Genomic DNA, 143158 nt, shown 5'->3' with positions numbered 1-143158 from the left:
AGTGATTTGCAGCTCTCTGAACACTAGCTGTCTATCAATTCTGTATGTTGTCAGTGTTTTCTTCCTCCCTGACTTGTCTTTTCACTTTCATAATGGTGTGCTTTGGTGACTGCAATTCTCCACTTTAACAGTGAGCGTATCAGTTTTTTCCTTTATGGTTAGATCTCTGTGTCCTGCTTAGAGACATTTTCCCACCTCCAGGTCCTGAAGATACTTCCCTCCACCATCTACAAGCGTTGCTCTTACCTTTCGTATTTAGAACTTTACGTCACCTGGAATGAATGCTTACTATCAGTAGGAGGGAGGTGTACAAAATCATTTTCCCCCCCCATGAGGGTACTATCCCTACACCACTTTAAAAAAAAAATCTATCCTTTTTCTCAACATTCTATCATGCAGACTTTGTCAAATATCAGATGTTTGTATATCCAAGGGGCCACTTCTGGGTTCTATTCCAGCCTTTCTATTCTGTCCCCTTGGTCTACCTGTACCACACAGTCTAAATTAATAGAGATTATAACCGGCCTTGCTCCCCAGCAGGCAGGTTCTCCCTTTTTAGCCCTTTGCTCTCTCACATACATTTTAGAATCAGCTTGTTAACTGGCACCAAAAATAATCTTTTAAAAAGCTGTTAGGAGGGACTTCCCTAGTGGTCCAGTGGTTAAGAATCCATCGGCCAATGCAGGGAACACAGATTCAGTCTGTAGTCCAGGAAGATGCCACATGCTGTAGAGCAGCTCAGCCCACCTGTCACAACTACTGAGCCCTCGCACACTACCATCCACGCTCAGCAACAAAGAGAAGCCTGCGCACCCCAACCAGAGGGCAGCCCTCACCTACGGCAACTAAAGGAAGCCTGTGCACAGCAGCGAAGACCCAGTGCAGCCAAAAACAAACAAAAATTTACCCCCAAAACTGTTGGGATTACATAAAAAATTTAGATCAGTTGGTGGGGGGCTGACATCTTTAGCACATCAAGTCTCCCTATTCCTAAATTCAGTATACTTTTTTTTTTTTTCATTTGCCCACGTCAGTATCTCTCAATATAATTTTATCTACAAAGACGCTGCACACCTCTGGTTTGTTTTCTTCTAGGTACTTTTCATTTTTGAAGATAAGCCACAGTCATTCTACTCTTCACACCATGTGACCTAGACTGAGGGCTTGGGGCTACATTTATATCCCCAAAGTGATGGGTAAACGTGTCAGAGGGCAGGCTATTCCCCTTCTATTTCTGGAGAGCCTTTTGCTTTGTGCCACGAGCACTAACCCAATTGGAAAGAAGGTTACGGGAAGAGAGCACCAAAAACTTCATTATTTCTGGCCAGAGATTTGGGTGTGGTGATAGTGTATATTATACATGTAAATTATATATTATTTTTTCCAATTGAATGGAGTTAATAGAATATTGTACAGCCACTAAAATGAGATCTAAATAAGTTTTTCAATAGTGTAAAAATACACACACACATGAGTGCATGTGAAAACTGATAACATCTGAATAAAGTTTATTTATTTTTATAAATAAAATAAAATTTTATAAATGAATTCCTGGTTTGCAACTGTATACAATTATGTAAGATGTTCCCTGGGTGGCTCAGTGGTAAAGAATCTGCCTGCAATGCAGGAGATATGGGTTCAACACCTGGATTGGGAAGATCCCCTAGAGAAGGGAATGGCAACTCACTGTAGTATTCTTGCCTGGGAAATTCCAAGGACAGAAGAGCCTGGCTGGCTACAGGCCGTGGGATTGCAAATAGTCAGACACAGCTGAGTGACTAAACAACGGCAGCAAATGTAAGACATTATCCAGGGGAACCTGAGTGAAAGATACATGGGACCTCTCCGCACAACTCAGCAACTTCCTGTGAATTTATAGTTATTGCAGAATTTAAGTTTTTTTAAAAATTTTCAATGATGTGTAAAAATTCTACATGTAAAATGCAAGCAATGACCAGTATGGCTGAATTGTTAGTCTGGGACTGTTTCCCAGAATGTGTTTCCTGTAGATTCAAGGTGGTCACAGCATGAGACTGGCAGTCAAATGTGAAACAGCTATCGCCCGTTGAAAGCAGACAAGATGATGCACAGACCAGAGGAGGTGTATGCTGCAGATACCCATGCTGTTCTCCAAGCTCAATGGCCAGCTCCTCGTGGTGCCCAACTGTGTCCCCGGACCATGGCCTGGGCCTCTTCCCAAGCTGCCCCTATGTGGAACCGATCTGGTGGCTGGACTTCCAGAGAAGTTCCAACTTGCCCACCAGCTCCAGTGCCTTTTTCTCTGTCCCTCCAAATTCTTCCTCCAGACCTTTACTTCCCTAGTCCCTCCCACAAATACAGCAGGTCTAATTCCTAGGACGATCCTCTTTCTCTTAACATTTACAGTCACTCTGCTCCCTGGATGGCACCCTAAGTGATACACACTGTACGAAACTGTCCCCCCTGTGATTTCAACTCTATCAACATATGTGTATAAATAGAAGACTGGAAGGAATTAGGCTCAATAATGCTGGTTCGCTCAGGAAGGTAAGATTATGGACAACTTCTATTTTTCCTTTAATACTTCCATGTATTTTTATACTTTGTATTATGTTTTTATACTTTTATGTATTTTTAAAGGTCTTCAAAATTGTCATTAGAGTAATTACAAATGCTATATTTATTGAGCATGTCTAATGCTCAGAGATCTGCAACCTTCTTTTGCAATGGCTCAGAAAGTAAACATTTTATGCTTTACTGGTCATTCTGTCTCAGTAGCAACAGTTGATCTCTGTCTTGCAAAGGCAGTCAGAGATAATACGTAAATGAGTGGGTGTGGCTGTTTACCAATAAATCTTTATTTACACAAACAAGTGGTCTGTTGGATTTGGCTGGGACCTAAAGCTTGCCAGTCCCTTCAGGCCCTCCTCTAAGGAACATATAAATATGTGACATCATTTGATCCTTAGAAACAAAACTTGAAGCAGGGACTCATATCCTCACTTCAAGCAAACAGCCTGCTGGATTTGCACTCTTGGTAAGGGGTAAAGCATTGATATGAATTCAGAAGATGCTTGTCACACATACATTGCTGTTACTAAAAAAATAAATAAGAAAACCTGTCTAAAAGTATGAAGGGATGGAAATCTTAATATTATACAAACTTAAATATCTGACGCTCTAATATTAAATTTCCTGAAGGCTGCTCAATGTATCAGACTCAATCCATCCACTTTCTGTTTTGATGGGTTTCTCTTTGACATGTGAGCCTTCAATAAGTTAGGGGGAAAGGGAAGATGTGGGATTCACCAACACACTGACCTTTGAAGTACGTGTAATTCACCAGCATCATCATACTATTGGCATTGAGCTTGCTGACCAAATTCACAACCTTCCCCTGAGTTTCCTCCCTAAGGTGGTGGTTGATTAGCTGGGTCATGATCACAGAGTCTTTGAAGTTGGTGCAGAAGAGTCTAGACTCACAGAACATTGCGGAGTCCTTGAGGAATCTCAGAAGAAGCAGTTGCTCAGGGCTCAGGAACAAGGCATTGCCCACGCATATCTACAGCCTGTTGCCTGGGAGGTGGAGAGTGTGCAGAAGGTTCTGGGAGCTTTGGTGGCTGACGAACTCTGCTACCTGTGTGAGGTTGAAGCCCAGACCCTCCAGGATCTGAGTCCTGCTGTGTGAGCTGACCTCCAGGGACAGCATAGCTAGTCTGAGGAGATGCTCAGAGGGGCGAAGATACTGCCCCCAGGGGCTTGAGAAGCCAAAAGGTGGTGGAAGCAGAGGGCAAAGGTGGTGTTGCCTGGGGTGATCTTGAGGCTAGAGAAGCCTTTACTTGTGCCGGGAGCCTGACAGGGGTGGTGGGCATGACCCTGGCCGTAGTGCATGGAATGCAGCTGACCTTGAGAAGGGACCAGGCGTCCAGCCAGAAGGAGGAGCAGGAAGCTGGCCAGATGCATCTTCTGTGCTCTCAGGTTTGTAGGAGGAAAGAACACACCCAGGAAGCTCCCCAGTGGAACATCCCACCCCTCAGGGAAGGCTGGCAGAGGGCAGGGCCCCAGGATGAAAGTGGTCCCTCTGCTCCTACAGACTAGCTTGAGGGGGACAAGCAGACACCCAGCACCTCCACGCGTGAGATGCCCTGGCATCCTATAGCCAGACTTCAGATTTACAAAGCACAGGGCTCCTTGTCCACCAGCTCATTTCCTTTCCCATCTCTGTGAGCTCTGCATGGTACTAGACTCCATTCTCATTGCAGAGACGGGTAACAGAGGCTCCTGAAGGGTCTTGTCTACAGCCATACCACTCTGAACGCACCTGATCTCGGCCCAAAGTGTCTCAACAAAGTCATCAAACTAGCTAATATCTTAACTAGAACATGGGGCTCTGGACTCAGCCTGGGTTGTCTTGTACCATATGAGTTTATTTCCTTAACCCAGTGACCCATCACATCAAAGCCGCTAATCAAGGGCTATGCTAGCATTGACTCCACAAACATCTGTGATATTCTTTACAGTTTTCAAAATAGCTTTTATGCTATTTTGTTTGACCCTCTTATCCATGTAGAGGTAAACAGAACTGGTATTCTTAACATCACTGTACAGATGAAGTCACTGATGCTCAGAACATGATTTGTCCAAAATCTCAGGACTAAAATTGGTCCCTTTTCCTAATGAACTTAACCTGCCCCAAACAGGATGCTAGATTTTCTCCACCAGATCTTCTCCGCTCCATCACACATCCCTACCATTATCTCGTTATCAGCCTCCAAACCCGGTTGTCACCCTTTACTACCTGTCTGGCCTTCCTTCCACTCCCGCCCCATTCAGTCTCTCAGCCCCTCTACCGCTATGACCCTTATTCAAATCTCTGTCATCTTTTTCTGAGACCAGAGGTCAGAAAACTTTTTTCCTTAAAGAGCCAAGTAGCAATTATCTTTGGCTGTGGGGACCACACAGTCACTGGCTCATCTGTTCAGTTTGCTGTGCTCACTGGGAGGCGCTTGTGACAAGGAACACCCCTCGCTTCCTCTCACACACTCTCCCAGCTTCGCAGTGAGATTACACAGAATTCCCCTCTGGCAGGAGCTTTTCAAAAGCACCTGGAACCGGAAGACCTGGGTCCCCAGCTGTGTGTGGCTGGAGAAGGCTATTCTGGGTCTGAGCACAAGTCCCCCCCACCCAGGGCCACAAGAAGGAGGGTGCAATCATATATAAGGGGCTCTCTAGACTTTGTCACCTCTAAGGTGACAGTGGTGATCAGTGTCACCCCAGAGGGTGATCAGTGGTCCCAGTTCACCCAGGACTGTCCCAGTTTCACCCCAGACACTGAAAGTTTTGTTCCAGAACGTTCAGTCCTGGGCAATCCAGGACGATTTGTCATCTTCTCTTTATCGTCTCCATTGCTGCCCTTATAGGGTTGCTCACAGCACAGTCAATCCTGGAGTGGCCCCCAGGCAGCTGTCTCAGCTCTAGAGGTGACCCAGGGATATGGCTTGGGTTTATCAAGCACAGGAACATCAGAGAAGCCTCTTTGCTCCCACCTACCACCTCCCCTATCAGGTAATTATTAATGAAGAGACCCATGGGTAGAGCATGGAATCTCAACACAGAGAAACCTCATCGTGAGTTGGCTCACCTCCCCCCAGGAGAACCTGCCATCCTTGCTGGGGCCCCAAGAGAGTTCACCCCTCCCAGTTTGTGTTACATGTTGAGGTTTGCCTGATACAAGCTTTTCCCTGCAGGTCAGGGGAAGCCCTTAATGGGCCTAGTCTTCATTCTGCCTCTCAGTTGCCTTGTGAGCTTAAGTCTAACCATCCCCTTCTCCGAGTGTCTGTTGCCCTGCACTACCACTTCAGTCTGATCCCCACCCCCTGCAAATGAAGAGCTGGGCCAGACCAGAGGCAACAAACTCCAGGGCCTTCTCGAACCCAGGAAGGCAGCTTCCAGGGTGACAAGGTGGGGGATAGTGGACACGAGGAACTGGAGTCATCCCTCTGCAGCCAGGTGAGACCCATCTGGAGGCTAGACCCTGCCTGCAGGCTCCAAAATGCAATCCTGGACTAGGAGATTTCCAGAGGAGCCTGCTAGCTTCCCTGGAGGCTCAGACAGTAAAGCATCTGCTTGTAACGCAGGAAACCTGGGTTTGATCCCTGGGTCAGGAAGATCCCTTGAAGGAAGAAATGGCACCCCACTCCAGTACTCTTGCCTGGAAAATCCCATGGATGGAGGAGCCTGGGATGCTACAGTTGATGGGGTCACAAAGAGTCGGACACAACTGAGCGACTTCACTCACTTCACTGCCAGCTTTATAGCTGCATGTTTTTGCAGTGTAGCCCACTGAGATATCACACGGTAGATGGCAAGGACATTGCATACCAGGAGCAAGGGTGAGAACAGACACCTCCTTGACACAGGAATCCAGTCTCACACTTCCTCTCTAATCATGGAACTGAAGCTGCTGTCTCTCCAGTAAACAGGGAGCAGTAAAGAGGGAGCCCCAGCACCCTGAATCATTCTGGGACAGCTGTAGGTAGGGGTGATGCCTGGCTGCTCCTCACACCATTTGGGGAGTGATGTGGCCCTCGGAGTCCTGAATGAGATGCCCTAGATCATGCAGGCTTCCTCCAATAGCCTTTCCTGAATGGGTCTCCAGGTACTTGGCGGAACTGAGTGGACTATACACCAGTATAGAGCAGTGAGACAGGGCCGGGAGCCCTGGGCTGGGCAGGACAGGTCCCAGCATGGGCCTGGACCCCGCTGGCCCAGGGCCCAAATCCCAGCTCTGCTGTTGGGCTCAGAAGATTTCAGGGATGTGCCCAAATTACCACCACAATAAGGCATCAACAGCAGGATGAGAGAGGAACTTGATGTGCCAGAGAAGACAGAGAATTCTTATGTCACTTCACTCTCTCTCTCTCTCTCTCTCTCTCTCTCTCTCTTTCACACACACACACACACACACACACACACACACACACACACACACACACACACACAAAATACTATCTCATAAAAAAACTTGCGCAGAGAAGTTGCTAGCTCAGATTCCAAGGTAGGATTTGCACGCTGAACTGTTCTTTCTCTACGTGGACAGACTGTCACTCTGCTAGAACATCAGCCCCAGTTTCGTTCACTGCTCTAACCCAAGCGCTAGGACAGGGCATGGCATACAGTAGGGGCGCCGGCAATATTCACCGGGGGAATGAATGAAGGAAAGATGCTTATTGATATTCGGTCTCACGCATGTGAAAATAAATGATTTGCTCTTCGCTAGTCCACAGTTTGGGCTTCTGCTACTTGGTCTGCCTTCTGCAACAACTTAGAGGTTGATGCAACAGCTTCCAGGGGTCAGCACGTGCTTGGCTACAGCTGGAGGGACAGGTAGCCTGACCCCACTGCACACAGTGACTGCCCTTTGGGTCCTGGCACCTGCCCCAGTAATGCTCTGGACAGAGGTTGTGTTTGGGTGTTAGACACGCTCTGCTACCACTGTGCTGTGTGACCTTGGGCAGGTCACTCCACCTCTCTGAACCTCACTTTCCTCATCTGACAAATTAGGAGTGCTTACTGTTGGGAAGGCTCATAGGAGGGAAACGGATGGCATCCTAGCATGCGCCCAGCTCCATGTCGGTTTTCCTCTTCCCTTTCTGCAGTGGTGAGGTGGAGTGGAGGCTCAGAGAGGTTACCTGTCTTGCTCGAGGTCACACAGCTAGTAAGTGGGAGAGCTGGGATCTGAACACTGGCGTCTCTGCCTCCAAAGCCCAAGATGGCAACTTCCACTTCTAACTATTGACATCAGAAAGGAAGTGGTTGCCTTTTTCCAAAGACTAACATTGTTCAAATGTGGCCCTGAGGTCCTCCACAAGAGGGACACTTGTTAAAAGCAGAGAATCAGATTTTCCCCAAGTTTCTTGAATCAGAATCATGAGGGTGGTGTAGAGTGGATCCAGACATCTGCCTTTTTAATCAACTCCCAAACGTGTGTGGAAAAGGAAATGGCAACCCACACCAGTATTCTTGCCTGGAAAATCCCACGGACAGAGGAGCCTGGTGGGCTACAGTCCATGGGGGTCAGTGTGCGACTTCCCTGCAGTTTAATATTTCACCACCAGAGGGCTCACTACTATTTCTTAGTGGCACAGGCATCTCCTCTGATGTCAGGTATTCCCAAAACCCTCACCCTGGGAGTTTGGGTGAAAAAAAGGTGGCTTTTGTGGTTGGGAAAGCACACCCTCTGCTATTCTAAAAGAATGTTAAATCTAGCTCATCTAGCCAAACATTTTCTTTTATAGAGGGGGATAGGAGCCTGGTGGGCTGCAGTCCATGGGGTCTCTAATAGTCGGACACGACTGAGCGACTTCACTTTCACTTTTCACTTTCATGCATTGGGGAAGGAAATGGCAACCCACTCCAGTGTTCTTGCCTGGAGAATCCCAGGGATGGGGGAGCCTGGAGGGCTGCAGTCTATGGGGTCGCGCAGAGTCGGACACGACTGAAGTGACTTAGCAGCAGCAGCAGAACCGGCTCAAGGCAAGTAAATTGCAGAATTGTGCTCAGAAAAACATACACACAGCACTGTCCATACCACCACACACCCTCTCCTGAGCTCAGACTTGACTACAGGTTGGAGGGGAAATAGAAACTATCAGCAGCTCAGGGGGGAGATTTCAGCCTGTCTCTGAATTCGTTCATTCATTCATCCAGCTGCTTACTGAGCTCCTGCTATCAGGAGCAACACTGTTACATTCTCACTGGCTGGATCCATGCACTGTAGCATATAGTTGTGAAGGGTAAGTTCAGGAGTTTGGACTGACTGTACAGGGACTTACTTACTGGTCGTAGGTGGAGACGAGGGTTAGGAAGGGATTCCCAGGGAAGGGACATCAGAGCTGATATGAATGAGGAGTTACCAAGTTAAAGGAGAGAGGTTGGGGCAGGGAACAGTGTTCCAGACAGGTGAACACTATGAAAACATGTTCTGTGGAAGAATGAATCGTGGGATGATGATGGATGCAAAGACCCCACTGTGCCCAAGGATCAGGGCATGAATGATGGGGATGGGGGAGGGTGGGAGAGCTGGCATGGGGGACACACAGGTGCCCCAGGGACCACCTTGGCCTTCGGAAAGCAGGAGACAAGGTTTGACCACAGGCAGCGACAGTGTGAGGCAGCCCTAGGCAAGTCCATGAGCCACAGAGCAAGGGATTAGAAAGGAGAGACAGGGCAGGCTTCACGGAGGAGGAGACATTTAGGTTGATCCTGCTTTGGTTTGATTCAAAGACATTAGGCTCTTCTCTCTGACTGGGCAGAGCAGGTATCCCATCTTAGCCACGAGGCTTTTCTATCTGATCCTGAGCAGGCAATTTCAGAAGGTCAAAGTCATTCTGGACAAGAAGGAAGGGAGGAGATCTGGATTTCTGCTCTTGAAGGGCCAACTGAGTCCTTCAGACTCTGTCTCCCTCCCTCCTGTCTATGAGCCCTGCTGGCTCTGCACAGCTCTAACCAAAGGCAGGGGGGACACACAGTCTTGACTTTAGGCCCCTTTGCACTCCTTAGCTCGCAACCACCTGGGTCTCAGCATTTAGGACTGTTAAGGACTGTGAGGTAAAGAAGGACAGGCTTTTATAAGTGATCGTGCAGACGTGGCTGCAAAGTCTGTGCTGCTCTTTCACTCAAGAGGTAGAGACTATTTTCCTTCCCTCCGCCAGAATCAGGGCTCCCCCCTGTGACTTGTCTTAATAATTTGGAGGAGAAGCGATGCTGTGTGAACTTCTGAGGCTGAGCCTTGCGATCAGCAGCTTCTGCTTTCACGTGCTGGTAGACTCCTTCTTGGAAGCCAGCTGCTGGGTAAGGAGGCTGACCTGGGGCGGCCATGCTGGGAGGAAGCGCAATGGAACCAAATAGGGAGGGAGGGAGGGGAAGGGAGGTCACAGGGAGGCGCACGGGGCACCGGAAACGCCAGTGAAGCCTCGGGGCCTCTCAGCCCCGCACAGCCACACTGCGCACGCAGCGGAGTGAACAACTGCAGCCAGCACCCCACAGAGCAGAAAAACTGCCCGCAAGACTCTGCCTGAATTTCCCGCCCACCAGCCTTCAAGTAAGTGAGAGAGTGATCGCTGCTTTCAACGACTGAGATTCTGGGTGGTTTGTAATGTGACTGTGAATCTTCCAAACAGTCCAGACTTAGGGTTTTTTTAGAGCAGATCTTTTTTCTTTTTTTTCTAAGAAGGACTCTAAAGCACAGGTCACCTGACAGACGTTAAGTAGCAAGACACCACACAGGACAGGCGCTGTTCTCAAGAGTGAGGAAGGCGGAGGCTGGAGAGGAGGCACAAGTCCATTCACCAGGTCATCAGTCATTTACTGAGCACCTACTGTGTGCCCAGTGTGCTGTGCAAGGCTCTGGGAGTTGGGCTTTGGGGAGGACAAAGTCCCCGTTCTCATGGAACGCATGCCCCAGTCCGGATGATGGATGGGGCATAAATAAACACATAATTAATAGACTATCAGATCACGATCACTGTTGGAAGGAACGTGTCGGGGGGAGATACACACTGATTGGGGGGTGGCTGGTCAGGGCAGTCCACCCTGAGGAGGTAACATTTGAGCCAAGATGTGGATGAGGAGAAGGGACAAGCCTGCAAACAAGCGTGGCTGGGAGTCCAGGCCGAGGGGAGTGGGGGAAGCCCAAGTCACTCCGGACGTCACTGATGAGGCAGGCGATGGGGCATCTGAGACACCCCAGGGGGATCTGCACCCACTGCTCCTGTTGCCGCAGACACCTTCTGGAAAAGAAAGTGGTGTCCCTCTTCCTCACTCACCATAGAAACCCCGCAGAGGGAGCCAGGGCAGGGGGTGGAGAACCAGCCAGTGAGGGCACCAGCCTCCCGCAGGTGCATGAGCAGAACTAAACGCAGGAGAGGCAGCTAGCTGACCATGAACTCTGCGTCAGTTCTGATCACTGCTTTCAGCGCAAGCATGGATGGATTGGGTGTACACGATGCTTGGATCACAGTGAGTTAAAAAAAAAAAAAAAAAGCAAGAACCCGAAAGAGGCTGCAGAGTCACTCAGATGGAAGCCTTCGTGGGTTCTAATTAGTCAGTTGCCTTCGAGACCTGGGCAGTGGGAGCCGCTGGTGCTGCTGAGAACATGCGGATAACAGGAACTGGAGCAGGGAGGCGTGGAAGTAACAGGCTCCCCAGCTGGAGGCCGAGAGGAGGGCTGTGTAGCTGGGAATGGGTACTGGAGACCTGGGTGCCAGTTCTTTGATGGTCAGGGGTCTCTGGGTGGCCTTCAGCAGGTTCCTTTCCTTCTCTGGCCTCAGTTTCCCCCTCCGTAAATGAAGGTGGCCAGAGCAGTAAGGGCTGCACATTGGACCTTCTCAAGGACCAGGCTGTTAACAGGACAACGAAGCAAGTTTCAGAAGCACTGTGAGACATTCTCAGTGCCCAGGGCTGCATCTACCACGTAGCAGATTTTTGTTGTTCAGCCACTCAGTCATGTCTGACTATTTGTGACCCCATGGACTACAGCACAGCAGGCTTCCCTGTCCTTCACCATCTCCCGGAGTTTGCTCAGACTCATGTCCGTTGAATCAGTGATACTATCTAACCATCTCATCCTCTGTCGTACCCTTCTCCTCCTGCCCTTAATCTTTCCCAGCATCAGGATCTTTTCCAATGAGTTGGCTGTTTGCATCAGTGGCCCACGTATTGGAGCTTCAGCTTTGGCATTAGTCCTTCCAATGAATATTCAGGGTTGATTTCCTTTAGGATTGACTGGTTTGATCTCCTAGCAGTCCAAGGGATGCTCAAGAGTCTTCTCAAAAACCACAGTTTGAAAGCATCAATTCTTCAGCATTCAGCCTCCTTTTTGGTCTAACTTCATAAACATTTGTTGAAGGTCTAGATGAACCTAGTGTCTGACCTTCTGACAGCCCCAGTGGACCTTCTGATTGTTCCAAGGGAGTTGTAAATCTGGATTTCTTTCTCTCTCTTTTTTTTTTAATGTGACCTGTCTCAATTTTGGCTCACATGGTAAAGAATCTGCCTGCAGTGCAGCAGACCCAGGTTCGATCCCTGGGTTGGGAAGATCCCCTGGAGAAGGAAATGGCAACCCACTCCAGTATTCTTGTCTGAAGAATTCCATGGACAGAGGAGCCTGGTGGGCTACAATCCATGGGATCGCAAAGAGTCAAACACGACTGAGCAACTAACAACGAAGCAAGGAGTAATCCCAATTTTAAAATGCGGGTCTCTAATGTAAATAAGTTTTATAAATCTGTCCACACCAAACAGTACAGCTTGTACTGGTTCAGCCTGTTTGCCGCCAGTTTGCCATGACCTTGGTGCCAATAGATCTTCAAGGCCTTTTCCAACCCTACATTCCTGGGAGGAAAAAAAAAAAAAAAGGTTTATGTTTCATTCAGCTTGTTAAAGAATTTGAGACTGGCTTAAGGGACCTTCCCTAGATTCAAATTTTAAAGTTAAAAATTAAAAAATTAGACTCACCATCAGGAGAAATGTAAATAAAGTCAGAATGCTGATCAAAGCCGTGATAAAAAAACAACAAACCTGGAGGGCTTGCCCTACCTGATTTCAAGATATTATCAAAGACACAGTAAATTAACAGAAACAGAACGCCACAGCTGGAAAGTCACAGCAAGTGCATATTTATGACTTAGAAGTTTTCACAAGGCTATTTGCTGCTGAGTTTCCTAGAGACCAAAGTCACAAGGGTAGAATTTTCATTGCTCACACGCGCAAGGATGCTGGTCCCTCCCTAAAGCAAACCCCAGCTTCTCCCTGGGGAACGGCTCCAGCTCTCGCAGCCTACACACCCTCCCTCCTTCCTCCCAGGATGCAGAGGAGAAAGGCTGTCTGGATGGCCAGAGTAGGGGGTTTAGGAGCCGCCTCCCTCGGGTCCACTGGGAGAGAAGGAGGGCTCTGTGCTCAGGCCTGTCCCACGTCCAGGCTGGGGAGGACGGTAAACAGGAGCCTTGGGGTGCTCCAGGTCCAGCCCGCTGTGTCCAGATAAGGGTCAGGCCAAGACGCATCAGTGCCGTGCTGGCTTCCTCGTCTTACTCACGCTGTTGTCCCACATCCTGGAATGCTAGCTCCTGCTCATCCACAGCCCCCTCTCTTCCCTGATCCCACCACTCAGCCCCCAGTGCCAAGCTGGAGACCCCTCTTCTAGATGCTCCTTCATATCACTGTGGATGTTTAGGTCAACGATGGCCAAGTGCCAGAAATTCATATAGTCGATGCTTCAATCTAACACATGGGGTTTCCTGCCCTGCCCTCTCCAGCCAGCATTAGACCATGTCATCCTCCACATTTAAGCATTCTGCCAAACATCCATAATATCCCCTCTTCAGGGTCTGCCGGGAATCCCAGGTGGCACAGTGGTAAAGGGTCTGCTGGCTAGTGCAGGAGACACAAGAGATTCGAGATCCATCCTGAGATCAGGAAGATCCCTTGGAGTAGGAAATGGCAACCCATTCCAGTGTTCTTGCCTGGAAAATTCCTTGGACAGAGGAACCTGGTGGGCTACAGTTCATGGGGTGGCAAAGAGTTGGACATGACTGACGGTTGGCCATACATACATGCATGCAGGGTCTACCAGCATTTATTTAGGCAATCCCCTGCCCCTGGATGTCACAGCCCTGTCCTGGATGCCCCTGTAACAGCCAAGTTGCAGCCTGTGCTCCCCCTTAGCTAACGTGCCAGGGCTCCGGGCAGTGGAGGGGACATTCCAGGCTGCGGTGGGGACACCTCCATCTGCCCTCCCAGGTGACCTAGGGTCCAGGCAACTGTGCTGTGCCAAGCTTGCAATCAGACAGACCTGCCGTCTGGCCTGGCCTTGGCACTTGCTGTTTATAACCTCCAGGGGCAGGGATTTCCTTCCCTGAGGGCTGAGCCTCAGCGTCCGCATCTGGAAAAGAAGGCTGTCCTTCCAACCAGAGAGGATTTTCCGAGGATCAGCTGGAAGAGGAAGCAGAAAAGAGCCTTGTGAATCTCCAAGCTCGGCCCAAACGCTGACACCTGGTCATCCCATGCCCTTCAGTGGGGACCAGCCATGCTCCCCGTGTGCCTCCTTCCTTTCCAGAAGCCAGCACTCTGCTCTTCACCTGGCTCTCCCTGCACTGACGGCATCATCTTGACCTTGATGGCAGGTGTGTGGCCACGTTCTCCTGCATAGGTGCTGAGGCACCTATGACCTCAGCCCCACTGAGAGTGACCCTACTATGTGTCATTGACTTCCCTGCCCTGGCTTTGGGTGGGGACTCTTACCTGCAGCTCTCCTCCTCCCACAGGGGCTACAGGTCTGGGTCGGGGCATAGGCCTTAGGGGTGGCCACAGGCCTTGGAGGGGCCACTGGGAAGCCCAGATCCTGGCCAATGATTGATTGACTGGTGAGAGCCCCTTGCTCAGGGAGGCACAGAGTGCATTAAGGTGGGAGGGCAGAGGCAGGAGCAGCCAAGGCAGAGAGTAGCTGAGTCACCCTCAGGGCAGCGACGTTCACCCCCTCGTGAGGGCCTGGAAGCTGAGCTGATGGCGCCGAGGGCAGTTCCAGTCCTGAGTGTGAGCTGACGGTGCCACTGCCCAGCTCCTTCCTCCCCCCGCTGATTTCCTTCAAATGAGCCCAACTACTGTGAAAGCTTAGTACTGCTGGCATTATGCCCATTTTACAGATGAGGAAACTGAGGTCTCCAGAGGTCAAATCCTTTCCTCAACTCACTGGTGAGAAAGTGGCCGAGCCAATGTTCAAGGACAGTCTTTCTTTCCTCAGAAATGCCAACCTGGGTGACCAACTCACTTGTCCACTCAGCCCAGGGCTGGGTCTGTGGGAACCGTCAGGTAAATGTACTGCGGGTGGATGGCTTGCTTCATAATGAGGGAAAACAACCCTGGGTTGGGTTTAAAGTAAGTCTGCCCTTGTTCCAACCCCCTCTAACCCTGCTACCATGCCTTATTCCAAATACAGTTCCCATGAAGTCTGTGCATTTCCCCCACACTCCGCAGGTGTGCATTGGAATGTATCTATGAGCACTCAGGCCCAGTCTGCCCCAGGAGGCAAGGAACACTCTAGAAAGCTCAGTGATTTGTTTAGAATGGAATTTCTCAACACAACACTGTTGGCATTTAGGGCTGGGTTATCCTTTCTTGGGCGGGGGGTGGTGGGGTGGTGGGTGCTATCCTGTGCAATGAAGGATGTTTAGCAGTACCCCTGGTCTCTACCCACTAGATGCCAGTAGCATGCCACCCCCCGAGTTGTGACAACCCCAGACCTCCCCAGACACTGTCAAACGTCCCCTAGGAGGCAACATCACTCCCATTGAGAAACACAGTAGGAGAGAAGCTGGCAGCTCCTCACCAAGGACCCCGTCAGCCTTGGTTTCTGCTCTAACTTGTGGATCTTACACAAAGCACAGACACGAGTCTTACATTCTCCGTTTTCTTTTCTAGCACTTTCCCCAGGCTGAGCCTCAGAGCGGCCACCTCTCAGGTGTGTTTGCATCTGGCCGTCTGCAGGGCAGTTCACCAGGCTCAGCAATGACAAGGCTTCGAGTCGCCAGCAGATGGCGCAAAAGTCCTTCCCAGGCCTCTCTGGTTGCTGCTTTCTTCTCTGCGACCTGAGTTACTCTGAGAATCTGATGCTGAAAGGCGCTTTAGTGCCCTGGTTCTGAACTGTGGGGCCGGCGTTGGATTTTGCCTCCCAGGGAACCTATGAGACATTGGATTGTCACAGTTGAGAGGCTGATACTGCCACCTAGTGGGCAGAGACCAGAGACACGGCTGAACACCTTAGGGTGCACGGGACAGCCTCCCCGACCAGGAATGATCCAGCCCAGAATGTCAACTGTGCCGAGGTTGAGAAGCCCCAGTTTATAGATGAGTAAACTGAGGACACCGAGGGAGAGTTTAATTGTGTGGGTGGCTTCCCAGCATGGTTATGGGATGTGGTGATAAGATGAGGTGAAAACTGTGATGAGGGTTTATAAGCACTTATGCTTGAGGGCAGAGGGTCTGATTTCTTTGTCTCTCTCCCTGCATCCACAGAAGTTCTCAGGAAAAGTTGGCTGAACTGGACTGAATCAGCCCCTCCACATCTGAAGATGGGCAATAGCTATAGCTGCATTTTGACACTGCCTCCTGATCAGATACTAACGCTGCCCAGAGCACTGGGTTGAGAAGTGCCATACTCAGCAGATAAGAGTCCTAGAATCAACTAGTCATGTCTGCTAAGAGTGCAGAACCAGATAATCAGAAATTCAGCCTTTTTTGCTGATCCCAGAATAAATGATCAGAAGCCTGGGAGCAAAAGATTCTGTTAAAGAAGACTTTTCTTATAAATCATAAGCCCTCTGAATTGATTTACTGTAAAACAGGTAAACAAATATCAAGATGCATTTAGGGAGAGGGTGGGATGATTTGGGAGAATGGCATTCTAACATGTATACTATCATGTAAGAATTGAATTGCCAGTCTATGTCTAACGCAGGATACAGCATGCTTGAGGCTGGTGCATGGGGATGACCCAGAGAGATGTTATGGGGAGGGAGGTGGGAGGGGGGTTCATGTTTGGGAACGCATGTAAGAATTAAAGATTTTAAAATTTAAAAAATAAAAACCAAAAAAAAAAAAGATGCATTTAGGACATCCTAGAAAACATGGACAGTGCTTCTGAAGAGTAGCAGGTGTAGACGAGTTTCGCGATTTCATCTTCTGGCTGCAAGATGGAGAGCACTTGGCTCGCCTGAATTGCCCTGCATCTCTTTGAGGAGATGCTGGGTACATGTCTGCCGACTTTTGCCCAGGTTGCTTCGTGCAGGCACACTGTCTTCGTGGATACTGCTTCCGTGCTCACCTTTCCTCTGTGGAGTATTTGAAGCCGGACACACCAACATATCCTGACTTCCATCTTCGCCACGGCTCAGCCTGGCTGAGTCCATCTCTCACCCGAGCTGCGAGTTCTTTCATCCGTGAACAGGGGTAATAATGCTCCCTTGCATCACCGGAGGATGTATTTCCCCAGGTAAAGGATGCGGATGTGCTTCCTAAACTTGGAAGAGCCGACACCTGCCACGACTCACTGAAGAACTGGGCAGCAGATTAGGCGACATCATCGTGTTCTCCCTATGAAAGTCGTAATTGTGAGGGCTTTTTGTTTTTTGTCTTAGTTCCCTCATCCCTCAAAGTCCTGAGACTGATAAACCTTTGGAACTTTTAGCTCCAGCATGCCCATTGCCCTCATTTTATTGTCTCTGTTAGGTTTTTACCAGACAAGGATGATCTTGGCTGGGCTCACTTTTCCAGGTGACAATATTGCTACATGGGGTTTCGGGGTTTCCTGTCTCCTACTCGTTCGTCTGCCCTGCACCCATGCCTCCCCGCTCCCCTCGTATCTCAGAGCCTGACTTACTGAGCCCAAAGAGGTTCTTGCATCAGCTCCCCATGGGCCCACCTGGGGGTCCTTTAACTGTGTTTTGATCTTCGGAAAGGACCGTCAGCCCTCACCACGTTTTCCAAGGGGTCGCCACCAAGGCCAGCTTGGAGATCAGCTGACCGATTCCAACTGTTTGGAGGAAATCGAGACTTAATAAGGCCCATGAGGATCCAGGGGTGAGGCAGGGTCAGAACCCGGTTGGGTGGGTGGCAGTGTTCATTCCGTCTGCTCTCTCCATCAAGGAGTCACGGGGCCACGCTGCTGTCGTTTGCTGGGATGGGGCTGAGGTAACAAAAGCATGGCAAAGCAGGAGGAGGAGATGGAAGAGAGTGATGGAAGGCCATCAGCGGGTCAAAAAGAGTGAACAACTTCCTAGAGGGTGAAGCAGAGCTAAGGAAACTGTCAGAGAGAGAGGGGGACAGTTTCCCCCTGGAGATGAGACATCTGAACAGAGGCTTCTGAAGCCAGACAGTATCTCCAGATCCCAAGAGGCTTCTGGAAGCACAGTGGTCCCCAGGGGCTGAAGCTCACCTCCATTTCTAAATTGCTGGGGGCACAAGTCCCTTGGCTCTCTTAGCCTCAAATTCTTCACTTATTGGTGGGGACACCTACCCCATAGGGCTGTGGTTAGGCGTAAAGTAAGTCATGCGCATGACCTGCTTGGCATGTAATAGGTACACAGTGTTACTCTGTTTGTCTCATATCTACAAGGTAGTTGCATTAAAATAGATTCATATCAATGTATGGCAAAAACCACTACAATATTGTAAAGTAATTAGCCTCCAATTAAAATAAATATATTTTTTAAAAATTAAAAAAATAAAAGTAGAATAGAATCTAGAATAAAAGAGATGAAAGACGCCCAATTTCTAACAGGTCCCATCCAGGTGCCCCTCCTTTGGATACAGATAAAGGGAGCATGGCCAGAGCAGACAGGGATGATGAGAGCCCTGGAGACGAGGCCCTGAAGCCTGGCTAAGGGAAGGAGGCACTTACATGGGATGAGAGATGATACAGGCATGAGCTGGGTGCGTGGGGAGGAGCCTGAAGGCCAGGCAGCCTGCATCCCCCCAGTCCTCACTAAGTCCCCTGCAATGCAGGGCCCTGGGACACTATACCAGGCACATTCCTTGCTCCCAAGGAGTCTGCAGACTTCCCTGCCCATGGATGTCTGGGGAAGAGGAGGTTCTAATGCTCCAAGGTCCACAGGCCTCCTGTTTCATGCAAGATGGTACCCGGAGTCCTTCTGATGACCCAGGAGGCATCAATGGCCCAGCCTCACTTCCTTTCCTGTCTCACCTCCCACCAGCCTCCCCTTCACTTATTCCAGTCTGGCCTCCCTGCCCTTCTTTCTGTTCCACCAACACACTAAGCTCGGCCATACCCCAGGGCCTTTGAATGCCCTATTGCCCCTGCTTGAGAACTCCTCCAAGGTGGGTTCCTTTTTTGTGCAGGTCTCTGCTCAAATTGGCCTCCGTAGGGAGGTCTTTGGGGACACCCATGGGAAAACCTTTGCCCAGCCTCTCCCCAAAGTCACTCCAAATCCTACTGTCCCACTGTCTCTTCAAAGCAACGATCTTTACCTGCAGCCACTGTGCCCATTTATCTGTTGTTTCTCTGTTTGCCATTTCACCTCATTAGATTTTTTTTAATATTTTTATTTTGTAGTTTATTTTTAAGTAAAATATTTTAATAAAAATTTTAAAAATTACACTCCATTTACAATTATTATAAAATATTGGCTGTATTCCTGTGTTGTACTATATATATATATATATATATTTTTTTTTTTTTTTAAGCTTAATTAAGGTTCATTTGGGGCTCCCAGGTGGCGCTAGTGGCAAAGAACCCACCTGCCAATGCAGGAGACATAAAGAAACTCGTATTCGATCCCTGGGTTGGGAAGATCCCCTGGAGGAGGGCATAGCAACCCACTCCAGTATTTTTGCCTGGAGAAACCCATGGACATAGGAGCCTGGAGTTCATGGGGTTGCAAAGAGTTGGACAAGACTAAAGTGACTTAGCACACGCATGCAAGATTTATACAATTTTCACAGAGCAGTAGGATACAAATTCTATTAAAGTTCCCATAGACTAAACTAAGAGACTGGAACATATCCAGGGACATAAAGTTAGGTGCAAAAATTTCACAGTCTAAGGGCATTAAAAGACACTCACTCCTTGAAAGGGAAGCCATGACAAACACAGACACCTTATTAAAAAGCAGAGACCTTTGCCAACAAAGGTCCGCATAGTTCAAGCTATGGTTTTTCCAGTAATCATATACAGTTGTGAGAGTTGGACTATAAAGAAGGCTGAGCACCGAAGAGTTGATAGTTCCAACTTGTGGTGCTAGAGAAGACTCTTGAGAGTCCCTTAGATTGCAAAGAGATCAAACCAGTCAATCCTAAAGGAAATCCATTCTGAATATTCATTGGAAGGATTGCTGCTGAAGCTGAAGCTCCAATACTTGGGCCACCTGATGTGAAGAGTCGACTCATTGGAAAAGACCCTGATGCTGGGAAAGATTGAAGGCTGGATGAGAAGGGGACGACAGAGGACGAGACGGGTGGATGGCATCACCATTTCAATGGACATGAGTTTGAGCAAACTCCGGGAGATTGTGAAGGACAGGGGAACCTGGTGTGCTGCAGTCCATGGGGTTGCAAAGAGTCGGGCATGACTTAGTGACTGAACGACAACAATAAAGGATATTGAAATCATACAGAGTCTGTTTTCTCATCGCTGTAACCTTCATGGGAGCAGACACCTGGCTCTACAGGGATCTCAGGGTCTCCAAACTAAAGCATAGGAGATGATCCATTGGGACAGGAAGAAAATATCGGTTTTTTGGTTTACGTTTTCTTGTTTTAATTCAAAAGAAATGAAGTTCCACTCCTATATAATACATGGGTTAACACTGGCTCCGTTACTCAGTTACCTGACACCCAGGCATAGTCCACGTGCAGAATCCACGTTATGTTGATGGGGACACCCCACAGTGTTATCCTTGGTCCTTGGTTCCACTTCTGATGATTGTAGTTTCTGGGTGCCTGGCTCAGCGCGTTGACAGAATATGTGGAATATATTACCCAGGGGTTAATTAAAGCAACTCTTACAACATGATTAGCCCACTTAAAGAGATTCCTACAAGGCAGCTGTGGATTATGGGTAATCAAGCTTACTATGCACGGAGAACTGTTCACATAGGAACTGGCGGGACCAGCATGTGTTGCACTGACGGCTGCTGGACACAGCTGTGCAGGTTGCAAACTGCACAAGGGCGCTTGCACAGGAGGCAGGCAGCGGCTGACATCAGTCCACACTCTAGTGGCCAGTCCTTCTTCCCAAGTGCAGGGCTGTGTCCTCCTAGACAGAATGCCTTTTCCCCACCTCCCTCTCCTGTTTTTCATACTGGTCCCCCATCAGCCCCATCACACGGGGCTCTGATACTCAAACCATTTCTCACAAGGAATCAGCCAAAGTGCTCAAGACGTCTCGAAGACCATTTGAAATACAGATTATCCACAATCAGTAACCACTCCAGGCCTTGCCTTGTGACACTGCCCAGTGATTCTTCAATAGCCAACTCCTCCCCTCATGCCAGCAGAAACCGGATTTTATACGGAGTAGCCACATGTGCTACAAAAAAGCCCATTTTCCAGTTTCCCTTGCTACTAAAGAGTTGCAAACAGTTGGACACGATTCAAGCTTCTTAGCACGCACTTCTTACTAAAGATGATAATCAAGCAGAAATTTGGCTAAAGAGAAATAATGGGATGTCTTCTAAGGATTTGGGGGGAATTTTCTTTTTTTAATGTAGATAATACCCTTCCTCCTTCCTCCTTCCTCCTTTCTGGAATGCAGATGTGATGATGAGAGGTGTGGCAGCTCCTTTGTGATCTTGAGAGAAAGGACAAGGCAGTGGTAAAGGCTAGTGCTGATGTCTCTGCTTGATGCCAAGCACTGTTATCTTTCTGCTGTATGAAAAAAAAAAAAAAAGAAGAAGAAACAACCCTCATTTGTTTAAGCTGTTATTTGACCAAGTTTTGGGTTGCTTGCTACAGGACACAGTTCTAGATGGTTGACTCCTCAGCAGATGTTGTTCTTTGCACTATTAGCTCCAATTGTATGGAATAATCACAATTAGCCAGCTATTTAAAAACTAATACTAACCTTTAGATATTTTCAGCAGTGTTTAAATTCATGTATATTTCAATCAGTTATGTTGTAAAATGCTATCTAATTTAATAACACTTTTTAAGAATCTCTTTAAATATGCTTTCTTTAAGTATAATACACATATAGAACCAGTCACATATTGTTTAAGCGTGCAGCTTATTAATTATTCACAAACTGAACCCATCCAAATAGCCAGGACCCAGATCAGGAAAGATGATGTGACCAGTTTCCCAGAAGAAGCTACTTTTTAGATATCTTTCTTAATAATGAAAGCGAAAGATCACATACTGTTTGCTTTAGAACAATGACTAAACTAATATATGGAAAAATAATATGACAAAAAACTGAGATGGACCCATTTGTTAGCAGATACTGCTTACTGAACCAGAGAAAACATTGCTGGAGACTCAAAATGGGGATTTGAATCAAACAAATTCCTCATGTGGGTGGTTGGCTCTATAGTTGGATGACAGTATCGAGACTAACATGTCTCAAATTAGGATGTTTGCTAGATTTGCAGATGTTGTTTCAGCAATGAAATATGCCTTAAGAAAAAAAAACTATTATTTTTGGTGAAACACTAAAGGAAAGGTGTACTGGAGAATATTTTTCAACACTTATTTCTTAAGTCAAAACAATATTTTTATGGGGAAAGAGTGTAGGCACAGATGCAGTATTTGTTTAGACTGGAAGATATGAAGGATTCAGGGTATATTTTCAGAAGTAACACCACATGTGAAATTCTTTTCTTATATACATGTAAGCAAACTATACTGTCAATGTGTTATATTATCAGAATACACTTTATAGTAAGATAGTCATTTTCAAAGTCTTGATTTGAAAGATATTATCAATATAATAAGTTTTATAAAAAGAATCTTTCAGACTGACTCTTTAGAAAATAAGGAATTATATTTAAAGCTTTGATACTACAGAGAAATTTTCAGCTTATCTTTTGTAAAGTACTTGAAAGTATCATTCTTAAAGACGAGATGTGTTTTCTGTTTGTTTGTTTGTTTGTTTACACAGGATAGGTATTTCAAATTTGTTGACTTTTTCCTTTGCAATAAAAGTGGGTCTCATTTCCAACTGGCTTTGTTTCCAGAAAACAATCTATCTCTGATATAAAAGAGGTTTTACTTAGGAGTAAGAAAGTAACCGTTTTCAAAAAACAAAAACCATCCTCATGCTTTGGATATCTTTTGAAAAGAAACATTTCTATTTTTACCCAATGTTGTTGTTGATAGCCATGTAAATATGTTACCTGTAAAAATCTTATTTGTAAACTTGAAAGCGCTTGGCAACATTTTTCAACCTATTTAATTTTTCTTCCCCCCCAACGAAGGATTTCAGGGGTTTTGAACCTGGAGTATATTGCTGTGCCTTCCCTGGGAAAAGGTGATGTGTTGATTCTGGACATTCAAATAATGCAGAAGCGCAGAAGTGATGGCGTGCCCTTCTGGGAACAAGCTTTAGGAGCATGCGCAGCTCACCCTGCTCACATTTCCCATCCCCAGCGTGACAGTGTTCGGGAAGGAGTTTGGGTTCCAGAGTGAAGACGTTTTGGAGCAGACCAGCAGCCAACCTGTGACTGACATGGAGCACGCGGCCTGGCAGACATGGCAGACGATGGGTAGTGATGCTGCTTGACTGAGCCTCAGGGTAGAAATGGCAGAAAAAGAAGAGATGAGGCAAGCAGAGCAAGTTGGGACCATACTGAAAAGGACCATGAATCGAACTGGAGCGCAGACTGTGGCTGGAGGCCCTGAGCAATCTGGGAGAGGCTGTGAGTCCAGGGAGACCAGGCAGGAGCTCTCACTGCTAAGAGGATTGGAGAGAGCATCACTTTCATCGATGCAGAGTAGCAATGAGGTACATCTGAAGTGGGTTCACTCAGCACTCTCACCAAGAATAGGGACCACTAAAGTCTTCATTTTTATACGTTGTCATGATCCCAGTCAAGCATCCGTGGTGTAGATTGCAAACACCACCCAGACTCCGCTCGCCTCTCCCTCCACGCATGCGCTTTGCACATGGACGCCTAGTGCGGTCCATTCAGATCCAGGTTCAACAGCAAGACTTACTTTGATCTACAGATTAAGGTGGCTAGTTCTCAGCCCTGGCCTTGCATGTTTCCGCTTGAGTTCTTTTGTCTCTGCCATCACCAGGAGAAGAAGATAGACAGGCTGGTCTAGGGGAGAGTGAGAGAGAAGTAGAACACAGCTGAGTCACTCAAGCATACTGGGGGAAACAGCTTAGATTAGTTGGCAGTCAGCCAACTTCCTGACACACCAGCAAGCCCAGAAAAAGTCAAGAGCACCCAGTCTCCTAGCTGGCTTTGTATGAACATACCAGCAAGGCTGATCCTATACCACTGAAGTCCTATGGTTGTTTGTTATTATTGGGCAATGAATAACTGATCCCCTAAATACTGCTGAGAGCATCCTGGGTGCTTTTGAATTGTCTTCTTCTTTCTTCCTCTTCCCCTTATCACTCTCTCCTCCTTGTCTCCCTCTCCATTTCCTTCTTCTATTGCTTTATATTTCTCTCTTACTGTACACCAGTTTATCCTCTCTTAGTCCACATGGCGTGTGACGTTGTACAGGAGACAGGGATCAAGACCATCCTCATGGAAAAGAAATGCAAAAAGCAAAATGGCTGTCTGGGGAGGCCTTACAAATAGCTGTGAAAAGAAGAGAAGTGAAAAGCAAAGGAGAAAAGGAAAGATATAAGCATCTGAATGCAGAGTTCCAAAGAATAGCAAGGAGAGATAAGAAAGCCTTCCCCAGAGATCAATGCAAATAAATAGAGGAAAACAACAGAACAGGAAAGACTAGAGACCTCTTCAAGAAAATTAGAGATACCAAGGGAATATTTCATGCAAAGATGGACTCGATAAAAGACAGAAATGGTATGGACCTAACAGAAGCAGAAGATATTAAGAAGAGGTGGCAAGAATACACAGAATAACTGTACAAAAAAGATCTTCATGACCCAGATAATCACAATGGTGTGATCACTCACCTAGAGTCAGACGTCTTGGAATGTGAAGTCGAGTGGGCCTTAGAAAGTATCACTATGAACAAAGCTAGTGGAGGTGATGGAATTCCAGTTGAGCTATTTTAAATCCTGAAAGATGATTCTGTGAAAGTGGTGCACTCAATATGCTAGCAAATTTGGAAAACTCAGCAGTGGCCACAGGACTGGAAAAGGTCAGTTTTCATTCCAATCCCAAAGAAAGGCAATGCAAAAGAATGCTCAAACTACCACACAATTGCATTCATCTCACAGGCTAGTAAAGTAATGCTCAAAATTCTCCAAGCCAAGCTTCAGCAATACGTGAACCATGAACTTCCAGATGTTCAAGCTGGTTTTAGAAAAGGCAGAGGAACCAGAGATCAAATTGCTAACATCCGTGGGATCATGGAAAAAGCAAGAGAGTTCCAGAAAAACATCTATTTCTGCTTTATTGACTATGCCAAAGCCTTTGTTTGACTGTGTGGATCACAATAAACTGTGGAAAATTCTGAAAGAGATGGAAATACCAGACCACCTGACCTGCCTCTTGAGAAACCTATATGCAGGTCGGGAAGCAACAGTTAGAACTGGACATGGAACAACAGACTGGTTCCAAATAGGAAAAGGAGCACATCAAGGCTGTCTATTGTCACCCTGCTTATTTAACTTATATGCAGAGCACATCATGAGATAGGCTGGGCTGAAAGAAGCACAAGCTGAAATTAAGATTGCCGGGAGAAATATCAATCACCTCAGATGTGCAGATGACATCACCCTTATGGCAGAAAGTGAAGAGGAACTAAAAAGCCTCTTGATGAAAGTGAAAGAGGAGTGAAAAAGTTGGCTTAAAGCTCAACATTCAGAAAACGAAGATCATGGCATCCGGTCCCATCAATTCATGGGAAATAGATGGGGAAACAGTGGAAACAGTGTCAGACTTTATTTTTTGGGCTCCAAAATCACTGCAGATGGTGATTGTAAACATGAAATTAAAAGACGCTTACTCCTTGGAAGAAAAGTTATGACCAACCTAGATAGCATATTGAAAAGCAGAGACATTACTTTGCCAGCAAAGGTCCATCTAGTCAAGGCTATGGTTTTTCCAGTGGTCATGTATGGATGTGAGAGTTGGACTGTGAAGAAAGCTGAGCACCGAGGAATTGATGCTTTTGAACTGTGGTGTTGGAGAAGGCTCTTGAGAGTCCCTTGGACTGCAAGGAGATCCAACTAGTCCATTCTAAAGGAGATCAGTCCTGGGTGTTCTTTGGAAGGACTGATGTTAAAGCTGAAACTCCAATACTTTTGCCACCTCTTGCGAAGAGTTGACTCATTGGAAAAGACTCTGATGCTGGTAGGGATTGGGGGCAGGAGGAGAAGGGGACAACAGAGGATGAGATGGCTGGATGGCATCATCGACTCGATGGACATGAGTCTGAGTGAACTCTGGGAATTGATGATGGACAGGGAGGCCTGGCGTGCTGCGATTCATGGGGTCGCAAAGAGTCGGACACGACTGAGCAACTGAACTGAACTGAACTGACTGAGTCCACATGGCAGAGCAAAATCGCCAAGGTCTCCACGCTCACATCTCTTTTATCCAGCAAACAGTCAGATGGAGCGTAAGTTAGTTTGGAGTCCAGATTCTGAAGGGCCCAGCCCTCCTCTGGAGCTCTCTTGGGGCTAATCAGTCATGCACAGAGTTTAGGTACATGTTGAACGATTGCGGCAGCTGCCATAGCAACAAGAAACATCCAGAGATAGGGAAGGGGAAGTTTTGGGGTAGTGGGTTCTCAGCAAATAAAAATAAAAGACATCAGCTACAGCTCTTATAGGGTTTCCCTGATGGTGCACTGATAAAGAACCTGCCTGCCACCGCAGGAGACACAAGAAACTCGGGTTCAGTCCCTGGGTCTGGAAGATCTCCTGGAGGAGAAAATGGCAACCCACTCCAGTATTCTTGCTTGGAAAACTCCATGGACAGAGGAGCTTGGTGGAGTACAGTCCTTGAGGTCGCAAAGAGTTGAACACGACTGTATACACATAGCACAGCTGCTCAACTTTTTTAATTTAATGAATTTGTGTTATTTTATTATACAGCCTTTATGTTGTATAATATGGAAGGCATCATCGACTCAATGGATTCAATAGGCATGAATTTGAGCAAATTTCAGGACATAGCGAAGGACAGGGAGGCCTGGCATGCTGCAGTCTAGGAGGCTACAAAGAATCGGACATGACTTACTGACTGAATAACAACATTATGCAACTTTTAATATCTATTCCTAAAGTGTCAGCTTATATACAGTATTTGATTTCTTAGTATAATACCTGCGGTTTCTCACAAGAGAAAAACATTACTTACAAAAAAAATTCCATGTCGGTGCTCATCTCATAGTCAGAACTCCTCATTTTCCCTTTTTCATGAACTAATATACATAATAAACTGTTCAACTAGTGTTGAGCAACTTGTGTCTAATGTCATTCAGAGAAGGAAATCTCACGATGATGGTCTACTGTGTTTTTCCGAGTTCGTTGAGTACACTGAAACTCATTTGAATTGGACACTTCAAATGCCTGAGTTGTTTGGAACAAGAGTTATTTCTCAATAAAGCTGTTAAAAGAAAAAGGCTATCCACCCAACAAATAATTGCTGAGCATCTACCAGCTACCAGAAACTGTTCTAGCCACTGGAAGAAAAGCAAGGAGGTGCCTGTCCTTACAAAACTTGCATTCTAGTGCTGGCAAACAGCAAATAAGTAGGGTGACACATGCTAGGGAGGAAAATAAAGCAGGACAGGGTTGGGAGAGAGAAAGCAGGGTGTTACTATTTGTCCCCAGCTCATCAGGGGAGACAGCACTGAAGCTGAAGTTCGGGTTTGAGGAAGTGAGGACACATACCTGGGCTTCTAGGGTTCCCACTGGCTAAGGTCCAGGCTCACTACCAAGGGTCTGGCTGTCCTGCCAGTGCTTCTGCCTGCGGGTCATGGCACCCCAGACCTCAAAGGCCAGCTAGTGAAGGTGCCATGGCCAGCGTGATTACCTTCAGTCCTTACCACCCTCCCCTTTAATCAGGAAGCATCTCCCCTTTGTGTTCGTATATCAGAGTGAGATATAAAATTGTGCTTTAAAAAAGAATTGTGCTGCCAAATAAAAATAATGATAATTGTTGCAAATCTAGATGTTGGAAAGGGGATGGAGGAATGAAGAAGGCGATGCCAAGGTGTGAGGTTAAGGTAGGGGCCTGGCAGGTGTCATGGGCTGAAAAGATGTGTTGAAGTCTTCAACCCTCATGTCTCAGGATGCGACTTATTTGAAAGTAGGATCTTTACAATAATAGTTAAGTTAAAATGACTCCATTAGAGTGAGCCCTACCCCCGTGCAATCTGCGTCCTTCCCCAAAGAGGAAATTTGAACAGAGACAAGCACACAGAGTTAGGATGATGTGAAGAGACACGAGGGGGTGTCACGTGATGATAGAGGCAAGGATTAGGTTGATGCTGCTGCAAGCCAGGAGACATCAGGTGGACTTCCACCCACCACCAGAAGCTGGGACAAGACAGAAAGGATCCTCTCCAGAGTCCCCAGGAGAGTGCAGCCCCAATGACACCTTGATCTCAGACTTCCCACGTCCAGAACTGTGGGAGAATAAACTGCTGCTGTCCAAGTTTGAGGTTCACTGTGACACTGCCCCAGCATGTTAATACACCAGGTGCTGGGTGATCCCAGAGTTGGGAGTGCTTCATTTTGAGAGACAGGTGAAGGTGGGGTCAGATGGAGGGTTTATAAAGAAGGGACGCTGGGTCTGGATCTCAAGAGCGAGGAGGATGGCGACAGAGAAGGGCGACCTGTCAGGTGAGTATTGCAACAGCTGATGACAGGTGCTGGCAGCTTGCGACCGGCTTGGGGGTGTGGTCACCACAGTGGCATCAGGACCTGGGGGTGAGGGGCTGGGAGGGGGATCTGGGCTGAGTCGTTGGTGACAGAGGTGGCATCTCCTGAGATCATAAATACAAGCAGAGGAGTGTAGTAAGGACTGGGGACAGGGGAGGCCACTTGGAGCCTAGGAGCATTTGGTAAAATGTCCAGGATGCAGTTAGACAAAAACAACCACACAGACAGGCTTCCCGCGTCTGGCTCCTTCTCAGCCTTTATCACTCACATCAAAGTTCCCTCCCTCACGGAAGCTTTTCCGCACCTTCCTGCTCCATCCAGGCTGGTTCCCTACAAGTCACTTTCTGATCCATCACCTGTCTATTCTCCCAGCATTTACACGATCTTATTCGTTTGTTTGCTGTTTCTCATCTCTCTCCCCACGTATCTTCAAGTCCCACATATTTTACTGCCAAATTTCAACTGCTCAGAACAGTGTCTGCATGTGGTCAGGGCTGGATCAAGATTTGCTGAACGAAAGAAGAAACAGAGAAACCCGGGAGAAGGCCCAGCACTGCTGACTGTGTTCTCGGAAAGCAGGCAGCGCTGAGTTGGAGTTTGGGGTAGATGACCCTTGGTGGGGATCAACATCGTGAACGGAAGTGAGAGGAGACAGGATTGGGGCAGATGAGAAAGGGGAACTGGAGTGCCAGCTCCCCAGAGCTTTGGCCACCCCTGAGCTCAGGAGGGAACATTGTTCAGTAGAGTTGTCCATCTTGGGCTGAGATGACTGGACCTTTACATCCCCATCTTGCTTCGTCATTGGATGTATCCTTCCCCTGGGAAGGGCAGACCCTGAAGGAGTGGAGAGCTGGGCTCTGTCTGCTGACCACACCCCCATGGCTGAAGGAAGTAAGTCCCCATGTCCACCAGATGCGGGCTGGACACACAGGTTCATAGGGTCAAGGGTGCTGGTGGTGGTGGTGGTATTGAAATCAGGCAGAGAAGAGATGACAAGCAGCAAATAGCCTGTGATCCATGCTATTGGAAACGTGTGTCCTCATCCAGCTACAAGGAATCAGGGATGCTCTCTGGACCTGGTGGAATTTGACTTGAGGAGTCTCTTTGTCTGCAGCTCTAGAGAGCTGGAGGGCAGGGAGATGCTTGGGAGAAAGGATGCATGGCGTTTAGCTGCAGCCTGGACATGTGAAGGGTTAGCAGCAGTGCTTCTGGAAAGGTGGGTAGAGGCCAGCGCTTGAGGGAGTGGTGACCTGAGAAACGCTCAGCTGTGAGGACCCTTACCCAGCGCCGGAAGCTGCCCTTGATTTCTCTTTGACGACCCAGCAGCGCAGCAGAAACAGGAGATCAGCCAGGCATCCTGATGGTGGGAGGTTGGTCTAAATTGACGTTATGCAACTGCTCCAGAATCAAAGTCCCACTGAAAGAGGAGTTCAAGGGAAAGCCGGCTTACGGCATTGCTTCAGAAAACCGCTGGGAAGGACAGAGAGGAAACAGGATCACACGTCACCCCAAAAGTGACAAAGCTGCTTCCTGCCACCATCCTCCAGAGGCCGAGAGGAGCTTTCATCTTCCCAAGAAGGCCCTGTGGCTGAGGCTGTCACCCGCCAGGTGGGAGGTGAGAGCTTCTGGCATACATTGTCCCTTCAGTTAGAGATGGAGTGAAGGGAAAAGCCAGCCGGTGGCACCTGCCAGCCTGGGGCCGCATGGTCGTGCTCACTGCCTCCTGTCTGTGCAGGCAGGCAGCATTCCAGGTCCCAGAGGGACCTCTTTTCACCTGGACCCTTTGGCCTCCTCCTCACCTCTCTCTCACTTCCTCCCAGGCCCAAGCCTGAGGCTCCAAAGATTTCTAAGACTCTGGGCACCCCGATTGTCATCTCAGTTCCTTTGTTTCTCAAGCAAGGAGTTCAATTGTATTTTTTTTTTCTTTTTATTAAACTTCCAGGTTTGAGGACTTAATTATCTGATAGCAGGCTCTGGCATAGCAAACGTAGAGATGAATTTTAGACCTTTCTTCCACTGGATTCCAGACAAAAGGAAGAGGAGCCATTGTACTTTGTCTAGGAAAACCTGCATTTGTGGCACCTTGGGGGAATTTTTTTAACACTATACCCCCAGAAGCTACCAGCCACAGAGAAATGTTCAGTGAAGACATGTAATGGATGAATGGACGGATGACTGGATGGTGGTGGAGGACAAGCTGAGGGGGGAATCCCATCTTGGGCACCCCTTTCCCACTCTAGGAACCCTCTGCTGTTCCTCCTACCTGTCTGTCACAGATACCTGGCTCCCTTCAGAAACTTCATTCCCATCCAGGGATCCATGGCTGAGAACTCCTGAAAGCTGAGGTTCCTGAAGATTGAAACATGTTGCAATTTCAAGCAGAAGAAAGGGAAATAACAGCATGTATTCTGTCAGCTGGAAGTTGGCAACCCATCCAGTATTCTGGCCTGGAAAACCCCATGGACAGAGGATCCTGTGGGGCTACAATCCATGAGGTTGCAAAGAGTTGGACATAACTGAGCAATTGATCGTGTTTATTAGGATAAGGATTTGTTGACTGTCTGCACCACCACCAACACCATCATCACCACCATCACCTCCACCACCTCCTCAGTCATCACCACCATTACCACCACCAACACCACCATCACCACCGTCATCTCCACCTCCACCATCACCACCTCCACCACCTCCTCCATCATCACCACCATTACCACCACCAATACCATCATCACCACCATCACCTCCACCTCCACCACCTCCTCATTCATCACCATTACCATCAACACCATCATCATCACCATCACCTCCACCATCACCACCTCCACCACCTCCTCAACATCACCACCATTACCACCAATACCACCAACACCATCATCACCACCATCACCTCCACCTCCACCATCACCACCTCCACCACCTCCTCAACATCACCACCATTACCGACACCATCATCACCACCATCACCTCCACCACCTCCTCAGTCATCACCACCATTACCACCACCAATACCATCATCACCACCATCACCTCCACCTCCACCACCTCCTCAGTCATCACCATTACCATCAACACCATCATCATCACCATCACCTCCACCTCCACCATCACCACCTCCACCATCACCACCTCCACCACCTCCTCAACATTACCACCATTACCACCAACACCATCATCACCACCATCACCTCCACCACCTCCTCAGTCATCACCACCATTACCACTACCAACACCATCATCACCACCATCACCTCCACCACCTCCTCAGTCATCACCACCATTACCACTACCAACCCCATCATCACCACCATCACCTCCACCACCTCCATCACCACTGTCATCTCCAATTCCACCATCACCACCACCTCCTCAACATCACCACCATTATCACCAACACCATCATCACCACTGTCACCTCCACCATCACCACCTCCACCACCTCCTTAACATCACCACCATTACCACCACCAACACCATCATCACCACCATCACCTCCACCACCTCCTCACGTCACCACCATTACCACCACCAACACCATCATCACCACCATCACCTCCACCACCTCCTCACGTCACCACCATTACCACCACCAACACCATCATCACCACTGTCACCTCCACCACCTCCATCACCACCGTCATCTCCACCTCCACCATCACCACCTCCACCACCTCCTTAGTCATCACCACCATTACCACCAACACCACCAACACCATCATCACCACCGTCACCTCCACCACCACCTCCATCACCTCCACCATCACCGTAATACAAGCTACATGAAGGCCAAGTCTCTGGTGCCTTATGAGCTACTGTATTCCTGATGCTAGATATGTAGAAAATGCCTGGATAGTTTAATGAAAATGAGAAAGGGAAGATGGATGAATAAAAGGAAGGAAGGAGGGGCGAAAGGAAGAGAGGACAGGGAAGCTCTCCTGTCCCCAGTGGGGAGACAGCGTGGACAACAGTAACTTTTCTACACTGAGATCTGGCAGAAGCAGCCACAGGACAGTGGACGCAGTGCAGGGAAGCATGGTGTTGAGAGCAGAGAGGAGGGGAGTTCAGAAAAGGTCTCCCGGAAGAAGTGATGTCTAAACTGAATTTTGAAGATGAGTAAGAATCTCCCAAGTGGGCACGAGGCAGGTACTGCCAGCCAAGGCCCAGATGTGTGAAGACAGGATGGGGCTGTTGAGGAGCGAGAAGCTAAGGATTTGGCCCCTCTAGAGAACAGTGAAGGGAAAAGAGGCTGAACCAGCTGGTGGATTGAAGGGGTGGGGAGTGGTAGGTGCAGATGTTTTAACACAGCATTTCTTCTCTGTTGCAACTTTAAAAGCTTTGATTTTCTTTCATAGGCAAGAGGATTTTAATGAGAAAATCACATTCATTCATTTGTTCTTTATTCAGTAGTTATTTATTGAGTGTCCTTTATGTGCAGAGCCTAAGGATAGAGCAATAAATAAAGCCACAAAACGTGTTTCAGTGATCTCATCAATAATAAACCTCGGATGTTGTGACGGATTATCTGTTTTATAGTTACTGATAAAAATCACTTCCAAGCCCTAAACTTGACATTCCCACAGTTGCTCTTCATGACAGCCCTGTGTGGGAGTAGGAAGTTCATTTCAGATGAACATGGAGCTGAGAGGCTGACTGTCCAGTCAAGACTCATCAGCTGAGAAGGGCTATGGCCAGGCTGGTCTGACAGCCAAATGCACTCTTTTCCTTTCAAAGCCCTGTCTGCAGCACGAGGGTGAAGCCATGAGGCTGGAACTTGACACCAGGCCGTCAGGTGAGTCATGCCCTGTGGGATGTTTTCGACGTGATTTGATATACTTGCTGTCGATGGTGCTTTCAGCCTGCCTTCTTTGCACCGGTGCTTAAATGCAAGGACAGTCTTCTCTTTCCAATATTTCTCATTTCTTCCCCCACTCCTCCACCTGCCGGGGTGGGGGAATGCCTGGGGCTCCACAGGGAGTTTGCTGAGCATGGACTCCCATTGGCTCCTACCAGCCAGGGGCTCCTGAGGTTTAGAACATACTCATGGGTTTCATTTCCACACATCCCAGTGCTGTTTCAGCCTGAGCCACCTCTGAGAGACTTGGTGTGTCACAAGATGAGAGCCCCTCCCTGGATATTGAGGACGGGCCCCCATCCCCTGGGCAGACAGTCCTCACCTGCCTCCTGGCTGATGGCTGGCTGGCATCTGCAAGGACAGAAGGTTGGAAACCTGTTAACCTTTGTCTGAAACTGAGCCCGCTCCATGCCTGAGTCGAACCCAGTCTGCTGAGTCATCGTCTGAAGTCTGGGCCATCACTTATACCCAGGGGAGAAATAAGGCAAAGCTTCCAGTGCTCGGGAGGGAAGGGAAATATCAACCCAACATGAAAAAAGAAAGCAATCAGCACCCAGGTAAGCGGGCATTCCACACAGGCGGACGCCCTGGGCCAGTGGTAGTCATGGTGACCAGGGTCTCTCTCCCTGACGCCACTTGCAGCTTCGCAAGGATGTGGCCAATGTCAGCTTTAGCCCATTTCTGTGTCCCAGTCTGCAGCACACACTTGGTGCTAAATGCATGTTTGCAAATGAATGAAATGAAGGAAAGTTGAAGAAGGATTTAACCAGAAAGCTGGGTGGCGCCTTCCTGGAGAAAAGAAACCTGTAAACGCTGTCCTGTTGGCTTTGAGGAGACAGATGGCAAATGATGAGACACTGGTGCTCAGAATGAGCCCCCAAGCCCACCTGGACTCCTCTTTGTGCTTCGTGCTGTGACAGGTCCTGCCAAGGGTGCTGAGTGGTGTTGGCCATTGTCCCCACGCTCCGAGGTCATGGTTGAGGGAGGGAGGAGCTGGTGCACACATGCACGCATGGAGACTGGGGGCGCTACGTGTGGTCAAGTTCCTTTCCTCCTCTGGTCCTTGGCTGCTAGGACCCAGAGGACTATGGATTATTCTCCCTAAAGGGCAACGGCATTGACATTTGTAGTCAGCAGACTAGTTGCCCTTCTCTTTCTGCTATTTCTTTCTCTACATTATCCTACTAAGGTGTGTGTGAGTGTGTATGTGTGTGTAATAACTGAGGTCGCATAGAGTTTCATCCTTCCCGTCCTTCAGGAAATCGCCCCAGCTCAGGTGCCTGCAGGCACTGCCATCTTATCACCTGTCCTGCCCTGACCTCTTGTCCAGAGGTTTTTGGCTCAAGACTGGGCCCTTGAGGGGAACCACAGATGGTTGGATGGCATCACTGACTTAACAGACATGAGTCTGAAGAAACTCTGGGAGATGGTGAAGGACAGGGAAGCTTGGCATGCTTCAGTCCATGGGGTCACAAAGAGTCAGACACCACTTAGCAACTGAACAACAACAACAAAAGGATCCTCGAAGCAGGCAGGGAGGATTCAGGTCCTGGGATGAGGGATTTGGACCACGGAGAATTAAGATAATCTCTTATGCAGAAACTGGAAGATACACATCGGGGAAGATATTGGGAGCAACAGTGCTGTGTCAGCTGAGTTCAGAAAGGATCACACTCCCAGTGTGATCACACTCCCAGTGCTTCTTCTCCCTTCTAGGTGAGGGTTGATCAGAAGGGAAGTGTCCTGGAGGTTTGGAAGGTAGAGGTCAAGTGGCAGCCAACACTCTCTAAAGGGTATCGTGGGTGCCAGGCACTGCTGGGCTTCACCTGCCAGGGAGCTCTGTCTTCATGAAGCAGTGTCCCCATCAGTGGCTCATCCCCTGCCAGGCTCCTCTGTCCATGGGATTCTCCAGACAAGAATACTGCAGTGGGTTGCCATGCCCTCCTTCGGGGGATCTTCCCAACCCAGAGATCAAACCCATGTCTCTTACGTCTAACCTGCATTAGCAATTGGCAGGTGGGTTCTTTACCACTAGCACCACCTGGAAAGCCTGCCCTGAGCACACACCTAGTCTAACCCAGGAGCAGGGGGTGCAGCGGTGGTCAGTGTCAAGTTCTGTACTCAAGGAGCTGGTCTCCAAATGCTGGAAGGCCAGCAGTGCAGAAGTAGGCAGGCAGGTGAAAAAAAGACCATTTCAGAAGTGCCAAAGGCTATGAATGAAATAAGCCAGGGAGCTGTGCTTCAGACGGGGAGATGGAGCCGAGACCAGAGCAAAGAGAGAGAATCGCAGGGTCAGAACCACCCACCCCTCTGCCGCCCACCACTGCCCCTCCGCTAGAGTGAGAACATGGAAGAGAACTGTCTCGATGGCATAGAAGACCTCTGGAGAGCCATCTTCCAGGTCTTGATTTATTGCTTCTTCTCCCTTCCTGACCCCTCACCCTCTCATCCCCCTGCTCAGTCCCACCTCCTATCACCTGGACTCCATCCCCCAAACTCCTGGCTACTGAAGCCCTGATTCAAATGACCGTGGACTTGCTCAGCTGACCGTGGACTTGAAGCTCCACCCTCTGCCTGTCTCTAGGCCCCAGCTGCCACCACCTCTGAAGCCCTTGGCTCAGTACTTCCTGTGGGCCCCCTAAATACCTACCTTGGCCCTGATCAAGTCCCTGAGATCAGATGCACTGGTCCAGAGGACATGTGGCCCACCTGCCGGCCTCCTCCCCGACACCCATGTGGACCCAAATCGCATCTCACCCCAGTTCCCACCCCAGGGTCAGTGACTGTACTCAATTCAGGCTTCAGAGCCACCTCCGAGGACCTACCCAGGTCCCTGTCCTGCCCCAGCTCTGCCCAGTTTCTCCCACACCCCGACCCAGTGTTGAGCTTAGACCATTGCTCCCCACCTCCGCCAGCTGTACCTGAGAGGTGAGTCAAAGCCGCCAGGGGCTGCCTGAGAGTGCCTGTCTCCTGCGGCCTGCACCCAGCCCCACAAGTGCATATGTGGCGCACGTCTCCTGCCCAGCCCAAGGCTGCCAGGGGGTGCCAGGAGGGAGACAGCTGTCACTGGGAGGTGGGGTGGCTGTGTCAAGGAGCTGTGGACATACCTGTGGAGATGCTCTGCCTTCTGGGGTTCCATCTCCATGACCAGTGCCACCATAAAAGGATACTTCAAATGATATGTAATACTGATAACGATCAAGCAATGAAACCAGAGTGCCTCCACATGCCAGGCACAGCACAAAGGCTTTGCCTGGGTTATCTCAATGGTGGGGAGGGAGGTATGCCCATTTTATAGGTGAACAAGTTGAGGCACAAAGATATGGTGAGATTCAAGGAGTACAAGGAGTCTGACCCCTTTCAGACCCACATCCCTTCTCAGGCTGTGACCGGCAGGAAACATCCAGAATGACTTAGCTGGTCATTTGAGTTGGAAAACCATTTCTGGCCTTTGAAGTCACACAGAGGAGCTGACAGGTCAGGCTTTTTCTGGTGTTTGGAAACATGTCTGGAGGGTGTTGGCAGTTGTGTGATGTGTAGGTGTTAGTCCTTACACTGCAGATTTCCAGCTGGGCACACAGTATGCTTGTTTTCATTCATCCCAGAAGGGAAGGATACGAAAAGCGACTGGTCTTGTCTTGAGGGACCCTTGCAAAATTCCAAAGTCATGGAACAGTTTATCCAGAGGTGCAGGTGCTTTATACTGTGCCGATCAAAGGCTCTTGCTCGCTGAATCCTCCCAGTGGATTTTTTCAAGCATTTCCCTGGTTTTATGGGTGAGAAAATCAAGATCCTGAGAGATGGAGTAATTTCAGGAAGTTGTGAAGCTGGACAGTGGCAGATACAGAGTCTGGACCCAGACTGTCTAACTCCAGATTGAGTCTTCCGACCCCCACCCTCTGCATCCCTGTTCTCTGATCTTTTCCACCAGGGGGGTGGGAGGGGTATTTTTCTCCCCTGCTTCAGATTCCCAGGGTTCTATGGCTTCTTTCCTTGTCTCCATTAATGGTATCAGTTATCTACGTCTTAGTATGATACAGTCTTTTCATTCTGTTCATGGGGTTCTCAAGGCAAGAATAATGAAGTGGTTTGCCATTCCCTTCTCCAGTGGACCACATTTTGCCAGAACTCTCCACCATGACCTATCCATCTTGGGTGGCCCTACACAGTATGGCTCACACAGTTTCTTTGAGTTAGACAAGGCTGGTCCATGTGATCAGATCAGTTAGTTTTCTGTGATTGTGGTTTTCAGTCTGTCTGCCCTCTGATGGAGAAGAATTAGAGGCATATGGAAGCTTCCTGATGGGAGAGTCTGACTAAGGGGGAAACTGGGTCTTGTTCTGATGGGTGGGGCCATGCTCAGTTCAGTTTGGTCACTCAGTTGTGTCTGACTCTTTGTAACCCCGTGAATTGCAGCATGCCAGGCCTCCCTGTCCATCACCAACTCCCGGAGTTCACCCAAACTCATGTCCATTGAGTCGGTGATGCCATCCAGCCATCTCATCCTCTGTCGTCCCCTTTTCCTCCTGCCCCCAATCCCTCCCAGCATCAGAGTCTTTTCCAATAAGTCAATTCTTCACATCAGGTGGCCAAAGTACTGGAGTTTCAGCTTTAACATCAGTCCTTCCAGAGAACACCCAGGACTGATCTCCTTTAGAATGGACTGGTAGGATCTCCTTGCAATCCAAGGGACTCTCAAGAGTATTCTCCAACACCACAGTTCAAAAGCATCAATTCTTCAGTGCTCAGCCTTCTTCACAGTCCAACTCTTACATCCATACATGACCACTGGAAAAGCCATAGCCTTCACTAGATGGACCTTTGTTGGGAAAGCAATGTCTCTGCTTTTGAATATGCTATCTAGGTTGGTCATAACTTTCCTTCCAAGGAGTAAGCATCTTCTAATTTCATGGCTGCAATCACCATCTGCAGTGATTTTGGAGCCCAAAAAATAAAGTCTGACACTGTTTCCACTATTTCCCCATCTATTTGCTATGAAGTGATGGGACCAGATGCCATGGTCATTACTAAGGGCCATGCTCAGTAAATCTTTAATCCAATTTTCTGTTGAAGGGCGGGGCTGTGTTCCCTCCCTGTTATTTGACCTGTGGCCAAACTATAGTGGACATAATGAAGATAATGGTGACCTCTTTCAAAATGTCCCATGCACATAAAATTAGAAGACGCTTTTTCCTTAGAAGGAAATTTATGACCAACCTAGACAGCTTATTAAAAAGCAGAGACATTACTTTGCCAAAAAAGTCCATCTAATCAAAGCTATGGTTTTTCCAGTAGTCATGTATAGATGTGAGAGTTGGACTATAAATAAAGATGAGTGCCGAAGAATTGATGCCTTTGAACTGTGGTGTTAGAGAAGACTCTTGAGAGCCCCTTGGACTGCAAAGAGATGCAACTAGTCCATCCTGAAGGAAATCAGTCCTGAATATTCATTGGAATGACTGATGCTGAAGCTGAAACTCCAATAATTTGGCCACCCAATGTGAAGAATTGACTCATTTGAAAAGCCTATGATGCTGGGAAAGATTGAGGGCAGGAGGAGAAGGGGACGACAGAGGATGAGATGGTTGGATGGCATCACCAACTCGCTGGATATGAGTTTGGATAAACTCCGGGAGTTGGTGATGGACAGGGAGGTGTGTGCTGCAGTCCATGTGGTCGCAAAGAGTCAGACACAACTGAGCGACCGAACTGAACTGATGAGTAAGTCTCAATCAATATATTCTCTCACCAAAAGCAATTGCCCTTCATTTTATTCTGGATTGTAGAGCCAGTCCTCTGCAAAAGGATAATCTCTGATCAGGAAACTGGTGGTGCCATCTGAGAGCAAATAAATAAAGTGCATCTGCTTACTAGCCCATGCATTGTTTTCAAAAGACTGCTTTTTTTCATCTTGGAAGGAATGCTGAAAACATGGATGAATGAAAGGAATCTCCACCACCCCCACCCTCCGTTCCCCACACAAGCACTTTCTCGATGTGCCTGAGCTTCCTTCCATCTGCAGGGTGAGCCCCTGATGATGGCTTCCAGAGCTCCGTCACTCCTCATCCCTGCACTCATGGCTTGTGGCTGGTCCTGGACCCCAGGAGGGATTTGCAGAGCATTGCTGGAGGATGGATATATAATCTTGGGGGTTTCCTTATCATTTCTTCACCCACACAGCTCGACTTCCCCAGCTCTGTGACTTGGTCCTTTCCTTAGTCTAAGGTAGATAGCCATTCTGTTTTCCTCAATTCCTAAAAACTCAGAAATGAGTGCTTCCCATCCTTGACTGCATTGTACCACATAAAACACCCAGAAGTTACTCAAAAAGGGCCAGCTTTTTCTGTGCTAAGTTACCTACAAACCTCAGCCTTCCTTGAAACTATTCTTGCTACCTGATCCGTTAATTATAGCATTTTTCCATTCGATGGGGGAAGAATGGTCCTGCCCCTGGGCCTCCAACAGCATTAAGCCCCCTGCACTCTATCTCTGATGCTGAATCTGAAGCTCCAATACTTTGGCCACCTGGTGTTAAGAGCTGACTCATCAGAAAAGATACTGACGCTGGGAAAGATTGAGGGCAAGAGGAGAAGGAGCAGAGGATGAAATGGTTGAATCACAGACTCAATGGACATGAGTTTGGGCAAACTCCGAGAGATGGTGAAGGACCGAGAAGCCTGGCATGCTACAGTCCATGAGTCACAAAGAGTCAGATAAGACTGAGCAACTGAACAGCACCTCACTGTCTCTAGTGCCAGAGGATTAAAATGATGAGCAGTGTGTGACCCGGAAGAGCAGAATCAGCTGTTCCTCGTGTCCATTATCTCTGCTACTATTATCATTATTTTTTACTGCTATTATTATAACTATTATCAAATTGCCACCTTCACATTGCCCATTGCATTTGATAGCTAGCATCTTGGTGGAGTTGGCAAAGCAGGTGCTTCTGTGATCCCACTGAACAGATGGCAGGAGAGAGGCAGAGAGAGATGAGGGGACCTGGGCAAGGTGGCCCAGCTAACGGACCACCATTAGTCCAGCTAATGGACTGACCAGGGTTAGAACCCAGGTCTCCGTGACTTCAGGAGCTGAGCTACACCTGAGTGTAACAGCACATCACTGAGATTGGGGCTGAGGGGTCGACTGGGGAGACAGACGGTGCTGGGCTTTTCTTAGAGGCCTTGACTTCATTCATTGTGCGCCTGTGATGGGCCCAGGTTACAGTGATCCACCCCTCCCCCCAACCTGAGCCTCTGCCTGTCCTAGTGTGCAGCGGCTGCAGTGTGCAGCATCTTAAAGCCAGATCTTAGCTCCCTAACTGGGAATCGAACTCCGGCCACAGTGGTGCAGGCGCTGAATCCTACCTGCTGGCCTAGTCGGGATGAGAGGCTAGAAGCAGGCTCTTCTCTTCTTTGGAGGAAGAGTTCCAGCAAAGAGACGGGAATTTGTTAAGCTGATAGAGCGTTTATTAAGAGTAAAGTACTTGTGGGGAAGACACATGGACTGGCCCAGAGGGAGCCGTGTGCTTTCGGGGTGATTTAAATCATTTATAAGGGGGCAGTTTTCCGGGTTCCCTCTGGCCAATCATCTTGCTTTTATGACTCCATATGTCCATATCTAGTCTGCCTCAGGGCCCTTCCAGATGTGCATGGCATCTTTTATTCAAGATATAATCAAGCACGGGGATCTCTGGGAGGTTGGCAGGACATATTATGGGCTAGTGCCCTCTCCCTTTGCTGACCCCTGAGGAACCTTCCTGCGCATGTGAAGTTTGCGAGGTTTCCTTGACCTTGACTGGAAGAATGAGAAGTGTGTAGCTTCCTTAACTTTTGATCCATGTGGGGCTCAGCTCTGCTCTGCTGCTGACATCTTTATCTTGAAGTGTCTGTCCTCAGGGGACGAATACCAGCCACTCAGCCTGGGGCCCATATATCTCCTCCCTCATCCTGTCTGTCCCTGCTTCCCTCCTCCTAGCCTGCTCGTGTCTGCCTCTCTTTTCTCTCTGTCCCCAAGCCCAGGATGATGGGAAAATTTGACAGAAAAGCTGCAAAGTGTTGCCGAGGGCTCAGCAGTTGATGGCAACGTGGAGCTGTGGAGAGAGTCCTAGTTTTTCCTCAATTTCTCCCAAACTTTTTCACTAAATGGCTTCTACATTTAATGTTTTTCTTTCTTTCATATCAAAATATTCTTAACAGGACATACATCTACTTAATAATGATACGATATTCCAGGGATTGTTCTCTATCTGGCTTGAGATAACTTCAATTTTCTAACCCCTATAGTGGGAGTGAGGGGTTCCCAGGTGGCTCTAGTGGTAAAGAATCTGCCTGCCAATGCAGGAGACTTATGAGATGTGGGTTTGATCCCTGGGTCGGGAAGATCCCCTGGAGAAGGGCATGGAAATCCACGCCAGTATTGTTGCCTGGAGAATCCCATGGACAGAGGAGCCTGGTGGGCTACAGTCCATAGGGGCGCAAAGAGTCAGACACGACTGGTGATTCAGCACTCACACACATAGTGCGTGACAGCAGTCCACGCCTCATAGGCTTGTAAGAATTAAATTTACGTGTGTGCATTTGTGTGTCCATGGGCACACACTGCCAAAATAAAATTGGCAGGTGTAATATTGTTATACAATAAGAAATACCTGTTAGTCTTTATATACCCACCACCCATGAAAGGGCATTCCACTTTTCCACACCAGGGAGCTGTCAGTCCTAGTAATTTCAGCAATTCTGGTAGGTGGGTAGTGGTATCTTGTTGTGGGTTGTTGTCGTTTTATTTGGTTGGTTTTTGGTTTTCGTGGTTTGTTTTTTTTTTTTTTTTTGCATTCCTGATGACTGATGATATTCAGCCTCTTTTTCAGATGCCTCTTGGTAATTTGGATATCCTCTTTGATGAAGTATCTGTTCAAGCCTTTGCCTTTGCTTCTAAGTTATTGTCTTTTCCTTATTGATTTGTAGAAATGTTTAAGAGTCGGATAGTATTAGTCCTTTATCAGACAGACGTCTTGTAAGTACCATCCCCCAGTCAGTGTCTTGTCTTTGCATGCTCTTAGGTAACTTTTGGTGAATAGAAATTCCTAATGTTCATGAAGATCAATTCATCACTTTTTTTATGGCTCATATGTTTTGTGTGCCATTTAAGAAGTCTTTGCTATCTCAAGATCATGAAGGTATTCTGCCACACCTTCTTCTAGAAGACCATTGTTGTGGGGTTTTTTGTTTGTTTTTTGCCACACAGTGCAGCATGCAGATCTTAGTTTCTCATCCAGGGATCGAACCTGCACCCCCTGCAGTGGAAACACATATCCTTAACCTCTGGGCCACCAGGGAAGTCCAATACTTGTAGTTCTTAAGGTAAAAATAACATTGACTATCAGCAGTTAATATGATTCATTCTACTATCTTTCACGTTTGGGTCTATTATTTCTTAAATTAGTTTTGTATGTGGAGTGAGATGAGGTCAAAGTTCTTTTTCCGCCATGTGGATATTCAGACCTTCCAGCACTGTTCGTTGGAAGGACCTTTCTTTCCCACTGAATTGCAGTGGTCTCTTTGCCACAGAGCAGGTGACTCTTCTAAGGCGTGTCTGACCTGGATTCTCCAGTCTGCTCCATTTGTCAAGTAGTCCATCTGTGCCAACACTTCACTGTCTTAATCGCTATAGCTTTACACCCATGACTGATAGCTGGTCATGTAAGAAAGCTCAGCGTTTTCAGAGATGTCCCAGAATCTTCCCATGATCATCAGGCAGGAATTACTTGCTTTAGAGCAGAGAATCTCAAACTTGGATGTTTATTACAGCCCCTAGGAGAGGTTCTTAGAAGTGGCCTCTCACTGGCTTTTTCCCAAACCAACTAAATCAGAAGCTCAGAAGGGATATTCAGGGAATGAATATTCTTGAAGCTTCCAGATGATTTTAACATGCTCCCAGACCTGAGACAACTACTTTAGAGATAGTAAGAGGGTAACAAGCAGGAAGACCAGGGGTCTACAAATGGAGGAAATAGCCTGCAAGCCTTTGCTTTTGCTTCTAAGTTATTGTCTTTTCTCTCTCATTTTTATCTCTCTTAAGTGGCAGGAGGAAACAAACTAGTGATATTTTTTCCTTCTCTGTACAAATTTAAAAGGAGATTTCTCTTAAAATTCTGTGTTGCCATAATGACACATGGTTTCACTTGAAGTTAACCATTGCCTTTTTCTTATGGAAATATTTATGTGAAGCTATGCTAATGTACTATGCATTTACCCCAAACTCTGTCTTCAAGTCGGTTCCGCCTTTTGGCTCAGAACCTATTTGATAAACCAGTATGTTATACTCCGATATTGTTCCTCTAATCTATATAAATGATATTATTTGTATGGTGCTCTGCCCTTCTTCAAGATTCAAGTCAATCTTTTTATGGCCCAAGATAAACCATTTGGAGTCAAGTTCAGTTCAGTCGCTCAGTCGTGTCCGACTCTTTGCGACCCCATGAATCGCAGCACGCCAGGCCTCCCTGTCCATCACCATCTCCCGGAGTTCACTCAGACTCACGTCCATCGAGTCCGTGATGCCATCCAGCCATCCCATCCTGGGTCGACCCCTTCTCCTCCTGCCCCTAATCCCTCCCAGCATCAGAGTCTTTTCCAATAAGTCAACTCTTCACATGAGGTGGCCAAAGTGCTGGAGCTTCAGCTTTAGCATCATTCCTTCCAAAGAAATCCCAGGGCTGATCTCCTTCAGAATGGACTGGTTGGATCTCCTTGCAGTCCAAGGGACTCTCAAGAGTCTTCTCCAACACCACAATTCAAAAGCATCAATTCCTCGGTGCTCAGCCTTCTTCACAGTCCAACTCTCACATCCATACATGACCACAGGAAAAACCATAGCCTTGACTAGACGGACCTTAGTCGGCAAAGTAATGTCTCTGCTTTTCAATATGCAATCTAGGTTGGTCATAACTTTCCTTCCAAGGAGTAGGCGTCTTTTAATTTCATGGCTGCAGTCACCATCTGCAGTGATTTTGGATCCCAAAAAAATAAAGTCTGACACTGTTTCTACTGCTTCCCCATCTATTTTCCATGAAGTGATGGGACCAGATGCCATGATCTTCATTTTCTGAATGTTGAGCTTTAACACTTTTTCACGACTTTTTCACTCTCCTCTTTCACTTTCATCAAGAGGCTTTTTATCTCCCCTTCACTTTCTACCATAAGGGTGGTGTCATCTGCATATCTGAGGTTATTGAGATTTCTCCCAGCAATCTTGATTCCAGCTTGTGTTTCTTCCAGTCTAGCATTTCTCATGATGTACTCTGCATATAAGTTAAATAAGCAGGATGACAATAGACAGCCTTGATGTACTCCTTTTCCTATTTGGAACCAGTCTGTTGTTCCATGTCCAGTTCTAACTGTTGCTTCCTGACCTACATACAGATTTCTCAAGGGGCAGGTCAGGTGGTCTGGTATCCCCATCTGTTTCAGAATTTTCCACAGTTGATTGTGATACACACAGTCAAAGGCTTTGGCATAGTCAATAAAGCAGAAATAGATGTTTTCCTGGAACTCTCTTGCTTTTTCCATGATCCAGTGGATGTTGGCAGTTTGATCTCTGGTTTCTCTGCCTTTTCTAATACCAGCTTGAACATCAGGGAGTTCACGGTTCACATATTGCTGAAGTCTGGCTTGGAGAATTTTGAGCATTACTTTACTAGCATGTGAGATGAATGCAATTGTGCGGTAGTTTGAGCATTCTTTTGCATTGTCTTTCTTTGGGATTGGAATGAAAACTGACCTTTTCCAGTTCTGTGGCTACTGCTGAGTTTTCCAAATTTGCTGGCATATTGAGTGCAGCACTTTGACAGCATCATCTTTCAGGATTTGAAACAGCTCCACTGGAATTCCATCACTTCCACTAGCTTTGTTTGTAGTGCTGCTTTCTAAGGCCCACTCGACTTCACATTCCAAGATGTCTGGCTCTAGATTAGTAATCATGATTATCTGGGTCATGAAGATCTTTTTTGTAGAGTTCTTCTGTGTATTCTTGCCACCTCTTCTTAATATCTTCTGCTTCTGTTAGGTCCATACCATTTCTGTCCTTTATCAAGCCCATCTTTGCATGAAATGTTCCCTTGGTATCTCTAATTTTCTTGAAGAGTTCTCTAGTCTTTCCCATTCTGTTGTTTTCCTCTATTTCTTTGCATTGATCGCTGAAGAAGGCTTTCTTATCTCTCCTTGCCATTCTTTGGAACTCTGCCTTCAGATGCTTATATCTTTCCTTTTCTCCTTTGCTTTTTGCCTCTCTTCTTTTCACAGCTATTTGGAGCCAAGATTATCCCAAAATACATCTTATGGATGAGGGGCCTGGTGCCATTCTAAGTTTTGAGACATTCCTTTCTGTCATTAACAGACTGCTGATGACTGTATAACATCCAGCTAAAGACTAGCAGGGGGGTACTCTGTCTGCCCCCTTCTGATGCCTATGTCAGAAGCTTTCTCTATCTCCTTTACACTTTAATACAACTTTGTTACATAAAAGCTCTGAGCGATCAAGACTCGTCTCTGGCCCCGGATTGAATTCTTCTCCTGCGGGGGCCAAGAATCCCGGCGTCGTGATTCAACAACAACCTTTCAATAGGATATGCCCATTTTTTGAGAAAAGGAAACAGAAGAGTCATTGTTTTCTAGGTCATCCACTCACTTTTTCCAGGCTGCAAGACCTTTGTTGTGCTACCCTTGCTCTCAGCCTTCACTTAGAGGACTCCTACTCATCCTTCAGGACCCAGTTCAAGATTGCCCCATCTATGAAACCATCCCAAGCACTTCAAGAGGAATCTGGTGCCTCTCATCCGCTCTCACCTCCCACAGCTACCTCTACCTCAGTCTTTACCAAGCTTGTCTGTGTCTCTGGACTCCCCTGCGTTCCCACCAGAGTCAGGCTGTTGGAGTCAGGGCCTGGCATAGTCATTAATATATTCCTAGACCTCTCACAGGCCCAGCATCTGGGAGAACCAAAGAGCAAGGGCGAAATGGAAACTCCTAGCTCCCCTCTTACCCCTGCACATGCCCAGGCTGTAAAAACATATTCAAGCCACTGCCCAGTCTTAGGGCGTTGCCTCTCATCTCTCAGCTCCCTGCAATGTCCCCAGACTTGACTGTCATCTTTATCCTCCCCGCCATTGATAGACACTAGGCTCCAATCCCATTATCCACAAGGGATTGGGGAGGCCTCAAGTCTAAGCTGTGGTCCCTTGAGGTGCTCGATGGGGGCTGGACCTCCCATAGCCGACCCCCTGATGCTCCACACTGACCCTACCGCTGCAAGTCTACCTTGGCTGATGGACGACTTGAACATGGCTTCCTCTTGCAAGGGTGAGCGGCTCCTCACTGAGATTTAGTGCCTGGCCTGGCCTCTAGCCCACCCATGGCTGCCCTCTGCTGTGACCTATTGGCCCCTGGGAGCTGTGTGTGCTTGGGCATCCCCGGTGGCTCCGTGGGCATCCCCACTCACCCAGGTACTGACCCTCCCAGCCTCACCCATGCATCTTCATGGGAGTTTGCCCTGGAACCGAGCGCGTCTGGGCCTGGCTGGCAGGTGTGGCTGGCAGACACCCACTGGCCTCACCCTGTCATTAGCAGGCAGGGGTATTTCTGGCCTGACCTGGATTCTGGGCTGGCGTCTGGCTGACTGTCAGCACCCATCAGTGTCAGGACCGCCTTCCCATCCGCCCGTCCTTTGGTCAGGGGCTCAGGGAGCAGAGTCGCACAAGGAAGCCTCTCACCTGACCCAGGTGCATCACAGCGGACGGGCCCATCTCCCCGAATGAGGCGAGGCAGCAGCTTTCTGCTTGGCAGCTCTGGGGCCCACGTCCCCACTGCATGATTAGCCTGGTCTGTGTGTGAGTTTGGGGCTGAACAAGCTCAGGGAAGACCCAGGGTCACCCCTCTTCTAGAAGTCGTTGCTGGGTCATCTGCTCTATACATTGTTGCGGATGAGAATCAGGTCTGCCAAAAGCAGTATCCCAAAGGAAGGAAAACTCCTGGTGCTTTGCTCATACAGAACCTATTGTGAAACACCTCCAAATAGGGAAGGAATATTCGAATGATTTTTCTCCTCATTAGCGTCCATTAATGAAAACAGACTTGAAAAGAGGTCCCTTGGATCCATTGCATCATCAGTGGATCTGAAACATTTTCAGACATCATCACCACCCTCTGATAAAGAAGATAAAAATGCCATCTTATCTTAAATCTTCTTAGAATGAACTCTAAAGTAATACCTGTTCCTGAAGGACAGCTTGGAAAATACAGAAGAGCCAGGAGGCAGAAAACCAACCCTCGTCTCATCACTCAGAGCAACAAATATGCCATCAAAAGCCAATTTGTAATTTTCTTGAATGATCACAAACTTCCATGTGAAGTTTTGATTCCTGTTTCTCCCTAACCGAAACTATACACTGAATTGTCTATTCATCTCTCTCTGAGTTCTCTTTTCTCAAAGGACTCCATGTGAGCTAAGCTGATAGAACCGCCAACCATAAAGAACCTGAAAAAATTATCAAAAGAAAGAAACAGGAGTTAGAGACCAGAAAATCCTGTTTTCCACCTCCTCCCACTGATGACAGTGGTGATATTTGGGTCGAATATTTAGCATCAGAACTACAGAATGATCTACCTGTAGAATACCCCAGGTTGCAGGGCCAGCATGATTGGGAAATATAGTAGTTGCAAAAGTTATAAATTGACTTCATTAGGGAAGCCACACCCCAGTGGGTGTGGTCTAAATATCAGGCTGCTGCCTCCTGAGATGAGAACCCCCGGAGGAAGTGGTGTGGCCTTTACTTTGGAACCTCCATCACCTGCCCAATCAGGCCATCTAATTTTATTGGCCTATGGTCTACTTTTCCAAGAGGCTATGGAAGTATAAATAATAAAGCAAGAAAATCAGATCCATTTGTCTGGCTGCATAGATTTCTTCTGAATGTACTGTGAGTATGAGGCCTTCTCTTTGAAAAGGTCAAGAGCTTCTTATTTATTCCATACAAAGTTTGCTTCAGCTTGAAGGAGGGTACAGTCGAGTCCTGGAGGGGTTGTCTAGAAGAAAATTCTGGAGGAGTTCTAGAGCTTGGAAACCCCTCCTTTGAAGAGAGTGCTGAGCATCTCCGGTGAGGCCCTGATCATTTTCCCAGATGTCTATCTCTTGTGCTTTTCTAGAGGGTGTGGGGACGGGGATTGCCTGGGAAGATCAAGAGACCCCTCCAAATTGGGTCTGTGTCTTCCCTATAGTTCTGGCCATAGCCAGTCCTGTCTGCGAGCTTTTTGTGTATGTCTATCTCTTCCCAAGTACAGAGGCTGCATCCATCAATGTACTATTCCAGCATTGGGAAAGACTCTGATGCTGGGAAAGAGTGAGGGCAGGAGGAGAAGAGGGTGACAGAGGATGAGATGGTTGGATGGTATCACTGACTAAACGGACATGAGTTTGAGCAAACTCCAGGAGACAGTGAAGGACAGGCGAGCCTGGCACGCTACAGACCATGGGGTCGCAAAGAGTCGGACATGAGTTGGCCGACTGAACAACAAACAACAACTATTCCATGGAGAAAGTGAGGCCAAGCAGCCCCATATCACGAATTTTTGCCGAATTGCCTTAACGATTAGATTCCTGTTCTGATCCATCAGAATGCATGTTTTGACCTCAGATAGCTCCTTTGTCCACTCAGGGCCTTGGTTTTCCCTTTATAGCACAAGTGGCCCAAAGTCGATGGTCATTCAACCCACATAGTCCCTCATCCTAGAATGAAGTCATAAGGTAGGAGGAACAGGCCAGGCAAAGAGCTGGAAAGTGGCTGAGGATTTGGAGAAGTCTTTGGGGATGGCTGTTGGCACTGCCTTAGGAGAGGGAGCTCTATGCTTGCGTTTCAAAGGAGACCCGGGCTGGTCAGCAGCATTGGCATGGACCACTTCTTGGGCATTAATAGTTCTTAAAAGGATGAAAGCAGAAATCTCCAGGGTTAATCCAGAGATGAGATGGTGGACCTGTGTTTCAGCCTCTTCTTCCCGGGAAGGAGAATGAGGTCTGTTGCCATAGTCACTAGAGATCTTTCGTGGGTCGGTCTTCTGTCACTTCCAACAAGGGAAGGAGGATGTGTCTCACCACCACTGAGTTCTAAACTTGCTTTGAAAAATAATAACTTCTAATATGTCCAGAGTGATCTCTTTTAACAATATCAATCCCTTAAAGCAGGTTGGACCACAGAGCATGCCTGAGATGTCTCCTCTGGTGTGGGGCTTTTGTGCTGGTCTTTTGGGATGCTAAGGCACATCTTTAGGAAGGAAGGACCCCTCAGGTGCCTTCTGAGTTTATCCAGGTCTTGTGCACTCTATGGAGAACTTTGGAAAGGCTTGGAGAAAAGCTGGGATCTCTGAGGGCCTGGGGCTCCTTGGGATGGAGCAGGATGCCTATGTCCAGCCTTTGAAGACAGAGATCCCCACCACCTCTGGGAGATGGTGAGGGACAGGGAAGCCTGGTGTGCTGAAGTCCATGGGGTCACAAAGAGTTGGACACGATTCAGTGACTGAACAAAAACAACCCCCTCACTGAGTGGGGTCCTTGGGCTGGTGGATCTCACTCATTAGGGCTCGAGTTTTAGGGGATGAGAGATTGTCCCAAGCATCCTAAACGTTGACTTGAGGATGGATACCGCCTAAACTTTGCCTTGTTGCTCGGTTTTATCACAGGGAAGAGAGATAGAGCAGACAGTCAGGAGACAGGAGATCTGGGAAGGGTGGGCAGAGGTCTTTTCTCTTTGAAGACAATGGCTCCAAAGCACCAGGCATGGAACAGCTCTCCTGCACCCTGTGTGTGTTCTCTTTGTTTGTGCTGCTTCCTCAAACTACTGGTGATAACAAGGATGAAAGTACTTTGTAAAATTACAACTATTCTTATTGTTAAAAGTGTATTTTAGCTCACTGCCCTCTGGTAGCTCAGACAGTAAAGAAACCACCTACAGTGGAGATCTGGGTTCCGTTCCTGGGTCGGGAAGATCCCTTGGAGAAGGGAATGGCAATCCACTCCAGTATTCTTGCCTGGAGAATTCCAGGGACAGAGGAGACTGGTGGGCTACAGTCCATGGGGTTGCAAAGAGTCGAACACGACTGAGCAACTAACACTTTCACTTTCACGCCCTCCCTGAGTTGCTGGGATAAGGAGATTCCAGTTACTGGGCTTGGCAGAATGGTGTTGCGGGTAAATGCAGTGCCAGCTGCCTTGCCCTTCCATGGGTAAAGCCACCCCCATCCCATATGTAGACTCCAAGCACCTGAACTGCTTGTCCAAAGGGTTTCTGGTTTATACCTGGAATATATTTGGTTTGGATCTGTCTTTAGGATAAGTAAGTCCTGAGTCCATGCCATGCTATTACTACTAGTAAGAGAAGAAAAACTTTCCCCCAAATTACTAGGGAATGTAAAACCAAGATGGTCAGAGAGGAGCTGAAATTCTGCTACAGATTCATCTGCCCCTGTGTACTCCACAAAGTTAGGTTTCTAGTTTGCTCTTTTCCTTTATTTTATTTACCTATTGAGTTGGCCAAAAAGTTCACTTGGGTTTTTCCATAGGATGTTATGGAAAAATTCAAGCAAACTTTTTGACCAACCCAATATTTCGGTTGACTACCAAATACACACACCCCAAAATAAAAATGAGCAAAGACTTGCTCAACTTGGACAATCAATCAACTTATTGGGAAATAACCAGTCCCTTGGGTATTTTAATTGATGGGATAAAAAAAGAGTAGCCTCTTCAGGCATCAGGGACTGGTACCCCTCTGACGAGTTCAGGTCGGTTTAGGGCCTGTGCTAACAGGTGGCAGGGCCCAGAACTGGGGGTAGAGTGGGCTGCTTGCAGGGGAGGAAGGCCAGACTGTCAGCACTCCGTGAGCCTAAATAGGAGGCCTGTGGGGGCCGCTGTGACACAGGTTATAGAGGTAGGGGACACTAAGGCTTGGCAAGGTGTGGGCTGTGTCCTAAGGGGTGGGGGCAGTGAACTGATTAGCAGCATCCAGTGGGGAGAAGGGTAAGATATCACTCCTTCCCCCATTTATTAGATGAAAACGTGGAGGCTCTGTAAAGCAAAGTTTTCTTGGGAGTCGCTAAACAAACACGTAAGCCAGAAACAACCAATACCCAGACTTCCTGTTCCGTGTGTGTGTGTTAGTCGCTCAGTCGTGTCCAGCTCTTGCGCCCCCATGGACTGTAGCCCATCAGGCCCCTCTGTCCACGGAATTCTCCAGGCAAGAATACTGGAGTGGGTAGCCATTCCCTTCTCCAGGTCTTATTCCAATAGTCAGATCTTATTCCTAAAACTCAGTGAAGTAGGGAATCAACTTTGGGGGTCACGGACTGGGCATCACTGTAGAACTATGTATGTGAGTCATCTGTGCTTCTGGGATGGAGTTCCAGCAGTTTCCTTTCCCGGCTCCAAGTTCTGGCCCTGTCCTGCCCTGATTCGTGCTCAGCTCCTGGGGCAAGCTGCTCAAACCGCTTCCCAACCCACCTGGCTGGTCATCCTGCTGCTAGAATGTTCTCTCAGCTCCTTGCCAGCCACATCTTCACTTCTTGATTCCCAGGCATTGGAAAATAATGCATATGAAGGTGGCCTGCCCCTCTGGATGGGAAAAACTTCTATTTTTAATCCAGGCAGTCTTTGCACGGTCCAGCCCCCTAACCCGAGACACTGAATCTTTCCCATTTTCTTGTTTTCTTGCCTTCATCTGAAACAACCCTGGGAATTTTACTGAGCTTCATGTCTATACTCTATTTTCAGACAGCCCCTGGAGGCCTGGCTCATCACTGACTGTCTTTAATTTTTGCTAAACAGTGATTCATTAGGAGTGAAAAGTATTTGAAGATCACCCAGGCTCAGAGAGGGGAGGGCGCTTCTTCAGTGCCTCACATCAGAGTCAAGACTCTTGTCTGCCCGGTAGTCCCAACATTTGAAATAAAACAAAACTTGGCATTTGTTAGGATGCTTTTGCCTTGAAGTAACTGACCACATATCTCACACCGGCATCACGGAAAGTCTTAAGGTACAGTGGGCTCCAGGTGAGCTTACTCTGGGACCCCAGCCTCAGTTTCTCAGCAAAGCCCTTGTGGGCATCCTCTTTGTGTTCTGGGTTTGCCCTGGAGTCGTATGGGACTAAGGGCTATGGGAGCCTCTGGGTCTACATCTCCCTGGTCAGGGCATCCAGAGGAAGAGAGAGGACCGCAGCACCCCAACATTGCAGCAAAGAGAAATGCCCCCTCACTGATCACGTAAGTCCTCTGTCCCTCTCTGAAAACTAACAAAAGAAACTCTGTGCGCTGACTGGATTAGGCCTGGCTCAGGACCAGGTCAGTAGTAGAAGAGTGGAGGTTACCCTGCCCCATTCAGGGCTACCCTTAGAGCTGGAGTTGGGGTCCTGCTCCTGAGGAACATGAGCTGCCTGAGGGAAGGGTAGATACCTGGAAAAAAAAGTTTCCTTAGGAAGACAGAAAGGGATCATGGCAAGCAAAGGCAGTATCTAATAGAATTTTCAGATGCAGGGTCCCAAGCTTCCTGAAGACTCATGTCTGCTGTGAAGATGGCTGTATCCACAGGACCTGGGCATAGAGGGTTTGGGGGCATGAAAAAAGTGAGGATTTGGGGCTCCCCTAGGTGCAGGCCTTATGCTGCTGCTAAGTCGCTTCAGTTGTGTCCAACTCTGTGCGACCCCATGAACTGAAGCCCACCAGTCCCCTCTGTCCATGGGTTGCTCTTTTATTCTCTCTTTCAGTCAATTGAAAGGAGCCTAATTGGTGCACGTCCCTGGGGCTGGTGATGCTGTGAGAGTTGGCTGCTACCAGCTCACAGCTCCCCTCTTCTCTCTAGGAAACTTTAGCTCTGGTTGTAAGGAAAAATAAACCAACTCAAGCCAACCAGCTCTAAAAGGGATGTTTATTGACTCTTATAACTTGGAAAAATGGAAGTGGGTGGGCTTCAGGTAAAGTTCAATCCAGGAACTTCAAAGATGTCACCAAATACATATTCTCCTTTCTCTCCTTCCATCTGTCTTTCCATCTCTCTCTCACTTTTCCTTCTATATGTGGATGTCATGTTCACATTCAGGTCCCAGGCTTTAATATTAAGCCAGTTACCCCAGAGTTAGAATGGACTTTGCATTCTCAAAGAAAGACACTGATTGATCCAATTCTTGTCCCCTTCTCATTCCGTAAGTACTCGGCGGCAGGGGGATGGAGTACTATGATAACTTAGCTTGGGTCAGATGCCCACACCATGGATTATTCTTACTGTGATCCAGTGTAGAGAAGGAAGCAATCCCTTAAAGAAACTGAGGTCCTGTTACTATAAGACAGGGGAAGGGGTAAGCAAGAGCTATCCCCTACACTCAGAGTTCTCATCATGTCATCGTCTCTAGTCTCCGAGGTGATTGCAAAGGCTAGACGCTGTAATGAATGTCAAAGCATTTAGGGACTGCCGTGCCCAGCACACGCTGGGCACAGTATCACTTCTTTCATTGTCTTCCTTGTGGATAAGACAGGAGTAATGGAGTTCTTTTGTTCTCTTTTCTGCTAACCTCACTTCTACTACTCAACAGGACAAGTTCCAAGAAAAATGAACCCCTTGCTGGGCCTGGGCCTGCTTCTGGCTGGCCTCCTCACTGTGGAAGGTCTTCTGAAGCCCAACTTCTCTCCAGAGAAGTATGAAGCTGTGAGTCAGGGCCAAGTAGGGAAGGGAAAGCGGACAGCTCAGGAGCTTGCAAAGCGAAACACAGACTTTGGACTCAAGCTGTTTAAGAAACTGTCCTTCAGCAGCCCTGACAATAACATCCTCTTCTCCCCCTGGAGCATCTCCATGGCCTTCTCCATGCTGTCTCTGGGTGCCCAGGACTCCACCCTGGCTGAGATCAAGGAGGGCTTCAACTTCAGGAACATCCCTGAGAAAGACCTCCATGAAGGCTTCCATTACCTCATCCACAGGCTGAATCAGAGGAACCAGGACCAAAGGCTGGGACTCGGGAATGCCTTGTTTATTGACCAGAAGGTAAAGCCCCAGCAGAAGTTTCTGACAGAAGTCAAGAACATGTACAAGGCAGACACCATCCCCACCAACTTCCAGAACTCAGAAAATGCTCAGAAGCAGATCAATAACTATGTCCGTCAGAAAACCCAGGGGAAAATCAACAACCTAGTCAAGAACATAGACCCTGGCACTGTGATGCTTCTTATCAACTATATTTTCTTTCGAGGTAAGGCTTAGGGTACGTTGGCATGTAGACTTGAGTCAGATTCAATGGCTGTGCGCTTACTTGCTCTGTGACCCTGAATTCACATGTAATTGTAATTGCTCTCTTTGAATCCTACTTCTCCTGTCTGAAAAAGGAGTACCTTGATACATAGCTCATAAGATGATTATTGGGATTCAAAGTGAAAATTAATGATAAATGAAAGTTTTGAAGTCTATTCCCCATACGTGCATTTTTATGATTACTGATTATCCTAACACAACGTTGGGTGTAGAGGTTGAAGTGTCATCCTTTCCCCCATTTCTTAGATCAGGAAAGTGAAATTCAGAGAGAGATTAATTAATGTACTCAAAGTTACAAAGCCAGCTAATGAAAGTCAGGAGTAGAATCCACTTCTCTTGACCTGATGGCTATGCTTTCCATCACTCCAAGTAGAGGCCCAGGATGGTGACCGTGCTGATGATCACATTGGGACCAGGATCACATTGGTAGTTGCCTTGGTCTTCTCACCACATGTTATAGACTCCCCAAGTCTGAGGGTGAGGTATTGAAAAAGGAGATGAAAGTATATTCCCTAATTCACGCTGCATGCACCACACGATACACACCCAGTCACACCACACGCACACAAATGTTGGCCAACATAGGTGAGAATGAGAAACCCACATCCCTCGGACCAGGCAAGGCTGCGGGGGGCTATCAACAACATGATCCTGAATATGGAAGCTCAGCTCTCCCCAAATCCACAAGGAGATTGATGGTTATAGAGTAAAACAGGAGTGATAATGGTTAGACTGTCCAAAGCAGGGAAGAAAGGAAAATTAGGAATTTCCCAAAGTCCCTACATCCTCTGTATGACAGCAAGAACCATAGCAACGGTGAGGTGATGACGCCTAGCATCCGCTCAACACTTAGCTACACACAGTCACTGAGCTGAGTTGCCTTTCCCCACCAAGTCTCACAGCAGCCCTGAGATTCCCATCAATATCCCCAGCTGGCACATAAGGACCCTGAGACCCAGGGAGGTTGGGACACTTGACCAAGGTTTTCCTTCTAGAGCAATAAAGCCAGACATTTGAGCTTGCGGAGTTGGACCTAAGGGCCTTATACTGGGAGCTCTGAGGATAGCAAGTGAAAAGACCCAGGTCTGAGTCTATGCCATTAGAGAGGTCTCAGGGTCAAACACAGAGAGAACCAAAAGGCCCGGTTTTAAGAGTTCACTGCTCGTCAGCATGCCCCCAAGCACAGCCTATTAGCTTAGTCTCCTTAGTCCTACGTGACAGTGACTCCCCCAGGCTGACCTGGAAAGATGTGAGAATTTTCACTCAGACTCAAATAGCCCCCACTAAGTGTGACCCAGGGACTGCTTCTGTAAGAGAATCCACAGGCTTTCTCAGCCTCAGGAGCCTTGAGGTTTGGGGCAGCCTGAAGTTCCCCTCTTAGTCAGCAGCCCTGGTCTTGGCTTTACTGGGACAACTGATAACTGGGACCGAGCTCACGTCCCCTGAGGTGTTCAGGGCATGGTGTGAGGCCAGGGACTCCTGTGCACCTGCTCTGATACCCCAGAGCAACCAAACTCCTTCTTTAAGTCCGTGGGGACCGAGACCCCATGGTTAACTCGATCCAATAGCTCCTTCTCCCTCAGGACACCTGCGTCACTGTGTTATTCTTCAATCTTAAGCCAGGTGGCAACATGAGTTTGACCCCAAGGAAACGAAAGAGGAAGATTTCATTCTGGACAAAAACAAGAGCGTGAAGGTGCCCATGATGTTCCACGTGGGCGTGTATAACGTGGGGCGTGATGACCAGCTTTCCTGCACTGTCCTGGAAATGCCTTACCAGAGCAACTTCACGGCCATCTTTGTTCTTCCTGATGAGGGCAGAATGAAGCAAGTGGAGGAAGCCCTGGGGCTGGAGACTTTTGCCAGATGGAAGAAGTTACTCGTACGAAGGTAAAGAGGGTGCCTGACATACGCAGCGTCTTCCATCCTCCTCCCTCTCCTCCCTCTGTCTTTGCTTCTCCTTTCTCAGATTCATTGAGCTCTTACCCCATGGTTAAGCCCATTCTGGGCTCCATGATGAATTTATATTTTGGTAGGAAGCATGCTAGAAAACAAGTCATAGAAATGTAAATGCTTAAACATTGTAAAAGTGCACAAGATGACGCAAACTTGGTGGTCAGTGGTGGTCAGGGAGGGCTTCATGGAGTAGGAGGCATTGGTGCCACATCTTCAAGGCTGAATAGCAGTACATATGGAAGGATGAGGAGTGACAGAATCCTAGGCAGAGGGAGGAGAAATCCTAGGTGAGGTGTCCTAGGTGAGAACAAACCCAAGTGGGGTGTCAAAGGGAGCTGTGAGTTGTACATTGTACATAGGATGTTTTCAACTGTGGTGTCATAATGAAACCAGTGAAGGGTGAGCCAAGTAAGTTGTATTAATAATAGCTGAGGGACTCAAGTCACTAAATACTTTTCTTTTCAAACATAAAATTAGAACAGATTTAAGGTAAGCCTCCAGAATCTCACCCAGGCACATGCCTACTGACAGCTTTTCTTGGGAAGGATGAGGGCTAGAATTAAGAACTGAGGAGCTGACGTCAGTGTAGACTGCAAGGTGCCTTGAAAGCTCCTGGGCTAGGACAGGGTCTGTGGCAGCCAGGAGACATGGCGATATTACCAAGAGCGGAGGTCTTGCTGCTCACTCCTCAAAAGCCAATAAAGAGGCAAAGTGATGGCAAGGAAAGTTCACTTTGGATGCCAGCAGTGGGGCAGGGAATGGGAGGAAGGGCAGACCGCTGTCTAAAGGCTGATTGACAAGCAGTGACCAAGAGCTTTTATAAAAGGAGGGAGGGGGCTCCAGGCAGAAACCTCTGGCAGGCATGTTGAAATCGGTCATCAGTAATGTGACCATCATCTTGATTGTTCTAAGTCTTTAGATCCAGGCTTGGTATGTTCCCTTTTGTTTGAGGCCAGTTCTCAGAACTGTGACAACTCATGTCCTGGCCATCGTCCGATCATCATGTAGCTAACTGCTTCTACCTGGTAGCATTGTCAGTGTTTACAAGGCAGCTTGAAGGATATGGTTCAGATTATCCGAACCCTTGCTAAGCTAAGCTAAGTCACTTCAGTCGTGTCCGACTCTGTGCGACCCCATAGATGGCAGCCCACCAGGCTCCCCCGTCCCTGGGATTCTCCAGGCAAGAACACTGGAGTGGTTTGCCATTTCCTTCTCCCAATGCATGAAAGTGAAAAGTGAAAGTGAAGTCGCTCAGTCGTATCCGACTCTTAGCGACCCCATGGACTGCAGCCCACCAGGCTCCTCCATCCATGGGATTTTCCAGGCTGGAGTGGGGTGTCATTGCCTTCTCCTCCGAACCCCTGAGGAGGAACTAAAAGTCCTTGACCTTGCTTGATGATTAAACTATTATTATTTGGTCCCATTTGACTGCCTTCCTTTGTTTCTGCCTTTTCCTCACTTCTCTGATTAAACTTATTCTTTGGCTAAAGTTTTCCCACAGACAGAAAGCAGGTGGAGGATGTGCAGGGAAGAGACCACAGGGTCCTGCTCCATTTCAGCGGGTCTATGAGATGGAAAGGGAAGCTTCCACTTCAGTAGAAACAATGTCAGGATATCCTTCACCTTCGTCCTTTTGTTCTCTCTCCCACCTTGACTCCTCCATAGTTCTCCATCCAAAAGGCCTTTACTGAGAACCTCTCCCATGCCCAGCATGCTGTCAGGAGTGGCGGAGGGTTCTAAGAGAGGCAGAGACGATGCTAGGACTGAGCTGGGCTCTCCATGAGTGAAAAGTGAACCAAGTTTCCTTCACATGGGAACAAATCTTTGGAGAAATTGAAGACGGCATCTTAGATATCCAGATTTAGCTGCAAGCTCATGGGAGAGAAATTCTATTTCTGAACAGTAAAGTCTAACTCTACTATGACTTCCCATTTCATTCAGAAAAAAATAATAATAATAACCACAAAAAAATAACTTGCCGCATTCCTCTGCCCCCTTGAAAGCTTGCTCAGACTTCCCCTTTACTCCAGCATTCCTGATCCCCAAGTCAATCGTATATTTTTCCCCATGGTACTTACTAAGACTACCAGCCCATGGATCTACCCTTTTGTCTCCCTTTTGTTGTGATGGTTTTATTGTCCTTCTTCCCTAATAGAGCACAAGTTCAAGAGCATGGATTTTTGCCTGTTCTAGATGCATCTAAGCATGTAGAACAGAGCCTTGTATACAGTAGGCACTAAATAAGCTTGTGTCAAATGAACAGATAAGTGGAAAGGTAAGTCTGAGAGTCATTGGGCCTATTGTGGGTGTTAAAATCCAAGGCACAGAATGATATCCCCCAAGAGGGAAAAAAGATAGGAAAGACAATGGGAAAAAAAAAAAAGAAGGGAGGACCCGGTGGGTGGGAGGGAGGCTGGGAGCACTTCAATGGTGAGCAATGGGTGAGGAGGTGGAGCCTGCAAAGGATGAGAGAAGGAGCACCCAGGGATGGAGGGAAGGGCAGAGGGCACGGATCTGGGTGGGAATGCTTCAAAATGGATTGACTTTCTGGTGCCACTTCCTGATTTTTGGCCGCTGGTTCTAACAAGCCAAGGTCAGTGGCCACTCTGGAAAATGGTTTGAGCCAATAATGGAAGTGGGCTCCCTAGTGGCTCAGTGGTAAAGAATCTGCCTGCCAACACAGGAGCCGTGGGTTCAGTCCCTGGGTCCAGACAATCCCCTAGAGAAGGAAATGGCAACCCACTCCAGTATTCCTGCCTGGGAAATCCCACGGATGGAGGAAACATGGGGTCGCCAAAGAGTCGGTGCTGCTTAGCAACTGAGCAACAACAGCAACAAATCACAGGAGGACAAGTTTTGTTTTGTTTTCTCTCTCTGCTCTGAAAGAAAGACGTGGGCTGGAAGCTGGACATGTGACTAAAGGCCAAGGGAATTGATTTTGCTTTTGGACCGAGGACGAGGGTTGTTAGAGCCTGCAGTCTGCCCCTAAGGGCGGTCCAGTAGAAGCCATTTATGGACTGTACAGGAGGAAGAAGAAACATAGGCAGGAATGAGGTCCTTGGAGAGGCAGAGAGAAAGGGCGTCCATGACCCCGTGGACAGGAACCCAGGTTCCACAGGTGCCTCAGCACGGCTGACCCCAGGGCAGGGACGCCGACCCAGGTCCCGACCACAGAGGATCTGAAGCGGCTCATTCAAGGCTGAGAGGATGAGCACTTGCTCACTGACTGCTGAGCCTCCGATGCACGCACGATGCGTGCACTTTAGCCCCTTCTGGTCTGTGGTTGCTATGGTCACCGCCCTCATTGTCATACAAATGGCTTAAAGAGGTGAGGTCATCTGATCCCAACTACAGAGCTTCTGGAAGGCAGAGTAGATCTGAACCCAGTTCTGCCAGCTTCCCATCTCAGGGCCTTGCTACCTCTAGCACCAGATTGCTGGGATCAGCTCAGCACATGGGTGTGGCTGAGGCTATAGTGGAGAGACCCTCCATGGCTGCCCTGAAGGGGTCCTGAGGCAGGGGGGCTCAGGGACATTGCTCTGGATGAGGGCTCAGGTAGCTTGATAGAAAAATAAGAACACAAGTCAGAGAGCCTGGATGTTTTAACAACCCATCCCAGGAGACTCCTTTGGTGGTCCTGTGGATAAGGCTGAGCTCCCGATGTAGGAGGCCCCAGTTCAATCCCTGGTCAGGGAAGTAGACCCCACCCAGCACAACTAAAATTTTTTTTTTTAAGTCCAGGCTTAAGGAGTCTCTTTTTATTCTGTGGATAGAGAGAAATTCTGAGACCTCAGGGGCTGGGAGGACAGATGCCTCATCACCATCCTAAAGCCTACCTGGAAAAAGGGCAGGGCCCAGCTGTTCACCTTTGACACTTTCTCCTCCCTAGGGTTGCAGATGTGTTTGTGCCCAGGTTGACCATCACCAGTAACTACGATCTGAAGAAGACGCTTTCCCACCTGGGCATCAGCAAGATCTTTGAGGAACATGGTGATCTCACTAGGATCTCCCCTCATCGAAATCTGAAAGTGGGTGAGGTAAGCCTGCCTGGCGGGGATGCTACCCTCCTCCAGCTCAGGGAGCCTTCGTACCACCCCGGGCCAGGCACACTATCACAGCAGCTGTACGAGCCAAGAGTGCCCCCATCAGTCAGGCCAAGCCTAACTGCCCCAAACTGCCTATGGTCCTGGGCAAATCACAAACCCTTCCAAGCCTCATGTTTCTAGTCTTCAAAATCGGACCTGTCCATCTCCTATTCCTACTTTGGAAGTTGATTCAGTGCAACAGTGGATGGAGGCTTGGAGCAGTCGCCAGGCCTAGAAGTGACCCAGGCTTGTGACGAGTAAGTTGTGAACATTTTTCTGCATAATGTAGAGATAAGCAAGGTAAGGACCCCTCGGTCTCCAGCAAGGCTGAGCCCCTGCCTGCTTGTGACAGTCAGAAGGACCAGATGGCGGAGGTGCCCAGATGTAGCAGACAGACTGCCATACACCAGGGACTGCCCTGGTGGTCTGATGGTTAAGACTTCGCCTTCCAGTGCAGGAGGTTAGGGTTCAGTCCCTGGTCGGGGGATCTAAGATCCCACATGCCTCATGACCCCAGAAACCAAAACACAGGACAGAAGCCATGTTGTAACAAATTCAGTAAAGACTTTAAAAATGGTCCAAGTTCAAAACAAACTTAAATTAATAAAACACAGGACATCAGCGAATTCAAATTTCATATAAGTGATGAATGAATGTTTTCTGTATAACCTAAATATTGCATGGGATATACTTATGCTGAAAATTTCATCATTTATCTGAAGTTCAAATTTAACTGGAAATTCAAATGTATCTGTACTTTATCTGGCAATCATACTTTGAGATTCAAAGGGCACTGAGATCGGGGAAGATTTCAGTAAGCAGAGACAGGTGGGAGGAAGATCTTTCAGGAGGAAAGCACCCCAGCCTGAGGCTGGGAGGTGAGACGGCGTGGAGTCTAGGGGGTGACGTTTACAGCTGTGATTCCATGTGTAAACATCAACTATTGACTTACCAGTAAAATAATTAGCATTCTGTAGAACAGAGTGGGATGACGCTAGTGGTAAAGAACCCACCTGCCAACGCAGGAGACATAAGAGACTCGGGTTCTATTCCTGAGCTAGAAAGATCCCCTGGACCAGGGCCTGGCAACCCACTCCAGCGTTCTTGCCTGGAGAATTCCACGGACAGAGGAGCCTGGTGGGCTACAGTCCATGGGGTCGCAAAGAGTTGGATACGACTGAAGGGACTTAGCAGCAGCAGCAGAATGGAGTGAAATGTATCAGTATTTAATAGAAGCCCATTAATTTTCCAGTGCCCATTACTTCCTCATGGATGTTGATGCCTTTGGGGTGGATCTGGGACCTGAGTCATCTCTAACAGCTACCCTGGAATCAGACTCCCTCTTAACATTCCATCAGGAGGATGAAAGGAGTTCAGAGGGGCTGGCTGCTTTGGGCCAGGGGTGCCTTCACCTCCCTCCCATCCAGCTAAAGTTCAGCACAGCCTTTCTGCGATTATTACCACTGATGAATCCCTGCAAGTCTTGGGAAATATAGAAAATCCCACTCCGTCTCCCCTCCCAGTAACTGATGCTCTCCTGCATCACTTTTTCTTTCAAGCTGCATCTGCTTGCTGAGTATCCTTAGCTGATCACAACAGGACAGCCATGAGCCCTGGGGTCACTGGCGCCAGTCAAGTTACTGAGTGACGCAGGCAGAGGCCTCTTCTTCTCTGAGCCTTGTTGACTTAAAAAACAGTCACAGTCTCAAAGTTGAGAGTTATGTTTTATTCGATGGGAATTTTTAGGACTGCAAGCCTGCGAGACAGCATCTCAAGTAACCTTGAGAAAACTGTTCGGAGGAGGTAAGGGTGTGGGGGGTGAAGGAGCTAGGTTATATAGACGTTGGTGACAAGGGGCAGGTAGTCTGAACATCAAAAGATTATTGTTAATTAAGGAAAACCAGAGATTTCAAATTAAGGAATTGACTGTTTCTCTATGTCTGGGAAGATGCAAGAGCCTGGCTTCACTGAAATCATTCTTTTCATATGTATCTCAGCTATCTGGGGCCAGCATCCTGTGACTTGATTTTTCACACCCTTAGTTCCTTGACCATCGTTGGATCCTAGGCACTGTTCTTTCTGAATGCTCTCCAGGCTCAGAAAGTCCCATCTGGAGGGCCGGAATAGCTGATGGCTCTGACATCCTTGTTTAATGATATGGCAGGAAATACTTCATTTCAAGGATTTCCCTGGTGGTGCCAGTGGTAAAGAGCCTGCCTGTCAAAGCAGAAGAAGTAAGAGAAGAGGATTTGATCCCTTGGTTGGGAAGATCCCCTGGAGGAGGGCATGGCAACCCGCTCCAGCACTCTTCCCTGGAGAATCTCACGGACAGGGGAGCCTGGCAGGCTGCCATCCGTAGGGTCACAAAGAGTCGGACATGACTGAAGCGACTTAGCACCCATGCATGCACTCTGTTTCACAGCCTCTTGTTAGCTTTTGCCCATCCAGGGCCTCCAAGTGGCTTCCCAAGCACTGACCCTACTCCCGTTTCCCACAGGCGGTACACAAGGCTACCCTGAAGATGGACGAGAAGGGCACAGAGGGAGCCGGGGGCTCTGGAGTGCAGACGCTGCCCATGGAGACACCGATTCGGGTCAAGATAAACCGCCGCTTCCTGCTGATGATCTGGGAGACTAAAATGAATAACCTGCTCTTCTTTGGAAAGATTGTTAATCCTTCTGGGAGATAAGGCGGAAACCCGACCTCCTGCAGACCCCAGCTATGTCCTGGGGTTGGATACTTTTTGTCTCCTTGAGACCACAGGGACTTTCTCATCTCATCTCACATTATCCTGAGCTCTCCACACCGCCATCCAAACAGGCAGCACCACTGGCTTCTGGGCACCATTCCCCCCCCCACCGCCTTAGCCCCCTCACCGCCCACTCAGATTTCAGGATTAGATGCGCCATCCCTACCCAGTTGATAGTAACCTTCTCCCCTGCCCCTGGTAGGCAGAGGGATTTTGTGATTTAATAAACGACACTCCCAAGATCTGCTGACTGTTGGTGGATAATATGGGGATGCTGTGAACCAAGGAGAGTACCCGCCTGGGGTTGAGAGCAAAGGAGACCTGGGTTCAAATCTCAGAAACAGTCTTTGGGAAAGTCATACACTCTCCGCACTTTTGTTTCCCCATAGAACTAGACCAAGACTGAGGACAATGATACTTCTCCAGGGCTCCAAGGAAGCTACCACGCCACTTGAGTAAAGTTGGTTCCTCTTTGTGAGCCCTTGGCTTGGGGTGTTTGGCATGTGAGCTACACAGATATCCTCTGCACAGAGTCCGCTTGGGAGCTTTGGGCTCAGCCAAGCATCCAGGCAGATGACAAAACAGGAGTGGGGCTGGACCAGCATTAGGCGGATGAAACCCAGAGTAGCAGTAGCCAGAAGACCCAGGACAAGGTTTGTCTGACTCCAGAGCCGCTGTTTCAGGCACAGCGTGGAGAGCATGGGGTTTGAACCTGTCAGCAAACTCAGCTGAAGTCATCGTTTCGGTGCGCCTGCCCGGAAAGCATGGCCATGCAGGGTCTGCCTATAACCACTAGAGGGCACCAGTGTTCGCAGGACTAACTATGCCTGTGGGGTTTCTTTAAGCACCTGATTGCTTGGTGAATACCCAAAGCCAGTGCTGAAGGTATTTAAGGAGGAAGGATCCTCACTGGGTTGGCACTAAGAAGTCTGAGCTGGCACCAGTTGCCGTCCTCTGTCAATTCACAGCTCACCATGCCTCTCTGTCCTGGTTACATCTACCCTGTCCGCAGCCAGAATGGACATTCGTATGAGAAGATGCGGGAAGTGAGGCTCAGAGAGGCGAAGTGACTTCCCTGTGTCTTCGTGGTTAGTGACAGGCAGCAAACAGCCGTGTCATCTGGTCTGGGGTGGGAAGGAAGGGGTTCCACATAGACCTGGGGGCCCAGCTAGTCATTGCATTTCTCAGATACAGTCCCAGGTGAGAGAGCTGCCCTGTCCCATTTGGCGTGTGCGTGCACGCACGTGCGTGTGTGTGTGTGTGTGTGTGCGTGCGTGCGCGCGCACACGTGCACGTGTGTTCAGTAAGCACCTCCTCCTCTGTCCCGGACCCTTGCAGGGCCCTGGAGACCCAGCTGCCACACAAGCTGGTAGGGAAGGTAGCCTAGAGAGGGAGAGGACTAGTTTAAGATGCTAAGTGCTAAGATCAGGCAGCACCAGAGTAAGCAGCCTCTGTCTGAGAAGGTGAGAAGGGTGAGAAGGTTGAGATTCTGCACCCAGGACACAGATGTGGGGGGCAAAAGCACCCCCTGGAGCACTTTGCTGACGATCACCATTTCCCAGGCACCAGCCTGGGGGCTGAGGGGAGGGAGGACACCAGGGGAACCCCAGAATCGCCAGGAACTCACTCAGGTCCATGACATGTGCCACTGGGGACAGGGGACAAGAGGGTAAGCCGTTTAGTAACTGGGTGACTTGGGTATGTCATTTAAAGCCTCTGAGCCTGAGCACCTCCTCATGTGTTGAAAGTTGCTATCTCCTCTACCGGTCATGCTCACCTCCTGCCTAATGAGCTCCTACTCATCCTCCAGTGCCCAATCCATAATAATCTCTTTATGGAATTTTGTCTACCAAGCAGTTGTCTGATAAAGTACTCACCTCCCATGCATTGTGATGGCTCATGGATCTGAATTTCCCCACCACTCCCACATGGGTTACAATCAATCTTGCATGAAATGATGGCTCATGGGACAGCAACCCCTGGGCTAGTTGTTGATATGAACAGACCTGGCCCCTGCCTTCATGGAGCTAATATCCAGTAAAAGAAAGAAGCATGAATCAAATAATGACATGACCATGAGCTCTAGTGAACATGATGCCAAAGCTGGTCACGGGTGCTTTGAGAGTTTGTAACAGGTCGGTCTGACCCAGCCTGGGGACTCAGATACTGAGAACATGACAACTGGGAAAAGTTCTGAATGTGGAGAGCATGTCTGTTTTGAATCATAGCTATTAATTAAAACTGCATAAGGGTGTGCTTTTCCTCATATAGTTAATAATATGTAAAACCCTGATTGGTCTTTCAAATATTAATAGAAATGAAGGTTAATGTCTCATGCCCCATTCATCTTTATTTTAACTAGCTTTATTCTAAATAGGACTGGTGTTGTTGGTCAGTCACTAAGTTGTGTCTGACTCTGTGACCCCATGGACTGCAGCACACCAAGGCCTCTTTCACTGTCTCCCAGAGCTTGTTCAAACTCATGTCCATTGAGTCAGTGATGCTACCCAACCATCTCATCCTCTGCCTTCTCCTCCTGCCCTTAGCTTTTCCCAGCATCAAAGTCTTTTCCAATGAGTTGGCTCTTTGCATCAGGTGGCCAAAGTATTGGAGCTTTAACTTCCCCACCAGTGCTTCCAATGAACAATCAGGGTTGATTTCCTTTAGGATTGAAGGGTTGGATCTCCTTGCAGTCCAAGGGACTCTCAAGAGTCTTCTCCAACACCACAGTTCAAAAGCATCACTTCTTCGGCACTCAGCCTTCTTTATGGCCCAAGTCACACAACTGTACATGACTACTAGAAAAACAAAAGCTTTGACTAGACGGACCCTTGTTGGCAAAGTGATGTCTCTGCATTTTGATATACTGTCTAGGTTTGTCTTAGCTTTTCTTCCAAGGAGCAAGTGTCTCTTAATTTCATGGCTGCAGTCCCAGTTTTTCTGTAAGATTTCCTACTTATTTATTGTTCAGCCATTCAGTCATACTTGCCCCTTTGCAATCCCATGAACAACAGCACACCAGGCTTCTCTGTCCTTCACTATCTCCCAGAGTTCGCTCAAACTCATGTCCATCAAGTCAGTGATGCCATGAAACCATCTCATCCTCTGTCATCCCCTCCTCCTCCTGCCTTCAATCTTTTCCAGGATCAGGGTCTTTTCCAGTGAGTTGGCTTTTTGCATCAGGTGGCCAAAGTATTGGAGCTTCAGTTTCAGTATCAGTCCTTCCAATGAAGATTCAGGGTTGATTTCCTTTAGGATTGACTGGTTTGATCTTCTTTCAGTCCAAGGGACTCTCAACAGTCTTCCCAACACCACAGTTCAAAGCATCAATTCTTCATTGCCCAGCCTTCTTTATGGTCCAACTCTCCCATCCATACATGACTACTGGAAAAATCATGGTTTTAACTATACCGACCTTTGTCGGCAAAGTGATGTCTCTGCTTTTTAATACACTCTCTAGATTTATCATAGCTTTCTGTCCAAGGAGCAAGTGTCTTTAATTTCATGGCTGTAGTCACAGTCTGCAGTGATTTTGGAGCCCAAGATAATAAAGTCTCTCACTATTTCCATTCCCCTCCCTCCCCCATCTTTTGGCCATGAAGTGATAGGATTGGATGCCATGATCTTAGGTTTTTGAATGTTGAGTTTTAAGCCAGCTTTTTCACTCTCCTCTTTCAGCTTCAGCAAGAGTCTCTTTAGCACCTCTTTGCTTTTTGCCATAAGGGTGGTGTCATCTGCATATCTGAGGTTACTGATATTTCTCTTAGCAATCTTGATTCCAGCTTGTGCTCTTCCAGCCCGGCATTTCACATGACATACTCTGCATATAAGTTAAATAAGCAGGGTGAGGAAATACAGATTTGACATACTCCTTTCCCAATTTAGAACCCGTCTGCTATTCCATGTCTGGTTCTAACTGTTGCTTCTCTACCTGCATATAGGTTTCTCAGGAGGCAGGTAAAGTGATCTGGTATTCCCATCTCTTTAAGAATTTTCCAGTTTGTTGTGATCCACACAGTCAAAGGCTTTAGCATAGTCAATGAAGCAGGAGTAGATGCTTTTCTGGAATTCCTTTGCTTTTTCTATGATCCAACAGATGTTGGCATTTTAATCTCTGGTTCCTCTGCCTTTTCTGAAGGCTTGTACCTGGAAGCTCTCGGTTCACGTAATATTGAAGCCTAGCTTGAAGGATTTTGAGCATCATTTTGCTAGCATGTGAAATGAGTGCAGCCATATTTTCATTCTTCACTACAGAAATAAATTCTATCTGGGTAACCAAGAGAGGGAAGGCTGTGGTGGGGAGCAGAGGGAAACTGTCCCAAGCAGAGGACGGTGTGTGCAAAGGTCCTGAGGTCAGAAGGTGATGTGGACAAAAAACTGAAATGAGATGAATATACTAGAGTAACAAAATAAAGCAAGAAGAAGTGGGCAGTGAGGCTGGAGAGGTAGACTGGGTCCTCCTGGGCCACAGGGAGAATGGTGGTCTTGAATTGAAGGACTATGGGGAACTTCAGCAGACGTTTAGTTAGAGGGTGACCCAGACAAACTCTGTGTTGTAAGTGTCCCTAAGGCTGCAGACTGGGCATCTCCGAGTCCCCTGGGGCCCAGTTGTCAATGCATGAAATGGAGAAGATGCCCAGCACATGTTTGCTGAAAAGAAAGAACGCCCCAGTCATCGCCCACGTTCCAGGCATGGCCAGCCCCTGCCCGAGCTCTCCCCTGCTCAGGGAGGGAAGGCCACGTGCCTTAGCCCGCCTGGCAGGCCCATCACAGGGCTCATCCATGCCTCTTCTTCGCATGGATCTGCGGAACACGCCCTCTGCGTCACCCCCTCCAGCCTCTATTCCCGCCATCCCACCCCTCCCAGATACCCCCCGTGTTTCCCATACTCTCCGCCTCCCGGAGTTCCTCTCAGCATGTTACTCATCTTTCTAGAAAAGACTGACTCCTATGTCTTCTAAGAAAGACTCAGGAGTCAGACGCAGGCCTCACCAGGCCACGTGTTTGTGGACTGACAGACCTCATGAGCAAATGAATATGTTTAAATGCCTCTTAGGAGCCTGGCACTAGATAGGACCTGCCCCCAAGCTCCTGTCAGCCCAACTCTTCAAGTTAGTATGGCCATTCCATTTTACAGATGAGAAAACTGAGGCTCAAAATCACTTAATTTGCCCAAATCTCCACAGCTAGAAAGCCATAGAGTTGGGACTCTGGAACATTTGTCCAGCCAGCCAGCCATCCAACAAATATTTGCTGTGTCTACACGGTGCCAGGGATTGTTCTAGGGGCTGGGACATATCAATAAACAAAATGTGCCAGACTCCTTGCCCCTGCAGGAGTTCCAGGCTTGGAGGCAGAGGCAGATCATAAACAGTATGAGTAATAAATAAATAAGAACATTGTGTAGAGCAGGTCATGGTGATTGGAGGGACAGTGGTGGTCAGTTTGCCCTCTTTGGGAAGGTGGCACCACTGAGATGCTCCTTTCCTCAGTCTGTGAGGCAGTGCCTGGAGCCTTCTGAGCCAGGAGATGCCCATGGGTGGGTGTACTCCTCGAGAGGAGAGGGGTTAGTCTCCATCCTCCACCCAGGATGGAAGTGCCCGACATCACAATCCCAGAGTAGGAAGGACCCTGGGATGTGATCCAACCTGACCTTCCAAGTAATGCAGAACGCCTTTGGGCAGCTTCCGAGCAGATGGCTTTTCAAGTGCCCGGCAGGTGCCAGGAGGCTGGCTTCCTGTCTTCCCAAGTGGAGGTCATTCCTGTGGTCACACACTGGAAGTGACAGGCTGGCGTGCTGGCGAGGATAATCACAGGTGAGAAGCTCCTTCCCAGCCCTGCTCTTCCCCGCACTGTGCGGTTCGAGCAAACACCTCCTTCTTTCTAGACCTGTGTATCCCATTTGTGCCATGATGGGGTGTCCCTGGATGGTCCCCCAAGGCCCTGCTATCTTGGACAATACTTTGACACTCGTACTGGAAATCCTCAGAACTAACTCCAGAGCTTTATAAGCATTTTCATTCTTCCATGCCTTTAGTCAACAAATAGTTTTTGAGCATTTGAGTCTGTGCCAGGCAGGGTCCCAGGCTTCCCAGGTGACCCTAGTGGTAAAGAACCCGCCTGCCAATGCAGGAGACATAAGAGATGCGGGTTTGATCGCTGGGTAGGGAAGATGCCCTGGAGGAGAGCATAGCAACCCCCTCCAGCATTCTTGCCTAGAGAATCCCATGAACAGAGGAGCCTGGAGGGCTACAGTCCATAGGGTTGCAAAGAATCGAACATGACTGAAGCAACTTAACACGCACCCACGCAGGAAGGGTACCAGTGTGGAAAAGCCAGGTGAGAGTTTAGGGTCCCATGACTGACTTCCTCTGGTTCAGGCCCAGCCAGGAGAGCGTTTCCCACCCCGCCTGGGTCACCAGGTCAGTGAGCAGGTGTAATCTTAAACTGTCAAGGCCAATACATCCTCTCTCTTTGTGAAATGTTGCTTCCATTTCCACTTAATTTCCCAACTTACATCCATTCCTGAAGCCCTTTTCTGATTGTGGCTGAGTCCTCATCTCTTTCCTTCGGTTATTGACCTTTAAATCAATTAAAAAAATGTTTCAACAGGAAAATTAATATCACAGTCGTATATAGAAAACCCCCCAAAACTTGACATAAATAAAAATTAATTATAAAAATATACAGCAAAACCAAGCCAGTGATTAAATTCCACTGAGACTATTGTTTCCTAAAGCCTCTGAACATGAAGCCTGGTCTACTTTGTTGAAAAGGAAAGTCAGCAGCCATCCAATGGCTGTAAAGACATGCTGGAACCAAGGAGAGACTGTCTCCTTGAGGAGATCAGGAAGCAGAGCTGGTAAGGGAAGGATACAGTCACTTCGTGGGTCCATGTCAGGGGCAAAAAGCACAGACGTTTAATGCGTGAATGCAAGGAAGTTACCTTCCCCACCCCACGCCCCACCACCCAGAGTCTCAGATCAACAGTGGAATGTGTTCATGACTTACAGACCTGATTGGCCATTCTCTTTAAGATAAATTTTAAATTTTTGAATAATTTTAGACTTACAAAAATGGTGTGAACATAGTATAGAGTTTCTGCATTCTCCGGCCCCGATATCCTCAATACTAATATCTTATATAACCTGTAAAGTGAAAGTCGCTAAGCTGTGTCCGACTCTTTGCAACCCCGTGGACTACACAGTCCACGGCATTCTCCAGGGCAGGAAACTGGAGTGGGTAGCCTTTCTCCTCTCCAGCGGATCTTCCCAACCCAGGGATCAAACCCAGATCTCCCACATTGAAGGCGGATTCCTTACCAGCTGAACCACAAGGGAAGCCCAGGAATACTGGAGTGGGTAGCCTGTCCCTTTTCCAGGGGATCTTCCCCACCCAGGAATTGAACTGGGGTCTCCTGCATTGCAGGAAGATTTTTTACCAACTGAGCTATCAGGGAAGCCTTCATATAATCAGGAGACATTTGACACAAAGAACTAAAGCTGGTACAGTACTGTTAACTGAACTTTATTTGGATTTCAACAGTTTTTACACTAAAGTTTCTTCATCTGTTCCAGGCTAAAACCCAGGGTATTGTGTTGCAAATTAATGACCTTTCATTTTAAGGACTTTGGCAGGGCCTTCAAAGGGCTGGAGATTGGGGCAGGAAGCCCGGGTGTCAGACAGGCTGAAGTTCATGTTCAAAGCTCTGCCTTGCATTTGGTTTGTGACATTAGGCAAGGCACTTAATTGGGCCCGACCCTTAGTTTTTCCTCTCTGTGAAGTGGGGATCTAGAGAAGGGAATGGTAATTCACTCCAGTATATTCTTGCCTGGAGAATCATCATATCCATCTCACAAGGCCTTTGAGGCGGATTAGGTGATGAAGTGCGTGTGAATCGACTTTGCACCCGGCGGGCACCCCTCCATATCTGAGACGCCTGCTGAAGGCACCAGATCTGTAGGGCAGTGTACTGTGCGTGCTCCCGTGAAAGCTGCTTGCCCTTCCAGCACGAGTCACATGTTCGCTGTTGTTTTTCTTGGCTTACTGTGGACAGATGACTCACAGATTCCTGGACTAGGAATAACCAACTAGAAACAAACAGAAAAAAAAAGCTCCTCGGGGTTTGGGCATCCGTCTAGACCTGCCTCCCTTCCCCATCTCCACCCTCAGCTTGGCTCAGATTCCTGGAAGTCAGGCGACCATCCAGGCAAGCTAAGAAATGAGCAGTTCTGCAGCAAAAGAGGTTGCCGGGAGCTCTGGGGAGCCCTTCCCCTTTGAGGCAGGTGCACAGGTCCACAGTGGGTTACGTTGGGTCCTTGTTGGGAAGCTCTGAAGGGTCACTTCTGGTTAAGATGGTGATGCAGGGTCAGCCTTGAGGCACCCAATCTGCTCTACAGTTAAGAGCAAGAGTACATTAAATAGGACTTCTCTGCGGCTCCAGTGGTTAAGCATCTGCCTGCCAATGCAGAGGGCATGGCTTCCATCCAAGATCCAGGAAGATCCCACAGGCTGCGGGGCAACAAGGCCCACGTGACACAGCTACTGAGCCTGTGCTGTGGAGCCCACCAGCTGCAGTTACTGAAGCCCCCACACCCCAGAGCCCACACTGTACAGTCAGAGAAGCCGCCACAGTGGGAAGCCCGCACACTGGCCCCAGAAGGCAGCCCCTGCTCACTGCAACTAGAGAAAGCCCCTGCACAGCAGCAAAGACCCAGTGCTCTTCTTGTTCAGGCACTAAGTCCTGTGTGGCTCTTTGAGACTCCCATGGACTGCAGCACTCCAGGCTTCCCTGTCCTTCACCATCTCCCAGAGTTTGCTCAGACTCGTGTCCAATGCGTCGGTGATGCCATCTAACCATCTCATCCTCTGTCATCCCCTTCTCTTCCTGCCCTCCATCTTTCCCAGCATCAGGATCTTCTCCAATGAGCTGGCTCTTCTCGCATCAGGTGGCCAAAGGATTGGAGCTTCAGCTTCAGCATCAGTCCTTCCAATGAGTATTCAGGGTTGATTTCCTTTAGGATTGACTGGTTTGATCTTGCTGTCCAGGGGACTCTCAAGAGTCTTCTCCAGCACCACAGTTCAAAAGCATTGGTTCTTCGGTACTCAGCCTTCTTTATGGTTCAAAAGTCCCTGGGTCTGGGTGAGTCAGCAGAACCTGGCCCTTGGGGCTCCCATCTTCCCATCCACAGCCTCCACCATCTTTATATTCCCCTGTAATCTTCTCCCCATTCCTCCCTGATCATATTTCCTGCCCCAGAGGAGGCCACAAAAGGTCCAGACTCTCCAACCAGGGAAACAGACACATAGGAAGGTAGATCACTGGGGTTTGTGGCAGGGGTTTGTAAAAGGAGGGGCAAACATTCTGTGGGATCCAGGAATACTTGGTGCCCGGGTGATTCGGAACTGGAGCTGGAAGGACGAAAAGGAGCTTGTCAGGTGGGGAGAATGGCCAGGGCAATCTAGACAGATGGACAGTGGTGCAGGATCATACAGCATGAGGGAAAAACTGGCAGGGCCGCCTTCATCTCATGTTATTGCATTTAGTCTTTTTTACTTAGGTATCGTGAATATAGGGTGAATTGCACAGTATTTCAGGCAATTATTTCTTCAAAGCTTCTTCTGTCTTCCCATACCCAGCTTTTGCCTAGATTATAATTACAAGTATGTTAGGCCACTTCATTTTGTCCCATGGGTCCCTGGGACTCCTGTTTTTTCCACCAGTTTGCCGTCATCAGTTTGGATTTCTCTTCCTGCTCTATTTTCAAGCTTGTTGATCTCCTCTATAATTTAAATTTTCTCATAAGGCTAGCCAGCCAATTTTTCATTTTGGATACTGAATTTTTCATCTCTAAAAGGTCAGTTTGATTCTTTTTATACATTTGATTTTTCTCATGTTATATCATGCTTGATTATAAAAGCTTCCCCAGTAGCTCAGAAGGTAAAGATTCTGCCTGCAATGTAGGAGACCTGGGTTCGATCCCTGGGTTGGGAAGATCCCTTGGGGAAAGGAATGGTTACCCACTCCAGTATTCTTGCCTGGAGAATCCCATGGAGAGAGGAGCCTGGCGGGCTATAGGCCATGGAGTCACAAAGAGTCAGACACTCCTGAGTGACTAACACACACAAACAGCTGTTTTAAAGTTGCTGTCTGTTAATTCCATAATTTCAGTCAGGTCTGCGTCTGTTTCTATTGACTAATTTTTTTTTTTCTGGACTTGGATAACATTTTCCCATTTCTTAGAATATTTAGCCTTTTTGGCTGGATGCTGGACATTGTGGCATTGCAATTTTTAATCTAGATTTTGTTGTCTTCCTCTGTGGTGTGTAACATTGATTTTGACAGTGAAAATTACCTTCAAAACTGTGGAATGATCGCCCCAATTAGGACCCTAAAAAAAAAAATCTCTTTTGATCATTTCCAGTCAGTGTCACCCTTCAGAATGGGTACATTTAAACAGGTAAGTGATGTGTTGACAGGGAGAATGAGGAAGAAGGAGGTCCAAGGACAAATCCTATGTTTGAATAGCTAGTTGAGTGGTGGTGGCACGGATGGAGATGTTGAAAGGAAGTTTCGGTTGTAACTCTCCTTGGGAGAGGGTGTTTGGAAAAGAGTGTCAGTTCCATTTGGGTCATGTTGAGCTTAAGGTTCACTTGTGGCATCAGGAGGAAATATCAAGCAGGTGGTTAGATACAGGAAGTTCAGATGAAATGGAGATTGAAAGTAATGAGTGATTTGAATCTTAGTAGTGGACCCGTGGGTGTGATGAGATCAGCTGGGTAAAACAGAGATATTAAAGTGAGGAGGGCACCACAGCCAAGTACAGATGCTGAAAGGCTTGCCAACACATGAGGACATGGAGGAGAAGAGGGACAAGCAGAGGGGACCAGGAAGAGGAGCAGAGAGAGAGGCCAGGAGAAGGTGGTGTCCCAGGGCCAAGGGCACGACTACTTAAGGGCCGAGTGTGGTCTCCAGTGTCAGAGGCTCCTGGGAAGTCAGGTAAGATGAGAAATCAGGTATGCTCTTGGACTGGTCCTGGGTCTCTGGACCCAGAAGCCAGGCTGGAGTGGACCAAGGAGTGAGTGAGGGGTGAGCCCGTGAATACACAGCTCCTGTGGATTTGGGCCATGATGCGGAGGATGGAGACAGGGCACTGGCTGGAAGGGAATGTGTTGTTGGTCATAGTGGTTTGTCTTACTGGACAAGACTTGAGCATATTTTTTAAAACAGACTTATGGTTACCAATCAACTCTGAATATTCATTTGAAGGACTGATGCTGAAGCTGAAGCTCCAATATTTTGGCCACCTAATGTGAAGAGCTGACTCACGAGAAAAGACTCCTTAATCTGGAAAAGACTGAAGGCAAAAGGAGAAGGGGGCAGCAGAGGATGAGATGGTTGGACAGCATCACTGACTTAATGGACATGCATTTGAGCAAACTCCGGGAGATAGTGAAGGACAGAGAAGCCTGGTATGCTGCAGTCCATGGAGTCACAAAGAGGCAGACACAACTGAGCGACTGAACAAAAACAATGGTTACCAAAAGAGGGGGTTAGGGATAAATTAAGAGTTTGGAATTAATATATACACACTACCATAAATAACATAGATAACCAGCAAGGACCTATACTGAACTATACTCATTATCTTAAAATAACCTATAAAGGAAAAGAATCTGGAAAAAAAAATAGATATACATGTATGCATAACTGAATCACTCTGCTGAGCCCTTGAAACTAACACAACATTGTAAATCAACTACACTTCAGTAAAAGAAAATAAAAAAATAATTTTTTGAAAAGCCTATGGCAAGGACTCAGTTGAGAAGTAGTATTTAAATTCAGAAGAGGGGGCTGTAAGGCTCCTCATCAAACAGACACAAAACTGTGAAACAAAAAAAAAATGCTGAATTAGATAAGTGGAAATGGAGAGAAACTTGCACTTTTCAGAAATTTGCAGATAGATGGGGAAACAGTGGCTGACTTTATTTTTCTGGGCTCCAAAGTCACCGCAGATGGTGATTGCAGCCATGAAATTAAAAGACACTTACTCCTTGGGAGAAAAGTTATGACCAACCTAGACAGCATATTGAAAGGCCTAGATACTACATTGCCAACAAAGGTCCATCTAGTCAAGGCTATGGTTTTTCCAGTGGTCATGTATGGATGTGAGAGTTGGACTATAAAGAAGGCTGAGTGCTGAAGAATTGATGCTTTTGAACTGTGGTGTTGTTGGAGAAGACTCTTGAGAGTCCCTTGGACTGCAAGGAGATCCAACCAGTTCATCCTAAAGGAGATCAGTCCAGGGTGTTCATTGGAAGGATTGATGTTGAAGCTGAAACTCCAATACTTTGGCCACCTGATGCAAAGCTGACTCATTTGAAAAGACTCTGATGCTGGGAAAAATTGAGGGCAGGAGGAGAAGGGGACGACAGAGGATGAGATAGTTGGATGGCATCACCGACTCAATGGACATGAGTTTGGGTGGACTCCCGGAGTTGGTGATGGACAGGAAGGCCTGGCGTGCTGCAGTTCATGGGGTCGCAAAGAGTCAGACACGACTGAGGACTGAAATGAACTGAACTGAACTGAATTTATCATTTGTCCCGTCAGACAGAATTTTCATATATAGTTATGCAAAAGTTGTTAAGTATTATTTCTGAGTATTAAGTAGCAATCTGTCCATTATTAAAATTAGTTACATCTGTTTATGAAAGGTTATTAAACCATGAGGTGTTAGTCGCTCAGTCAACTCTTTTCGACCCCATGGACTGTAGCCCACCAGGCTCCTCTGTCCATGGAATCCTCCAGGCCCACCAGGCTCCTCTGTCCATGGAATCCTCCAGGCAAGAATACTGGAGCAGGTTGCCATTCCCTTCTCCAGGGGATCTTCCTGTCTAAGGGATCGAACCCGGGTCTCCTGCATTGCAGGCAGATACTTTACCGCTGAGCTACCAGGGAAGCATTAAACCATAGCATGTTCATTTATTTACTTACTTTTTATTTTAACTGTGCTGGGTTGCTGGTGCTCAGCTTCTCCCGGTGGCCACTCTCTAGCTGTGGTGTGCAGGCTTCTCATTGTGGTGGCTTCTCTTGCTGTGGAGCACGGGCTCTAGAGTGCATGGGCCTCAGTAGTTGTGCACACGGGCTTAGTTGCCCCATAGCACATAAAATCCTCCCAGACCAGGGATCGAACCCTTGTCCTCTGCATTGCAGGCAGATTCTTAACCACTGGACCCCCAGGGAACTCCAAGCTTCTGATCATATTCAATGCCCGCCCCCCATCCTTTCAGGCACTCAAGCTAAAAACCCTGGGATCCTCGCTGATCACTCTCTCTTCTCCAGCCCCTCATCCAGTCCACCAGGGAATCCCAGTAGCCCCACTTTAAGAAATACCTGCAGTCTGGTCCCTGCCCCCCATCTCCATGACCCCCAGCATCTGACCGTGGCACTCAGCAGCTTCCAAATGACAGCAAGAGCGGTCTGGATCCTGTCCTCTGATTCTTCAGAACCAGAGCTGCAGGGGGTGCAGAGACTGCTCCACCCTCCTCCCCCCACTTCCTCCACCCTCCTCTGCCAGACAGGGTATTCGGGCTCCTTCCTTTTTAGATTCTGGGGGTGCCAGTATCCCATACCACATCAGATGTGCTGCTACTGCTGCTGCTGCTAAGTCGCTTCAGTTGTGTCCGACTCTGTGTGACCCCATAGATGTCAAATGTGCTAGGGAACCTTATGTTGTCTTTTCCAAGTTGTTTTCACAAAAAGAAATAGGGAGAAAAGAAAATAGCGTGTATTAACCCATATATAAGGAATATAGAAAAAAGGTACTGATGAGAGTTGGACTGTGAAGAAGGCTGAGCACCGAAGAATTGATGCCTTTGAACTGTGGTGTTGGAGAAGACTCTTGAGAGTCCCTTGCACTGCAAGGAGATCCAACCAGTCCATTCTGAAGGAGATCAGTCCTGGGATTTCTTTGGAAGGACTGATGCTAAAGCTGAAACTCCAGTACTTTGGCCACCTCATGCGAAGAGTTGGCTTATTTGAAAAGACCCTGATGCTGGGAGGAAATAGGGGCAGGAGGGAAGGGGACGACAGAGGATGAGATGGCTGGATGGCATCACTGACTCGATGGACTTGAGTTTGAGTGAACTCCAGGAGTTGGTGATGGACAGGGAGGCCTGGCGTGCTGTGATTCATGGGGTCGCAAAGAGTCAGACCACGACTGAGCGACTGGACTGAACTGAACTGAACTGAGCCTATTTTCAGGGCAAGAACAGAGACACAGACCTGGAGAACAAACATGTGGATCCTGGCGTGAGGGGAGGGGAGGGTGGGATGGACTGGGAGGCTGGCACTGACACACAGGCGCTCCACATGTAAGGTAGACAGCTGGCAGGAAGCTGCCGCACAGCGCGGGGAGCTCAGCTCCGTGCTCTGTGATGACCTAGAGGCGTGGGGTGGGGGCGGGAGGGAGGCTCCAGAGGGAGAGGATATATGTACACACTTCTAGCTGATTCACACTGTTGTACAGCAGAAACTAATCCAACACTGTAAAGCAATTATGTTCCAATAAAAAATAAGTATACAGTGACAATTTTTTTTTTTTTTAAAGAAAGAAAGGAGCAGGGACTTCCCTGCTGGTCCAGTGGTTAAGACTCCGTGCTTCCACTGCATGGGACCCTGGGTTTGATCCCTGGTGGGGAAACTAGATGCTGCCTGCCAGAGTGTTGCAGCCAGAGAAACACAGAAACAGTTTTTCTATCCAATCAGTACATCTCCCACACCAATCATTCCTTTATTGGAAAATCCCTTTTTGAAAAACCATCCATTAGGCTTATTAATGTGGATTTTGGATCCGACATCCCAGATCAACCTAACATTGATGCTAGTTAGCCAGAGCAAGCCAGCCACCTCTGTCAAATACTAGGTCCCCCTGAAGTGTCTATTACTAATGGGATTCCTCAGTTGTTAATTCACTATCCCTAGGATGTAAAATATATATATATATAATTGCCACCTCCCTCATGTCTGTGCTGAGTGTTTTAAAGGCATCATATAAACGCTTGACCACTCAAAATATTGGAACATCTGGCTTTTCTAGGTGGGTGTTACTTCTCCACTTGCCCAGTGCCCTGCCCAGTGAGTCCACGGGCAGCCATTGAGATGAACTGGGCACACACTATGGGCCAGACAGAGCGCTGAGACTGGGCCTACAACAAGGAACTAATCCTCCTCATAGTGCTTATAATCTTGGGAGGGGGAGATGCTGTAAGTGATGGCTCAATACAGCCTTTCACGAGATTTCAGGATAAGAAATTGGAGCTAGCGATGTGACTCAAAAACATCCTCCTGGGCACAAGCACTGAGAAAGCTCCCTGAGGGCAGTGCAGTCACCCCAAGTGGCATCTCTGCCCCCTGGGGAATGACGGCCACTGTGTGCCAAGGCAGGCAGGAGCTGGGACTGGGGGTGTGGCACCCATGTCCCCACCCACCCCCACCCCTGTGCTAGATGGATAACACGGCACAGGGATGACGAAGGTCGGGAAAGAGAATTTCAAAAGGTCCCCTGTTCCAGCTCCCAGTCACGGTCGGACACCCAGGGCTCCTGCTTCACTGGGTGGTCATATGAGCCAACATAGACAGTCCTCGGGACAATACCTTGCCGACTGTTGGCACCCCGTGAAGTCTACCCATTAATGTCATTGTTCTGACTGTTTCTATACCAGGAACATTTTAAAACAACAAAGATGTTTCTTTCTAGCTCCTTCCCCATCTGGGAGTTGAGAATAAAAGACACCTGTTTGTGCAGAATGTTGTCCTCCACAATATCCCTCACTGTCTGCCCAGCATCCTCCAACCCACTCCAGCTCAGGACCATCCGCAACCCAAGGGACCTTTTGCATTCTGCAGTGTGGGGCTGATCTCTGGTACTAATACACCCTCTACCTTCCCCAGCTCAGCAGATTCACAGGAAGTGTGTTCAGAGGCCCCGGTTTAAAATGAAATGCTACGGAACTTACTTGGGCTTACCACGTGGCACTAAAGGGAAAGAATCTGCGTGCAATGCAGGAGATGTAAGAGGTGCGGCTTCCATCCCTGGGTCAGGAACGTTCCCTGGAGGAGGGCATGGCAACCCACTCCAGGATTCTTGCCTGGAGAATCCCATGGACAGAGGAGCCTGGTGGGCTACAGTCCATAGGATCGCACAGAGTTGGACATGACTGAGAGACTTAGCACACAGGCATAGAGCTTATTTGTATCGATTGAAGCCGAAAATTAAAATCTGTCTGTACCAAAGAACAAAAGTTACTTAAGAAAGGAGGCTGATGTTGCTGCTCTCTGTAACAATGTCATTGCAGGGACTTCCCTGGTGGTCCAGTGGTTAAGACTTCACCATCCATTGCAGAAGGTGCAGGTTTCATCCCTGGTCGGGACATGCCTCAAGCCAAAAAACCAAAACATGAAACAGAAGCAATAATGTTACAAACTCAGTAAAGACTTTCAAAAAACGGTCCACATCAAAAAAAAAAAAAAAACCTTCACAAAAATATTATCATTACTGAAGATGAGAGGAAGTAAAGAATTTTTAAAAGCCCTTTTCTCCAAGAGTTTTCAACACATAATAGTCCAGGATCTATTACCATTAAAAAGAGATGACTGGCCAGGGGACTCTGAGTTAGGAGCGTGGCTCAGGTGTCGGGTGGACACCGGTGTGAATCCCAGCTCTGTCCCCCACTAGCTGTGTGACTGTGGGTGGGTTACTGAACCTCTCTGAGCCTGGGTCCATAGCTCTAAAACAGGAACAGCGAGAATGCTTCCTGCCTCGGTGAGACTGTTGTGAGGGTTGAATGAGACACCGAAGATCAGGTGTGATACTCAGTGTCATTCGGCATAGAGGCCGCCACTGTTGCTATTCAGTGTTCACAGGGGTCTGGGCAGAGGGAGGGCTAGATACTGCAGCTCTTCCTTCCTCTAGCTCAACCCCTGCTCCCCAATTAAAAAAAGAGGTGCCCCCAAGGGACCCACCACATACAGGCAGAGGCATGGCCCTTGGGAGGAAGTGGGGGCTTCTCTGTAAAGACAGGGTCCCTCAAAGGAATCTAATGTGCTCATTTGTTCATTTACTGAGTATTTGTACACCTGCTGTGTGCCAGCACAAAGGAGAGGATCACAAATCACATGCAGATGATTCCAAGATTTCAGACGGGGAGGAAACGAACCCAAGTATTTAGTGAGACACGGTCGTGAGAGGCGAGCATGGGGCATTGTAGGAGCTCACAGAGCCTAGCCCCACCCAGATGGAAGGAGAGAGGGTGGCTGTCAGGAAAGGCTTTCTCAAGGAGAGATCTGAAGTGAGTCCTGAAGAAGGAGCTGAGTTAGCCTGAGAAGGAGGAGGAGTGGAGACAGGGTTCCAGGCAGTCGGAAGAAGTGGCTGGCTCCCATGGGACTCTGAACCCCATAGAATGTCAGATGTAAGCCAGGAGAATATCATGTATTGGGTACCTACTAGGTACTTACATTAAATCATCAAGCGTGCTCAGTTACTCAGTCGTGTCTGACTCTTTTGCAATCCCGTGAACTGTGGCCTGCCAGGCTCTTCTGCCCATGGGATTCGCCAGGCAAGAAATACTGGAGTAGGTTGCCATTTCCTGCTACAGGGACAACCTCTCAGAACAAGCTGCAAAATGAATACTATTTCTCCACTGCAAAGGAGGGAGCTAAGGCTCAGAAAGATGAGTAACTCGCTCAAGGGGCCCCACAGACGCCAGCCAGGACTCTGGTATTCACCTTCAAGTCCTTGGAACCCCAGCTCATCATATTTCCTGTGTAGCCTACGGCCACTGCTCATCTTTGTTTTTACAACAATAGCTTTACTGAGCCCATAATTTGCGTATGAAAAATTCATCCGTTGTACATGTCTAATTCAATGATTTTTTTTTGTTCGTTCGTAACATTCTGCAGCATCATCTCTATCCAGTTATAGAACTTTTTTTCAATTACCAGAAATGTCCTCAAGCCCATTTTAGCCTGTTCTAGTAGGTGTTCTTGTTCCCAAAAGAGTGTGTGTGGTGGGTCCGGCTGCTCGCTGCTCAAAAGCCAATAAACAGGCCAAGTTGGTGGAAAGGAAAGTTTGCTCTATTTCAGATGCCAGCAACTGGGAGGCGGGGGATGAAGTATGGAGGGTGGCAGATGTCTGTCCAAAGGCTGACTCCCCCCTTTTGGTAACCATGGGGCAAGAGATTTTATACGTGGCGGGTGAGGGGAGGGGATGGGGGGACCTACAGTAGAAACAGCACCATCATCTCTGACAGTCATCTTGAACTCGGTCATCTGTGGTCTGACCAGCATCATCGTGGGTGTTTTAGGTACAGTTAATCATCAGTTCCAGGGTCTGTTTGTTCCTATTTTGTTGAGGCCAGTTCTCAGAACTGTAGCAGCTTATGTCACAGCTGCAGCCTGGTCATCGTGTAGCTAAAGTCTTCCACCTGGTGTTTTAGTATCTGTAAGACAGCTCACAGGATACGGCTCAGAATATTATCTTTAGTCCTTGAGAAGGAACTAAAGGTCCTCGACCGTGCTTAATGACTGCATTGTTATTACTTGGTCTCCTTTGGCTGTTTTCCTTTCTTTCTGCTTTTCCCATTTCTTTGATTAAACTCATTCTGCCATGCAAGTTATCCCCAGACAAAAGGCAGGCAGAGGACTTGGGGCGAGGGGGTTGGGGAAGCAAGGATCATAAGATCCTGCTGTTTCATCTTCAGCCCCAGGTCACCACTAATCCGCTCTTCCTAAAACTTTACCGTTCCTGGATTTATTACATTAATGATATGGTACGTAATCTTTTGAGTCTGGCCTCTTCTGCACTTCCTTAATGACTAATGATGCTGAGCACATTTTCATGTTCTTATTAGATATTCACATGTCTTCTTTGGTAAAATGTCTATAGACTCTTTTGCCCATTTTCAAATTAGATAGCTTTTCTCTTTATTATTATTTGTTATTCATTTTTATCGGGGTATAGTTGCATTACAATGTTGTGTTACTTTCTACTGCACAGCAAAGTGAATCAGCTATATTTTTATATATGTCCCCTCCTTTTTTAGATTTCCTTTCCACTTAAGTCACTGCAGAGCACTGAGTAGAGTTCCCGGTGCTATAAAGTAGGTTCTCATTAATTGTCTATTTTAACACAGTCTCAATAGTGTATATTGAGTTATAAGAGTTATGTGCATATTTAGGATGAAAGTCCCTAAGTAGATCTACATTTTGTGAAAATTTTCCCTAAGTCTGTGCCTAGTTGTTTCATTTCCATTATGTCCAAAACACCAAAATTTTAATGAAATCTAATTTATCAATTTTTTAAATTCTTGTCTGATTCATGCTTTTGGTGTTAGATCTAAGAAAACTTTGCTTAAATCAAGGTCACAAAAATAATTTCCTCTGTTTTCTTACAAAAATGTTATGATTTTAACACAAACATAAAACTAAGGCCTGTTTAAGTTGAATTTGGTATATGCTGAGTGGTCCCATCACTTCATGGGAAATAGATGGGGAAACAGTGGAAACAGTGTCAGACTTTATTTTTTGGGGCTCCAAAATCACTGCAGATGGTGATTGCAGCCATGAAATTAAAAGACACTTACTCCTTGGAAGGAAAGTTATGACCAACCTAGATAGCATATTCAAAAGCAGAGACATTACTTGGCCAACAAAGGTCCATCTAGCCAAGGCTATGGTTTTTCCAGTGGTCATGTATGCATGTGGAGTTGGACTATGAAGAAAGCTGAGCACCGAAGAATTGATGCTTTTGAACTGTGGTGTTGGAGAAGACTCTTGAGAGTCCCTTGGACTGCAAGGAGATCCAACCAGTCAATCCTAAAGATAAGTCCTGGGTGTTCATTGAAAGGACTGATGCTGAAGCTGAAACTCCAGTACTTTGGCCACCTCATGCGAAGAGTTGACTCATTGGAAAAGACCCTGATACTGGGAGGGATTGGGGGCAGGAGGAGAAGAGGACGACAGAGGACGAGATGACTGGATGGCATCACCGACTCAATGGACATGAGTTTGGGTAAACTCTGGAAGCTGGTGATGAATAGGGAGGCCTGGTGTGCTGCGATTCATGGGGTCACAAAGAGTCGGACACAACTGAGCGACTGAACTGAACTGAAATGAAAGACTCCACCTGCAATGCATAAGACCCTGGTGCAATTCCTGGGTTGAGAAGATCCCCTGGAGAAGGGATCGGCTCCCCACTCCAGTATTCTTGGGCTTCACTTGTGGCTCAGCTGGTAAAGAATCTGCCTGCAATGCAGGAGACCTAGGTTCAATCCCTGGGTTGGGAAGATGCCCTGGAGAAGGGAAAGGTTACTCACTCCAGTATTCTGGCCTGGAAAATTCCATGGGTCACAAAGAGTCAGACCTGACTTAGCAACTGAGCACACTCCCCATTTAATTATCTTGGCACTTCCTTTTCTGATATAGGTATTTAAAGTTGTAAATTTCCCTCTCAGCTGCTTTAGCAGCATCCCATAAATTATGATATGCTGATATTTTTGTTTCATTTAGTTTAAAATATTTTTACTTTCTCCATATCTTCTTTGAACTATGAATTATGCAGAAACACTTTGTTTATTTTCCAAATATTTATGGTTTTCTTTCAGATTTATTTCTGTTATAAATGTATCATAGTGAGACAAGTTGTTGTTTGATCATTAAATCATGTCCGACTCTTTTGTGACTCCATAAACTCTAACCCACCAGGCTTCTCTGTCCATGGGATTTCCAAAGCAACAATACTGGAGTGGGTTGCCATTTCCTTCTCCAAGGGATCTTCCTGGCTCAGGGACTGAACCCATGTCTTCTGCTTGACAGGAGGATTCTTTAGCACTGGGCCACCTGGGAAGCCCACTCAGACAACATACATCTTATTTCTCTTCTCAGTTTATTGTTAGACCTATTTTGTTGAGAAGACTATATACTATCCTTAATGGCTTTTCCCATCATTTTAGCCTATTTGTGTCTTTGAATCTAAGCTGTATCCATTGTAGATAGCATATAGGTGGGTCTTGGGTTTTTATTCAGCCTGAGAGTCTGTTTCAATTAAATGCAAAGTTTAATACATTTGTATTAATATATATTATTGATATATTTGAATTATATCTCACATTTTGCCAACCTCATACCCGTTTTGCTTTTCTGATCCTTATTTATTGCCTTCTTTGGGGGTAAGTAAACATTTTTAGTGAATCACTTTAATTTCTCTTTGAATTTTTTTCTTTTTGCTCTAGGGATTGCAATATAATCTTAATTTATCATAATCTGCTTCAAAGTAGTATTAACTTAATTTCAGTAAAATATACAACATTGAGCCCAATATAAGTTTCACATCCTTCCCTTCCTTTGTGCAATTCCATCACATGCTCAATCATGTCCAACTCTTTGTGACCCCATGGACTATAGCTCACCAGGTTCCTCTGTCCATAGGATTCTCCAGGCAAAAATGCTGGAGTGAGCTGCTGTTTCCTCCTCCAGATTGTGCTATTATTGTGTGTGTATATATATATATATATATAGTATGTATGTGCATGCATGCAAAGTCGCTCAAGCTGTGTCCGACTCTTTGCAAACCTATGGACTATAGCCCACCAGGCTCCTCTGTCCATGGGATTCTCCAGGCAAGAATACTGGAGTGGGCTGACATGCCCACCTCAAGGGGATCTTATTGTGTGTATATATGTTATAAATGCAACAACACATTGTTCTATTTATTGCTTTATACAATCTTATGCAATTTAGAGAAAATAATAATGAGAATATATATTTAGAGTTCTTTATATTTACCTACATATTTACTATTTTTGGTGGTGGTGGCAGTTTAGTCAGTAAGTCATGTCCAACTCTTGGCGATCCCATGAAGTGGGAACCTACCAGGCTCCTCTGTCCTTGGGATTCTCCAGGCAAGAATACTGGAGTGGGTTGCCATTTCTTTCTATAGGGAATCTTCTGGACCCAGGAATAGAACCCAAGTCTTCTATATTGCAGGCAGATTCTTTACCAACTGAGCTACAAGAGCAAAAAAAATTTTTTTTTAACCATTGTTTATTTCTTCCTCTAGATTGAAGTCACCATCCGGTATCATTTCCTTCCAATCTGAAGGACTTTCTCTAGTATTTATTGTAAAAAAAAAAAAAAAGTTTCTCTAGCAACTATTCTCTGAATATTTATTTATCTGTAAATGTTATTTTGCCTTCATTTTCAAAGGGAAGCTTTGCTGGAATTCTTTGTTGACAGGTTTTTCTTTCCTTCAACACTTTAACTATGTCATCCAAATGCATTTCCCCCTTCATTCTTCCTAACTAGAAGTCAACCATTAATTGTTATGTTATTCATTTACATGTGATAAGTTATTTTTCCTCTTGCTGCTTTCATGATTTTCCCTCTGCCTTTCAACAATTTAATTACAGCATCTAGGTGTGGATCTCTTTGGGCTTCTTGGGTTTGTAGATTAATGTTTTTCCACCAACTTTGAGATTTCCATCAGTATTTCTTCAAATATTTTTTCTACTCTTTTCTCTCTCCTTCTTCTGGGATTCCCATTACCCTTATGTTAATGTACTTGATCTTGTATCACTGGTCAATGAGAGGTCTATTCCCTTATTTTTCAGTTTTTAAATTTTCCTTTCTCTGTTCATAATGGATCATTTCTGTTGGTCTGGCTTCAAATTCACAGATTCTTTCTCCCACCATCTCAAATCTACTATTGAGTCCTTTAATGAATTTTTATTTCAGTTATTGTGCCTATATTCAAATCCAGAATTTCTATTAAAAATAATTTCTATCTCTTTATTGAGTTTCCCTACATTTTGTATTGCTATCTTCATTTTTCTTTCATTCTTTAAACATGGTTTCCTTTATTTCTTTAAATGTATTTGTTATAGCTGCTGTGCAGTTTTTGGCAGCTAAATCTAACATCTTTGGACACTCAGAAACCATTCCTATTGATTTATTTTTTTCCTGAATACGGGTCACACTTTCTTATTTCTTTGCATTTATCAAACATTTTTTGTTGTTGTTGAATACTGGATATTTTAGATAACATATAGTAATAACTCTGGATTCTGACTCTTCCCCTCTTGAGGGTTTTTGTTTTTGTTTGTTTAGAAATTTAATTTATTTAGAAATTTGCCTGGACTGACCTGTGAAGTGTGGTTCCCCTGCAATTACTGACCAGTGGTGTTTCTTCTCAATCTTTCTTTATTTTTAAACCTGCTTCTTAGAGGTCACCCTGTATCTGAAATGCTTTTTATCTCCATTTATTATGTTTTTCTATTGGAATATAATTGTTTTTTTCTTTGGGATGGTTTTGGTCACTGCCTCTTATATGATGTTATGAACCTCCATCCATAGTTCTTCAGGCATTCTATCAGATCTAATCCCTTGAATCTATTTGTCACTTCTACTGTATGATCATAAAGGATTTGATCTAGGTCATACCTCAATGGCCTTATGGGGCTTCCCTGATAGCTCAGTTGGTAAAGAATCCACCTGCAATGCAAGAGACCCCAGTTCAATTCCTGGGTCGGGAAGATCTGCTGGAGAAAGGATAGGCTAGCCACTGCAGTATTCTTGGGCTTCCCTTGTGGCTCAGCTGGTAAAGAATCTCTCTGCAATGAGGGAGACCTGGGTTCTGTCCTTGGGTTGGGTTCCCTTCCCTGGAGAAGAGAAAGCTACCCACTACAGTATTCTGGCCTGGAGACTTCTAAGGACTGTATAGTCCATGGGGTCGCAAAGAGTCAGACACAGCTTAGCAACTTTCACTTCACTTCACTTCAGAGGCCTACTTCTCTTCAGTGGTTTTCCCTACTTACTTCAATTTAGCTCTGAATTTTGAAAAAAGGAGCTCATGATCTGATCCACAGTCAGCTTCCAATCTTGTTTTTGCTGACTGTATAATTTCTCCATCTTTGGCTGCAAAGAATAATCAGTCTGATTTCAGTATTGACCATTTAGTGATGTCCATGTGTAGAGTTGTCTCTTGTGTTGCTGGAGGAAGGTATTTGCTTTGCCCAGTATGTTCTCTTGGCAAAACTCTGTTAGCCTTTGCTCTGCTTTATTTTTTATTACCTGCCTGTTACTCCAGGTATTTCTTGATTTCCCACTTTTGCATTCCAGTCCCCTATGATGAAAAGGACATCTTTTGGTGTTAGTTCTACCAGGTCTTGGAGGTCTTCATAGAACCGTTCAACTTCAGCTTATTTGGCATTAGTGTTTGCACTAACTACCCCTCTTAGTGGTAGTTCTTTGGCATAATTAATTTGATTACTGCGGTATTGAATGGTTTGCCTTGGAAATGAACCAAGATCATTCTGCCATTTTTGAGATTGCACTCAAGTACTGCATTTCAGACTTTTGTTGACTATGACGATTACTCCATTTTTTCTGAGGGATTCTTGCCCACAGTGGTAGATGGTCATCTGAATTAAATGCACCCATTCCATCCATTTTATGTCATTGATTCCTAAAATGCCAGTGTTCATTCTTGCCACCTCCTGATTGACCGCATCCAATTTACCCTGATTCATGGATCTATGAACATTCCAGGTTCCTATGCAATATTGTTGTTTACATCATCAGACATTACTTTCACCACCAGACACATCCGCAACTGGGTGTCATTTCCGATTTGGCCCAGGCTCTTCATTCTTTCTGGAGCTATTTCTTTGCCTTTCCACAGTAGCATGTTGGACATCTACTTTGGTACAAGTTGACCTCTTCTTTGGTATAATTGTTCTTCAGTTTATGGGTCACCTGCCTGGTGGCTCTATGGTAGGGATAATAGCAATCTCCTCCAAGAAGACTTATGCCAACATGCCATGTCTCCCAGAACTGCTGCTGCTAGTGCCTCTGTCTCGACGGCAGGCCACTGCTGACTCGCCTCCACAGGAGACCACCAAACACTCACAGGCAGGTCTGGCTCAGTTTCTTGCAGGGGTCACTGCTCCTCTACCCTGGGTCCTGGTGTGCACAAGGTTTTGTTTGTGCCCTCCAAGAGTCTCTGGCAAGTATAGGGTTTGATTTTAATATGACTGAGCCCCTTCTGCCATCTCATCGTTACTTCCTGGTCCTTGGATGTCAGGTATCATTTTTTGGTGGGTCCCAACATCCTCCTGTCGAGGGTTGTTCAGCAGCTAATTGCAAATTTGGTGCTCTCACGGGAGAAGATGAGCCCTTCTACTCTGTCCTCTTGGCATGGGTTCATTTCACACGCTAGCAAGGCAATGCTCAAAATCCTTCAAGCTATGCTTCAATAGTACATGAACTGAGAACTTCCAGATGTACAAACTGGATTTAGAAAAGGCAGAGGAACCAGAGATCAAGTTGCCACCATTCTTGGCTCACAGAGAAAGCAAGGGAATTCCAGAAAAGTGTCTTCTTCAGCTTCATTGACTACATTAAAGCGTTTGACTGTGTGGATCACAACAAATGGTGGGAAATTCTTAGAGATGGGAATACCAGACCACCTTACCTGCCTCCTGAGAAACGTGTATGCAGGTCAAGAAACAACATTTAGAACTGGACGTGGAACAACAGACTGGTTCAAAATTGAGAAAGGAGTACATCAAAGCTGTATATTATCACCCTGCCTATTTAACATATATGCAGAGTACATCATGCAAAATGCCAGGCTGGATCTGTTACAAGCTGGAATAAAAATTTCTGGGATCAACAGTCTCAGATATGCAGATAATAACACCCTAATGGAAGAGAGCAAGGAGGGACTAAAGAACCTCTTAATGAAGGTGAAAGAGGAAAGTGAAAAAGCTGAATTAAAACTCAACATTCAAAAAACTAAGATAATGGCATCCAGTCCCACACTACATGGCAAATAGGGAAAAAGTGGAAACAGTGGCAGATTTTATTTTCTTGGGCTCCAGTATCACTGGGGACAATGACTGCAGCTATAAGATTAAAAGACACTTGCTCCTTGGAAGAAAAGCTATAACCAACCTAGGACAGCATATTAAAAGTGGAGACATTACTTTGATGACAAAGGTCTGTATAGTCAAAACTATGGTTCTTCCAGTAGTCATGTATAGATGGAAAAGTTGGACCGTAAAGAAGGCTGAGCACTGAAGAACTGATACTTTTGAAGTGTGGTGCTGGAGAAGACTCCTGAGAGTCCCTTGGACAGCAAGGAGATCCAATCCATCAATCCTAAAGCAAATCAACCCTGAGTAATCATTGGAAGGACTGATGCTGAAGCTGAAACTCCTGTCCTTTGACTACGTGATGCAAAGAGCTGACTCACTGGAAAAGACCCTGATGCTGGGAAAGATCGAAGGCGGGAGGAGAAGGAGGCAACAGGGAATGAGATGGTTGGTTGGGTGACATCATCAATTCAATTGATATGAGTTTGACATACTCTGGGAGATGGTGAAGGACAAGGAAGCCTGGTGTGCTGCAATCCATGGGGTTGCAAAGAGTTGAATATGACTTGGCGACTAAACAACAATAATTGCTTTACGTCATATACATTTTTGCTGTACAACAAAGTGAATCGGCTATGTATATATGTATATACATATATCCCCTCCCTCTCGAACCTCCCTCCCACACCCCATCCCACCCCTCTAGGTCATCACAGAGCTGTATTGCTTATTGTTCAGCCATATTTTGAAAGAAATTGCTTTCAAACACCTCAAGCCAATAAAAGTTCTACTTTCTGATGATGGATCTGTGTGCAGGCCAATGAGTCCATTCAAACCTCACATACCACCATATTTTACTCTCCATCTTTCTCTCTTACTTCCCCAGGGCCAGGGAGGTGTGTTACTTCCCCAGGGGCCAGGGAGGTGTGGGTAGCTTGGATCTACTCCAGTCTCTGGTGCCCGTGTGCAGAAGCACCTTTCAACTTGGGACATGCCGAGAGCTCATCAAGCCCCCTACACTATCACACCTCTTGGAACTCCTTGTTTAATCCCATGTTAATCCACTGGTTAATCCATTGATTGATCCAAATACAGCTGCAGGTTAACAGAACCACTGCCCCCCCTCCCCCCAACCCATGCTCACACATGCTTTGCTTGTCACCAATATTATCACTTTAACTGACAATGTTCCAAGTCTGGTGAGTCTGCCCTGGCAGCAGCTGTTGGACTCTGGATAGACCACCCACCAGCAGAACCCCAGACAAGCATGTCAGAGACTCCCTCTGTCCTTACAGAGAGTTCAGTATTTTCATTAATGAACCTTTATTTTCATTACCCTTCATCTTTGTTGTGGGCCTGTGGTGAATTTCTATAGCACTGAAATGGTTGTTTTTTTGTCGATTTTGTCCACTTCTTTAGTTGCTATTGAAGCGAACATTTGGCAGTCACTGCACCCCACCATAGGCAATGGCACCCCACTCCAGTACTCTTGCCTGGAAAATCCCATGGACAGAGGAGCCTGGTAGGCTGCAGTCTATGGGGTCGTGAAGAGTTGGACATGACTGAGCAACTTCACTTTCACTTTTCACTTTCATGCATTGGAGAAGGAAATGGCAACGCACTCCAGTGTTGTTGCCTGGAGAATCCCAGGGACGGGGGAGCCTGGAGGGCTGCCATCTCTGGGGTCGCACAGAGTTGGACATGACTGAAGTGACTTAGCAGCAGCAGCAGCAGCACCCCATGTCAGAACTCAATTTTGCCTAGACTTGGGAAAACCTTGCAGGTAAAGCCTTGACCACCACTCTCCCAGGGAACCCCAGCCAATCCCAGCATCCAAAAGTCCCTCTTCAGGCTTCCTTGACAATATGTTGACTCCTGCCTGTCTTTAAAGACTTCCAGGAACAGTGACTTCACCTCCATGAGTTGTCCTGATTATTAACTGTGCCCTTCTCTTTCCATATGCAGCTCCTTAGCGCAGTGTGTGCTCATCAGGAACCAGCCAAAAGGTGCTTTTACATGTTTGTTTCTTCCTCAACACCAAGATATCCTTGAAGCTGGGGGTTCTCCTCAAGGGTGAGAATCAGGCCCTAAGCATCATGCCCCTCCCTGCGCCACCCCCCACCCCTGTACCTAGCCCAGAGCATGGATCTTACTAGAAGCTAAGTAAGTGTTTGTTGAAATAACGCATGAGTAATTGAGTGAATGGTAGTTCCAACAGTACCACAATCCATTGATTGCTTCCCTGGAACTGAAATGATTCACTTCTTGTTTTGTCTTCACAGTATTTGAACACAGTTATTTGGTCAAGTTAGTATTAATCCAGGTTTATCCATTTCACTACACCAATGGCAGTATAAATAAGTCACTGACAGAGGCAAAGAGCAACATCAGTAGATAACAGCAGGCTCCCCTGAAGGGTAAGTCAGCTTTCTTCTCTTGGGGACAGTGAGATTCTACATGGGTAAGTGTTTTATTGCTCTTTTGCTATGGTTCAAGTAGCCTCTGCCTTGGGCAAGACGATGAAAGATCCAGGATAACAAGGATGTGTATATTTTCTAGAATCTCCTGCATCCACTGCTCTCCCCACCCCGTAGCTCTCTTCCACTCACTGGCTCCCTCAACCACAATGTCCTCCATTCTCACCAACCCTTCTCCCACTCAGATGAGGTAGATGGAGGAGGTGATGAAGGGGGCAAGGCTGGGAGAACAATGGTTGGCAGTGAGAGGTAGGGGCTAATTGGAGGAGACAATGCAGGACTGATGTAGACTGCTTAGGACTGGATTGCTGAGTTGGGTTGGCAGGAACCAGGGTATGGCAGGACTTTTCTGCCACCTGAAGAATTTGGACTCCATCCCCTTGAATCTCATGGGGAACCAAGAAACAGAAGTGATTGACACTCTGAGGAGCCCACTCTGGCTGCAGGGTGTCCGGAAATGTTGGTGGGGGGAAGATTGACAGGCGGGCTGCATAACAAAATACCATAACCCACATGGCTTAAGCAATAGAGATGTATTCTCTCACAGCTCTGAGGCTGGAAGTGCAAGGTTAGGGTGCCAACATGCCTGGATTCTGGAGCAAGTTCTGGCTTGTAGATGGCTGTCCTCTCATTGTGTCTTCACCGGACCTCATCTTTGTGGTGCACACGCAGGGACAGAGTGGGGAAAGCCCGTACTCTGGTGTCTCTTCTTGTATGGGCAACTAATATATGCCTACACACAAGGGACACTCATGACCTCATCTGACCCAAATTACTTCCCAAAGGCCTTCCTTCCAAATACTGTTCCATTCAGAGCTAGGGATTTTGACACAGGAATTTAGAGGGGCATAAACTTTCAGTCCACAGTAGATACTATTTAAGTAGCATGATAAGGGACACCAGGGGTGGCAGGGATAATGCAGGGAAGTGGACCCTGTACCTGGAACTGAGCTGGGTGCCATAGGGAACTAAGGAAGTGAGGACAGGCCCTGCCCTAGGGAGGTAAAATTGAGCACAAAATCAGGCCACGGTTCTCATCTTTTTCCTTTCCATCAGTGCCGCCAGAAATCCTGCCATCTGCCCTCCCTTCAGGTGCAAGGCCTGGCTTCTGGTCTCAATCGTCGGGTCACACTTGGGGACGTTCGTTCCTTCATTTATGATTGCTCACTCAGTTGTGTCCAGCTCCCTGTGGCCCCATAGACTGTAGCCCTCCAGACTCCTCTGCCCATGGCGTTTTCCAGGCAAGAATACTGAAGAAGGGTGCCATTTCATACTCCAATGGATCTTCCTTACCCAGGGATCAAACCTGTGTCTCTTATGTGGCCGGCAATGGCAGGCAGGTTCTTTACCACTAGCACCACCTGGGAAGCCCAATATGGGGACAGAAAGAGGGTTTTGCCCCGACAGTGGATGATGAGCAGTAGCTGATGGCATGGACAGGGCTTAAGTGAGGCGACCAGGATTTCCTGAGATGACCTTCACCAGGCCCTTGGTTAAGCCGATGTTCAAGTTGTCTGAGCACCACCCGGGGTTCACTTTAGAAATCACACCAGCATTTCTAAAGTCGGATTTGGCAGGCCTGCATCTGGACTTTGGGCTGCTAGCAAGTTGCTTTTGGAAAGGTTGAATTTTCATGTTAAAATCTGGATTTTTAGATGCTTCAGAAACAAATCAACAACAACAACAACAAAGACACCCGGCACCACTGCCCCCTAACTGATCCTAGTCACAGCTGGAGCCAAGTAATGCCAGCCCCTTCAACCTGGGCACATTGGCCCATTTTCCACAGGTCCCAGAGTGCCTTATTTCACTACACTTGCTGTCTTTCCATGTGGGTATTTCTAGCCAGACCTCTGTGGGTGTTTGAATCTGCAATCTTTGCTCTCTCTCCTCTTGTTTCTTTCCTTTCCACACTTTTCAGGATTGTGTCATGAACCCTGTATTTTAAAAAAAGGAAAAAAAGTGTGGATGGAGAAGACTCACTTGCAGGGTCAGCTAGGGGCAGAACTAAATCCCTCTTAACCAGGTCACTTTAATTTGTCTTAAGTCAGGTTCCAAAATCCTCATTAGACCTTCCTTATTGGACTTAGCTGCTTGCTGCTGCTGCTGCTGCTGCTGCTGCTGCTGCTAAGTCACTTCAGTCATGTCTGACTCTGTGCAACCCCATAGACAGCAGCTCACCAGGCTCCCCTGTCCCTGGGATTCTCCAGGCAAGAATACTGGAGTGGATTTCCATTTCCTTCTCCAATGCATGAAAGTGAAAAGTGAAAGTGAAGTTGCTTAGTCGTGTCCGACTCTTAGCAACCCCATGGTCTGCAGCCCACCAGGCTCCTCCATCCATGGGATTTGCCAGGCAAGAGTACTGGAATGGGGTGCCATTGCCTTCTCCATTGGACTTAGCTAGCATTCTCCAATCCAGGACTAATAGCAACCCCACCCAGGTGAGCTGCATATAGATAAAATGAGCCTTTTTCAACCCCTACAGCATTGAGAACACATTCCATAGAATATTCACCCATATACCTCTTCCTTCCACTGACAGCTCTGGGTTGCTGCAGAAATGTCCCACAGGAGAATGCAGCTGGCCCTGTCTCTGGTCTTCATCCTCTGTGGCCTGTTTAATAGCATCTTCTCTGAAAAGCAACAACACTCTCAACAGCATGCGAACCTAGTCTTATTAAAGAAAATTTCAGCTTTCTCCCAGAAGATGGAAGCTCACCCTAAGGCTTTCGCCCAAGAATTGTTCAAGGCTTTGATAGCTGAGGATCCCAAAAAGAATATCATCTTCTCCCCCGTGGCCATGACCATCACCCTGGCCACCCTCTCCCTGGGGATCAAATCCACAATGAGCACCAACCACCCCGAGGACCTGGAACTTGAGCTCAAACTGTTGGATGCGCACAAGTGCTTACATCATCTTCTTCACTTGGGGCGTGAGCTAGTGAAGCAGAAGCAACTGAAGCACCAGGACATTCTCTTTCTCAACAGCAAAATGATGGCCAACCAGATGCTTCTGCACCAGATAAGCAAGCTGCAGAAAATGGACATCCAGATGATTGACTTTTCAGACACAGAAAAAGCCAAGAAGGCCATCAGCCACCACGTGGCTGAAAAAACACATACGAAAATCACAGACTTAATCACCGACCTGAACCCTGAGACCATCCTATGTCTTGTCAACCACATTTTCTTCAAAGGTGAGGCTTATTAAGTGCATGAATTCCTGTTTTGGGTAATCTTTGCCCTTGTGTTTCCTAACAGGTTTAAGTCAGAAAAAAAAGAGAAAAAGCCATAATTTTTGTCAGTATATCCCATTTTCTCAGAAACCAGTAGATTCAACTTTTTAACTGACTTTGATATCACTGCATTGTCTAGCATTTTTCAGAGTTTCTTCTCGTAATCCTCTCAGTCATCTTGTTTGTGGTGCTTAAGATATTTTGGAATAAAACGTGATCACTCTCGCTGATGAAAAAGGGGAAAACAAAGAAATCTCTTTTTTTTGCAGAGCCATGAACATCGGCTAATTCGCTTGTCTTGTATGGTCAGATTAGTGTGAGATGAGATGCTTTCTGCAGCTGCGTCCAGTGTGGAATTCAGGGTCACACACCAGGTGTCTAAAACATCAGTGTGAATTCCTGGTCACAGATCTTGACATCACCAATGTTTCTTCAGATGGCCTCAGAGTTACCCCTCGCTGGTGTCTATTCACGTCCTCTTCCTCCACTCAGCGTCTCCTGTCTCCTTCTTCCACTGACTCTCAGCTGTGATGTCTCCTACTGCCCGAACGGGGACAAGAAAGCAGGTCAGGCAAGATGTCCTCCACCTGCTGTCCGAGGCACACACACACCTCTCCTCTCACTCTCCCCCTTTCATCACAGTGAAGAAATAGCTGTGCCCTCGTCATCCTCAAGGTGGCTCCCTTTCTGTCTGACTCCTCCCACCTTGCTCTTACCCCAGAGCACTTCCTTTCTTGTGTCCTTTGCTGTTTTCTCTTCTCTTGAATTCCAAAAGTGTCTCTCAGCTCAGCTGGGTTCACAACCTCAAACACCGCCTGTTCTCTATTCCCTAGTCTCCAGATGAGGCCCGGACCACCTCCCCTGAGGTCCAGATTCTAAAACCTTTGGGAGGATGTTTCACAGACCCTCAAACACAATCCCCCAACCTGGCGCCACCCCCAACACCCTGTGTCTCCTCATCTCAGAGAATCACAGTGCCATCTACCCAACTGCTCCAGACAAAACCTCCAGATCCAAGAAGACAAGTCATATGGGTTCTGCCTGCAGAGTCGACCTGGAATGTGTTGACTTCTCGCCATCTGAAAAGCCTAGCCCAGAGGCTTCTAGCCCAGGCCAACACTAACTCTTGCCTAGATGACCTTCCAAAGTGGATTACGCTGTTGCCATTCATGCCTGCCTCCAACCTCTTCCCCATTACAAGGCCAGCACAGTTTTCTTAGAGCATAAATCAGCTCTCTGTTTTTATTCATTGCTCTAACCTCAGTATGTAGTATGGTACCTGGAACATATTTTGAGTTCAAGAAAGTTTAGGTTTAAATGAGTCAATTCATGGATATTCTATTACTGATTAAACAGGGTTCCTACCAGGACATGAATAATGTTTGTCCTGTGTATGATAAGTGAGGGAACTGCTCAGAAAACAGTGCTTCCCAGCGTAGGATGCTTGCTGAAGCCACTGGGACCATCTGTTATTTACATTTAGGCCCACAGTTCCAAACTATGTACCTGGGACATAAAAAGTGTTCCACAAATGATTTTTTTTTTTTTATTGCACTGTGTGGCCTAAGGAATCTTATTTCCCCAACCAGGGATTGAACTTGTGCCCCCTGCTTTGGGAGCAGGGAGTCTTAACCACTGGACTAACAGGGAGGTCCCAACATGAATGATCTTGGAGGGATCATTTCTCTGGATATTCCAGAGAACTCTCCAGCATGATTCCTCCTTGGCAGTGGTGGTTTAGTTGCTAAGTCATGTCCAGCTCTTTGCGACCTCATGGACTGTAGCCCTCCAGCTTCCAACAGTTTTCCAAAAGCTTTATCTATATCACTCTCTAGAAAGCAAGTAGCAACAACAGAATAGAGAGGACTGCAAGTCTGCCTCTAGAATCAGAAGCAAGACTAACACTTGTAGAGATTTTCCAGACCAGACCAGATGGCCATTCCTCTGGGTGATGGATGCCTTTTTTAACTGGTGTGTACTTTGAATTTTTCTTAAAATCCACTGCGAATTGCATTATTTAAAATAAAATTTCATGCAGGGATGTGCATGTGTACTGAGGTGTGAGTGCCTTTCTGATAAAAAGCTTACCTCCTTGAATAAAATTAATATACTTTATTTTAAATAATTAAGTTTTTGGAGTATAATTGCTTTACAATGTTGTGTTAGCTTCTACTGAACAACAAGCTTAATAAATTTTAAATAGATTTCTTTACCATTCTTTGAACTCTTAAAACACTCAAATGCAGTAGAAATTTTCAAAGAAGGGATGCTGTGATCAATGTTTCCTAAATTATTTGATGACAAAATCTTTTCTTGGTGTTATAGTTCCAAAGGCAGTTATTTTGGTAAACATCTTTTGAGAAATACAGAGTTAAAGAAACTGTAGGGTGATTATTTTTGAAAATCATGTGTTTGCCTTTATTTCCTTTGCACCAGTCTAGAATTTTAACTATTCTGCTCACTAGAGTCAAGGTGTCACCTTAAATGGACTGCTTCCTTCTCAAGCAGATCACCTCTGGGGGCCCCAAACATGAAGGTGGTGATGACTTTTCCGCGAGATCACTCTTTGACTTTTCCTTCCTGATTTTCCCAGGCATCTTGAAAAGAGCTTTTCAGCCCAATCTCACCCAGAAGGAGGACTTCTTTTTGAATGACAAAACCAAAGTGCAGGTGGACATGATGAGAAAGACAGAACAGATGCTTTACAGCCGGTCAGAGGAGCTATTTGCTACGATGGTTAAGATGCCTTTCAAAGGAAATGTGTCCCTAATCCTCATGCTCCCAGACGCAGGACACTTTGACAATGCTCTTAAAAAGTTGACTGCTAAGCGAGCTAAACTTCAGAAAACCAGTAACTTCAGGTATGCTATTCTAAAGGAATACTTCAGATTCGAATTAGATTTTTGCTCTGCCCTCACTTCCTCTATGCAAAAGCTTTATTTGGGCGGCAAGGGTGGGCGAGTTTGGCGTCTGGTTATTTCCTAGGATATTTGTAGACAATGAAATGAAGCAAACAGGAAGAATGGTGGCCTGAATCCCATTACCAAGTTGGAAGCCCCTTAAACTGTTAATTATGGTTCTTTTGGTGACATGCACAATATCAGAAACCCACTTCGTAAAAGATCAAGTTGGATACAGAGAGGAATTATTGGAAAGATACATGGGAATTTCACGAAACTTACAAAATACATGAAATGGAATTTCAGGGAATAAACACAGGCAGGTTTCATGAGGGACTGGAACAAGGGACAGCAAAGTCACCTGGAACCTCCGTCCCTCTTGTCACAAGTCCTTGTTTCTACCTCTCCAGCTCAGCAAACCAGCTTTCCCACACACATTAGCACACAATCCACTCACCCCCAAAATATTTTCTGAGCATCTATTCTATGCCAGAAACTGCTTGGTGCTGGAAATACAATGGTTAGCCAAAATCACCTCTGTTCTCATGAAATTTTCAGTCTGGTAGGAAAGGTAGAAAGTCAACTAACAAATACGCAGCTTCAAATTGTAGAAAAGCTATAAGAGAATGAGCAGGGTATATAACATAATTCAGTGGTGGAGTGTTCATCAGGGATCTTAAGTAGGAAATGATCTTAAGGAAGTAAATGTCACGCTAAGACCACTGTGGATAGACATGACTCTCTTCCGTTCAACCAGATGTTCCAACCCACTCTGCATTGAGCATCTTTCAGTTCCAATTACGTATTCATGGAAGAGAGAATTGGATCGATCCAGCTTAAGTACCGTGTCCATCGGGCTCCAATCAATGAGGATAAATTACATAGCAAAAGTGTGATCTTCAATGGTCCACTGATCTTAGTGGCGAGAGTCGGGGAACAGTCTTCGGGCAACAGATGTGCAGATTGGGAAGAAATCTGTGAATAGCATTTACTCCTACAGTAGAGAGCCACCGCAGAGTGGATCTGTCCTTTTCTGCCACAGCTGTGTGTCCCACAGTATTCCTAATTGGGGCAGAGGGGATTCAGCAGTGGAGGAACCCAGCTGAGTGGGTCGCTATCCAATCAGAAGCTCAACACACATTGACACAGGCTAAGATGGATTGGTCTGTGAGCAACCAAAAATGTTGGGTGAGAGGGCTGGCACTAAACATTCTAATGCTTTGTTCAGTTGCTAGGTCATATCTGACTTTTCGCGATCGCTTTCTAATACTCTCCCTTAGTTACAGAGTTGCTGATCTGTAGAAGGAGTCCTCCTCCTCTCTGTTTCAAAGATTATCATCGGAGATGGAACTTCCTCTCCTGTGAAAACTCCCTATGCTCTGCCTGGGGCAAGAGGACCCCATGTCCCCCAACCCCTCAGCATGTTTAGGGTCACCACACAGTTCAAACTGCTGCTTCCAGATGGAGGGTTAGAGGGACTCAGGGCTGGATGCCCTTGGTCTGACCTTCATCTTCTCTTATATAGAAAGCCTGTGAAGGGAATCATTTGAACAGTAAAGTGTATTCTGAGTTTTAGCTCAGACCCCAGCATCTTAATCTCCGCCCCAAGCAAGCCCTGAGAGCAAACACTTCCATTAACATTTTCACTAGGAAAAGATCTTTCAGCCTAAGCAAGGTGCAGCCTGTGGACGCCAGGACAGAGACATAGCTCAGCTTCCTTGTCATTTTCATTCTCAACAGACTGGTGCACTTAACTTTGCCCAAGTTCAAGATCACCTTCGAGATAAACTTTAAGCATCTGCTTCCCAAGATTAACTTAAAGCATCTGCTTCCCAAGATTGACCCCAAACATACGCTGACTACCACAGCAAGTTCACAGGACGTCACATTGAAGGCTCCCCTGCCTAATTTGGAGGTGAGTGGGGCAATTTCTAGGGTCTCTGTTTTATTATCCACCACTGCTAAGTCACTTCAGTCATGTCCAACTCTGTGCGACCCCATAGACAGCAGCCCACCAGGCTCCCCCGTCCCTGGGATTCTCCAGGCAAGAACACTGGAGTGGGTTGCCATTTCCTTCTCCAATGCAAGAAAGTGAAAAGTGAAAGTGAAGTCACTCAGTCATGACCAACCCTCAGCGACCCCATGGACTGCAGCCTTCCAGGCTCCTCCATCCATGGGATTTTCCAGGCAAGAGTACTGGAGTGGGGGGCCATTGCCTTCTTCGATTATCCACCACAGCCCTGATTGAAAATCAGTTTTTTAATACAGCAGTTATAGCTCTTATCTGCCCAGATCCCTGGGCTTTGGGGGTCCTTTCGTCATTCACTCACTCAAAGGTTATTGCTTCAAGCCCTGGAGGCACTGGGGGGTAAAGTCATGGGCCATCCAGACAACACCTTACTCTCATAGCTGTTATGTTCTACTGACAGGGAAGACAGTGAGCATGCCCACAGACCTGTATGCTCTACGTCCACCCGCAATACATCATCTGAAGGAAAGAAAGCAGAGAAACCAGGAGCAGTGGGCTGGGGTGCAGTGGGCAGGCATTAGAAGGGCTGGGTTGGTCTTTATGCCAAGTCTTGGACAAAGGCCAAGGGAAAGCAAGGGGGTATATGCCTCAGGACTCGTGTTCTGGGCAAAGAGACCAACCAGTGTATCCAAGGGGATGTGAACCCAACATTTTTTAAGAACCCCAAGAAAGCCCAGGCAGCTTGAGTGATGAGTGAGACAGAGTCTGGTAGGAGGTGAGGGCAGAAGTCAGGCAGAGCCGGGTCACTTGGGTCTCCCAGGCCCTGGACAGGACTGGGGTTTTATTTGATCAACATGGGAGATCACCAAGGTTGACATGAGCGTTTTATGAAAGATCACTTTTTGCCATGTGGAAAACAGGCAGTGTCCCTGGAGGAAGAGGGGACTCAGTAGGAAGTTTGGCGGGTAACCTAGGTGAGAGATATTGGTGGTTAGACGGGGCATTCAAGGGAGAGTTAACAGTGATGAGAAGGTGCTGTGGGCTTTTCAGACAGAGCTGGGGAGCAGGAAGGGGAGTCGGTTTGTGAGCTGGAAGAATGGGAAACAATGGAGCCAATGTCTGAGGCAGGAAAGAAGAAGGAGGAGTGGGTCTTGGGCAGGCAGAGACTAGCTCTGCTAAACTGGAGATACCAGTTAGACATTTGGATGCCAGGAAGCATCTACTCATGAGATAATTTTACCCACCCTGGTGGACACAGGGGTTGCCCTCCAATGACTCCGCCAAGGTCACTAACTAGCTGACTGCCTCGTGGCTGCCCTGTAACACTTTGCCCAGAACGTAAACAGCATCACAGTCTCTCATCCTGGTACTGTGCTTGACAAACCACAAAACACTTTCTCACAGTTTCTCTCGCTCAGTCTCCCAGTGAACCCAAAGAACCCTGTTCTTTAATTGGGAGATGAGGACCTGCTGCTCAGAGACATCAGGTGGAGTTCCCAAGGTTAGGACCCCACAGGCATGCTGTGCTTTCCATGGCCCAGTGGGTATAAGTAAGTAAGTGTTAGTGGCTCAGTCGTGTCTGACTCTTTTGCAGTCCTGTAGACTGTAGCCTACCAGGCTCCTCTAATCCATGGGCTTTCCCGGGCAAGAATATTGGAGTGGGTTGCCATGCCCTTCTCCAGGGGATCCTCCCAACCCAGGTGTCAAACCCGGGTCTCCTGCACTGCAGGCAGCTTCTTTACTGCCTGAGCCACTAACAAAATCCACCCAGCAGATGTGCCCTGAGTGCTGGGTTTGGGAGATGTTGGGCTCTTCACAATCCAGTACAAACAATGTCATGACCGCGTTCCCCAGCAGGGCCTCCTGCAGATCAGGGGTCATGTATGTTCTGGCACAAGCACTTTTTCTCAGAGGGCAAATTGTCCTTGGTTGGATAGAGACAAGAAAACCTAGCTCCCTGGTGGTTTTCATCACATCCTTTATAGAAGTGTTGGAAAGGACTATCTCTCAGTTATTTTGCGGCATGTTTTCTAAGCCTTCAGACCACCCAGCCTTCCTCTGTGTTTTCTTCCCCTTTTCTCCCTTTTACATGTGCAGACTCCTTGAGTCATCCACCCAACCCTGAGGATGTCTGAACCCAACAATCCCCAACCCTAGTATTGACCCCTCTTGGGGATATCTGATGTTGAAGGGCGAATTCGGTTGCTGGGAGCCAAGGGCAGCTTTCCAGGAGTGGAAGCTAGCCTTTCTCCAACTGCTGGTGGCTTTCCAGGAGTGGAAACCAGCCTTCCTTCACCTGGCATCAGCTGTCGGGAAAGGCTGCCCCTCGATCTTGCCATAGGAGATTGCTGGGCACATCCTACCCCCACTGCCACCCCCACTCCAGCCAGCTTGGTCTGGGGCTAACCCAGAATCTGTGTCTTCCAGGCCCTGCATCAAGTTGAGATAGAGCTGAGCGAGCATGCCTTAACCACGGACACAGCCATTCACACAGATAATCTGTTGAAAGTCCCTGTGAACGCGAAGGAGGTCCCAGTGGTTGTGAAGTTCAACAGACCCTTCTTGCTGTTTGTGGAGGATGAGATGACTCAAACAGACCTCTTTGTGGGCCAAGTCCTCAACCCCCAAGTTGAGTAGAGGCAGGGCCATGCTGTGCAGCACAGAATCTTAGCAGGCCATGAATAAAAAGAGTACAATTCACCAGCCGTGAGTCAGAGCCACTGGGACTGAGAAGCTTGGTCTGGGAATGGAGTGGGGACGGGTCTTCACTGGTCTTCTGTCCAGGAACAGAGCGGCATAAGGGGGTTGAGGGGGGCTGCCAGGGATTTTTGGCCAGGGTGTCTTCTATCCCGGAACAAGGCTGACACAGGCAGAGAAGCAATTCTGAGTGGGTGAGCAGGTGCAGGAGGGCTGTTTCAGTCGGGGGCTGTCTCACAGCCTTGCTTCCTGCCCAACCGGCAGTTAGAGCATGGCGCCTCATCTGTACTTTCCCTCTGCCCCCTGCCCCCTGCCCCCGGCAGCCCCAGGAAGAGGCAGGTCCCACTACAGAGAGGAGGCTGGGAAGAGGACAGACCCCTGGGGGTGCTTCTGTATGTTCACCTAGCTCCAGGGAGAAATGAGAGGTTGAAAGTCCCAAATATGCTGACAGCATCTTCTCTGTCCCTTACCTGGTCTCTTTCCATCTTCACAGCAAGCTTCTGGTAGTAGTAGCTGTAGTTCAGTTGCTGTCCTGTCCAGCTCTTGCAACCCCACAGACTGTAGCCCCCCAGGCTCCTCTGTCCATGGGATTCTCCAGGCAAGAATACTGGAGTGGGTTGCCATTTCCTTCGCCAGGGGATCTTCCCGACCCAGGGATCGAACCTGGGTCTCCTGCATTACAGGCAGATTCTTAACCAACTGAGCTGAAACAGCCTTCTATGAGAGAGTTATTATTGCCCCCTACCGCACAGGAAGTAAAAGCAATGTGGGAAAAAAAGGACAATCATGCACAGAATAGGGTGTGTGTGTGTGTGTATGTGTGTGTGTGGCTGGGACTTGGGTATTACCCGGCTGGCTATGAACCTCCTTGGACATATAGAATCAAGGAGTCTGATGGCAACCAGACATTTGACAAGTCAGGTCCAGAGGCCAAGGGCGCAAAGACATCCAAAGAGGCTGACCCAGTACTGCTACCCATGCAGCAGGACCTTGCCTGGATGGGTTAACTCAGCAGAGCAGCCAGAGAAGACTTGGCCAGATGGTGAAATGAAACTCTTCTGGCAGAAATTCCAGGTTCAGTGCTGAAAACATAAGGCCAGGAGTGAGACGGGTGGACAAAAATGGGGCAGGGGGCACTGACTCCTGAGCCACGTAATGACATGACCAAGACAGAACCTCGTGGGGGCCACCAGTAGACCCAGGAGCCTTGGACTGGACAAGAGAGACCTGGGCCCCCTCAAAACATGAGAAGTCCCTCTGTGGTGGGATTTAGGACACAACCCAAGTGTGCTCTTCTGGGGATGATGTGAGCCCGAAAGAACCCCATCCACTACCAGAGGAGTCATTTCAGGGCTAGAACTTTCATTCTTTTAACAAAGATGCCCAAGAAAAGGCCTTGCCATTGGCATTATCACTTAAACCCAAGCTGCAAGAAAGGAGAGGCCTGGGGATGGGCTACAAGAGTACCTTGGAAAAGTAGTTCAGTAAAGGAGCTAACTCAAGAGAGGAACCATGAGGTGGATCGTTTTAGAAAATGTGGAGGAAGCGGAGTCAGAAGCATAAGCAAAGGAAGAAGGCCAGGAGACCCACGCTTGGGCTCGGATCGTATCCAAGCAGATGCAAGGCAGAGGCAGAGAGGGAAGGTGATCACAGAGGAGGCTGAGGGCCTGGTTCTGACCTTAGTGGCCCCAACCTGCAGTGCCTTGAAGCAGGTTTTCAGTTCCTTGTCAGAGACTGAGGTCAGGTTGCTGCAGGGAGAGAGTTCCTAATCACTAGACCAATGGTCAGTGACAAGGCCCTGGCCCCTTGGCTCTGCAGAAAAGAATTCCCATAAATACAGAAAGTACTAAGATAATTAAAGTGTTTATTTGGGGAAAAGAGAACAGGACATGTAGGCAGACATGGGTAGACAGAGAGAGAGACAGTGGCAGTTTTAATCACTTATATGGGGCATTTCTTCTGGGTTTGCTTGGTTCTGAACCCGTAGTTGGGCTTCCCTGATAGCTCAGTTGGTAAAGAATCTGTCTGCAATGCAGGAGACACCAGTTCAATTCCTGGGTTGGGAAGATGGGGCTTCTCACGTGTACCGGTGCATCTCTCAGTCAAGATGAGTTCCATCGAAGAGGACTGTGGGTAACTGACATCACTTACTATGGAGTGGCTCCCCCTCCCTTTCTAACCTCCAAGGAGCTTTCCAGTCGGGAAGATTTTCTTGACTTTGAAAATGAGAAATATGTGGTTCCTATCTCTTATCTGGGCAAGGCCCAGCCTCCTCTCCTGATGGTCCTGCTATTGATATTTTGGAGTTTTGGAGCTTGGATAGTCCACAGAGAAGAAACTCCATCTGCTTACCCTGGGGGTGGGGGGCATCTACTGCCTGCCTCAGTTACATTAGGTAGAGGGTGTCCATGAAGGATTTATTCGAGGTGTACAGGATGATGGTTTCATTTCCACATGTTGTGGAATGAGCACCACAGTACTTTTAGTTAACACCTCCTATTCAGAGTGATTCATACAAGACATGGCCCAGAACACACAAACACGCCAGTAATGAGTCAGCAGCTGCCGCATCACGACCCCCTGACGGCACATCCCTATGTGAGTGTCTTCACTCACCAAGCCGGGTCCAGGATCTCAATTCCCTCTGCAGGACAAGCCAGCAGGACGGAAACTATAAAGAAAAGGTCACTTCCGGCCTTCATACCAGTTCTGGGAATTGACCTGACAAATATTAACTAGGCTGCCGTGATCGTCAGGCACTATTTTCCTGCGGGTAGGAGGCCAGGCGGTGCTGGAAACCCAGGGCCCCCAGCCCAGGGACCTCGCTGTGAGTACCACGCTCCTGTCTGAAATGAAGGTGGGGGTGACGGCACTCTCTCTTTCCCTCCCTCCTCCTCTCCCTCCCCCTGCGCACCACCCCCAACCAGTCCCTCCTTCTCACTTTGGCGGAATAACCGGCAGAACTGAGTTCCCTGAAGGAAAAATGCGATGATGTACTGCTTCTAAGTCTTGAAGCGGGAACTTCAGGTTTTAAACAACCTTTTATGAATAACTTGGCCTTTAAATTTCTTTTGAGAAACTCCCAGTATTTCTCACAGCTAGACAAGAAAACAGAGCAATACAACCCAAAGCAAAATGATCGCACGGTTGTAGCAACTTTACGGGACATTTTATTATATGACAGGGATGCTTCAGGGCCCTGGTCTAGATTTGACCCATGCTCCTGCCACTTGTGATCGTCTGGCCTCGCGACTCAGTTTCCCCATGCGTACAACAGGGATAATATTACCGAGGTCTTGGGTTCTCATAAGGATTCCACAAAATGACATGAAGCAGTTTTCCTCCGCTGGGGCACTGCCGGCATGTGGGGCAGACCATGCTTCCTGGCTTGCGTCTATTCTAGCATTTCCAGAGCTTCCTCTCTCCCACCACACTGCGGTTGCATCTCCTTCTCCAGACTTTGAGATGATCCAAAATATCAGCCCTGCTTTTGCACACGATCCCTCCCACAGCATCTGAGAACAGGCTGGGAACTAGTGATCCAATACAGCCAATATCTCCATCTCCACCACAAAAGAAACAACAAATAGGGATATTACACCTAATTCATGGGATTCTTAATTTTGTTCTGAGATCTTTAGGGAAAAGGAATAAAGGAATAACTTTGGTATAACTACATCCAGCCTCAGTAGAAAGGGTGAAAGTTAACACTGCATGCTTCCTACATGCCAGGTGCTTTTTACATCATATCACGTCTTATGATCCTTAAGCAATGCCACCCCCAGGAGGTAGGCATTGTCATTTGCATTTTGCAAATATCAACCAGCAGCTCAGAAAGCTTCCTTAACACAGTGTCACCCGGTGATTTAACTACAGAGCCTTGATTCAAACCCAGGCCCTCTGACTTACAATTCAGTCCTTTGCAAAATAGATACTCTGCAGGTCTGGGTGTCCGGGGGGGTGCAATAAATAGAAAATGGTAGTGAGTTCACTGGGGTAAAAAGAATAAACTGAAAAAAAGTTTTATTACAGCTGTATTTCTAATTTTCTCCAAGGGCAGTCCAATTTTTAAGCTGTTCTGTTTCCCAGTATGAATGAGAATCATTACTAAGTGGGCCTGTTCAATTCAGTTCAGTTCAGTCACTCAGTCATATCCAGCTCTTTGTGACCCCATGGACCGCAGCATGCTAGGCCTCCCTGTCCATCACTAAGTCCTGGAGCTTACTCAAATTCATGTCCATTGAGTCAGTGATGCCATATACTGAGCTGCAATGGAGAGGTTAGGACATGGCCTTGGGGATCTGCCTGCAGTACTTTGACCAGCAAATGTGTTTCGACATAATCAATAATGAGACTACATTCTTCCCTCCCAACAACTGGCCTTGGGGGTTTAATGGGATTTTTAGGGCACCAGGTGCTATAAAACATCTGCAAAAATATGTAAATTGCCCAGAGATCGTTGGTTTGGGTGAAAGGCATTAAAGGTGCTGATTAACAACTTACTGACCAGAGATACATCTTTTGTTACTGGAACGTTATTGACCAGAGTCATTTCAATATTCACTTACATAACAAAACACCAGCAACAGGATTTGGTTTCTGCAAAATCCCCTGGTCAATAGTGTGTTAAGACTTAAAATATATCAGGATAGACAAACGAGGATGGGGTGGTGAGCTGTGGATGGCCTCTGTGGCATGGGACAACAGAAGAGTCAGTCTTGAAAGGAGCAAGGGGATGGGACTCCTTACGGAGGACAGCAAGGTGTGGGTTGGGGGGCCAAGTGCATGCTCTGTGTGGATGTGGACACGGGTGTGTGATAAGCCTTCACCCCGAGCTAACGCTGCACTCCTCACCCCGAAGCACTTTGACCCCCTAGGGGTGGCATGAAGCTCTTCTGGCCACTTTATATTAATAGAGTGATATTAATGATACTATGGATGATATTAATGGAGTCATATTAATGAGCTCCTTAAAGCACAGGAGCTATTGTATTTGTTTCCTAGGCTGCATTAACAACCTTCCACAAACTGGGTGGCTTACAGAACAGAAATGGATTCTCACAGTTCTGAGGACAAGAAATCCAAGATCAAGGTGTCAGCAAGGCTGGGTCCTGAGGCTCCAAGGTGGGCATCCAGGCCGCTCTCCTTGCTCCTGTAATCTTAGGCGTTCCTTGGCGTGTAGAATCATCACCCTGATTGATCTCTGCCTTCATCCTTACATCTCCTTCTCCCTGTGTGTGTGTCCCTGTGTTCAGCTCCCCTTTTTATAAGGACATCAGTCATATAGATTAGGGCCCATGCAACCTCATATTAGTGCTTCAGAGACATAAGAGACACAAGTTCGATCCCTGGGTCAGAAAGATTCCCCTGGAGGAGGACATGGCAACCCACTCTAGTATTCTTGCCTGGAGAATCCCATGGACAGAGGAGCCTAGCGGGCTACAGCCTGTAGGGTTGCAAAGAGTCGGATGTGACTGAAGCCGCTTAGCCTGAATGCACACAACCTCATATTAACTAATTATAACTCAATGACTCTATTTCCCAACAAGACCACGTTCTGATATGCTGAGGATTAGGACTTCAACATTTGAATTTGTGGGTGGGAGACTCAATTTAGCAGATGTCTTTCCTAAATCTCTCCATCAGTTAAGATACAGGTTTCAGCCCCTGCAAGTGACAAGAGCTACTGGAGATAACAGAGATGGAGAAAATCTCTCTCCTCTCCCCCCGCCCCCAGGCCTCATTCATCCCATGGCTTTGCCCGGCCTCATGAGCTGCCCTCACCCATAAGGTCTCTGAGGCCGATCGTCGCATCCACACTCCACCTCATGGAGACCGGAAAAGAAGAGGGCATGCCTCCTTCTGGGAGAGCCTGGCCAGGAGGTCCATGCAGCGTCTTACACCCTCCAGTAGGCAAGATGCTAATTAAAGGCCACACCCAAGTGCAGGGGAGGCCAGCATCACTCCTGTCAAAGTGTCCTGACTTTTGTCCTACACTATTGAAGCTCACCCCAGTCTTTGAAAGTTAACAAATGATTGAAAGAATGACTAGAAAGTAGAAAGAAAAAGGAAAGACGGGAAGAAAGGAAGAAGGAAGGAAAGGAGGCAGGGAGGAGGAAGGCAAGGGGTAAAGACCATGGAAGTTGTTGGAGTTTATTTTGTGGGGGGAGGGGGGTTAATCACTCAGAAAAATCAACAAAATCTTGTAGATGAATCAATACATAAAGCTGAGAAGGGGCTTCTGCTGTGACTGAAGCCCTGGGGGAAAGTGTCTGGAGCAGCTTACCCCCTCCTCACCCTCTGCAGTGCCCCACTTGACATCTCTGTGGGATCCAGCCTGGATGTGGGTTTACTGTGTAAACACAAGGCTGTTTATGAAGGAGGATGACCTGTTTCCCATCTTGTTTTCAGAGGATGGGGCCAGCATGGCTGTGGCTGCTGGGAGCTGGGATCCTGGCCTCTGTCCACTGTCAGCCCTTTCCTGCCCGTGGAGATAAGAGCCTGAGGGTGCCTGAAGCTCCCCATGGTCAGCTCTCAGAGTCCTTCCCCGCCTACCAGAAAATCACACCCACCCTTACCAGCTTCGCTTTGCGTCTGTACAAGCAGCTGGCAGCAGAAACCCCAGGAAACATCTTCTTCTCCCCAGTGAGCCTCTCCAGTACCCTGGCCCTGCTCTCTTTGGGGGCGCAAGCTGATACCCGGACTCAGATCCTGGAGGGCCTCGGCTTCAACCTCACTGAGACCCCAGAAGCCGACATCCATCGGGGCTTCCAGAGCCTAATCCACACCCTTGACCTACCCAGCCCCAAACTGGAACTGAAACTAGGCAACTCTCTGTTCCTGGACATGCAGCTGAAGCCTCAGCAGCACATTTTGGACAACATCAGAGAGCTGTATGGAGTTTTTGCCTTTTCTGCCAACTTCACAAACTCTGATGCAACTAGGAAGCAGATTAATGGCTACGTGAGCAGGCAAACGTACGGGCAGGTCGTGGACTGCCTGGAGGAGTTCACCCAAGACACTCTCATGGTTCTCTTGAATTATATGTTCTTTAAAGGTGAGGGCTGGCTCAGGCGCCTCCATCTTCAACCCTGCCCCTAAAAGGCACCTATCTAAAATCTATAGCTGTATCTTCTGGAAGTTACCTCCCTATATTTAAATACTGGTCTTATCTGTTTTTATTGTTGTTTAGTCACTAAGTCATGTCTGATTCTTGCCACACCATGGGCTGTAGCCTTCCAGGCTCCTCTGTCCATGGGATTTGCTAGGCAAGAATACTGGAGTAGGTTGCCATTTGCGTCTCCAGTGGATCTTCCCAACCCAGGGATTGAGCCTGCGTCTCCCACGTTGGCAGGTGAACTCTGTACCACTGAGCCACCAGAGAAGCCTTGGTCTTATATCACTACTTCTTAATTTATCAATATTTGATTTATTTTGCCATGTTTTTTTCTGTTCTACTTTTACTCTGATTTTTTAATACAATTTAGAGTTAATCTTACTTTTCTATTAGTAATTCACTATTAGGGAAATATTTTATGTTTTATATTATTGCCTTTTTCAAACCTACAGAAATATGTAGAAAATGACATAAAACCCACCATGTACCTAGAATTAACACATACTAACATTTTGCCATTCATGTCAGGTTTTTTTAAAAAGCAATATTGCGGATAAGTTCAATTTCTTCTTAATCCTTCCCTGGCTCCATTTTCCTCCTTCCATCCCTCCCTAAAGGCAACCAGTATCCTAGGGTTGGTGTGTATTCCTCACATCCGTGGGTTCACACCATTAGGGTCTGAGTCTAAATCATTATTGCTTCTCCTGAGTCTGACACAGGTTTAAGTATGTGTTCAGGTTAAGGACATTTGCTGAATGAATGATTTTCAAGGTAAAGTTTGGCTTTCTGTTTAAGGCCTCTAGGAATGTTATTCATTCATTCAAAAGCATACATTAAGTACAAACTACATCACAAGGACTTTCATTACCTTTTGGGGAAATCTGCTGAAGACAAAGTTTCAATCTCTGGGTTGGGAAGATTCCTTGGAGAAGGAAATGGTAAGCCACTCCAATATTCTTGCCTGGGAAATCCCATTCAGAGAGGAGCCTGATGGGTTACAGTCCATAGGGTTATAAAAAGTTGGACACGACTTGGCTACTACACAACAACAATATGAATAAGACAGTTTCCTCATTCTTGTGTAGGCCACAGTCCCATGTGAGTTGTCAGTAAGTAAAAGCACAACTACTACTCAGCAGGAAAGTGATACTCTTCTGGATAGATACGGGTGCACTGGAGTTCTTGGGAGATACAATTTTCCAGATTCAAAGAGCGAGGGAAGGCTTCCTGGAAGAGAAGTCATCTAAGCTAAGACACACAGGATGAGTTAGACATACTCAGGCAAAGAGACTATGGGAGAAATGAATGGAAGAGGGTTCAAGTTGAAATACACTATGTGAAAAGGTCCAAGGAAAAGAGTTACCATTGCACTTTCTAGAAAGAAACAAATTTAATCAGACTGGTGCAAGTTCAGTCTGGCTACAATCTGGAAAATGATTTGGAGGAGAATAGGGGTAGAACAGAGACAACAGGAGATTCCTGAAACGACTCAAAGTCAGATAGTGGCCTCAAAATAAAGTGGTAACTTTGGAGACAGAATCATGCCCAATTGGGGGAGGGCATGAGGGACAGGATGAGCCAGCCCCTCGCCCATCACCAAGACCAGTGTTTTCAGGAGGTCAAGTCAGGAGATGACTGTGGGTGGAGATGGTAAGTAGAAAGAAAGTACTGCACGCATGGACAGGACTGTGAGAGACTCTGCATCTCTAACCAGCGTGGCTTAGTGTATGTCTCCCCAGGCTTGCCCTTTTAGAATGTCTTCTCATGGTTTTGTGGGTTTTGTATCCTAAGCCAAGTGGAAGCATCCTTTCAATCGTTACCAGACCCAGAAGCAAGAGAGCTTCTTTGTGGATGGGAGGACCTCTCTCCGCATCCCCATGATGCACCAGAAGGAAATGCATAGGTTCCTCTATGACCAGGAGGTGGCCTGCACTGTCCTGCAGCTGGAATACAGTGGAAATGCCCAGGCCCTGCTGATCCTCCCTGACCCAGGAAAGATGGCGCAGGTGGAGGCTGCTCTGCAGCCAGAGACCCTGAAGAAATGGGATAAATTGCTCCTCCCCAGGTAAGTGCCAGAGTGGAAGGACTCTGGCTAACTTTGTATGAGAAACCAGCAGGTTTTGATCAACTCCAATTGCAAGATCCTAAGCCCTAGCTTGGCTCTCTGCACTGCCAGCTAACCAACTATGTGATCTTGGGCAATTCTTGCCATGTGGGTCTCAGTTCTTAGTCGCTCAGTCATGTCCAACTCTTTGTGACCCCATGGACTGTAGCCCACCCGGCTCCTCTGTCCATGGAATTCTCCAGGCAAGAATACTGGAGTGGGTTGCCATGCCCTTCTCCAGGGTGTGGGTCTCAGATTTTCTCAAATGTAAAATGGGGCCATTATAACCACCACACTGGGTTGCTTGGAGGATTAATCAAGTTAATACGTATAGAATATGAAAGTGGTACCTGGTGCAGGAGAAGGGCTCACTGGGTATTAATCATGTTTACCCCTTCCTGGACATCTTTCTGCTTTTCCTCTTGTCTTTTTCTCCAGATAATAATTTACTACCAGAAGACAGCTAAGTGTACGTAACAAATCAGATCGAGGACAATTCTTCAATATTAAGAATAATTATGATCCACAAGAACAGTGGGTGTTTCTTAAGAGTGGCTCTTTCTTAGTTAAAACATTCCTTAAAGAAGCTAAATACCAAGAAGAACATTGTAAAAACAAAAATGTCGATTGCCAGTTTGGGGAAACTCTACCTATCCCCTTCTCTCTCACTTGCTTTTCGGTTTGTGGTTTTTCTCATAGTGGTTTTAGCCTTTTTTGGTTTCCTTAGACCACATACTCCAACTAACCCATTCTTGAGATGTATCTTCCTTTATTGGGTACTCTGGATAAAATCTGGCCTCAAGTTCTAATTACCTCTTGCTGCATAACAATCCACCCCCAAAAGAATAGCTTGAGAAACACCCATCTAGTATCTCTCTTGATTCTGTGGGTGGACTCGGTTCAGCTGGGCAGTTTTCACTTAGGTCTCTCATAGACGGAGTCAGATAGTGGCCAGAAGTGGAGCATTGAAGTTTCCCCTACTTGAATGTCTAGAGCCTGGGTTGACTGGCTATCTGAGCTAAGAGCTTAGCAGGCATCTCTCTCTCCATGTAGCATCTCCATGAGGCTAGCTTGGGCTTCTGCACAGCAGCTCAGCACAGTTGATATTGCTATATGACAGCCCAAGGATCCAAGAGGGAGCATTCTGAAAGGCAGGAAGTGAAGGCTCCCGCTCTTTTAAGGCCTAGTTTTGGAAGTTAGCCAATGTCATTTCTGCCATATTCTATTGGTCAGAACATTCACTGGCTTCAAAGGGATGGGGTATAGACTAAACCTCTTAAATCCACCATCACTACCTGATAGATGTCAGTCACCTTCATCCCCATGGGAGCTTTCTCTCAGCACCCTAATGGCACAGGTACCAAGGATAGAGAAATGGTGTTTTGTGTTTGGGTAGAGATTCAAGCACCAAATAAAAGATACAAGTCAAGGACAGAGGCCGGGATTTAAAGTATTATTCCTGTTGTCTGTGAATCTACACAGCTTTGGTCAGTTTGATTTCAGCCCCATATTCTCAAGCTCCCTGGGATGAACCTGCCTTTTCCCCCATCACAGGAGGAAATACCATAGAATCTTCTAGACCAGTAGATTTTTTTTTTCTTAAGAAGGGTCTGTTTTGACCTCCCACTTTGACCTTCAAAAATCAAAACCAACCTAGTTGGTTTCATCTAAACCTCAGTTGTTCCCTGATACCGTGTGTTGTGCCAGAGAGTTACAGTATTGTGGTGACATTTGAATGGGCTTCCAGACATGGAAAATTCAAGCTGCCAGGTTTCTCTTTCACAGAAGGCAACGGCACCCCACTCCAGTACTCTTGCCTGGAAAATCCCATGGACAGAGGAGCCTGGTGGGCTGCAGTCCATGGGGTCGCTAGGAGTCAGACATGACTGAGCAACTTCACTTTCACTTTTCACTTTCATGCATTGGAGAAGGAAATGGCAACCCACTCCAGTGTTCTTGCCTGGAGAATCCCAGGGACGGGGGAGCCTGGTGGGCTGCTGTCTCTGGGGTCGCACATAGTCGGACATGACTGCAGCGACTCAGCAGCAGCACAGCAGGTTTCCCTTTATTCAGTTATGAGAAAGGCTGATCTGCCCAGGGGAACTGTGCTTTCTGATAACTCCATTTCTTTATTTACATTGATTGAACACCTACTCTTATGTTGGGCTCTCTAAAAGACACTGCTCAGCTAGGCTGTACTCAAACCCCGCTCCATGGCGGGACCTGCCTTCCAAATGCTGCCTGTGAAAATTGTGTCTGGTAGGCTCAAAAATTGGCCAGTGTAATTTCTGCCATACTCGATTGCTTTCTGTCCTCCACATTTGCTTCCTTTTTATCACTGTTCAACTCACTGACTTCCCACCCACTACCTCCCACTTCAGTTAGACATCTGTACCCTCATATTGGCCCAAGAGTTAAACCAATAAAAAGTAATTTGAATTAACATCTCTAATTTGAATTTATTTGAGGGACAAGTTTCCAAGCTGGCTGGTAATTAAACCAAGCTTGCAGGTGTCATGTCCACTATCAAACAATAATTTCAGAGATGAATAATCCCAGGAAGAAAGGGACAGAATTCTCTGGGTCAAAGGAAACTCGTGAATATAACACTAGGAATAAGACTATCTGATGGCAAACGCATGGCAGTAACAGGAGAGAGTTACCCTGGACTCATGACATCACTTCACGTGCAGGGTCTCTCAGCAGATCTTCAACAGCCCCTGAAGTCCAGATAGGTGAGAGATGGTGGAGCTTTATTAAAGGGTTGCCAGTAGATGGGTTTAGGATATAGTTCAGAAACTGAGCCAACAGAACTTGCTCGTGAATCAGATATGGAGGTGGGGCAATGTTAACAGCATTTACCTTCCATGGTTACTCTGTGACTTTAATCAGCGAAGCCTTAGAAACCTAACCCAATGTCTAGCACCAAGAGAGTCCTCCAGAAACGTGACAAAGAGGAAGACCTATGGCTGGGCCAGGAGTCTTCTTAGATCCAGACAGGATACTCTGTGGTCTGAAGGAAAGAGGGTTCTGGATTGGGGGATCTTCTGGCATAGTAGGTGGTATCATGAGAAGCCTGATTCCCCCACCCTGGGGAGCACATCTCCCTCCCAAAGTTCAGGCTGCCCACACACAGGGCAAGAGCAGCCTGTATAATGAGACAGCAGAGCTTCTCCATCTGATTCTCTCCCCAGCCTGCTGGATTTGCATCTGCCAAAGTTTTCCATTTCTGGAACATATAACCTGGAGGAGATACTTCCCCATATTGGTCTCACTGGCTTATTCAACTCAGAAGCTGACTACTCAGGAATCACTGGGCAGCTCAACAGAACCATCTCCAGGGTAAGGTGGTGTATGTGGGTGTGTGTGTTGGCTGGGAGAGGGAGGGTATGTTCTCCTTTGACATAAGGTTCATTTGAGAGTCAAATGCTCCTTTTTTTCTTTTCTGATTCCTTAATATCACAATCTTTAAGGCTTCTTTCCATGGCAGCTCCCCTTTTACTCCCCTTTCTTCTAGACTTCTATGTGTTTCAAAGAAGCAACAGAGTCTCGAATAGAGTAGACGCCCATCCATGGAGCCAGAATTTCCCCAGGGGTGGGACCAGCCTTCTTTTCATCCTTTAAACTTCCTCCAAAGGCAGCCAGTGAGATTCTATCTACCTTTGTTACAACTGTAGAGAGTAGTGGGCATGAACAGGAAGTGTATCCATCAGCTCTGCTATAGTAACAAACAATCCCCAACTCTCAGTGTCTTCTTATAACAGAGGTTTATTACCTGTCCATGTGACATATCAGAGGTGTATCGCTACATCTCGCTGCAAATCTACTTTGCATGTCTTCTTCATTCTAGAATGTAGGTTAAAAGAAAGGCTTCTGTGTGGGACATGTCATTCTTGTTGCAGCGGGGAAAAAACAGAGAAAACATGCAATGTCTCTTAGCATTTCTCCTCACTCATGGCCTCTGTCAAGGCCACTCATTGACTAAGACGAATCCCACAGTTAAGACAGCCGTCAGCGGGGTGGGCTCATGTTCTCTCGCAAGAAGAACTGCAGGCCACAGGCACGGGCCGGGGCTGATGACAGCCTACAGGAAGGGAGAGTTCATATTTGAGAAGAAGAATGCAATTTTCCATAAGCGGGAAGACCAGAAAGTCCCTTCTGTTCTTCCATTACCTTCCTAAGGTAGAGTCATTAATTATTAGTTTAGTCTTTGCTTGGAATTTCATAAAGAAAGTATACTGTCTTCAATTTCGGAAAGAGCAGCTGAGATTTGGAACATGAAACTAGGGAACAAAGACAGGGTTCTGAGTGTGTGTGTGTGTGTGTATGTGTACCTGCCCATCATGGAGAGAGCAAACAAGAGGAAAAAGGAATAATTTAACCTTTTAAAGGATTTATTTTCCGGTAACTTTTGTTGTTAGAGTTATCTCTTTACAAATCTTTTTAGAAATGAAAGAGATTGTCAAGGCCAACGTTTTCAATTTCATTAAATTTAAAGCCTCAGAAACTTTCTTAAGGAGTTGTGTGAAAATCAGGCTTCAAAGGGCTTCCCAGGTGGCACTAGTGGTAAAGAACCTGCTTGCCAATGCAAGAAACGTAAGAGATGTGAGTTCAATTCCTGGGTTGGGAAGATCCCCTGGCGGAGAAAATGGCAACCCACTCCAGTATTGTTGCCTGAACAATCCCATGGACAGAGGAGCCTGGTGGGCTACAGCCCATAGGGTTGCAAAGAGTCTGACGTGACTTAGCACACAGGTACAAGGTTTTAAAAGAGCAGAATTCTTTTTTTAAAAAATTAATTAGTTTATTTTAATTGGAGGCTAATTATTTTACAACATTGTGGTGGTGCTCACCACACATCGACATGACTCAGCCATGGGTGCACATATGTCCCCCCATCCTGAAACCCCCTCCCACCTCCCTCCGCATCTTATCCTTCTGGGTTGTCCCAGAGCACCAACTTTGAGTGCCCTGCTTCTTGCATTGAACTTGCACTGGTCATCTATTTTACATATGGTAATATACATGTTTCAAAGCTATTCTTTCAAATCATCCCACCCTCACCTTCTCCCACACAGTCCAAAAGTTTTGTTTACATTTTTACTATCTTTCTAAATTCCACATATGTGTTAATATACTGTATTGATGTTTCTCTTTCTGACTTACTTTACTCTGTATAACAGGCTCCAGTTTCGTTCACCTCATTAGAACTGACTCAGTGTTCTTTTTTATAGCTGAGTAAAATTCCATTGTGTATGCATACCACAACTTCCTTATCCATTCATCTGCTGATGGACATCTAGGTTGCTTCCATGTCCTAGCTATTGTAAACAGTGAAGAGCAGAATTCTTTTCATGGAGCCCAGTAGAGTGCTTGGCACATCAGACAACCTGGTTTTGCTGAGCTCATTTTGGAAACCATTGACTTAGGCGGAGCAAGCCATTTTAACGATGAGAAAACTGAGACTTAGCAAGAACAAGCGCAGCTCGTAGCAGAAAATGAGTCTCCAGCCTGTGTCACGTACACCGGAGCGCTTAGGAAATGCTCCTAAAAGTGGCTGTTGGGTTTTTACAGACTGATGGGTGCATGCTTGAGCAGGCTTCCCATGTGGTGCAGTGGTAAAGAATCCACCTGCCAATGCAGAATCCGTCCCCGGATCAGGAAGACCCCCTGGAGAAGGAAATGGCAACCCCCTCCAGTATTCTTGCCTGGAGAATCCCATGGACAGAAGATCCCCTTGGGCTGCAGTCCATGGGGTTGGACACGACTGAGCAAATAACGCATGCTCGTGCAGCCCTCAGCCCCGTTCAGGCCTATCTGTCTCTCCTTCAAAGAGCAAACAGCATGGCCAGGGTGACACCCCAGGAGATGACGGAGGCAGAGGAACCTGTGAAGGAAGCAAATGAAATAAAGGCAGGAGTTGCTTCCTGGGAGGGCGGGGCCTGAGTGGGGTAACTCCGCCTCCATCTCCCTCTGCCGCAGTAGGTGGCCTCGCCCCCTTGAAGCGCCCTGACCCCATGCTGTCTTTGCCCCTCTGCCCTCCTTCTAGGTGTCACACAAGGCGACAGTGGATGTGACTGAGCGGGGAACCGAGGCAGCTGTGGCCTCCGGCCTCCTCTCCCAGCCTCGGTCTCTGAACGTGACGTCAGCCCCACACGCCCATTTCAACCGGCCTTTCCTCCTGCTCCTTTGGGAGGTGACCACCGAGAGCCCACTCTTCCTGGGAAAAGTTGTCAACCCAGCTGCTGGGTGACCATCGTGGGAGGCCAGGGGGTGTCTTGTCCCTTTTTTAAAAAACAGGAGGGCCAGCACCAACCTGCATCTCAGGGCTGCTGTGAGGACCAGTGAAACAGTGTGCAAAGATGCTAATAAAGTTGCCCCTGGGTTTTGTGAACAGTGAGGAGTGATGCTTACAAGAGGGCGTTGAGCACCCAGAGCAGAGGTCAGTCATTCACTCGACTGTCCCCTCCAATCTGGAGTCAGCTGTGGCTAGAAAGTTGGCGATGAGAACAGCCTAGGGTTATAGCCTCCCTGGAGTCGTCCACCAAGGCTGCTACTGCTGCTGATCCTTCCTGAGTGTCCTTAGGGCAAAAGTCCTAGGAAAAGGCACAAAGGACATCAGGAGGAGTAAGTGAATCTCTCGCTGCTTGGTGACCCATCTTGGCTATATAGTGAAGTGATGTCAACCTGAAATATCATTGCCTGGATGTCAGAAGTTAGTTCACCTTGAGGGGAGATTGAAGCAGGGCAGGAGCTGTAAGTCATGTTCTATGAAAAGAAGGGGGTGCGAGGATGGGCCAATTAAAATAAAATCCAGAAACAGAAGTCAAGTGTCCAAGGACATCTCCAGATCAAAGAAAGTGGAAAAATCAATATGGCCTGGTGAGACAGTGGGCTTATGGTGCAATCTTGATCAGTGGGATGAATTTGCATCTAAGCAATGATGCATCCTTTTGGGGGTGAGCAGGCCCACCCCACAAGTGTGCCCCTCCAGTCTTAAAAAGGCATCTGTCTGGAAGTAGTAGGGAAACTCAGAAATGCCAACACAGCTGCATGTATGTACCATGCATGTGACAATACATCCCGACAGTGAAGTCGGTGCCTGGAGGGTGACTGTGGATGGTACATGTCTAGGAAAAAGCTGTACCAACAAGAGCAAGTGGTAGAACTCCCCCATCCTCATCCCAAGGAGGTAAGACTTGAATTGGATCTTGAAAGCCAGGGAAGCGTGAAATAAAGAGAAAGAGGGTAAGACAGTCCGGAAGAGGATGGAGGAGATATGTTATGGGCAAAGACCACCAGAGAAAAGAAAGGAAAATGTATGTTCTGAGAAAAGAAAAGACCAGCTTCACAGCAATAGAAGGCTTGGATAGGATCACAGGAGAAAGTCACGCTGGAGAGGGATACAGAGTTTAATGTTGGAGGCTTTGGTTCCCAGGGTAAAGGGTGTGGACTCCTTTGTCCACAGTGGGGAGTGGCTGTACAAGTGCGTAAGCAGATGTGGGTGTGGACAAAGCAGTGATTGGAGAATCCTGACAGGTGGGTGTGGATGAGACCAGGGTAAGTGAAGCCAGTGTGAGGAGTCAGCCAGAAAAGGCATTGCACCAAATCCACTCCCACCTCGTCCCCTGTCCTGGCCCATCCCCCCTCCTGCCTCTGCCAGGCCACCAGCACACGTGACCCCATGTCCAACCAGCCCCCTTGGGCCCTCTGCACCCCTCTCCACCCTGCGCTGCCTGCCTCTGTGGACCATACTTCTCTTATTAGAAAGGAGGGGATCCCAGGAGGCCCGCCTCATGTCCTGGCACCTGCCAAGCACAAAACCTCTCTGTTGCTTTGAACTAAAAACTGAATAAGAGTTAACCTTCAAAAGCTTGAAGAGCTGCCAAAATCCTTTTCAACACTGGAATTGGCTCTTGCAGAAATAAAGAAAGAAACTTTTAAGTTTAAAGAAATTAAAGTATGGAGGTGGCCATCATGTGGGCTAGATGCACCATATGGAGACAAACACGTGCTCTGCCTCAACACAGATTTACTGAACACCTACTATGTGCTAAGTGCCGGGTACTGTTAGGCACTGGGAATAGGGCAGTGAAAAAAGCAGACAATAAGCCCTGCCCTCATGGGGCTTACATTCCAGGGGCGGAAAGGAAACAGGTAAATAAAATAAGCACTAGAGCAGAGGGTCCAACCTCCAGGACCTAATGCCTTCTGATCTGAGGTGGAACCAGCAATAATCCTAGAAACAAAGTGCACAATAAATGTAATGTGCTTGAGAACATCCCCAGCACCATGAAACTTTATCTTCCACAAAACTGGTCCCTGGTACCAAAAAGGTTGGGGACTGCTGCCCTAGAGAGAGACAGCAGTGAGGATGAGTTCTCTGTGGGTGAGAATGCACCCAGGAAAGTCTGATGCACGTGAAGGACCCTTGATGGTGACTGAGCGGAGCACCCAGGGATGAAGCTGAATTTCAGCCGAGCGTGTTGTGTGCTCCCTTTTAGCCTTCCTACCCAGGAAACTACAACAAGTGGAATCCAATCCGCTCTACTGGAGAAGAGGCTCTGAATTGAGACCAAGGCGGCCAGGGGTCTAGAGATATTTATTAACTCTCTGCTCCAGTCTAGGCTTGGTGATCACAGAACCGTTGACCAGCCTTTCAAGTCAGCCCCCTCTGTGTCCAGTGCCCACTGTGCATTCAACATTATGGATTAAACAGCATTATAGGCAATTGACAGATATCAGTAAATTTATTAGTTGCCCCCCTGAAATCATGAGAAGTAGTTCTGCTCTGCATCCCTCTTCCAGGTGGGGAAACTGAGGCATGGTTTGCTAGCCCTGGCAGAACCTGGAGTTGAACCAGGCTGTCCAGCTCCAGAGCCCGTATGCTTCACCTCTAGGGCACACCTCCTGGACTTCCCTGGTGGCTCAGATGGTAAAGCATCTGCCTACAACGCGAGAGACCTGGGTTCAATCCCTGGGTCAGAAAGATCCCCTGGAGAAGGAAATGGCAAGCCACTCCAGTACTCTTGCCTGGAAAATCCCTGGGATGGAAGAGCCTGGTGGGCTACAGTCCATGGTGTCACAAAGAGTCTGACATGACTGAGCAACTTCACTTCACTTTCACCTGCCAGGAGAACAACATGAAAGTTACCCAAACACACCTCCTTGGCTCCAATACTGCAAGGACCTGACCCCCTAGGCTGGAGAAGGGAAGGAGGGGGAAACCCCGTGAGCAGGAGCCTTTGGGGGAAACGTTACAGGGAAAGACCCAGAAGCATGCCTGGAGAACAGAGACGCTCCCTTTCATCTGTTTAGAGCCGTTACCTGAGTCTGGGACTGACACAAAGGAAGCAGCGAAACACGTTTACTAATGGAACACTGTGAGGCGGGAGGTATGCCACCTGGTGAAATTTTGAGGCAAAGCCTCAGAGGTGAGAAGGAAAGAGCCTGATGAAGGACGTGGTGTAAGGACACACAGAGTCCCATGCGAGGGTTTAGTGGAAGGGAATCCACTCCCTTTCAAGCTGGGCAGACATCCCACTCTCTCTACCATCTTCTCTTTTCACCTTTCCTTGGGAGACCAGTTGAGGCAGACTTCTGGACATGAGTGAATTCTTGCTACTTCCCCCTGGCTGGACAACCCTGGACAAGATGCTTGATCTGCCTGTGCCTCAGCCTCTTGGGCACAATGGAAAACACAAAGCCCAATGTACAGGGCGTCCCTGGTTGCTCAGGGGTGGAGAACCTGCCTGCCAATGCAGGAGACATGGGTTTGACCCCTAATCCAGGAAGATCCCGCTTGCCATGGAGCAACTAATCCCGTTCACCATAACTACTGAGTCTGTGCTCTAGACTCCGGGAGCTGCAACTACTGAACCCATGTGCCTCAACTACTGAAGCCCGTGCACTCCAGGGCCTGTGCTCTGCAAGGAGAAGCCACCACCGTGAGAAACCCACCCGCCACAATGAAGAGTAACCCTGGCTCAGGGCAACTGGCGAAAAGCCATGCAGCAGCAAAGCCTCAGCACAGTCAGAAATAAATAGGTATTTATTTATATTTATTTCACTGCTGAGGCAGTGAAATGCTATAAATATAAATATTTATAAATAAAATACTTATTTTAAAATAAGAAATAGATAACTCAAATACTGTTATATCCATTTTAAAAAAACAGAATTGTGAACATCAAATGGGGTCATGAGTGCAAAGCATTAAGCACCGGTTATACAGCAGGTGGAGAAGGAATGGCAGCCCACTCCAACATTCTTGCCTGGAGGATCCTGTGGATGAGGAACCTGGTGGGCTGCAGTCTGTGGGGTCGCGCAGAGTTGGACACGACTGAAGTGACTTAGCAGCAGCAGCAGCATACAGTAGGTGCTCAATGAACAGTGGTTTTATCCCCACCCTCTTCTCTTGGCTGCCCCAGCTCTCAAGGTTGCCCTTTATTCCCACAGAGCATAGGTCAGCTCTAGGGTATGTCCACATCCCTCAGGTGACCACTGGTCCAGGTGTGCGATGTAACCCCTCCCAGTGAAACCACGTAGGTAGAACATCCCTAGAACCCAAAGGTGTGCGTGGAGAGCCTTCAGGGACTTTGCCCAGGGAATCCGCCTGGAGGGCGAGACGGCTCTTGCTGCAGGGACATTTGCTGTGGGGGGACATTGGCTGTGACAGTACCGTGGCACCCAGAGGGAGCCGCTGGCCCAGGAATAAGGGCTGAGACTGCAGAGGCATGCGTGGGTGAGAGCCCTGTGAGTTTTCTCTAGAAACATCATTGTTGGTGATCATTCACTGGGCTGCTTCTTCACTCCCTTCTTAAGCTGTCACTTCCAATCACCTGTGAATTGGGTATGTTTCTCCCCAAGTGCAGGTTCCAGATGGATTTAGACTCCAAACCAGACTTCGAACCATCTAGAAGAGCATGATCATTTTCTTTTTTAAAATTCTTATGTCATATGGGAATATGGTTGACTAAAAATGATGTGTTCATTTCAGGTGTACAGCAAAGTGATTCAGATACACACATACATGTATCTGTTCTTTTTCAGATTCTTTTCCCACTTAGGTTATTACAGAATATTGAGCAGCGTTCCCTGTGCTGTGTCGTAGATCCCTGCTGGTTATCTATTTTAAATATAGAAATATGCACAGTTCCATCCCAAACTCCCAAGCTCTCTCTCCCTCCCCCTCCCCCTTACCCCAGTAACCATAAGTGGATGAAGAACCTGATCATTTTCAAGGTAAGTCAACAGCCACCTAAAATTTATATTTTTAAAGATCTTATCATTTTCTTTTTGGTAGGTCTTGAACCATCTCTGCCATGCCTTAGAGTGCCAGCTACACTTATTTTGCCCTGGGTTGTAGGTAAATAGGCCTTGAGTGCTGGAACTAAGGCCCTGGCCATGTGCAGCCTGCAAGGATACACAGGATCCTGTGGGGAAAATATCATAAAAGCCACTGTCTATCACCCTGCCTGCCAATGCAGGAGACATAGGTTCGGTCCCTGGGTCAGGAAATATCCTCTGGAGAAGGAAATGGCAACCCACTCCAGGATTCTTGCCTGGGTGATCCCATGGACAGAGAAGCCAGGTGGGTTACAGCCCATGGAATCACAAGGAGTCAGACACGACTGAACACAGGCCACTTCAGTATTTTAGGCTGAAGAGGTTGGTGACTCTGTTTCCCCAGCTGCAGCCTTCCAGAACTGCATCCCCTCATCCAATCCACCCATACCCCTGAGAGCCCCAGTTCCTAGAATAAAACCCTTTATTACAAAAACACGTGCAGTGCCTTTTTTCCTGATCAAGAAACCAGACTAATTCACATGAAAGCACCTTTATTTTGCCTTCTTTCTTGAAGGATAATTTCACTGGGTATTAAGTAAGCAGATTTTTTTTCAGTGCTGAAAAGATGTCATTCCATTATATTTGACTTTCATATTTTTGGCTGAAAAGCTATCTATAATTTTTATAATCCTTTGAAGGTAATGAATTTTTTCCCCTCTGGCTGCTTAAATTTCTTCTCTCTCTCTCTCTCTCTTTTTTTTTTTTTTTTTTTTGGTCTTTCAACTGTTTTAAACTGATGTCTCTGTGTGCAGTTTTTCTTGTACTAATCCTGTTTGTGGTTCATGTAACTTCTAGAATATGCAATTTGATGTCTGTTTTGAAGAATTCTCAGAAATTCTCTCTTTAAAAATTGCTTTTATTCCAAATTTTTCTTCTTTTTCTGGGGCCACAATTATGCATGTATTAGATGTTTTCATCCTGTCTCATGTGTCTCTTATGTGCTTTTCTGCATTTTCTGTTCTTTTTTTCTCTCTAGGCTTAATATGAATATTTTCTGTTTGCCCATCTCTCACTCCTCTCTTTTCCTCTGTTTGGACTGCTATTGAATACCTCTACTGAACTCTTAACTGAAGTTGTTTTATTTTTAATACTAGAATTTTAATTAGATTCTTTTTGTGGATTCCATGTCTGTCTTTTCTTCTATTTCATTATACAGAATAATCACGGTGAAAGTCTGCTTGATAGCTCCAATATCTAGATACCTGTGAATGTTTATTCTCTATTTTTCCTCTTCATCTTCAACTATTTTTTTCTGTTATTTGTTATGCCTGGTTGTTTTTATTAGATGCCAAACAATGTATATCAAAAATTAGGTAGTGGTGACTATTTTCTTTCTCAAGGGAATATTTTATTTTCTTCCTTTGGGCAGAGAGAGGACAGAAAGATTCTCTCGAAGAGTCAAGATTGGGTTTCAGTGTCCTTTGAGGTCTGGTTTATTTGGCCTTCCCCCACCTAATAAGGAGGTCTCCACTGCCCCCTTCACAAATTCACATACCAGTTCTTGTCCCCTGAATACCATGAGCCTGCTGAAACCTCTGTTGTTTTAGCAGGCAACTTCTGTCTGATTATTCAGTATCCCATGCATTCACTGCTCCAGTATTTCTGTCTGGAGAATCCCATGGACAGAGGGGAAATGGTGTGACCCATGGAGGACAGGCAGAAAATTCCTTGAAGGGAAATTGTGTGCAGAACGCTGAATTCACTTCCTTGTGGGTTTTAATTTTCTAGATAACTGGTCCCTCGCATCCTAACTTCTTGTTGCTTCTGAACTCTCCTCTTTGTTTCCTCAGCCTAGTGACAGTGTTATAGGCTCTAAGCCACTGTGTTTGCCCACTTCTGTGCCCTAGACTGGAAATCAGCCAAAGTCCTAGAGAGAAGAACCAGAAGCAAATGCTGCTTCACTGCAACACACTTCCTTTCTCTCTGGAATCTTCTCCCTGTCCTTACCTCAAGCTCCTACACTGTTCTCCAGTACCTTTAACCATCTATAGTTTATATCTTAGCCAGCATTTATAGTTTCCTTGAGGAAGGATTAGTGTGATTTTAGCCTCTCTCTCATAGTCAGAAGCCAAATGCTTACAAAGAGAAGCCTGAGCTATGATCCCATGCGTTTGGTGGTAACCTCAGATTACATCTCCACTTGGTTGGTCCATGGAGTGAGTGCCCGGTCATTTGGTGCCCAGACATTATTCTGAGTGTTTGCATGTGTGTTTTGGATGAAATTAACATTTAAATGAATTAAAGCAGATTGCTCTCCATAATGTGAGTGGGCCTCATTCAATTCACCGAAACCCTGAGTAGAACAGGCAGGAGGAGAAGGGGACGACAGAGGACTTGATGGTTGGGTGGCATCACCGACTCAATGGACATGAGTCTGAGCAGCTCCGGGAGATGGTGAAAGGCAGGGAGGCCTGGCATGCTGCAGTCCATGGGGTTGCAAGGAGTCGGACACGACTGAGTGACTGAACAACAACTGAATAGAACAAAAAACTGACCGTCCCCTGGGAAGGGAGAATTTACTTGTCTGATGGCCCTCAAACTAGGACATCAGCTCTACAGATTTGGGACTTGCCAGCCAACAAAATTACATGAACCAATTCCAATCAGTTAAAGATGGTAGATACACAGAAAGATAGATACCTACATAGATGGTAGATGGATAGGTTGATAGACAATGAGAGATATAGAGATGGATACATAGATAGATGATAGATCAATAGACAGATAGTAGATAGATAATGACAGGTAAATGATAAAGCTATGTCAAACCTAGACAGAGTTTTTAAAAGCAGAGACATCACTTTTCTGACAAAAATCTATCTAGTAAAAGCCATGTTTTCTCCAGTGGCCATGTACAGATGTAAAAGTTGGATCATAAAGAAGGCTCAGCACAGAAGAACTGATGCTTTCGAACGGTGGTGTTGGAGAAGACTCTTGAGATTTCCTTGGACTGCAAGGAGATCAAAGCAGTCAATCCTAAAGGAAATCAACTCTGAATATTCATTGGAAGGACTGATGCTGAAGCTGAACCTCCAATACTTTGGCCATCTGATGTGAAGAGCCGATTCACTGGAAAAGACCCTGATGCTGGGAAAGATTGAGGCAGGAGGAGAAGGGGCAACAGAGGATGAAATGGTGGGATGGCCTCATTGACTCAATGGACGTGAGTTTGAGCAAGCTCTGGGAGACAGTGAAGGACAGGAAAACTGGCGCGCTGCAGTCCATGGGGTCACAAAGAGTTGGACACGACTGAGTAAACAACAACAACATAGATAGATAATAGACAGATGATAGGTAGGTAGATAATGATAGGTAACTAGATAATGATAGATAGATACTCTTTTTTATTAGTTCTCTGTCACTCTAGGGAACCTTGACCACATCATACTCTTCTGCAATCTCCAGTGGCAACTCCACTGTGTAAGAAGACCCTTGCCAATCTTGTTACCTCTTCTCTGAGTCTCTGAACACTATAGAGGAGATTCTTATTTATTTTGTTCACTGATGGGCTAGAAATCAGTATGCTATTAAAATTATAAAGGAGGGGGTCAGGAAACACCTGACCCACTCCAATTCACATCCCACTTCACCAAGAGTTTCCTAATGATGAAGAAAGCTGACTTAAAGCTCAACATTCAACAAGCTAAGATCGTGGCATCCAGTACCATCACTTCATGGCAAATGGATGGGGAAAAATTGAAAGCAGTGGCAGCGATTTTCGAACAAGATGCACAAGACAGATGGAAATCCAATATTTGTTTGTTGGTTTGTTGTCGTTGTTGTTGTTGTTTTGTGAGTGTGTGTGTGTTTTCACTGTTGCCAATGGCTTTGCACCAATATCATCCACAAAACCCTGGTCAGTCAAGCTGGACCCAGTGACATCTGCCTCAGATCTACAAGAACTGTTTCCTCCAAAACCTAAACCCAAGTCTGGAATCTTAGATGCTTCAAGACAGAAAGCCAGTGGTAGATGAAGGGGTGAGGGAGTGTGGGGGTGAGAATGTACTCAGAGAGCTGAGAGGGGATATGCTTGACCTGATACCTCCTGTTGAAAGTGTGATGGCAGAGGGGTTCGTGTAAGAGAGAAAGCCCTCCCCATAAGCTAAAGGAAAGGATGACCCCCTTGAAAGCCTATCTGAAAGGCTCTGACCTGGATTGACTTGCTGTTGTTATATGGAGATGTTAGAAAGCAGAGCTCTCTCCTGGAACCAGAGATAAAAGCAGATTCCTCGACTGACATTTTAGCCCATGCAGTCTGCACTTGGGGCTTCCTGGGTAGCTCAGCTAGTAAAGAATCTGCTTGCAATGCAGGAGATCCCAGGTTGATTCCTGGGTCAGGAAGATCCACTGGAGGAGGGCATGGAAACCCATTCTAGTATTCTTGCCTGGAGAATCCCCATGGACTGAGGAGCCTGGCAGGCTACAGGAGCCTTCAGCTTGGAGGACACCAGTTGGAAATACCTATAACACATTCAGGCTACTAAATGTTTTAATAATGTCAGGGTAACGTAGGCCCAGAAATCCATGGACTTCAGCACCAAATAGAGTAAGATTAATGGAGAAAGAAATGGCAACCACTCCAGTATTCTTGCTTGGAGAATCCCATGGACAGAGGAGTCTGGTAGGCTACAGTCCATGGGGTCGCAAGAGTCGGATTTGACTTAGCAGCTAAACCACTGCCAGTGAGGCAACACTGAATCGTGTGTATCTGTCTATGGTGATGTCTTGATCAACTTCATGTTTGAGAGAGAAATGTTTCTCAAAGGAATTGGGATCTCTCTCAAATAATGAGTACTCTCAGCCTGTGTTTTATCACTCATCATTCATATACCAGGAGAGAGACACTGAGAAGAAAAGATGTTGCTTCCGTATCTACAGTGGTGCTCTCAAAGGCTAGCCCTGCCCCTGCTGGTTACAGACAATCACTGGTGCATCCTAGAAGCAGCTCAGTGTTCCCTTCTCTCCCTTGAGACTGGGCCAAGGAGGACTTCTGGGAGGGGATGGTTGCCAGACAAAATAAGAGCACACACTTAAACTTGAATTTCCATAATTAATCTTTTAGTATAAGTATATCCCACGCTATGTTTGGAATGTACTTGTACTAAAAAAATTTTTATTGCTTACATAATATTCAAATTAATAATTTCTATATTTCTACTTGCTAAATCTGACAACCCAGAGAGGGGTATAAATGGTCAATATATGTGAAGGAGTCAGAAGAAAACAGAGGTCCACCAAGCTGGAGGGCATTAGGGTAGAATCAGAGTTCTTTGGTTAAAAGAAGATGTGTGAGGCAGAGCCAGCTCAGGACACTTGAGTGCTGGCAAATTCAGGGTAGTCTGCTGAAAGATGAGACACATGACTCAGGGGTCTCCATCACCATGGTTGACATCCAACCTCTTGCAAGACTGAGTGAGGCCATCCTAAACCAGTGGCCAGCTGACCTGCCAGCTGACCACAGATGCTGAGCCAGCTGATCCAAAATCAGCCAAGTCCAGGCCAGAACTACTCGGCCGACCTGCATATTCATGAGCTGACTTCTGGAGTGGTTTGTTATACAGCATAGGTAACTGACAGAAAGGAGAGAAGAGGCGTAGGAATGGGCCTTGTGAATTCCAGACCGAGAAGACAACATAATGAGTTGTGGTGCCTGAGTGTCCAAGTTCTCTAGGTCCCACTACTCCTCTCCCTAAGGACTGAATCAGCAGGTTTTGAGGTACTTGATCATGTCCCCCAACTCAGGGGATCTGCCAACCCCAAAGGCCCTTGAGCAGGGACAGCTGAGTGAGGGATGCAGCTTGATTCAAAAGCAAGGCATCCATTGGTTGGCTACCCATGAGTTGCAGCCTGGCTCAAAAAGATGGGCTGGGTCTATCAAGGCCTTTCCTGGCAATTAATGAGAGCACTCGGGAGAGGGGCCAGGGCTGAAAGGTCATGGGTCAGTCATTAAAGGACTCTTGTGAAATGGAGAAGCAGAGGATGTTGGTTAGAAGTAAAGAAAGCAGATACACAAGGAGTCACAGAGTGGGAGAGAGATGGATGAGAGAATGGCTGGTCTCCTTCTCGGTGCTGGCAAAGGGGTTGGTGGGTGATCATCTGGGCCTACTGAACCCTCCTGCAGTGCAGGAGACCTGGGTTTGATCCCTGGGTTGGGGAGATCCCCTGGGGAAGGGAACAGCTACTTACTCCAGTATTCTGGCCTGGAGAATTCCACCAATTGTAGAGTTCATGGGGGTCACAAAAAGTCAAACATGACTGAGCGACTTTCACTTTCACTTTGGCCTGGGCCCAGGGAGCAGAGAACCACTCAGGCTGGTATGAGAAGTGTGGTATTCATTGTAAGGATGTAGAACCATCTCAAAGAAACTTCCGCAAGCAGAGCCATCAGACAGGATAATTCCTCTTTCCTTCTCTCCTGCTCAGGTCCTCTCTCAGTGCCAGACCTCGTTGCTTCATTTAATCCAGTGTTGATCAAAGTCATTTGATCACAGAAATATTGTCTCATAACACGTCTTAACATCCCATGGATTTTGTGTTTCGTGTGATCCACTTTAAGGAAAAGTGCTCTGCGGTCTGCATTATGTTATCCACTGCTCTTTCTTCTTTTAATTTTTCTTTTTCAAGAAGTGCCTGAAGCCTAAAGAGGTTGTTGTCTTGCCCAAAATCACCCAGTGTTTTAGAGGCAAAGTTGGACTAAGATCAAGAATGCCCTTTGGGCATAGATTAGGAAACATTATTTATACAATTTACACAAGAAAAAAAAAAAAAACCAGCAGCTATCACTGCTGAGCATTAAGTGACAGGCACTGTGTGAGATGTTCTGGGGGTTGAGAGGCAGGTGACAGATAAACCCTCTGGACTGAAGGAGAAGACCAGAATAAGGGAGACTTCCTGGGAGGAGAGCTTGAAACCATGTACAAGTCCCTGTGTCCTTGTCTTTTGTAATAAAAGGCTGACTCAAGAGTAAATGATTGGGAAATGTGAAGATGTAGAAACAAAGAAGAGTTGTCTGGCTGGGGAACTGGTAACAATTTAGACTACAAATCTGCCACATGGCGGAACTCACAGTTCTTGAGGGATATAGACAAAGGCCTGACACATATTCCTCAATTGCTTTTACAGGGAGCACACCCCCTCCAGATGAAAACTGTTGACTCCAAGAACATAGACTCCAGACTGGTTGGAACCAGGAGGCTGATGATGCTGTCTCCCCATTCCCTCACCACCAACCATGAGAAGAATGTCCGCAAGCTGATCACTCCCTGCTCCTTGAACACTTTATGACTCCTCATTATCCCCTCCAGGACAGGACACACAGTTTTGAGGGCACTAGCCCACTGTAGCCCTGTCTGCCTGGAAAAATAATAAAAGCTACTCTTTTCTACCTCACCTAAAATTTTGTGTCCACTTTTCTATTTGGAACCAGAACAGAGGCTGAATTTTGCCAACAAATTCCTGGCTATTCATCTCTACACCTGGACACCTGTGCCCACACCCCTAGGTAACTTTCTGAATCTGGTAAGCAGAGGCTGGACCACCGGCGCAGGGGGCTTTCAAGTCAGAATAGGCTGAATGAATTGGCAGATGGGCCATGAGTGTCCAGGGCACTGATGAAGGATGAGAGCCCCTGGAGTCAGAGAATGTAACAATAGAACAAATGTAAGTGACTCCGTATGGGGTCTATTCCTTTAGCTCTAACAGGTGCTCTGCTGCCTGTGCTTAGTCATGCTGACTTTACAAAAGAACCCTATAGCCTGAAATATACATGATATCCCATTCTCAAGGCTCTGACTTTTAAAAGTATACAACTTTTTCATTCGTATAGAGACAAAAAGTTGCAGAACAGAGGATAACGTTTGCCTTCTTGGAGATTTAATGAAACATTGTGACTAGACCCACTTGACAGCTGTAAGAGCAAAGGATTCCTACAGTGAGAAGTTTCCAACAACCAGTCACATGCCCTTGTTTTAGTATAAAAGAAGCCTGAATTCTAACTTGAGTAAGATGTTTCTTTGGGACACTAGTCCACCGTCTTCTCAGTCAGCTGGCTTTCTGAATAAAGTCACTGTTTCTTGCCCAAACAACTGGTCTCTCACGTTATTGGCCCACTGAGCAGTGAGCAGTAGGAACTTGGTAACACTAAAGGAGGGGCTGATGTCACAGGCTCTTTGTAGCTGAGAAATTGAGTGAATATCCCTATTATGACTTTAGCCACCACCCCTGGGCCTCAGTGTATGTGCACAGCTTTCTACATGTTGGAGGAGACCCATCCTTGGCCCAGACACCTCCACCAACCTTCTACATGTTGGAGGAGACCCATCCTTGGCCCAGACACCTCCACCAACTACAGGCTCCCTCTACTCTGGGTTCAAACCCCCTGAAGCCTGAAACCTGAGTCTCCAGGGGTGGGAGTGCTCCCTCTTCCATCCTCATGAGTGGGAGAAAATCAGACAGACCCCACTGGACCTAGCAGTGTTACCACTGGGAGGACACCCTCCACCACTGCTGCAGGACTAATTCTCCACTACAGACTGGCTGTGTAACCGCTGTTGTGCCTCCTAAGAATTCAGACTGACTGCATGTATCTCTGAAGGTCACAGCTTCTGTTCTCAGCCTCCTTGGGAAGGTCTCCAAATCTAACCTTCTTCCAAAAGGATATCAAGCTGTTTATGGAACTAAGTAATATGAAAGAACATAACTGAAGATTTTAAACTCAAAGCCATTTTAAAAGTATGAAAAACTGTAGAAATAGAAATTGTCTATCATTTATATTGCCCATATGTGTACACTGAATTCAGATATAAGTTCTTGGCTTTTGAAGTAAAAGGAAATATATCAGCTACATAGCATTTAGTGGCTAGAGAGACCATGGAAATGCTTATTTTGTTTCTTCCTGGAACCCAGCTCCAGTTGGTCTTTATATTACTGCAATTCTTCCTTCTCTGATTTGAAAAAGCACAGAAGCATCATTCAGATGACAGATGCCTGCAATCAAAAAGAAAGGTCAAGAAGATGCCATGATGTCCGCCCTGGCTGAGCTACATAAGACAATCTGAACAATTGGGCTTTGAAGTTGGAGCTCAGCTTTCAGGTGAGACAGATAGGAAACTAATTGGGGTTTGAGATTTTTCCCTGTCTGCCAAGACACTGCTGCTCCCTGAGAGAGCTTCCCCTTAGGATAAAAGTCCTGTGACTGGATAAGTAGGACATACAGTGCCGTCATTAATTTTTTGATTTGGCAAACTAGACAGACCTACTCTATCAATGAGGGCTTTTCAATCTCCCCTCTCCCTCTGTGCACGCTGCCTTTATTATTAATTGTTAGTTACCTGAGCCACACATGATCACTGTGTGTACTTCATAAGACCCATAGAAGCAATATGAAAAATAAAATTTAGTCACTTGCCATCCAGAATGAGTTCTATTAGCCTTTGTTATATTCTGATAACATTCTCTGATAGCTTAGTTGGTAAAGAATCCTCCTGCAATGCAGGAGACTCCGGTTAGATTTCTGGGTTGGGAAGATCTGCTGGAGAAGGGATAGGCTCCGCACTCCAGTATTCTTGGGCTTCCCTTGTGGCTTAGCTGGTAAAGAATCTGCCTGCAATGTGGGGGACCTGGGTTGGGAAGATCCCCTGGAGAAGGGAAAGGCTATACACTCCAGCATTCTGGCCTGGAGAATTCCATGGGCTATATAGTCCATGGGGTCACAAAGAGCTGGACACAACTGAGCAACTTTCACTTTCACGTCCGTATTCTTATGATACATGCATTGCTAAAATGAACATAAACACACCAAAGTGAGATCTTACCATGCATACCATAAAATAGATTAAAATATTCTATTTTAAAATGTGCGTACATCAATCTTTAGTTTAAAATTCTCTTTTAACAGGCTTTTAAGTTGCTTTTTAAGTTTAGAAACAGCAAGATGCACATCTTTTGGCTATATCTATGGAATTAGAGTTGTTCACGCAGAGGAGATATAGATGATGGGATACTAAAGTTTTTCTTCAGATTTTCTTTCCCAAAAGTTGTATCTGGGTAGCCAGAGTTGATTTGCACTGTGATCTTTTGTAAATCGAATTCTTATACACACATGAATCTATTGCTTCTTTTGGCTGAAGTGAACTGTCTATATTTTTGTACCTGGTATTCAAATGGTAATACTGTAGTTTCATTGTATGGAATAAATTCCCCATGCTATTCTTATTTTTAAAATGATTTTAGGACTTTTTCAATAAAATGAGTCATTGAGATGAGTTTTTGAGTCCTTTTGTTAGAATCCAAGAAAAATTCTGCTGAGATATTGATAGGAATTATACAGTATGTATAAATTAACTTCAAGAAAATGTACATGTTATAAAATGTAGAGTCTTCTGGTCAAAGAACAAGGTGAATCTCTTCTCTTATTCTCATCTGTCTGTGGCCCTAACCACTCTCCCTTTTTCTTTTTTTCCTAAAGATCCTTCATCTCTCTTGCTAATATCATTCACAAGAGTATTATGTGTCTTGTTGCTCTTGTAGATAAGCTCTTTCCTTCCATTTACTGGTTGCCTTTTGTACTTTATATATGAGAACTACAGACTCAACTGCCCAGTTTAATGAATATTTGGATGTATTTATCATGTCTAATTATTTTTGTGTGTTTTTTTCTCTTGGCTTTCCCAACTCTGTAACACAGGTCATTTGCTCAGAATGATTATTTCGTTTCCTCAAAATGATTTATGCTACTCAGGACAGATGTAGAAGACAGAATTTTGAAATTTGGATCTGCAAATAGGATGGGGCAACAGTTAGCACTTACCCTCAGCCAAAAGAGACCTTGGGTGGAAAGCCCTCTAAATTTGGATCTTTACTCTTCCAAGTCTTTGGCTGTAGAGACCTTGATCCATCTGCTTCTATAGACAAGTGTGATTTGGGGGCACAAAACAGTCCTGGTTAGAAGTTTCTTTTTATTTTCTATCACAGGAATTCTAGTGACCTCTAAGCCCCCATACTCAACGTAAGAGAACTGCCTTCTCTTCTAGATGGAGGAAGCTCGTCTGTGCTCCACTTTGCTGCCCAGCCTCTCCTGTGCCTAGGCTGTGTCTTGGACCAGCTAATGACATTTCCACCCACATGCTCCATCGATGCAAAGTTGGTTGTTGTTGTTGTTGTTGTTGTTGTTGTTGTTGTTTTTAAGTGGTCTGCAGGGTCCCTGACCAAGAACAGGAGGCTTTCACAGATTCTGTCTTGGCTCTTGCACTGCCCCAAACCAACAGTGAGATCTCAACCCACAGAAAGTGTCTAATAATGCCTGTGGGTAGACATTGACGACTGGCATACTAACGTTCTCAGTGTGTGCCTGCCTGCTGTTTCCCAACTCTGCAGAAAGGGTTTCGTACTCATTTTGCTTTTCATTTTATGTTTCTTTTACTCTCAACCAGAGGTGCTCAGGAGAACCCTTTACAAAGAGAATTATTATTTCCATCAGGCCAGAGTGGAAAAAGGAAATGCAAAATCTCCTGCGGATTGTGCAAATTGTATAAAGAGCAAAAAATCTAATAGCTTTTTCCTCCAGTTCTAAGAATTTGGCAAATAGTTAAAAATAACTCTGAAAACCATTAAAATTTCTAGGAGGTATATTGCTTCCATTTTTCCCTTTCTGCGTTATAAATGGCAGCCCAAACAATGGCTTCTGGTGTTTTTGTTAATTCCAGTGCTTTATTGTTCTTTCATTCAATTTCCATAGAAGTCTTTGCACAACTTTATTCCCTGAGTCCTCTTTCTACCTCTTTGAAACTGATGGTCACACATTTTCCATAAGCCTCCAAGACAACCTTCTACCTGCCCTTCCCAACTTCCCTCACAAACTTTTTATTCTAATCTAAACTTCTATCAGAGCTTATACATTAGCTACAAAGAACAAGAAATGGCATAAAGTGGTAGCAGAAAACAACTATATATAGGCTAAAATCCCAGATCCACTCTTTACTAGGTGACTTTGGAAAGTTACTTAATACTTAAAGTTTCTGAACCACAGTTTTCCTGTGTATTAAATGAGGATAATAATGTGTCCATGTTATTAACAATCTTAAAAAATGAGTTCCTTTGAGTGCTAGGCCTGTGTCAAGAAATTGGCCACAGTTTGCATGCATTCTCATTTATCCCCACAGAAATTTCTGACATGGTTGCAATGATCATCTCCCTTTTGTGAAATGAAAGTGTTGATGAAATCTTAACACCCAGTACCTCAGAATAGGACTGTTCTCATGGATAGGGCCTTCAGTTCAGTTCAGTTCAGTCTCTCATTTGTGTCCAACTCTTTGTGACCCCATGGACTGCAGCTCTCCAGGCTTCCCTATCCATCACCAAATCCCAGAGCCTACTCAAACTCATGTCTGTCACGTCGGTGATGCCATCCAACCATCTCATCTTCTGTCTCCCCTTCTCCTTCCTCCTTCAATCTTTCCCAGCATCAGGGTCTTTTCAAACAAGTCAGTTCTTCACATCAGGTGGCCAAAGTATTGGAGTTTCAGCTTCAGAATCAATCTTTCCAATGACTACTCAGGACTGATTTCCTTTAGGATGGACTGGTTGGATCTCCTTGCTGTCCGAGGGACTCTCAAGAATCTTCTACAACACCACAGTTCAAAAGCATCAGTTCTTCAGTGCTCAGCTTTCTTTATAGTCCAACTCTCACATCCATACATAACTACTGGAAAAACCATAGCCTTGACTAGACGGACCTTTGTTGTCAAAGTAACGTCTCTGCTTTTTAATATGCTGTCTAGGTTGGTCATAAATTTCCTTCCAAGGAGCAAATGTCTTTTCATCATGGCTGCAGTCACCATCTGCAGTGATTTTGGAGCCCCCCAAAATAAAGTCTCTCACTGTTTCCTTTGTTTTCCCATCTATTTGCCATGAAGTGATAGAACAGGATGCCAGGATCTTAATTTTCTGAATGTTGAGTTGTAAGCCAACTTTTTCACTTTCCTCTTTCACTTTCATCAAGAGGTTCTTCAATTCTTTTTCACTTTCTGCCATAAGAGTGGTGTCATCTGCATATCTGAGGTTATTGATATTTCTCTCAGCAATTTTGATTCTAGCTTGTGCTTCATCCAGCCTGGTGTTTCTCATGATGTACTCTGCATGTAAGTTAAATAAGCAGGGTGACAATATACAGCCTTGATGTACTCCTTTCCTGATTTGGAACCAGTCTGTTGTTCCATGTCCAGTTCTAACTGTTGCTTCTTGACCTGCATATAGGTTTCTCAAGGGGCAGGTCAGGTGGTCTGGTATTCCCATCTCTTTCAGAATTTTCCACAGTTTATTGTGATCCCCACTGTCAAAGGCTTTGGCATAGTCAATAAAGCAGAAATATATGTTTTTCTGGAACTCTCTTGCTTTTTCAATGATCCAACGGATGTTGGCAATTTGATCTCCGGTTCCTCTGCCTTTTCTAAATCCAGCTTGAACATCTGGAAGTTCACAGATCATGTACTGTTGAAGCCTTGCTTGGAGAATTTTGAGCATTAGTTTACTAGTGTGTGAGATGAGTGCAATTGTGTGGTAGTTTGAGCATTCTTTGGCATTGCCTTTCTTCTGGATTGAAATGAAATCTGACCTTTTCCAGTCCTATGGCCATTGTTGAGCTTTCCAGATTTGCTGGCATATTGAGTGCAGCACTTTCATAGCATCATCTTTTAGGATTTGAAATAGTTCAACTGGAATTCCATCACCTCCACTAGCTTTGTTCATAGTAGTGATGCTTCCTAAGGCCCACTTGACTTCATTGAAGGATGTCTGGCTCTAGGTGAGTGATCACACCATCGTGATTATCTGGGTTGTGAAGCTCTTTTTTGCATAGTTCTTCTGTGTATTCTTGCCACCTCTTCTTAACATCTGCTTCTGTTAGATCCATACCATTTCTGTTCTTTATCGAGCCCATCTTTGCATGAAATGTTCCCTTGGTATCTTTAATTTTCTTGAAGAGATCTCTAGTCTTTCCCATTCTGTTGTTTTCTCTATTTCTTTGCATTGATCTCTGAGGAAGGCTTTCTTATTTCTCCTTGCTGTTCTTTGGAACTCTACATTCAAATGGGTATATCTCTTTTTTTCCCTTTGCCTTTAGCTTCTCTTCTTTTCATAGCTATTTATAAGGCCTCCTCAGACAACTATTTTGCCTTTTTGCATTTCTTTTTCTTGGGGATGGTCTTGATCACTCCCTCTTAATCAATGTCACGAACCTCCATCCATAGTTCTTCAGGGAGTCTGTCTATCAGATCTAATCCCTTGAATCTATTTGGATCTAATCCCTTGAATGTATTTAGGGCCTTGGAAGAGGTAGTTAAGTTAAAATAAGGCCCTTAAGGTGGACCTTAATCCAATGTGACTGGTGTCCTCATAGGAAGAGGAAATTTGAACACATGGAGAGACACCAGAGATACATGTGCTCAGAGGAAAGGCCAGGTGAGAACGTGAGGAGAAAGCAGCCGTCTGCAAGCGTAGGACACAGGCCTCAGAGAAAACCAACCTGCTGGCACCTTGATCTTGGACTCCCAGCCTCCAGAACCGTGAAAAATAAGTCTCCATGTTTAAACCCCCCATTCTGTGATATTTTCTTATGGCAGCCCTAGCAAAGCAGAACGTATGGACAGGCTCAACTGTTTAAACCAAACCTAAAGCAAAAACCTGCCAACCAACCAAAACAACATCCCTTTCCAAGGACTCATGACTGTCCCTCCGTCTGCTGAGAACCCACCAGCAGTGTCTATTTGCTTTCAGAATATAATCTAAGATGACATTTGATGGGGCCTAAAACCCAGCTGGTCTGTCTTTCTTGAGACAAGATTCACAGACCACAGGAAAAAGCAGACTTTCCGTGTGCTGGACAGTCAGAGAAGGTCAGCAGGACTGAGGCTGTTTCCGGAACACTGGTGAACATGGCTGGTAGATTCACTGGTCAGTTACTTGAATCAACATACTAATAGATAATGAAGTCACTGCTTCTTTTTCTCTGGGCATTTCCCATCCTTCTTTCCATAGTGTAATTGGCCCCTTATCAGACCCAGGGGTAAAGGAAAGTTGCTCATTGACTCCAGACTCTCAGATAAAACTAGTTACTTACAATTTATAAAGAGTTTGATACTGCATATAAATTAAGGTATTTTCCTTTTGTTTGAATGTTATGCTTTATTTCCAGATACTGGGTTTTATATTAAGTTAGTGTCAGGAAAGCATAAGAGACAATGTCCTGGAATCTTATTTTGACTCACAGAATTTGGGAAAAGAGGTCCTGAAATAATGTTGCTAATACGTGTATTCCAAAGTAGCTTTGGTCCTGCTGATCTAAGGCTGAAACTGAGTTTTCCAGAAGGCTATTCACCTGTCACCAGTTCCTTCTGCTTTCTCAGATCCTAGGTCCCTTGGACAGCATGACCGGGTCTCTGAGCTGGACTGGAGGCTCTTCTAGGCTCTGACAGAACCATTCCTAGGATCCTGCCCAAATCTTGATGTGCCAAGCTGACGCGGCTCTGCAAGTATTCCCTGTCCACATCAGGTTAGTTCTTAGTTCAGAGTCTTTCAACCACCCTAAAGGCACCAGCCATGTGATTTATACTCCATGGCCTTGATTCCTGAGTCAGCACCTTGACCTGCAAAACTTCTGTCATCTGCTCCATTTTGCTTTCAGCAAAAGGAGACAATTGTGTCCTGGTCTTTTATCTCAACTTCACCAACAAATCACTGCTCCCTCAGTGAGGGAATAATGCAGTTTAAAAGTGTCTGGCACATAGTGCTATGTAAGTGTTAAAATTGTTGGCTTTTTTTTTTTAATTGGAGTATAGTTGATTTACAGTGTTATGTTAGTTTTAGGTGTACAGCAAAGTGATTCAGTTACATATAATACATGCGTGTGTTCAGTCACTCATGTTGTATCCAACTCTTTGTGATCCTATGGACTGTAACCTGCCAGGCTTTTCTGTCCATGGGATTTCCCAGGGAAGAATACTGGAGTGGGTTGCCATTTCCTCCTCCAGGGGATTTTCCTGACCCAGAGATTGAACCCACACCTCCTGCGTCTCCTGCATTAGCAGGCAGATTCTTCACCACCGAGCCACCTGGAAAGCCCATATATATACATATATATATGTTTCATATTCTTTTCTTTTATAGATTGTTACAAAATATTGAGGATAGTTCCATAAGTTAGTTAAATAAAAGTAAACTCTGCTCCACTTGAGTGAGAAATATTGCTTGAAAGTTGCTGCTTCTGCAAAGAAGTGAGCCAGAAACACACCCTTACTTGGCGGAGGAAATCACAGAAGCACCTGTGTTCCCTTATCTGTCATCTGTGACCTTTTCACTCCTGGCTTTCACACTGGGTTTGAGACCGTTTTCAACAGGAAAACAAGTATCAAATAGGGTAGAACTTGAAATTGAATGGAAAATCAATGCAGATGCTACTAGACACCAAGGGGAAGACAGGCATTTTCTCACAAAGGCACTGGAAATAGGTTGGTTTTTGACAGACTAGGACAACCGCTGATATCCCTTCCATGGAAAGTCAAAGAACTTGTGCTTAAGTGGTTGATCCTATGAATCTCTCAGAAATAAAGACCATCAGATTTTTCAAGTCTTGCCACTGTCACTCTTACAGGAAGATTACAAATGAATGGTATTTGCTAAATCCTACTCCAGAAACACGCAGCAAAGAGTCAGTAAAATCAACATGCTTTTGGTGTGATTTATTCCAGATTTGGAGAAGTCCTAGTGGCTCAAGAAATAAAAGAACCCACTTGCAGTGCACCAGACACCAGAGAAGTGGGTTCGACCCCTGGGTCAGGAAGATTCCCCTGGAGGAGGAAATGGCAACCCCCTCCAGTATTCTTGCCTGGGAAATCCCATGGACAGAGGAGCCTAGGGTGCTACAGTCCACGGGGTCCCGAAGAGGTGAACACGACCAAGCACGCATGTGCACAACAAATTCCAGATCTAGTCAGCTCCAGGGTAACCAGAGGGCCCAAGAGTTGACTCTTTAGAGCTATGGGGCCTCATCTCCCTGAAGTGGTTAGAGCAGCACCTTTTGACATTGCCAGGACATCTCGGTCTTTCCAGGGACATAAGAATTCCTTCAGTCTCTGCTGAGGAGAGCTCTGAGCCCCGCCTGCAGACTTGGGGGCAGGGGGGCAGGAGTGGGGCTCCTGTGACAGAGCAGGATGTCACTGCTCCAGGACAGTGAGCCGAGGAGAGGCAGAGGGTTGGCCTTGTTGGGGGGCGGGGGCGGGTAGTGGGGGAACAAGAAGAGGAAGTCAGCAGAGGGAAAGACCACACTTTGAGCAAGCAAAACACACCCAGTATTGTACTAGCCCTTTTGCATGTATTTTCTCTTTCATATCTGGAATTACGTTTTTTAATTAGAAAAGAAATACACAAATGGTATACAACATAAGAAGCAAAACTCTCCCCTGGAGTCCCATGGTCCATGGAACAATCAGTGTTAACAATTTGGTTAAAACCAAAATAGCAGGGACTTCCCTGGTGGTCCAGTGGCTAAGACTCTGCACACCCAATGCAGGAAGCCCGGGTTCCATCCCTGGTCAGGGAACTGGATCCCACGTGCCACAACTAAGACCCAGGGCAGCCAAATAAATAAATATTTACAAATAAAAAATGGCATGTGACAAGTAAACAAAGTAGATCTTCTTTCTTCACTGATAATGAAGTAATTTGAACCAATCTTCTCGCTAAGGACAATTAAAATATCTGGATTAAGGATTTTTCAAAAATTTCCCTTGAAATATCAAAAAAGCTAACAGGATCATGAGGCTTATTGAGCCCAGTTCCAGAAAAAAAGATGATCATCCTGAAAGGCAAGCTGGGGCCACCATTAACAAGGCAATGTTTGCTGATACAGATGAGGCTTTTGATTTCTAAGAGAAGCCTGAAAGTTTTCTGAGCAGCATTTTTGACCACCTCAGCAGGAGCATAAGTACCAGTGATCTGGGATCAACCTTAATGCAACTTAGCTCTTGAAATTACATCTGGATCAAATTCTGGGCACCTCGTCAAAACAAAACAAAAAAATCCTATCTGGAGGAAGATACCATTATCCTAGGTTATTCCTGCAAATAATTTTCAAATGCAGTGTACACACGCTATCCAAGATAACTGATCTGAAATATGAAGAGATAGTACAACATGAACAAAATTAAATAACAGACAAGGAAAAAAGTCTGGAATTACTAAACAAAAGCCATCAACCAACAATGTTTCTGAAGATTAAAATAGTCCTTTTAAAGGTTACAGGGAATTAGAACATGTGAAGTGTCATTGCACAATATTTATAAGAAATCTAAAGGGTCTAGCAGCAGCAGCAACAGCTTGTGTGTCAGGAGAGAAGTCTATGAAATGAAGATGTTCTAATATCCTCATCTAATATCAGGGAGGAGGGTCAAAGTACCAGTCAGCGTTGTACTTGGATAAAACCAAAGCCTTCTTTGCTACACTTTATAGAGTTAGCACTAAGAGAATAGCAAAAGTGTTTATCTTCCAATCGAGCAGGGAAAAGTGAAATAATAAAAATATCAATCCTATGTGGGACAAGACAGGAGAGAAAAAGGGCTGTTAAATAGAAAAAATAGAAAGCCCATCAGTTCAGTTCAGTTCAGTTCAGTCGCTCAGTCGTGTCTGACTCTTTGCGACCCCATGTGTTGCAGCACGCCAGGCCTCCCTGTCCATCACCAATGACAAATATAAATCTTATTATAACAGTATTCCATTCGATGCAAGTAGAATAAATAGGAGTGAGTCTTGGCCCATGTGGAATCTGAATCCTAAGCTCCGACAGTGGTAGACAGAGGAATGAAAATGTTTACCAGATCTTCCTAAGTCAGTGCCTGCAGCAGGTGGGTGTCACAGCTGCCGCTGGTGCGGGCTGAGGTGTACAGAAGAGAAAATCATGGACACTGGAGATGAGTGTGAGGACTCTCCAGCGCCTAGTCACAGGTAGTACCCAGAAGCCCTGTTCTGAGAACCACTGGTCCCGACAGCCACTAGGTGGCACATAACCCAGGGTGTTAAAGAGAGAACTAGCATTGAGACCAGCTCACATGGCAGGTAAACATGAAACATCAGGTTAGTAAGAGATGACCAGGAAAGTAGGGAGAAAATAAAAATGAAAGTCCACAAAAACAGCCAGAAAAGTAGGCAGCATGTAGAAGAAAACTGACTCGTGAATGAGACTGGGAATACAGTGAGCATTTCAAATGAGAGAGCAGAGGCTGTGAACGCCTTTTAATGGACATCAAACTAAGACGATCACAAAACGAGGCTGATGGCTGACTTTGCGAGTACACGGAAATCCACCCAGAAGGCTTGGAACTGCATGATGACAACAGCTGCTGTGATTATAATGATGGGAAAGGATAAAATATACCCAAATAGTCTCATGCCTACTGTGCTGGACATTTCTTTGACAAACCCACAAGGTGTATAACAATAACACTCAGTATGTAGAAAGTGCCTTGTTATCCTTGAAACACTGCCAGCTCTTCTATCATTATCTGCCTTGGTCATACAGAGCATTCTTCTCCCTCAATTACAGAAAAGGAAACAGGCTCTGAATGGGGAAGTGACATGCTCGAGGCCATTCAGGGAACCGATACTCTGGTTCACATCTTTTCATGTCATTCTCTTCCTTTTATCACAGAAGAGACTGTATACATCAGAAGACTCAACATTGTTCCGATGTCAATCCCACCAAACTGGTGTAGAGAATCAATGCAGTGGCAAAAAAAAAAAAAAAATGTCACCGTGCTTTAATGAATAAATTGAAAAGCTTATCCTAAAATTTGTACAGAAAAGCATAGGAAGTTGGATAAAACAACTTCGAAAAA

The 143158-nt window shown here is 46.7% G+C and overlaps 4 protein-coding genes across 11 annotated transcripts in view; 3 read left to right on the top strand and 1 right to left on the bottom strand.

The window, feature by feature from the left end:
• Positions 1-3951, bottom strand: part of SERPINA4 (serpin family A member 4) — a 7405-nt gene extending 3454 nt beyond the window's left edge. Inside the window, 2 exon segments of the mRNA XM_005695357.3 lie at positions 3301-3696; positions 3699-3951. Of these exon segments, the coding sequence (XP_005695414.2) occupies positions 3301-3696; positions 3699-3942 (640 nt within the window). The 5' untranslated portion in view covers positions 3943-3951.
• Positions 33169-63739, top strand: SERPINA12 (serpin family A member 12). 3 transcript variants are annotated; one of them, XM_005695354.3, is made up of 5 exons: positions 33169-33314; positions 53998-54648; positions 56327-56597; positions 60553-60700; positions 63246-63739. In XM_005695354.3, exons 1-5 carry the CDS (start codon positions 33284-33286, stop codon positions 63435-63437), a joined length of 1293 nt encoding a protein of 430 aa, XP_005695411.1. In that variant the 5' UTR covers positions 33169-33283; the 3' UTR covers positions 63438-63739. The 3 variants fall into 3 exon arrangements, with proteins under 3 accessions (XP_005695411.1, XP_005695412.1, XP_005695413.1); XM_005695355.3 differs by lacking the exon at positions 33169-33314 and adding an exon at positions 48188-48348; XM_005695356.3 differs by lacking the exon at positions 33169-33314 and adding an exon at positions 48375-48525.
• SERPINA14 (serpin peptidase inhibitor, clade A (alpha-1 antiproteinase, antitrypsin), member 14) lies at positions 68961-102714 on the top strand. Of its 5 annotated transcripts, none has more exons than XM_013973197.2 (5): positions 68961-69313; positions 94449-95103; positions 97736-98003; positions 99783-99957; positions 102439-102711. In XM_013973197.2, exons 2-5 carry the CDS (start codon positions 94467-94469, stop codon positions 102646-102648), a joined length of 1290 nt encoding a protein of 429 aa, XP_013828651.2. In that variant the 5' UTR covers positions 68961-69313; positions 94449-94466; the 3' UTR covers positions 102649-102711. The 5 variants fall into 5 exon arrangements, with proteins under 5 accessions (XP_013828651.2, XP_013828650.2, XP_005695410.2 ...); XM_013973196.2 differs by lacking the exon at positions 68961-69313 and adding an exon at positions 82227-82328 and having other exon boundaries at positions 102439-102714; XM_005695353.3 differs by lacking the exon at positions 68961-69313 and adding an exon at positions 91782-91846.
• SERPINA11 (serpin family A member 11) lies at positions 105296-118325 on the top strand. 2 transcript variants are annotated; one of them, XM_005695351.3, is made up of 5 exons: positions 105296-105535; positions 109120-109765; positions 111617-111890; positions 115124-115271; positions 117979-118325. In XM_005695351.3, the coding sequence occupies exons 2-5, from the start codon at positions 109123-109125 to the stop codon at positions 118180-118182; spliced, it is 1269 nt and encodes a 422-aa protein (XP_005695408.2). In that variant the 5' UTR covers positions 105296-105535; positions 109120-109122; the 3' UTR covers positions 118183-118325. The 2 variants fall into 2 exon arrangements, with proteins under 2 accessions (XP_005695408.2, XP_005695409.2); XM_005695352.3 differs by lacking the exon at positions 105296-105535 and adding an exon at positions 107602-107832.

The sequence above is a fragment of the Capra hircus genome, chromosome 21 (assembly GCF_001704415.2).
Source record: "Capra hircus breed San Clemente chromosome 21, ASM170441v1, whole genome shotgun sequence".
NCBI lineage: Eukaryota > Metazoa > Chordata > Mammalia > Artiodactyla > Bovidae > Capra > Capra hircus.
This window is presented reverse-complemented; position numbering and strand designations above follow the sequence as displayed.

Coding starts and splice junctions, on each gene's coding strand:
- SERPINA11 (XM_005695351.3), top strand. CDS start 109,123: ATGGGGCCAGCATGGCTGTGGCTGCTGGGAGCTGGGATCCTGGCCTCT. Junction 111,891..115,123: donor GATAAATTGCTCCTCCCCAG/GTAAGTGCCAGA, acceptor TTCTCTCCCCAG/CCTGCTGGATTTGCATCTGC. Junction 115,272..117,978: donor TCAACAGAACCATCTCCAGG/GTAAGGTGGTGT, acceptor CCCTCCTTCTAG/GTGTCACACAAGGCGACAGT.
- SERPINA14 (XM_013973196.2), top strand. Junction 95,104..97,735: donor CAACCACATTTTCTTCAAAG/GTGAGGCTTATT, acceptor TGATTTTCCCAG/GCATCTTGAAAAGAGCTTTT. Junction 98,004..99,782: donor CAGAAAACCAGTAACTTCAG/GTATGCTATTCT, acceptor CATTCTCAACAG/ACTGGTGCACTTAACTTTGC.
- SERPINA12 (XM_005695354.3), top strand. CDS start 33,284: ATGAGGCTGGAACTTGACACCAGGCCGTCAG. Junction 54,649..56,326: donor CAACTATATTTTCTTTCGAG/GTAAGGCTTAGG, acceptor TTCAATCTTAAG/CCAGGTGGCAACATGAGTTT. Junction 56,598..60,552: donor AAGAAGTTACTCGTACGAAG/GTAAAGAGGGTG, acceptor TCTCCTCCCTAG/GGTTGCAGATGTGTTTGTGC.